This window comes from Lissotriton helveticus (genome assembly GCF_964261635.1).
Source record: "Lissotriton helveticus chromosome 1_1 unlocalized genomic scaffold, aLisHel1.1 SUPER_1_unloc_11, whole genome shotgun sequence".
Classification (NCBI taxonomy): Eukaryota; Metazoa; Chordata; class Amphibia; order Caudata; family Salamandridae; genus Lissotriton; species Lissotriton helveticus.
Window position 1 is genome coordinate 2,827,769 of NW_027611650.1, and position 144,179 is coordinate 2,971,947.

Consider the following 144,179-nt stretch of genomic DNA (forward strand, 5'->3'; position numbering starts at 1 on the left):
GTTCCCCAAGGCTCTATACTTGCACCTACATTGTTCAATCTCTACTTAGAACCACTGGGAAACCTCCTAAGCAAATCCGGGATTCACTACCATCTCTATGCAGACGACACTCAACTCTACCTCAAGGTTGCCTCCACCCATGATCTCTCCTTCCTAAGCTCTACTCTGGACTCCATCCAAAACTGGATGTCAACTCATCAACTGATTCTGAATCCTTCCAAAACTGAATTCCTCCTCTTCTCCTCCTCACTCTCTCCCCCCCCCCCCGGTTCAATCATGGATGGATCAGATGAATCTACTTAACACTAAACCCATCATTGTCGACAGCGCAAAATCCCTTGGAGTTATTCTAGACAAAAAACTCAATCTAACCCCCCACATCAATTCTATTGCAAAATCTGCTCGTTACCAACTGCGCCTTCTTTGGGGAATCAGACGCTTCTTCCCGGAACAGGACCTTATAACCCTGGTGCAATCGCTGGTCCTCTCCAGATTAGACTACTGCAATTATCTTCTTACTGGCCTCCCCAAATCCCACCTGTCCCCACTTAAGTCTGTTTTCCATTCAGCAGCTCGCTTCATTTATGGGGCCAAAAGAAGCGATCATATCACACCGATGTTATCCACCCTTCGCTGGCTCCCCTTCGAGGCTAGAGCTATCTACAAGACCGCTTGTATCACCCACAAAGCCTTGCACTCCTCCTCTCCTCGCTACCTGGCGAATAAACTGAAACTCTCTGGAGGCTCTAGACCCTCACGCAATGCGGAGAATCTTCTACTTGAACCTCCGACTTTCAAGAAGGAGAGAACAATGGCCCAATCCTTCTCAGGCAACGCAGTGAGAATCTGGAACTCACTCCCGCCTCAGCTCCGGACCACTGCCTCCTCCCAGGCTTTCAAAAGGGACCTCAAAGTTCTCCTCCTCCAGAGACACCTCCAAAAGTAATTCACGTCCTCTTGTTATTTGGAGGAAGACTTCCCACTACTGTTATTTTCCATGCCCATGGAAGTGCCTTCCCAGGGTATTCCTGGGGTTGGAGTGTCTGCCTCTTTGGAGTATTTTCCATGTACTTGTGTTTGGTGCCCTTGTGTAACATGCACACACCACTTCGCCCTTGTAACACACGGTTTGCTACCTCTCACATGTTTTTATCTTTGATACTTGCACAAGTGCCACCTTGCCTACATAACGCTTGTTCGTTTCCCTGAGTGTCTAGCACCTTTTGCAGTATTATACCTCAAATGATACTTTGTTCTCTCTTGTAACTGCACACTTGTCACTTTTTCCTCCTGTGCACTTTTTACTACCTCATGTATTTTTGGCTGCTCACAATTTTCACTACCTCATGTATTCTGTTTGCTCACAATTGTCACTATTACCTTTACTACCTCATGTATTTTTGGTTGCTCACAATTTTTACTACCTCATGTATTCTGTTTGCTTACAATTGTCATTATTACCTTTACTACCTCATGTATTTTTGGTTGCTCACAATTTTTAATACCTCATGTATATTGTTTGATCACAAATGTCACTATTACTTTATGTAACGTAACGTATGCTTTTGTAATGTTTCTCATTATGTTCCATTTCTGTTCCTTTTGTGAAGCGCTCTGACACCTTCGGTTAAAGTCCGCGCTATATAAAAATGCATAAATAAAAATAAAAAACAGGAGAGACAGGAAGTGGTGTCACCAACGCTGCTGGTGCTGTCTCTGCCGCCGCTGACCCGGAAGAGGAAACCCTTCTCCCTTTCATACAACATGCAGATCAGTGGGTTTCATCAGCAGGCGAGGGGCACCCTCTGGTGGCCGCTGACGGAACCACCGCCTCCAGGCTCACACAAAAAAGCATTGGTGCCTGTAAAGACCTGGGATTTCAGATGTCACAGATGTGAATGTTTTTAAGGGTCAGACAGTTCAAGTACAGGGCCTCACACTTTGCTGCTGTAAAAAAGTATTTATAGCTTCTCTTCAGATTGCATCTTCCAAACACTGACGTAAAGGACTTAAGAGTATTTACAGAAAGGTGACAACTGGAAGTGGCAGTCTGTATTTCAATGAATATATCTGTATTTCAAAAAATATATCAGAATATCAGTCAGTTTTCCAATTAAACTGGGCAGCCTATTTATTCTTTTAAATAATTTATTTGCAGTTTTTCAAATCCACAACGTCCTAGATAGCAAAGTAAACAGAGGTAAATACCATGGAGTTTTAAACACCAGATCAGTGACAATGCGGCATAGGTCATGTGTCAAAGCGACAATTGATGGAACAGCTTATTTCTAATGTTCCTGTGTCTGTGACTTATTCCTTATATTTAATTCGGTTTTATATCCTCGAACAAGACTGAATTGTAGGTTCTAATTAGGTTTTGAGTTTCTGGTTTAAGAGCACAACTGTCTCCTAAAATATTAAGATAGCGGCCTCTTCCAGGCTTTGTTGTTTTGTTTACAGTAACCACCATCCTCTCTCAACAAAGATTCACTGACAAAAAATAAAGCAATTTATCTTTGAAACAATTTATTCCTAAAATAGGGCAACCAAGTATGAACCAGAAATTTCTCACACAGTTTGCATTGTATCGTAAAAATGAGTGGGTGTTACTGGTCTGAGGAACAGGGGTGGGGCATTTCACTACTCGAAAATATTCTACTCCTTCACATAGGCCCCTATATCATAGTACACTCATCATCAATACACCGCTGATTAGTGAGTGCATCAACTCTTTGCAGCATTGTCATGCAAGCAGCCTTGAATGCCTCACAGCAACATAAATTTGGACATGCATATATCAGAGCCTTCAAGCGTCACTCATCACGAGTGACACTAACACATTTGGAGGTCGTGCTGAGGTCTCACACAAACCTGGCCCATTCTTCCAAACTATGGGGATTAACTAGAACTTCACACATGACTATTCGGCACAGAGCAGACCGTCTGTCCCACATTTTGGTGCAACACTTTTCTCATATTTCACCATGAGTATTGCACACAGTTCAGTGGAATGTTAAATTGAATGTCTATTTTAGTGAGACTTGGTTGTCAATATTATCACTTTACATGTGTGCTGATCATGTCTATAAATTCAGTAATGTCTCTTCCTTTGGAATTGTCAAAGTCAAATGTTAAGTGACACCACTCCCTGTGTCTTTTTTAAATACCTCAATTCTCTATTGATTTTTCATATACAATGAGCATATTACAGGGATGGAAGTTTATCGATTCAGCGGAGTCCAAGATACTGTGTAAACTAGAACTTGTGAGAAGACATTGAAAACAGGAAAAACAATAAATGAAATAACCCCTCTAGATAGAGGTGATGTGGCTCAGAAAATCCCCCAGATGATCAGGGAAGGTGGATGAGGGAGAACACGAGGGGAAGGGACATGGGAACAGGAAAAAAAAATGTCAGGGTGCCAAGCCCCATGGTCGCCCCCAAAAAGCCAACTCCCACTATGAAGGCCATAGCCAGCTAACTCTTACAGTGGTGGCTTAAATCCTGGAAGGCTGACTTTTTGTGAAGCAAGGTCAGACGGGCCATCAATTGCGGTGCCACCCCTTGGTTGGTCATCAAGGTATCCCAAACGGAGCCCCAGTAGCACAAAGCACTGTACAGTCCGCAGGAAATGTAAAATGTCACAGGCGAGTGTGCCACACCTTCAGCACCTCCGGCACTTGGAATCGTCTGCCGTATGTGCTTTATAGATCCACTCCGGCATCCAGTACCAGTGGTGTAGGAACTTGAAATAACTGAATTTCAACCTGACCTCCTGGAGGAAACTGCCATGTTCTTTCCAAAGGTCGTGTCCGTCCTGCTCAGAGAGTGAGAGGGACAGCCTCTGCTCCCACAAACAGCATAAAGTGTGGGCAGTGGTGCTCGAAGAATGGCTGTCCATAGTGGTAACATACAATCCCACCATAGTGTCCTTGAATCCTTTCCACATCACAATATAATGCAACATTGGGTCAGTCTCTAGATCGTAAGGGGGAGCAGCCAGCATGTGTGGCAGGCTCTGCATGAGCTGTCAGTGATGCGACTGTGGCAGCCCATAATCACACATGAGAGTAGCAAAGGGGGCCAACTCACCGTCCCCTACTATATCGTCCACAGAGCATATCCCTCTGGTCCTCCACTGTGTAATCGGAGTTCAGATCATACTTGGCCCCAAGCAGCTCCTTGAGAAGAGCAGGTGTCAGCAATGCGTTATACGTCTGAGCCAGGAGAAGCATGAGGTCAGTCAATCAACGCTGTTATGCCTCACAGTGGCACTTATAGGCAGCCAAATCATTCATCAAATTACCTCTAAAATGCGTTCCTGCCCTCCCACAGCACCTGTGCAGAGGACGTGGACTCAATGTTTTCCTCCAAGTACTGGCTCAGATATTGGCACCATCTGTGCCTATTTTCATGGGCTTTATACCATGCTGTATACATATGCCAACGGGCCTGAGAGATTTGCAACAATCGAAGTTTATGGTCGAGTTGTACAAGATCATGATCAGAGGTACTGTTTGGGAGGATCAAGGCATAAATGTTAACAATGGACGCAGGAGGTGAAAGTATAGTCCACGTCCCTCAGGTGAGTCAACCACCATGGATCCATCAAGGCATGATCATCAATAATGTCAGAGAGGATGAACCGGTCTCGGGGCTGCCTGGTCGTTTGGTTTCTGGACTTGTCAAGGTGCCATATTCTAGCACCCCCCTCATGAATACCCTGGCTGTCCAAAGGACAGCAGGAGTTTGGTCAGCCGCCGGGGTATAGATAGAGCCCACACACAAAGATTCAATAGTTATCTGAACCTTGACAAAGTTATACATCTGTCAAGGGGGTCCCGCAATGTCCGCAGTGTGCAAACGCCCAGGGATTTGTGAAATAAGATGTCCAACCCACTGTGCCCCTGTTCCATAGGAGTAGATGGCTGTGTAAGGGTAGTCTGGATCCTGCTGGCATGTAGTACCGTACTCATCCAATCCCTTCTGAGTTCATCATGTTCAATAGGTGCAGGTGTGTTTCCTGGAGCACTGCTACATCAAGGTGGTGCATCCTCTGAAATAAGAGGACTTTCTGCCTCTTGATAAAAAAGGTCAGGCTGTTGTCATTAAGGGGCATATTTAGAAGCAATTGGAGGTGTACAGCGTTAGCCTCCTTGGCTTCACACCACACTCTCCACTTCTGAAATGCAGGGGTGCACCGTATTTACAAGAATATAGTGCAGCCCTGTGTTTCTTCCTGTACTGGTGCTAAATTTAGCTGCTGAGCACCAATGCAGACAGCCTTGCACCATAGTGCAAGGGTGCAGGCGTTGAGGGGAACAGGCCTGCAAAGTACCACGCATCACAGGTTAGACTAACGCATTTCAATGTGGTGGTCCGCATCACCGTACTGAAACGCAGTCACACATTTTTATAGCTTTCTGAACTGTCAAGTGCTGGAGCGATGCTATATTAATTAGAAGTCAAACTGTGCAAATCTGGCAACGCACGTTTAGGGGTTCTGGTTCAGTTACATTCAGACATGGCACTCCAATCCGTCACGTGAGATTGCAATGATTTGCCCAATGCTGAGCTGTTTGCCAGAGCCGGTTTTGGGTTTCCAGTCGGGCCGTGGCTCGCTCTGTCACAATAGTGCCTGCCACAACCGGTATTTATGTCCTACAACCCCAATCCTGGGGAGGGGGGGGGGGGTGGCACTTGCACAATGTTGTCGATTTTACTCTGGTCTGGGTTCTGGCGCAGGAAAACAAATCCTAAATTATTATTGGAAGCCGAGTCAGACCGTGTCTTATCGCATGCGTAGCTGGTAATCAAATGTTGATAACATAACTGCCATCACCTGCAGACAGCGCCAGGCACACGTGGATCCATGAGGCAGCGCCTTGCCTGTTGATATGTTCTGGCAAAGCTTGCCATGCTTATTCATGATTGCCGTGAGGCAGACATTCCAGCACCTACCCAAAGGGCCACTAGCTTTGCAGCAGGCAGCCGCAGTGAATGTACTCTTTCCTGGAGTGCTTGAGTCTGCCATAGTCAGGTCAAGAGAGCAGTCGGTCTGCTGCATCCTAGCGCCAGATATCAGAGTGACAACTCGGATGACTTCATGTCTGCAGCCAGCAGACTCTCATGCAGGTGGACTTACAGCAGCCCTGAGCCAGGGCCTCAGTACAAGCACCACTGCCACGTCACCAGTGAAGCGCTCCGATGGGCAGACACACTCCCCCACACACTTGTGAACTGGCAGCCTGGGGGAGGCCCGCACTTAGGGCCCGATTCACAAATGTAAACTTTTGTCTCAGTTTAACTAAACTGAGACAAAAGTCTAACTTTACTACTCGTAAATCCCCTTTGTGAATACCGAAAGTTGTAAAGTTAGCCTTTTGTCTCAGTTTCCCTTTGTGAATCAGGCCCGGAGTCTGTATTGAAGTTCTCTCTGACCGCTGCAGGCAGATGTTTTAACAGCCGTAGGCCGTAATTCCAATTAGTTTACACTAAAATGAGACAGTGGCATAATTTTCTTAATTTATATCTCACTCATTTGAAACGGACAAAAATGTTATGCATGTAGGTGAACTTGTTCCATCCACAAAGAGTGAATGAAACATGCATGAAGAAATATGAGATGAATGTTGTGTCTTCAGTGAATTCTTAGAGTTTCTCGTTGGTCAAATGGGTGTAATTTCTGATATTTATGTTTCCCTAAATATTTCATTGCTCTTGCGAAAAAGTGTCACTCATAGTCATTGAAATGTCACTCATAATTACACTGGAATTATGAAAATGTCGCACATAAGCAATCTGAAACCTTGGCAGCTCTGTGGATGTTTTCAGGAGACGCGCATTCAAGTGCAGGCCTCACACTTGGTTGCTGCTGTAGAAAAGTATTTATTGCTTCACTTCATGTAAGCATCTTCCAAAACCTGATATCGAGGACTAAAAGTATTTACAGAAAGTTGACAACTGGAAGTGACAGATTGTATTTCATGGAATAAAAGAGAATATTGGTCAGTGGTGCAAATTGTAAGAACATAGGGCCATATGTATGAAGCAAATTCGCATTCGCAAACTCGGCGTTTGCGAATGCGAATTTGTCGAATGGTATGTATAAAGGAAAATCTGGTGCAAAACAAGGAATCGCAAAATTAGCGATTCCTTATTTTGCATTTAAGAAATCGCAAATTTTGCGATTCCTTAAATGCAATGTATGGAGAAAAAAAAAGCAAATTGTCCTTAAGGAATCGCAAATTACCACCAACTTCAAGTTGGTGGTAATTTGCGAATTACTTGAAAAATGCACAATTTTGCATTTTTCAAAGTGCCATGTGACGCACATACATGCCCTGAGGGCATGTATGTGCGCCACAGGTGCACCCATGCTAATTTCAGGGGTGCAACAGGGTGTCCTTTGGACACCCCTGCACCCTTGAAATTATTCTCAATTTGCGATTCTCAAATTGCGAATCGCAAATTGAGAATAACTTCCCATTCATTCCTACGGGCCTCCTGGCCCATAGAAATGAATGGAAAAGTATTCCTTTATTGCGATTCGCAATTTGCTAATCGCAATTAAGGAATACTAAAAATTCGCAAAAAAATTGCGAATTTGTACATACATCCCAATTTGCGATTCTGAAATAGCGATTTCTAAAAAATTGCTATTTCAGAATCGCAAATCAGGTTGATGATACATATGGCCCCTTATCAGGTTTTTTCAAACGCAGTGTGGTACATAGCAAAGCAAACAGAGAAAAATACCACGCAGTTTTATACACTAAATCAAATAAAGTGTGTGGCATGTTCATGTGTCAAAGCAAACATTTTAAGGAAAGCTAGCTAGTTTTCCTATATCTGTGGACAATTCCTTATATTTAATATGGTTTTACATCTTCGAACAAGATTGAAATTGTGACCCAAATTAGGTGCAGAGTTTCTGGTTTGCGAGCACAATTGCCTCTTAAAATATTACGTTTGTGGCCGCTGTCAGGCATTGATACTTGAGACTGTCTCTTTGTTTGTTGTTTTGTTGAACACCTCCCTCTCTCAATCAATTCAATACTTTATTTTGCATAAAAGTGCATAAAAGCACATAAAACATTTACAATAATTTAATAAAAAGACATTAAATATGAAATAGTGCCAATACAGGGATACAAATATACAACACTACCAAGCTTGTTTTAGATCAGTTAGTTATCCCACAACAAATTGACTTAAAAAAATTAATAAAAGGCAATACGTCATAAGTAAACTGATTAATTAATTGCGTTTCCCTCCAGATGGTCAATAGTCGTATATTTCCACCATAACCAATCCATCTATCACTGGACACTCATCAACACCAATAATAGTCGACCAAAAAAAATACCTCCATCTCTCAAGAAAGATTCACTTACAAAAAATACAAAAAGGTATTGTTGAAACAATGAATTCCCAAGATAGAGCGCAAGTAAGTGACACCTCATGCCTTCCACGCCGTGTTTTTTGGCTCTTTCAAACGCTTTTCATTTTACCTTTCTCATTTAAAAAATACCTTACTCATTTGTACGTTGCTTATTTGTACTTTCATGCCACGGGGCAAAGTTGTCATACAAGTTTGGGGTGGCTTTCTGTTTTTAATTTTACTGGGGGGTATACAATTCGAATTTGCTTGAATACGATTTGGATTTGCTTGAATTTGAATCTGCTTGAATCACTTTTCCTTGCACTCAAATGGCGGCGGTGTAACTCTACTGCGAAGCCTTCACTTCCTCACTCCAGTGTTTAGCAGTGGGCGGGGCAGCTTACTCTTTTCTCTGTTAACGCTTCTTAAGATGTTCAAAGGGCAGATGTGCCACTGGGGCACCGAAGGCAAGCCCATCTGAGCCCGTCTGGATCCTGGAAGCAACCACATTCTAGCACATCAGACGACGTCAATGGGAAGAGCAATTGCTCCTGCTGCAGATAATGTCTTCCCATGCCCAGTGCATCGGGGGCAAAGAACTGCAGGTAACAAGAGAGATCACTTATGAAAGGTCTGCAGGTTAAACCTTTCAGCACAATCTAAAGCACCTGAAAGAGAAAGGAATCTCGACTCTTCATGAAATACACATCAACGGCAAGAGAAATACCGACTGAGAAGGACTCCTCCACCAGGCCCCATGCATGGTAAGGATCGCAAGTTTTCTATTCACTAAAGATTTGTTACTAAAGATGACTGCATCAAAGAGCTGGTACTGGACGTCATTACTGATATAATTGTTTTTCTAGGTTGATACAGTCCCCATGTTTTGTCTGCATCCCACCTTGGTCCAGTTTGATATATCTGACTCACGTACGGTGTTGTGTAGTTCCGTTAAATCTGTATAGGATCTGAACGTTTAGACAACATAAAGTGTGGGATTGGTGTCCAGACTGATTCCAGACACCCCCACCGGGTATGTTCGCCTGTGTACCAGCTAGCTCACAGTGCCACAATGAACTCCTCTTACCAAGGACAGAATAGTTTCTGGCAACTATCGAACATGACAAACCTGCCCCATCAGGTATCATGAAAACAGTACAGTACTTTTCGCTCAGTCACTCGTGCTCACTTTGTCTCAGAGAGATAAACAGAATAAACAGTGGGGACATTTCAATAAGCATTTATTGAACAAGCATGTGTGCTGAAACAACCATAAGACAGAAACAGATATAAACGATTATAAGCACCAACAAGCGATCCTTGACCTGTTCTCAGGCCAAGACGCTCTCCCGCCGCCCCAGTGCTCCCTGCTGGTGCTCTGCCCCTAGGTTGCTGCTGCCCGTGAGTTTGAGGCCCTCCTCCACCCGCAGGCTCCCGCCTGCACCTCATCCCTGGGGGCCCAGTGGTGGCCAGTAAGTATTGGTCTGTTGTTGTGTGCCTTGTAACCTTTTTCTCTTCCCCCTGTGCCTGTATTTTTGCTGCCTTTCTCTCTGTGTTTTTTCCTCTCCTCTGTTCCCTCTGTTTTTCTCCAGTTTTTCACTACTGTATATCGCTGCCTGCTTTTTTCGTGACTTTTCCTCTGTTTCCTCTGTTTTTGCGCCTCTTTCCTTTTCGCCTCTGTTTCCCTGCTTTTTTTCCCCGCCTCGCCCCCTCCCTCTCCCCGCTTGCCGCTTCAGTGCCTGTTTCCCGCCGCTGCGTCCCCGTGGCCCCGCCCCCCTCCCTCCCATTCGCTCACTGCCACCCGCCTCCCTGCTGCTCCTCCCTCCCTCCACCCCTTCTTAATGCAGGTCGCTGTGTGACCGCGCAGCGGGCGCGTCGCCGGCGCCCAGAGGCAAGCCCGTCTGCTCCCGTCCGCACCTAGACCGCGCCCAGAACCCCTGGACCCCGCGCACCCCACCGCATCAAACCCAGTCTCAGCTACGACGCCGACTCCCTCCAAGCAATCAACACCGGCCGAAACCAACACTGCAATCAAGCCGCCCCGAAGCCCACCCATGGACCCTTCTCCTGCCGCAACTGCCACTTCACCTGCGACCGAACCACCAAACCTACAAAGGCCAGACCCAACCACCTCCGCTGCATACTCCTCAACGCCCGCTCCGCACGCAAACACGTCATCGAGCTCTGGGACCTGCTCAACACCATCGCCCCGACGTAGTCTTCCTGACCGAGACATGGTGGAACGACTCCTCCACGCCAGACATCGCCATGGCCATCCCAGACGGCTACAAGATCTCCCGCAGGGACCGCACCAACGGCATCGGAGGAGGAATCGCCATCATCCACAAGTCTACCCTCAAGGTCACCGCCCACGCAGACGACCACCTCAACGCCGCCGAGCACCTGCACTTCCGGATCCACACCGACCCCAACACCACCCTCAGAGGAACGCTCGTCTACAGACCCCCCGGACCACGGGCCCAGTTCAGCGATGCCATCGCTGAGCTCGCCAGCACCCACGCACTCGCATCCATGGACTACATCCTCCTCGGGGACCTGAACTTTCACCTCGAGAACAACAACGACGCTAACTCCACCACGCTGATCGGCAACCTCGCGAACCTCGGCCTCAGACAATTCGTCACCACACCGACCCACCCCGCTGGACGCCATCTTCTCCACAAGCAACCACGTCACCTTCAACTACACCACCGAACCCTACTGGACCGACCACCGCTGCATCCACTTCACCTACAGAAAAAACACCTTACACCACTACACCCTCCAGCTCCCCCGCCACGGATGGAGCAAAGTCACCGAAGACCAGCTACTCATCACCCTTTCCCAGAACCCTCCAACCGAACCCACTGATCCAGACTCCGCAGTGTGCAACCTCAGACAGTGGATTAACAACTGCGCCAACATCCTCGCCCCACTGAAGAAACCCTCCAACAACCACACCAGCAAGAAAACCACTTGGTTCACCGACAAGCTCCTGGCCTCCAAACACGCTTGCCGGAAGCTGGAAAAGAAATGGCACACCGAACAACCACGCAGCCCTCAAGGACGCCACCCGCAGACACCACCACCTCATCAGGTCAGCCAAGAGGTCCTCCTTCAAAGACCGCTTGGACAACAACGCACACGACAGCAAAGAGCTCTTCCGAATCATGAAAGAATTATCCAGCCCCCGTGCCAACATCAACGACATCCCGCCCTCACAGGAACTATGTGACTCACTGGCCACCTTCTTCCACCGCAAGATCGCTGACATTCACGACAGCTTCGACACCACGACCATGCCAGTCCCCACCGCCTCAGCGAACACAAGCAACATCAACCACCTCAACTCCTGGTCCAACGTCAAGGAGACGCGCAAGGTCATGAACTCCATCCACTCAGGATCTCCGACAGACCCCTGCCCCCACCACATTTTCAACAAAGCAGACACACTCATCGCCCCCCAACTACGCAAGATCATCAACGTCTCCTTCAAAACAGCTACATTCCCGGAAAGCTGGAAACACGCAGAAATCAACGCCCTTCTCAAGAAACCCAAGGCCGACCCCAAGGACCTCAAAAACTTCGACCGATCTCCCTCCTCCCGTTCCCGGCAAAGGTCGCAAAGAAAATCGTCAACATGCAACTGGCACGCCACCTTGAAGACAACAACATCCTGGATCCATCCCAATCCGGATTCAGACGAAACCACAGCACCGAGACCGCCCTCATCACCGCCCCAGACGACATCAGGCGCCAACTCGACAACGGCGAAACTTCTGCCCTCCTCCTCCTGGACCTCTCAGCAGCCTTCGACATGGTATGCCACCGCACCCTAATGACACGCCTCCAAGAAGCCGGAATTCAAGATAAAGCCCTAGACTGGACCACATCCTTCCTCTCCGTCAGAACCCAGAGCATCCGCCTCCCTCCATTCTGCTCAGAAGCCACCGACATCATCTGCGGCCTGAGCCTGACGCTATTCAACATCTACATGGCCCGCCGTCACGACCTCAACATCATCTCCTACGCCGACGACACCCAGCTCATCCTCTCCCTCACCAAGGACCCCATCACCGTCAAATCCAATCTCCACGAGGGAATGAAGGCCGTCGCCGACTGGATGAGGAACAGCTGCCTGAAACTGAACTCTGACAAGATGGAAGTCCTCATCCTCAGACCTTCCCCCTCAGCCTGGGACGACTCCTGGTGGCCTACCTCCCTAGGAAAGGCACCAACCCCCACCGACCACGTTCGCAACCTGGGATTCATCCTCGACTCTACCCTCTCCAAGGCTAAACAAGTCAACGGCGTCTCCTCCTCCTGCTACAACACCCTCCGCACTCTCCGCAGGATCTACAAGTGGATCCCGACCGAAACCAGAAAAACTGTGACACAGGCCCTCGTCAGCAGTAGACTAGACTACGGCAACGCACTCTACACAGGAATCCCAGCCAAACACCTACGACGACTACAACGCCTCCGCCCGACTCATCGCAAATGTCCCCCCCCACAGCCACATCACCCCCATCTGAGAGAGCTCCACTGGCTCCCTGTCAACAAGAGGATCACCTTCAAACTCCTCACCCATGCACACAAAGCACTCCACAACGCCGGACCAGCCTATCTGAACAGCAGACTCAACTTGTTGTTTGATTGCTAGTTGATTGAACAGAATAAATGGATGGTAGATTCCTACCATAGTGCTAAAACAATAAACATATGCAAGCTTATAAATACATAACAATAATAATGCGTACTCCTACGATGCAGACACTAACTAGATGTACCTAAATGAACCTAGCATGTATGTATGTGTACAGCCAAGAATCCCCCTAAGATAAAACCAACCCTATAACCTGGTGTGAGAGAATGAAGGATCCCGTCTTGGTCTCGAGATGGACACCGCGCGAGGGATGTTTGACCACTGCGTGCTGGAGTGTCTGCGGGCAGGTACCTCAGTGTCTCGCGTCAGGGTATCAGCATGGAAGTCTTTCTCCTCTGCCCGCCCCAGTAAAGATATGGTGTTCATATACCCAAAAGATACCCTCAGGGGTTCTACCTTGCTGTGTCATGTCGGCCAAGGATGACGAAAGGGATGACCCTTATACATAGTTATAATGCATAAGATGGTAATCCTGCTGTGATTCTGAGAATCATCATGCATAATAAATAAGGCTAGATTTCAAGGAAAACTACACAACATTTATGCAGCACCTAACTAGGTAAAAGTTCAATACCAAAACATTACATTACAAATCATAAAACACACTCCTCATCCGACCTGACGATATACTAAACACTAGGGAATGTCCTTCTAATCAATCATAAAAACATTGTTAAAAGGTTCAGATTAAACATTTCTGAAGTTTTTAAAAAATAAAAATGTGTCAAAAGCTCTATAAGTCCTTTAAAAATCTTGAAAAGTCCTTTAAAATATGTTCACATATAAAGCTTGAACAACTGAGTGAGTCTGAAAGCCGCGGTGCTCAGTAATAGCATCAAAGGAAAGAAAAAAAAGATTTTGCTTAAAATTCCAATTTTGGTTGTTTTGGAAAAAGGCAGAATTCTTCCCAGCACACTGAGAGCCAAATGCTTATGTGTCCTGTGTGGGAGATGAACCATCACTGCTGCCTGCTATATATATAAATCCTCTGCACAAGTTCAAAAGTAAATCCATAAAGTTACATTAAATATCACAATGATAATGCTTGTCTTTATATTTTCAGATGTCTTTAATTTAAGATCTGTAATCCTTCTTAGTCAACATGTGTTCAGACTGCTGATTTGCACGGCGAACACGCCACGGTCTGGAGATCTGAAGGGTTCCACCTAAATATTGGTGGATGGGGCAACTCTTTAAAAAGAAACTCCCTTATATTTGAAAGCATATTTAGCTCTCCGGGCAAGAGACTAAGGGCCATATGTATCAAAAAGCCATATCTGCTGCTCTGTATATTTGCTGCTCTGTTATAATTGTATCTGTCGTCTCGATGTCAGCTACTAGTGTTTTCAGAAATTGACGACCTCCTTATTCTGTACACTGCAATGAAAGCTAGGGACAGGTGTCTTGTTTATCAACCAAACTATCTCTTAAATTAGTTGTAACATCCCCAGTGTTCTCCGCCTAGCTTGAGAAGCCAGTTCTCTATGAACACCCACCATGTCATACAGGACAAGCAGCCAAGTCGATAGAAAGTTGTATTTCTTTACTTGAATGTCATTGGTTCACAAAGCCTTCCATACCAAAAGTGCCATGGTGGACGGACCTCTGGCTCCTTGGGAGAGCTATGATCTTTCTAGCATTTAACACCACCTAAATGTTTCAATTCCAAGTTCTGAAAGTGACCTCGTGAGGCTTCCAGACATTGACCTCGTGTGCTCGGCTGTATACCAAACCAGCTTTATAGGCATATCGGCTGGCATCTGTTTTAAAGAGAATCAGGGGCAGAAAACGGTTTACCCATTAAAAAAACCAAATATAATCATTTTAATTTCACAATTATTGGTGGCAAATGTTTTGGCTCTCTAAAATTACCAAATGACTTAGCCTTACTCTAGTAATTGTATTCAACTGCATTAATTTATAGATATGGTCCCCTGACTTCAGAAGTATTGGTGTGAAAATGCACACGAAATGAGGATATTTTAACACAATTCCATACACATATTTGAGCCGAATAAACAGTGAGATGTCAGTGATCCATGTTCTAATCATCTACACTCAGTGACAACAAGATCATCAGAATGATTCCGTGAACTTTCTCCTTAAAATTTCAGCAGATCTCGTCAATAACAAAAACATACTTCAGTATGGACTACTTACATACCCATATCTTGGCCCAGTGCAGGAGGGCTTTCAGTTCCTTTCTAGTCAATAAACATTTAAAGTTAAGCTCCCATACTACTATGGAATTATTATCCCCTAGAGCAACCCACAGAACTTTATATACAACAGAAGCTCAAGCAGGTCCGACTCAGAAACACCAGTGGAGGGTGCCATAGATTGCTTTTGCTAGACTTTTAGCACTGTATGCTCTCACAAGGGCTTAAAAAAACAGCCTTACCTACTATGAAAAAAGTTTAAAATGCCCGGTTAGTCTGGGACATGGGTAGACCAACATTGTAGATATGAAACCCAATCCTTAAATAACCGTAGCTTTATAACTGTTCTCCCTTTCAAGGTGCTCATAGCTTTCAGAGAAACTCATTGTACTAGGCTCCTTCATTCCACATCCATCACAGATACTGTTGGTATAGCTGTATCACGATCGAACACCCAGTATATAAAGCTGCACTAAATAAGAACCTTTAAACAAAGCTATTTTTTGAATATGACAAATGTATGTTTACATCCCACTTGTAGCAAAATACATTCAAGTACTGAACAATTTGTAGTATTTATATGGATTATTAACAAAGGGAGTGCCAGCCGAAAGGCATATTTTTAGCGTTCCTAAAAAATAATGCATTGGTTGGGTAACAATGACTGAATTAAATGTAGTGTAGTACAGATCTCTGAATTACCAGTATCACTTCTCTTTCCAGCAACACAGGAGAGCTAGTACCATCTCAACTAAAGAAACCTTGTTTGTCCAGGGACACACTGTCAAGTTGAACCCCCTTCTTCAACTACCATCTGTGCCAGACTCGCCGTAATTCTGCCGGCTATGCACAGATATTGGTCTTAGGCTCACTGTGCCACAGTATTCAAGCTAGCCTGGCTGATGAGGAGTGATACCTCGAAACTGATCTTAGGATGCTTGTTTATAGTCCAGGTAGGACCTGCCTTGGCAGCTAGGGCTGGATTGCTTCCAATGAGGAGCAGGGTCAAGACTGATTTGCATATGGCTGGCTCTAAATTGGGGTGGCATAGTGAGCAAAAGAAGAATGGATTAAACCCAGATCTCTTGACTGGGGGTCAATGTTTGATTTGTTCCTCATTCCATCCAGCAATTGTGTGTCTTTTGCTTTCTCGCTCTAGGTGCGCCGGGTATGCCCAGATTTGGGTCCCGGGCTCACTGTGCCACTGTTTCAATCTACGATTCAGAAAAGGGGGGTGGTGGTGATGAACAGAGTGTCTGAATTAAGCAGACCACTCTTACCCAGTCCAAAGATCAGGGCTTGATCCATCACCGTTATTTAGCTCACTGCCCCATCCCAGCTCAGAACCTGGCTATATGCAAATTAGTCTGTCCCTGGCCCAGTGCATCATGGGAACAGGGCAGACCAAACTACCAAGCCAATTCTTCACCAGAAAGGATACAAGCTACCGAGGACTGGTTTCTGGCATTTCAGCCTCATCGGCCCGGCTTGCTTGAATCCTGATGGAGCAGTGAGCAAGGGACTCATGTCTGAGTATACCCTGCCACACCTATAGTGGCCAAAAACGATTCAGAAAAGGGGGTGGTGATGAACAGAGTGTCTGAATTAAGCAGACCACTCTTACCCAGTCCAAAGATCAGGGCTTGATCCATCACCGTTATTTAGCTCACTGCCCCATCCCAGCTCAGAACCTGGCTATATGCAAATTAGTCTGTCCCTGGCCCAGTGCATCATGGGAACAGGGCAGACCAAACTACCAAGCCAATTCTTCACCAGAAAGGATACAAGCTACCGAGGACCGGTTTCTGGCATTTCAGCCTCATCGGCCCGGCTTGCTTGAATCCTGATGGAGCAGTGAGCAAGGGACTCATGTCTGAGTATACCCTGCCACACCTATAGTGGCCAAAAACGATTCAGAAAAGGGGGTGGTGATGAACAGAGTGTCTGAATTAAGCAGACCACTCTTACCCAGTCCAAAGATCAGGGCTTTATCCATCACCGTTATTTAGCTCACTGCCCCATCCCAGCTCAGAACCTGGCTATATGCAAATTAGTCTGTCCCTGGCCCAGTGCATCATGGGAACAGGGCAGACCAAACTACCAAGCCAATTCTTCACCAGAAAGGATACAAGCTACCGAGGACCAATTTCTGGCATTTCAGCCTCATCGGCCCGGCTTGCTTGAATCCTGATGGAGCAGTGAGCAAGGGACTCATGTCTGAGTATACCCTGCCACACCTATAGTGGCCAAAAACGATTCAGAAAAGGGGGTGGTGATGAACAGAGTGTCTGAATTAAGCAGACCACTCTTACCCAGTCCAAAGATCAGGGCTTGATCCATCACCGTTATTTAGCTCACTGCCCCATCCCAGCTCAGAACCTGGCTATATGCAAATTAGTCTGTCCCTGGCCCAGTGCATCATGGGAACAGGGCAGACCAAACTACCAAGCCAATTCTTCACCAGAAAGGATACAAGCTACCGAGGACCGGTTTCTGGCATTTCAGCCTCATCGGCCCGGCTTGCTTGAATCCTGATGGAGCAGTGAGCAAGGGACTCATGTCTGAGTATACCCTGCCACACCTATAGTGGCCAAAAACGATTCAGAAAAGGGGGTGGTGATGAACAGAGTGTCTGAATTAAGCAGACCACTCTTACCCAGTCCAAAGATCAGGGCTTGATCCATCACCGTTATTTAGCTCACTGCCCCATCCCAGCTCAGAACCTGGCTATATGCAAATTAGTCTGTCCCTGGCCCAGTGCATCATGGGAACAGGGAAGACCAAACTACCAAGCCAATTCTTCACCAGAAAGGATACAAGCTACCGAGGACCGGTTTCTGGCATTTCAGCCTCATCGGCCCGGCTTGCTTGAATCCTGATGGAGCAGTGAGCAAGGGACTCATGTCTGAGTATACCCTGCCACACCTATAGTGGCCAAAAACGATTCAGAAAAGGGGGTAGTGATGAACAGAGTGTCTGAATTAAGCAGACCACTCTTACCCAGTCCAAAGATCAGGGCTTGATCCATCACCGTTATTTAGCTCACTGCCCCATCCCAGCTCAGAACCTGGCTATATGCAAATTAGTCTGTCCCTGGCCCAGTGCATCATGGGAACAGGGCAGACCAAACTACCAAGCCAATTCTTCACCAGAAAGGATACAAGCTACCGAGGACCGGTTTCTGGCATTTCAGCCTCATCGGCCCGGCTTGCTTGAATCCTGATGGAGCAGTGAGCAAGGGACTCATGTCTGAGTATACCCTGCCACACCTATATACTGTTTCAATCTAGCCTGGCTGATGGCAGGTGATACCCCAAAACTGGTCCTAGAATGTTTATTTCTAGTCCAGGGAGGACCGACCTTGCTTGGCAGTTCGAGATGGACTGTTCCCATGAGGAGCAGGGTCAATACTACTATGCATATGGCTGGGTCTAATCTTGGATAGCATGGTGAGCTAAAGAAGGATGGATTGAACCCAGATCTCTTGACTGGGGGTGAATGTTTGATTTGTTCCTCATTCCGTCCATCATTTGTGTGTCTGTAGCTTTCTTGCCCTAAGTGCTCCTGGTATGGTCAGACATGAGTCCCGGGCTCACTGTGCCACTGAATTGAACATGACCTGGCTGATGAGTGGGGATACGCTGAAACCGTTCTCAGGATGCTCGTTTCTGGTCCAGGGAGGACCTGGTTTGGCAGTTCGGGCTGGACTGTTCCCAATGAGGAGCAGGGTCAAGACAGATTTGCATATGGCTGGATCTAAACTGGGATGGCATGATGAGCAAAGGAACGATGGATTTGAATCAGATCTCCTGACTGTGGATGAATGTTTGATTTGTTCTGCATTCCCGCCATCATTTGTGTGTCTTCTGTAGACTCCCTGCAGACAGCACAAAGTATCTTGATAGTGTAGGGGAGCAATCTCATTCTTTAAAATCAGCAGTCATATACTATAAATCCAAATTATTTTTTGTTTTATTACATATCCAAAAACATACAATTTTGTTACCATGTAAAATCTAGTAATTATTATGTACATTCTATAGTGTCATGATTAATTACAACTATATATTAGTATGGTGCAATCAATCTCTTTTTAGGTCTCGCTGAGCCAGCGCACATGCGCTGTCAGCGAGACATTTAGAAGCTGGCTTTTAAAAGTGCTACTTTTGCCAGCCACCAGCTTGCTGTCACACACACAAGCGCGTGCGGCGTGCACAGCTGCCATGTGGCTTTCTGTAATGGCTCATTAAGCCTTACAGTGCGTGCGTGATTCCCCTCCCCTACCCGCCCTCCTCGTCAGCTCTTCATTTCCCTTTCACTTTCGCGCGGCCGCTTAACCCCTCCCCATCCCACTCCCTCTTTGTCAGCTGTTCATTTCCCTTTCACTTTTACGCCGCGCTGCTGCCTACCCCCTCCCTCTCCCTCCTCGTCAGCTCTTCATTTCCCTTTCACGCCGCACGGCCGTGTCACTTTCACGACCACACGGCTATTGCTTGTTCCATCTACCATTTATTCTTCCTCTTCCTAGTTCTCCTTGTGTAAATCTCTCCCTGCTCCTTCAATGTTCTCTTCTTTTCATGTCTCTCCCCCCCCCACCCCCCCCCCCCCCCCACCCCCCCACCACCCCCCCACCCCCACCCACCCCACCTCCCCCCCCCCCCCACCCCCCCCCCCCCCCCCCCCCCCCCCCCCCCCCTCCACCCCCCCCCCACCAGCGAACGTCTTGTCTGCTCTATATATAGCGCCCAGAGGCCCAGGCACTGCTGCTTGGTGCATGACCCACCTCCAGAAAACTCGGAATCAGGCTTCCAGCCTGTAGCGCTGCTAGGGCCGAGTCGGTGCGCTCTTTCTAACTATTGCTTTGTGTGAGAATGTATCTACGCTGTCTTTGGAGTTAAAGAACAGCGGGCGACCTGTGAAGAGGGTCAGTGGAGGTCATGTGTGTTCACGTGCACAAAGGCTGCAGCAGAACGCATTATGCTGGCATTGGTTACAGTCGTGCAGTGCATGGAAGGCAGTCTTCGTGGCACCCTCTCACAGACCCCACTGAGGTTTGGACAGCGCCTTGCAGTAATAACAGCTGCTGCTCTCTCGGCGCTGCACAAAGCCTCATTACCACGGTTTGCAATGGAAGCTGCAACACTCACTAGATATAGTGCCTAGAGGCAGCACACTGTATCAGCTGAGCACTCGTGGGAGTGCAGCCATCACCAAGCACTGCGCTGCTGCTGGCTTCGAGGCGCTAGGTGTGTGCCCATATGTCACTCATCCACACTCTCCCTCTCATCCTGTCTTCCACTTCCCTTCTCCTCTATTGCAATCCCTTCCCTCTCTCTCCACCCCCATCTCTTGTGCCTCCTCCGGTTCACACTTGCTCCCTCTGCCTTCACGTCTGGGGCCTGTTCTCAGCTTGAAAATATGGCTCGTTCCAGCCCCATATACCTAGCCTTCATGGACCTGTCCTCAGCATTCGACTGGGTCAATAGGTCCAAGCTGTGGCAGTTGATGTCCTCCATTGGCATTGACAGTAACATCATTTTATTTCTGAGGGATCTTCACCGTGATAATAATCACTAGGGAAATCATTTACAGGATAGCATGGTATCCCTCACAATAACTCCAGGAGTCACAGTCCACACAATGTACATGCGTTGTTCCCCCTACTCCAACTTTACATGTACCCCCAATCACCTGCCCAAACCTCTCCCTGCTGATGCCAATGTGGTCCTCAGTCATCCCGCAGACCATATTTTTGGCCCCTTTGAAACTGCCCATACAATAAAAATGCTGCAGTTGTAAATACATATCAACTACCATTTGTTGTGATTGAAACATTTTATTGAATAAAAAACCTAATAAACATGAGCTGATTATTAAAGCAAAACAAAACATCAGTTGCCATACACATAAGAGACAAAAGTAGTACATAAAAATCAACATACTGTAACACAACAAAGTTATGTAGAGCACAATTCCTAATTTCGGGCAATCTTTAAAGCTCAACAATAGAAACTTTAATAAAGAACAGGAAAGGAAAGAACGACGGTGGGATACAGTGATTTCATTATTGTAATGCTTCCTACATATAGAAAAACAAATACTAATTATTTTCCTTAAGCAATAAAGTCCTCACATTAAAATACTAAGAGAAATATATTGAACAATGAACATTTCATATGTAATTAGAATTCAATTTTAATATTTTAACCTCCTCAGCATTTTTTGACTCATGATTACAACCTGAATGCTTTCTGGAAAGGAACCGCCTCATGGGGTTAAAAATCACATATTTTCCAACAATAGGATTAAAATGATAAACTTGAATTTCAATTCAGTTTATTGATTTAGGCCTTTTTGGAGATCAACAATTTTAAATAAATTTTAAATCAAGCGCACAATTACCAAAAAGGCATCTTGGCACTCGTGTCATTTCAAACCTGACAGTACCGGATATAAAATACCTAAACATTTGGTAAGCAGTTAGATGACTACATTAACCTATGGGCTGAAAAGAAAAGGCTTAAGTTCCTGAACTTCAATAGTTTAGGCTGACCTCAAATGATTGGATAGAGTTCCACCATCTGGAGGTAGAGTAGGGGAAACTTCTTCCTCCCCAATCGACACTTTTCATTTGGAAAGGTAAAAGGCGCATGCCCGTCTCTGACACTCTCTCCTGATCGGCCAGTCTAGCACCAAACATCGGGCTTCTGTGATACGGCCCTCGCAGCGGGAGACAAGGAGCAGTGGACTGAGGAGGCGACAATATGAGCATAAACTCCGCAGGAGGCCACCGCGAGCTCAGGGGAATATCCGGAAATCGGGACAGCGATCCGGAGCTGCCGCCGAACCGTCCCCTCCCCCCTCCCATAGCGGCATCGTCCAGGGGCAGATAAGGCCCCTGCATACCTGCAGTATAAACCACGGACACTTGGTAATTTCAGCATCCTTCATCTGAGGGCACGGAGCACACTCTCACCCCCGGCCCCTGCATCAGTTTAGACGCGATCCAACACCGGGGCTGCCTCGACTCAAAATGGCGCCCGAGAGACTTCGTGGCTGAGATGGCCCGGGAAAGGTGATACAGCCCACTCCGTGAGGACACCGCAGCGGAGCTCGGGAGTTAGGCTGTGAGACCCCACTGAGCCGCCTGCTGTCTCCCGTACAAACCCCCCTTTACTGACCTAGACCGGTAAGCGGCACGGCAGGAGGTCATCGCCTGACCTTAAGATGGCCACCGGACCGCCCAGTCTGCACCCAGTTTGATCAACCTCCCTCCCCACTGAATTCTTTGGAGTGAGGCTTCCCAGCGCCTGCCAGATGGACTGAGTTCCTGAGGCACAATCCATCACCCGCGCATTGAGTACCCACTGGGAAGTGGGGTGTGGACTACGCTTGCCCGGAAGTGACTACTGAGGGGGAGGCCACACACAATTTTCTGAGCTGGGGAGCCACACAGACAACAGACAGTGCACTACACTGGACCATCAGGTGGCACCAGCTCTACGCAGCACAATGGGGAAACCAAAGTTCTCACAGAACGCGACGGGACCAGAAACTACACTGGAAAACCTACCAAATACCCGCGCCTCATCAAGACACCAGTGACCCCCTCGTACCCATAGTGGTCCTTTACCACGTTGTGCTACTACTATTGGACATCGACCAGTCCTCAAGCATATCCCCTATCCGGCTCACCCATTAAGACACTGACTCTGCGAACTTGCTGCCGACCGTTGAGACGTAGCAGTTTGGCCGATGCTCAGTGGAGCTACCTAGATAGCTATAGAGGAGATGGGATTTGGGCTTCCCCCTCGGCCATCACCTACCCAGCCGGACTTTGGACAGACTTTCCTTCGTCTCTCCGCCGTATCTCCCTCCTACCCATCTACCTTACTCCCCTACGCTTCTACACTCCTTTTATCTCGTCTTCTATTCTCTTTAAATGTTTTCTTGCAACAAATGTAACTTGTAACTGATGTAACCTTGTAACATTGTGGAACCTCATATAAAGCGCTCTGATACCTCCGGGTCTAGCCAGCGCTATATAAAACTCTTAAAATAAAATAAATAAAATAAACCTACCTGCCTAGTATTGCTGGACCATAGAGTACGAGAATGGGAATATCATTTGAACGTCTTCAAGGAAGTGAGGGCCAATCTAATGCAGTGCCTTATGGGCACAGCATGAGGCTTTGAATTTAATTCTTGTCTTAATGGGCAGCCGATAGAGGTCTTAAATGGCTTCAAAGGCTGAGCAAAATTAGGGGAGGTTCTTCAGCACTTTTGCTGCCACATTTTGGACTGTTTGCAAGTTATTGAGAAGACAACTGGGAGCCCATATAAAGTTCAATAAAAGATTCCATTTTAGATACGACAAGAGCCAGGATAACACTTTTCCTAAGCTCCATGGGAAGGAAGGGCAAGATTTTCTTTGAATGTTTTAACATAAGGAAACAGGAAGAGGTTACTTGATTGGAGTGGTTAATAAAAGTGAGTTTTGAGTCAAAGACGAATACCCAAATTTCTAGCCTTCCGGACTCGAAGTGGAAAAGGCTTGAGACTGTGTGGCCACCAAAAGGTGTTCCAGAAGGAGGAATCCTTACAAAATAGCACTAACTCTGTTTTTTCTGCATCCAATTTTAAGAAATTTTTCTGCATCAATTAGCGATGCTAGTCATACTAGTTCTAAAATCTTTTGCCACTTTTTCAGGTTCTGCAGTAACCAATACCACTATTTGCTTATCATTAGAATAAAAGAATGCAGAGAACCAACAGGATCAAACTAGTTCAATTAATGGAGTGCTGTAGGCATTAGGCAAAGTCAGACTTATTGAAGATCCTGAGACCCCACAAGGAAGTGAAAATGGGGCAGAGATAAAATCTTTCAAAGGTACCAATTGCTCTATGTTTGACAAAAACAACCTGGTCAGTTTTAGAGCAGTACCGTTGATGCTTATACGTTCTAAATGGCTTACCAAAGAGAAATGGTTAACCGGATCAAATGTGGCCGAAATGTCAAATAAGATCAAGGCCGCATTAATCTCCTCTATCCACAATGGATCTGATCTCTTCAGTTACTGCTGATAAGGCCGACTCTGTTCATTAGTACGGTCTAAACCCATGTTGAGCAGGACCCATACAGTCCGTATTTTCAAAGAAGGCGTGATCTCCTGATTCATGGCCTTTTCTAAAATTGTATCGGGAAGAGGAAATACCAATTTGGATCCGTAGCTCTTTACATCTGAGGGATCGAGGGAAGGAGTCTTTAGAAGTGGCAAAATAGATGCCTTTTTCCAAGCAACTGGAAAAAAGGCGGACTTCAGCACCATTCTTAGTAACAAAATGAGATAAGCAGAGATGGTAGATGAAACCGGATGGAGGGCAAGAATCTGCAGGGGTTCCACATTTCATAGTGTTGAAAAGATTAGATACTTTCTCTTCAGTAAGTGGGGTGAATGTACTCATTACCAGGAAATGGTAAGTTAGTTTATTCACCGTACGTTCCTCCACTGTATCTGTCCCTAAAGATTATCTGGTGTTATTGTAAAATCCAGGAATATTTTATTTACTTTGGAACAAAGAATTTGGTTAGTTCATCACAGCTTTTTGGCTGGGAGTTACTATATTTTTATAACCAAAGGATGAAAGTGATTTAACTGTGTTGAACAATAGGCTGTAACTCTTCCTCCAAAATTGTTATTGGTGCCTTCATTTTCTTTTCCATTTCTCGAGATCATAGGAGTACCATGATCCGGAAGGCGCAGACAGATGGTTAATCTTCAATCTAAAAGGCCCTACTTGACAAACTGTCTGGTAACAATGTGCGAGATGATTAGCCTCAAGACTTTCACTGATCAGAAGTGGCTTTCACTTCAGAAAAGGTTGAAGACCACGGTTGTAAACACTTAATATCCCCAAAATCAAATAATTTGAAAAATGCAAAAAAACCAGAAATGTGCTACAAAACAAAGAGCTTCCATTGGGCCAATCCTGTGAAAGGGGTCTTGTTTTTACACTTGCAACAATTGTCTAGGAAAGATAGGATAGGCATGATGCAAATTGTGAAAGGGAGAGGGCACATGTTACTTCCACCCTTTCCAAGTGGGAGTTCAAAAATATGGATCCATCTCACAAGGTTCTGAGTTTCCCAGAAGTGTACTGAACCCCAGACTGACCGGAGTCTTGAAGCAATAAGAGTATATTGTAGTTACAGCCCAAGAGCTCTATAACCAGCAGAATCTAGCATCCACGACTCTACACAAGAACAAATGGGATTTAGAATAGCCTAGCCCTTTTCCATGTCACCCTACCCCACAGCACTGCCACCAGCCCCACCACACTAACCTTGAAAACCATAGCCCCTTTCCCCAAAACACTGCCAACATCCTTTCCCACAAAACACTGGCCCCTTCTGCTCGCCCTAAAACTAATGTAGATGGGAGGGAGGAGTTGCATCTAGGACCTAAATAGGGCTGGGCCTTCCGCCTACAATGCTGGCTCCACCCCCTGTGGTGCGTCTGATGTCCTTGGCCTGTACTGTGAATAGAGGAGAGGAGCTGAGCAAAACAAAGTGCTCAAGTGCTCCTTAACCAGTTGTAACTGGTTCTCTCCTAGCCCTGTGCAGTGTCACAAAGTGATTTAGCTGTATAAATAAGGGGCTGTGACCCCATGAAAATGTTCTTGTTTGATACTTGCATCTACCAGGGGCGTGCTGCTGCTGGGCACCAGGGGAAGACTTACCTCCCTGGGCCCTGCCCTGCCCCTGGATTCCTGGAGGACTTGTTGGGGACCCTTCTACTTTTGGATCCTGACAGAGGGGGGCTTGCTGCGGGTGTGGCCCAGGAGGGACCGCCAGGGGGGCTGTCTCCTTGCTGGAGTGCCCTGTGTGCTGGCCAGGGGCCCTAACTGCCCTCCCTGATGCCCAGGACTTCTTGGACCTATTGCTCAGTGTTCTGCTTTTACCAAGGCTTGCTACAGCCAACCTGTGCTTTATATGAAGACTGGGTGCGCTTTTGATTTAGTGCCCCCAGCGAGGGAGAGCCTGGGGGCTGAGCAGCCCGGGCTGAGGGAATCCCCCTCGTAGGCGATTCCCCTCTTCTCTTGAGCCTTTCGGGTGCCCACCCCGCTTATCTCGTTATTTATGGTGTGCAGGTGCCCACCCTGCGTCTTGGTGTGCTATTTTTAATTTATGCGCTGGTGCCCACCCCGCGACTTTGCCTAATTAAGCGTGTGCCAACCCCTCTGTATATTTGTACTTACGAGGGAGCCTACCCCTCTTATTGCTGGAAAAGAGATCACCGCAGCAGCCCACAGCAAAACAGGAAGCCAGGCCCCATAGTGCCTGACGGCGGGCAGGACTTTCGGTTTCGAAAGGAAGTCCCGCGCTTGCCGCCGGTGGAAAAGCCGCCCGAAGGAGAATGCTGGGGCCTGCCCGTGCGGGGCTCCCATTGCTGAGGGAGAGCACCGCGTGCAGCAGGACTGCTTTAAAGTTTGAGGATCTTATCTGGCCTGTGGGAAATATTCACAAGGTGAGGAATCTGCAGGTAAAGGAGTATCCACCAGAAAGAGCGTTACCGAAGGCAAGTAACTGGTTTGTTATGTTTTCCTGCTGTTGTATATTATCTAATTCCGGGTGGTGAACTACGCTAGCAGAGTTTTCTATACTCAGCGGAGCTTGCATAGTTCTTAAAAACTCTGCACTGTGGAGCGTAGCGAGGTTTTTTTCCACACTCGCGCTCTTCAACGTCATTAACTGGAGCGAGGAAAATCCACCTCCTGATTAGATTTTTCCTTGATCGCGCTTGCCAAGGTCTAGTTGGTGATCAAAATCAACTTCCTGGCGAAATTCGTCGTCGGATTTCTCAATGCGAGTAGTCGCGGCAGGACACAACCACTCGCGTTGAGAAACCTTCCTTCGCATTGACAAAGCTGCCGCTCGAGTAGAAGCAGCTGCACCCTCTTGCACTGCACATGGTGCCATTCACGATTAATTTTACAGGGCGGGACTAACAATCAGAGATCAAAATCACCACGAAAGGCATGACCCTAACACACTCCGCTGCTCGCAGAACTCCACGTAGAGCGGTTGAGTTTTTTTTACACTTTGCGGAGTTCTTCATTGAGGAACACCGCCTAGGCCTAATCTTATCATGAAAATATAGATTTCAGTCATATGTTAAGAAACAAGTGTGAGTAGAAACCTTTTGGGTGGAGAAAATTTAAGACATTAATATTGTGAATTTTTTGTTAATTAGTTGATGTTTGCAAGTACGAACACTTCACTGTGTCAACTAAAGACCTTGAGAGTTTTGTAACTTTCAGATACTCAAATTGTGGATTTTGTTGCAATTAAAATATTTTCAAGGCCTGAAATTTCTTTGGACGTTGCATGCGGGCAGCCTAAGTTATCCTGCAAGAGTTTTGTGATGAATCCTATTGCAACTACAATATGTGCTCTCTCATATAAAGTCAGGTTGTTAGAAGCTTTTCTGCAACTCAAGATACGCCTTACTTTTCACCTCATGTGGATGCATTTCTCATGTTTAGTGAGATCTCCTTTCTGAGTATAACGTTTCTGGCTTTCCCCTCCTGTATTAGGCTTTAGTCCAGTGGGAATTCTCTCTTGTGAAGTGACATTGTATTTGAGACTAAACCTTATCTGACATTCAGAACACACATAAATGATGTTCACTCTTCTAGTGAGCACCTTGATTGCATTTCGAGCACTCATAAGGTTTTTCCCCAGAGTGGGATCTCTCATGAAGCATAACTCTGTCTTTCAGATACAAGCTTTTAAGGCATAAGGATTTTCTCCAGTGTGGAGCTTCTCATGGTGAGATAGCGTTTTTCTCTGCAGCTTTTCTGGCATTCAGGGCACTCATAATGTTTTTCATTAGTATGGAGTCGCTTATGGTTATTGAGGCTCTGCCTATCAAATAGCTATTTCTGGCATTCACAGCATAGGTAATGTTTTTCCCATGTGGCTGCGTCTGCTCATGTAGAGTGAGATTGCGTTTAAAACTGATGCTTTTCTGGCATTCGGAGCACTGAATTATTTCGACAGTGTGTTTTCGTATGGCGCTTGTAACCATCTCTACCTCTGAATCTTTTCTGACATTTAGAGCACTGATAATTTTTTTTCCCCAGTGTGGATTCTCACATGTTCAGTGTGATGAGATTTTTGGCTGAAACATTTTAGGCATTCGGAGCACTGATAAGGCTTTTCTCCAGTGTGGATTCTTATATGATGAGTGAGATTGCCTTTTTCACTGAAACATTTTTGGCATTCGGAGCACTGATAAGGTTTTTCCCCAGTGTGGGTTCTTATATGCTGAGTGAGACTGATTTTTTCACTGAAACATTTGTGGCATTCAGAGCACTGATAAGGTTTTTCCCCAGTGTGGCTTCTTATATGCTGAGTGAGATGGCCTTTTTGACTGAAACATTTGTGGCATTCAGAGCACTGATAAGGTTTTTCCCCAGTGTGGGTTCTTATATGCTTAGTGAGATCGAATCTGTTTATGAAACATTTCTGACATTCAGAGCACTGATAAGGTGGTTCCCCTGTGTGGTTTTTTATATGCACAGTGAGAAAGTGTTTTTCACTGAAACATTTCTGGCATTCAGAGCACTGATAAGGTTTTTCCCGAGTATGGATTCTTATATGCTGAGTGAGACTGCTTTTTTCACTGAAACATTTGTGGCATTCAGAGCACTGATAAGGTTTTTCCCCAGTGTGGGTTCTTATGTGCCGAGTGAGACTGATTTTGTTTAGGAAACATTTCTGACATTCAGAGCACTGATAAGGATGTTCCCCTGTGTGGGTTTTTATATGCACAGTGAGAAAGCGTTTGTCACTGAAACATTTCTGGCATTCAGGGCACTGATAAGGTTTTTCCCCAGTGTGGGTCCTTGTATGTAGAGTGAGTCCTCCTTTGTCACGGAAACATTTCTGGCATTCAGAGCACTGAAATGGTTGTTCCACAGAATGGGTTATTGCATGTCGAGAAAGGCTTTGTTTGTAACAAAACCTTTTCTGGCAATGAGAGCACTGATAAGGTTTTTCCCCAGTGTGGATTCTCATATGCTCAGTGAGGTAAGATTTACTGCTGAAACTTTTTGGGCATTCAGAGCACTGATAAGGTTTTTCCCCAGTGTGGACTCTCAAATGTTCAGTTAGATGTGATTTACGGTTGAAATGTTTTGGGCATTCAGAGCACTGGTAAGGTTTTTCCCCAGTGTGGAATCTCAAATGTGCAGTTAGAAGTGATTTACGGTTGAAATGTTTTGGGCATTCAGAGCACTGATAAGGGTTTTCCCCAGTATGGATTCTTATATGCCGAGTGAGACGGATTTTTTCACTGAAACATTTCTGGCATTCAGAGCACTGATAAGGCTTTTCCCCAGTGTGGATTCTCACATGTTCAATGAGATGAGATTTACGCCTGAAACATTTCTGGCATTCAGCGCACTGATAAGGTTTTTCCACAGAGTGGGTTAATGCATGTTGAGAAAGGCTTGGTTTGTTACAAAACCTTTTCTGGCATTCAGAGTACTGGTAAGGTTTTTCGCCAGAGTGGAATCTCATATGTTTAGTAAGTTTAGATTTACGGCAGAAACTTTTTTGGCATTCAGCGCACTGGTAAGGTTTTTCCACAGAGTGGGTTAATGCATGTTGAACGAGAGTCGCTTTGAAACTAAAACTTTTCTGGCATTCAGAGCACTGATAAGGTTTTTCTCCAGTGTGGATTTTCATATGCTCAGTGAGATAAGATTTACGCCTGAAGCTTTTTTGGCATACTTTGCACGGAGAGTGGTTTTCCCCAGTGTGGATTCTCATATGCTCAGTGAGATAAGATTTACGCTTGAAACTTTTTTGGCATACATTACACTGAGAGTGGTTTCCCTCAGTGTGCATTCTGTCAAATTCTGTGAGATGAGATTTATGGCTGTATCTTTTTTGGCACATGTAACTTTTTCCCCCAACTTAGGTTATTTTGCCTTGATTGAGGCGGTTTTTAACAATGAATTTGTTCTCACAGTCTGTGTTTTTATAAGGTGTATTCCTAGAGTTAATATCTCTACATTTAGTTTTCATTTGCTTATATGCCACGGTAAGAGTGAACCCGATTTTAGAGTTGGGCTTGTTTAGATAATGTTCAGCATTTATCTCTAAAAGAAATTGTGTGTAATCTTCTTAACACTTGAATTGAGCAAAATATGTCTGGAAGCAGCCCTGTAACACCTGTCGAAATGTTTCTAGCAGATAATAGTCTTTAGGTTATAGCCTATCCGGCAGCAACTTCTTTTGTGACTGAAGATTTTCTCTAATCCATTTGTATAGGTTCTTAACAATGCAGTGATAAGGTGTTAGTCTGATATTTAATCATTAAACTGATAAGTACCTTTTCGCACTGACGTAATGGCAGTAACTGAGGGTGTTTGAACGTGCACAGTACTATTGTGGATCACCAGTTGCAGAACATCAGTTCCTTTTACCCTTTCTTTGTTTGGTGTAAGGTTAAAATTTGTAGTTCTGAAGACGAGGATGTATTTACATTACCTATAGCGCAACTGTGCTCATTTAATCCATTCTTATCTTGAACAGTTTTACATACCCCTCACGCACAGCAGATAATGTTGAGGCAATTTACATAGAATTACAGAACAGTACACAATAAAAAGGAAACAATCTGAGATGGTCATGAACACAATAAGGTGGTGAATTTTTAAGGTTTTCGCAATAGTGAGCAGAGTGGGTCGTGGTTTTCTACCCAGAGGCAGATAGTCTCAAACTTGTGTAACTGGTTATAAACGGTGTTGAACAAAGGTGATTTTCCAATCTTTCGGTTGTTAACGTGTCAGCTTCGGAGTCTTCTCTCAGCGTCTTTTTTCCTTGATGGTCTGCAGAAGAAACCTTTTGTTATAACTTTCTTTTATGCAGTGTGTGCTTCCTCTCTGGAATTACATGATGTTTTAGATGAACGTTATTCTGTGCACAGATAGGGCTTTGCTCTGGGTTAATGAAATACTAAATTAGAGACTTCACTTACAGTATAGTACTTTCCTCAGCTCCCACTTCCTCGCCACACCGAGATTTTGGAAATTGTTTAAACGTAGAAGGCTGGATGTCCTTCAGTTTTTCAAAATAATCCTTCCTATGGCACTGACTTCAGTTGCCTGGTGCTAAATCTTGCTTTCTTCGTCAGTAATTTCAATCACCTATAGTATTAAAATTAAATAGTTAATACAAGAAAATTTCCAAAAATATAATTTACAAGCCAAATCAATGCAGAGTTGCAGAATTTTGACAATGTTGAGCTGTTTTTCAGACAGAGCAGAGTGTAGAATGGTAGCCTGAGAGTACTTGGATGTAGGAGTGAGGATTTATAGAATTTTCAACATTTTATTAAGCTCACAAAGGATATATGCACCCTATGGACTTGTAACATTGAATCCCAAAGGCAGAAATTAAAGTCATATGCACTGGCACAAAACAGATATTTAAACAAGCATTGGAAATGCAATAGGTCTCGCCATAGGATAGTTTTGAGTTTTTGGTGTGGAAAAGGGTTTTTTTTTGTTAAGTTTTTTCCCTTCTAAATAAAAGTATTAATTTTGTTTTTAGATTTGTGATTATTTTAGCAAATAGAGGGGGGGGGCGAGAGTGAAGGACGGAGGGGAGAGAGAGGGGGGGAGAGAGGAGAGAGAGAGAGATGGGGAGAGAGGAGAGGTAAGAGAGGGAAAGGGAGAGAGGGAGAGGGAAGTGAGGTAAAGGGAGAGAGGGAAAGGGAGAGAGGGTAGAGGGAGAGAGGGAGGGTTTAGAAGAGAGGGGGAGGACAAGTGCGAAGGACAGAGGGGGAGGGAGGGAGAGGGGAGAGCAGGCAGAGGGGGAGATGGGGAGAGGGAGAAAAATTAGAGCAGAGGGAAGGTAAAGAGAGGGAGAGAGGAGAGAGAGGGGGAGAGGAGAGAGGAGAGAGGGAGGGAGAGGGTGAGAGAGGAAAGAGGAGTGAGGAGAGAGTGAGAGGGAAGTGAGGGAAAGGGAGTGGGCGGGGAGAAAGAGTGGGGAGAGGGCAGAGCGGGAAGAGCTGCTCTCGGCAGGCTGAGAACAGATGCTGCTGGGGAACGGATGAGGGGAGGTGCTGGCGGCTGGGGAGGCAGGTGGCGGAGAGCAAGGGGCGGAGCGGGAAGAGCTGCTGGCGGAGCAACCTTGTTATTGGCGATGTGTTGCTGTAAAGTGGATTATAGGCTGATCAACTAAGAGTAGACCAAGGTCTATGTGTCAGTGTGAGTGATCTCAACATCACAGAACAAAATAGTGTGTAACTTTCTTTATTTACCGAGCAGTTTATGCAATCTCTACAAGTTGCGCTATAAGAATCTGGGAAATTTTCCGCATGTCCTGCTGATGCCTGAATTCTGTGCTGTATGCTGGAGGGGGAGGTGTGCTGGGAGAGAGAGTTGGGAGGGGGCGGAGCGTGAAGAGCTGCTCTCGGCAGGCTGTGTCAGTGTGGAGTGCTGGCGGCTGGGGAGGCAGGGGCGGGGAGCAAGGGGCGGAGCGGGGGGAGGTGTGCTGGGAGACAGAGTGGGGAGGGGAAGAGCTGCTGGCGGAGCATCCTTGTTATGGGCGATGTGTTGCTGTAAAGTGGATTATAGGCTGATCGACTAAGAGTAGACCAAGGTCTATGTGTCAGTGTGAGTGATCTCAACATCACAGAACAAAATAGTGTCGAGCAGTTTATGCAATCTCTACAAGTTGCGCTATAAGAATCTAGGACATTTTCCACATGTCCAGCTGATGCCTGAATTCCGTGCTGTATGCTAGAGGGGGAGGTGTGCTGGGAGAGAGAGTGGGGAGGGGGCAGAGCGGAGCGGAGCGGGAGGAGCGTCGTGAGGGGAGAGAGAGTGGGGAGAGGGCGGAGCGGGAAGAGCTGCTCTCGGCAGGCTGGGGAACAGATGCTGCTGGGGAATGGATGAGGGGAGGTGCTGGCGGGTGGGGAGGCAGGGGGCGGAGAGCAAGGGGCGGCGCGGGAAGAGCTGCTGGCGGAGCTAAGTAACAGATATTTACACAAAAAGCCGATTTGATGCTGTGCACGTGCTTTAGGCCACGCCTGAAAGCCACGTGCACTGTATCAAATCAGCTTTTTGGTTAAACTCTGGTTAAGGCCCTATATCCTCACAAGCTCGATGTGTGCGCATCGAATAGCGAGACCTAAAAGGATACTATTAATAATTTTTAATCTGGATTTCTGGGACGGGAATTTCCCCTCCATGGACAACAGGCATTTTTCCCCTGCCCTGAGTTACCACCTACTTGTATCTAGTATCCTGACTTTTGAGTTTGGCCTCTGCCGCACACAAATCTATTGTGTATTGCAAGGATTATGCCTAGACATATCCCTCAACTATGGTCCAAAATATGAATCGAGGGCAATGAAATTAAGGCGTACTTTCATGTGGTCATTTTATTCCACCTGATTATCCTTTGTTAGGTTTTGCTGCACCTGGATGTAACGGGTGCAGAAAAACAGGACACCATTTTTGTCCAGACAGGAAAATTAGACTGAAAAGACCCACAAGACTGTGGGTGCAGCAGAAGCAGCCAAGACGTATGCTGTTTTTTTACTAACTGGGGGAAACACACAATTCTTCCCTTTGTTAGACATTTCTTTACCCTTCCCTCCCCTGCTTCACCCATCGCCCCCCAACCAACCACATGCATATATCTACCACCTGCTTAAATCAAGTGGTAAATAAAAGCCCCAAAACATTGTGAAATAATGAATGGCATGCGGTTTAACAGGCAGAAGAATCTGTTCCTTGTGGCAACTCCCCAGTCAATTGCGTCAAACTGGTAATGGAATATGCTACTTACCAGTATGCATCTGTTCTTGGCATGTAGGGCCGCTAACATTCATATCTTGTGCATAGATCGCCGCCTAGTGTTGGGTCCGGATGATTGCACCCTGTTGTCCTGGAAGAGTCTTTTGAGTATCACGAGATAGGTGGCTCCTCATCTGGACTACAGTGCGCATGGGCATCCTCTCCATCCTCAGATTGTTTTTCGCCATTGTGGCAGGGATGGAGTTTTAAATATCATAATTGATGACCATGCTTGCAAATAATTCTGACTGCTACAGCTGCGACAGGCACCGGGGAGGATGGGAGGGCAATATGAATGTTAGCGGCACTATACATGCCAAGAACAGATGCATACTGGTAAGTAGCATATTCCGTTCGAGGCATGTGGGCCGCTAAATTCATATCTTGTGCATAGAATGGATAGCAGTTTCTCCCCTAGCGGTGGTTGCCCGAGCCAGCTGCAGCAGCCTGAAAAAGAGACTTCAGAACAGCCTGTCCTACAGAAGCTTGCTGCTTGGAATGCACATCTACACAGTAGTGTTTTGTAAATGTATGTATGTTATTCCATGTGGCTGCTCTGCATATGTCCTCTAATGGAATGTTCCCCAGGAAAGCCATGGATGCCCCTAGCTTGCGTGTTGAATGCGCTCTCGGGGGGACTGTCAGTGTGCGTTTAGCTTTCTGATAACAAATCTGAATACACTTCACAATCCATCTGGCTATTCCTGCCTTGGAAATGGGTTTGCCTTTGTGCTGTGGTGAGAAAGCTACAAAGAGTTGTTTAGTCTTCCTGAGGAAAATTGAATTTTGCCCTGTTATGTGTCCCTACGTGTTCCCCAACATGTAATATATATGTGCATGATCGCTATGCATTTTCCCTTTATGACCGAAAATAAAGACGCATTTCCAGTTGCGTCCAACGTTAGTATGTCAGTTATCCAGTCCTTCGTGAAAGCAACCTGAATTAGGCTTTCAGGCCTATGTTGCCAACGTATTTACATGGTGCACGTTAAATCATCGAGATGCGCCCGTTTCTAGGCCCCACAGGGCCCGGACACCAGATTCAGGCCTCAAGTCTCCTGAAATGCTCCGAGAGATACAGCCCCGCCCGCATCCCTGACCCTTCACTTACTTCCTGCCCAGCAACGCGGTGCCCGGCTCGGCCTGGCCTGCTTGCCAAGAATATGTTATGCCTACAGTTATCTGTTCAGCTCCCCGGCTTCACATTCCTAGCTAACGAACAGCATAAACATATCCATCTACAGTCTAGTCTTTCTGTCTCCATGCAAGTAATTTACTGAATTAGTATCCATAGAAGATCCATAGCTCACGCAATACATGAAGAAATATATGCATGCACTAGCCTTTAGTGACAAGCAGCCTTTGCCCTGATGACACTTAGAATCAAGCAACATGTACTCTAAACACAAGATATCAGATACGCTATAGGTACAGGTCGTTCTGACATCCCAGACTTTAGTCTCCTCTACTAGTGCTAGGAGTCAGCGCCCCCAGCTCTCCCCAGTTACACGTCATGACTCGTTTTGCGCGCACCAGTAGGTTAAAGGTTCCAGCTGCCCATGTAGCCCCCTCCATGTGTCCACCCACTTATGACACTTCTGTGACGTCTACATCACACACCTCTGTGCACGCCCTGTGCACGCCTTCTTTTCACGCCCATATGTTCTTATCTTTCGTTTGTCACTTGTTACGCCTACTGTATTCAATGCAACTGTATGGTTTTACTATATATATTGTATGATGTTAATGAAATGTTGAATGTCTCTTCCTGAACCTTAGTAGGTGATGGAACCCGATATCCATTGGCTCGAGCCACTTAATTAAAGCCCGTATGACTCAGATACCACGGACTCTGCCTCTTATTTATTGAGCTATCCTTTTCGTTTAATGCATAGAAAAATAGTACCGGTAATTTATTTATTTACCACATAATGGCGCCCGAATAGGGACGAGCCCCTTCCCCACGCGCTGGCGATGTAACGCAGGCCCCCTGACCCCTTCTACAGCCGTGACGGACCCCTATTGTGCACCTGCAGGTTTTCCTGCTTAAACTCCCTCAGGCCCACGGAGGAGACGGAGACTGCGGTCCGGCATCCAGACGAGGCGGTGAGGAATGCGGCGAGTCCCGACCAGAGCCCAAGCCGAGAGAGCGAGGTCCGAGGTATCCTGAGGCCCACCTGTTTCCGAAGCCCGAAGCGCATGCGTAGTGCGTAGCAGTAACCAGACGTCGTAGCAGTCCAGTCCAGTCCAGTCGAGTTTCCGAGGCCTTCAGCTTTGCTTCCCGGTGAGAACCATTGCTGGGGACGCATCTAGACGGGTTCATTAATTTGTGCCCGGTCCAGACGTGTTTGGGTACACAGATCCGGTCCGACGTGTTCACCTAGGTGGATACGGTATGACGTGTCTCTTTATGAGACCGGTATGTTCTGTACTGTTTGAGCAGTGCATCCAGTAATTCTGTTTTCTAGTATAGTCTCTCGAGATTTCCAGTATTATGTTTTCGATGTATTATGTTTTCAATGTATTAGGTAGTACCTGTTCGAACTGTTTTTAATGTGTTTTGATGTCGTGGTATGAGTGATTTGTTTGCTATTTCATTACTGTGTTTACTGTGTTCATTGTGTTCGAGTTCAAGTACGTTCAAATATGCCTCTGTTTTCAAAGTTACGTCAGATAGGAACCAGAAAAGGGATACTCGAAGAATCAGTTCCTGTCCCACCTAGGGACAGTCCCGGACATTTCATGTATCATAAACATGGCTTAGATGCCATACTGTACTTAGACTTATGGGTAGACTATACCAAACATCTGGAAGAGAAATATAGATGGCCTGTTTCAGGAACTTGGGATGCTGAGTGCATCATGAGAGTAGAGGAAGCATTATGGAAAAAGAAAGCCAGACAATCCCAGAAAGATGCCATAGAGTTGTGGCGTAAAGAATCGCATAAAAGAACAGAAAAAGAATTCAGGAAAGCAGAACTAAGTAGGGAATCATCAGAAAAAGCCCAAGAAAGGGAATTACTAGAAGAAGGTGAACGAGTTAGAGCAGAACAGTCAGACAGACAAAGAAATGCCCTTATTAAAGGCATGTATCCCCTTCTCGCCAAGGGCCTGCCTAAGGCGACCTCGGAAGCACCCTGTAATTTACCGCCACCATTGGTCGCGACTAAGCTACGTTATAAACCGACCGCAGCTGAAATTTTCCTTTCTTCCTATTTAGACGACACTGTCCCAGAATATGCTAATCCGAATCCTACCCCGTCTGTTCAACCTCACAACCCTGTTAATAACGCAATTACTGTTCCTCCAGCCACTGGTCCCGGGAATCCTTTTAATCCGCCAGTTACCCAGGACCAACCCACATTACATATGCCTACTTTACCAGTCACATTACCAGCAACGGCACATCCAGTATTAGTTGCCGATTCTAGTTCAGGAGGAGCAGGGGGAGGTATCCCTATCACCCCGCCTCAAGTAAAACGAATGACGCTGAGAGACGCAGCATTACAACGTACGCCAAAAATGGCTACATACGCATCCCTCAAACAATACCTTACCGACTGTAGATATGATCCAGTGCCAGGCGAAGATCACATGATATTATATTCCGTACGTCTACGACGAGTTGCAAGTTATTTGACTATCATGCCAGAAATGAGGGAACATTTAGACAGAATATACCATTTCATCAGAACAGGAGAAGGACCAGAAAGCATTCACGAGGCTATGGCACACAGGAAAGTCGAGACTCAAAATATGATCTTGCAGTTTTTGATAAACTGTTTAATAAGAGAACAAGACCAGCCTGGTAAAGATAAAGACGAGATGAAGGCCCTGATAAAATGGAGTGACAATATAGCAGACGGAAAACACAGTAAACAAGGTAGTATAGAAACCATGTATAGAAAGATTCGTAAAGAAATTCTAGGCATACACGAAAGGGAGAAAGCAGCAAGAGGAACCGAGAAAGAGAATGACACTTCAGACGAAGATGTAGACACAGAGAACCCAGAAAGAATAGCGTACGTAGGTAGGACGAGACCTTTTGACAGACACACACGCCTAGAATGTAAGAAAACTTTTCTTCCTCCCGTACCAGAACAGTGTTCTCTTGAGCATTTATTCCAAGCTACCGATAAAGTCCTGAAATTACGAATAGGTTACAGTGAGCTTAGTACCATGCATGAACAGGAACTAGCCCGATCAGCAGTTCAATGGACTAGTAATTCTAGCACATTTTCAGACGAAGTAGTGGCCCAAACATTTCTGAAACTATCCCCAGACGAACAGCGACTGGTGGGTATGTACATGATCCAGCACCTCATTACACTGTACGAAAGTCAGCATTCTGATCCAGGTCCCTTATATAATGTATTGGACGAGTTACTCCTAAACAGATGGAAAGGCCTAGGTACCGATTTGATTAATGTCATTTTAGAACAACGCCACAAATACAGAACGTTCCTGACTCCACATTTCGTTCCTGTTCCACCCCCAGTAAGGAAGACATTTTACATAGACAGACAGAATCCCTTGCGAGAAGTCCATCCTGTTAAGGGAACGGGAGGTACGCTCGAACGAGTATTTGTTTACACCCCTTTAACGAAAATAGAACTACTGGAAATGAAAAAGTTAGTGCCCTGTCACGATAAAGATCCAGCAGGATTACATCGTGAATTAAAAGACATGCTCCGTATGGGAGAATACACGTATCCCGATATCATTAAAATGTTAAAGGTCCTGTTGCCTGCGGGCATATATGAAAAACTTAAAGAAAAAGAATGGGAGGTGGGAGAGAAAAAGATTGACTGGGCAGAATTAGAGAACGAAGATAACACACGAGTTCCTGGTACTGGTCTCGGGGAAAAAGCCAAAGCATTGCCCGAGTTGTTAATACAAATCTTGCCAAGATTACTAACCACGAAAAAGGAAGACTGGGATGCCATCTCAGCCTGTAAACAGAAACAAGACGAAGACACTAGTGATTTTTATTCCAGATTTGAGAAATGTTTCATTATTAACAGCGGCTTGAAAACAATTAGTGAGTCGTATCCACATCTTTTTGTTACTAAATTAGTAGAGAATTCTTTACCGCAAGTTAAAAATCGAGTACTGAAAGTCGAGAGTACCTGGCAAGCTAATACCCCGTCCCAAATGTTACAAATGTTACAGTAGCATCAGAACCGAATCAGAGAAGAGCAAGAACACGAAAGGAGACGTATGAAAGACACAAAAATGAAAGTACTAGTGGCACAGTCTGTTCCGGTGGATAGTCAAAAGAAGGGTACGACTCAGACTAGTCATTCTGCAGTTCCCGTTAAAGGGACATGCAATTACTGTAAACAGCCAGGTCACTATATAAACGAATGTGCCGTTCTGAAACACAACATAGCTACTGGTAAGACGAAAGAGAGACCGCGTCCTCCTAGACAGGAACATGTTCCACAGAATACGCAACCACCGCAGAACGCACAACAGACAGTAACAGTACCGCAGCCTATAGCTGCCACACAACACGTTACACAGCAGATGTACCAGTACGCACAGTCAGATTATCCAGAATATCAGCAGTATTCATGAAACAGCCTAGAGAGAGAGGTTGGCTTGCCTCTCATCGAGGTTCCTGTAGATCAAGAGGGTCCCTATGTACACAGCCAGGTATTAGGGAAAGACAGAAAATTTCTGATTGATACAGGGGCAAGTAGGACTACCATCAGTCATGACGAGGTTCCAGGGGCACCTCTCTCAGGCTCAAGAAATGTTTCCCTGGGATTTTCAGGAAAGCCTATTGTTAATGAAATATCGAAACCAGTTTCCCTAGAAGTTGGTCCATTGTCCCGAATTACAGACTTGTTACTTACGAAGTCATGTCCAGAAAACGTACTTGGTATTAAAACATTGAAAGAACTAGGTGCAGTGATTTGTTGTTCTCCGGAAGGAGTGAGATTGTTTTTACGTGATTTTAAAGGACATTATGTGTTAAGAGATTTTGATCCAAGATTACTGAATGTACCACAGCATTTATGGGCGCAAGGTCCAACTGATGTAGGTTGTATGCACATTACACCATACCGTGTCACTATGAAACAAGGAGTTGTACTACCACGAATCCGACAATACAAGTTGCCACCTGAGGCTGTAACAGCCTGATCAAAAATCATTGACGAGCTCATCGCTCAAGGAGTGGTTGTAGAAACTGACTCCAATGTATGTAATTCTCCTATCATTCCGATCCTTAAACGCACTGACCCAAATGCACCTCCAGTTTATCGACTAGTGATTGACCTTCGAGAACTTAATAAATGTATCATACCCCAGTACCCAGTGGTTCCAGACATCTCTTCCCTATTGACTGCCATTGATTCCGAAGCAGCGTTCTTTACTGTCATCGATCTCAAGAACGCCTTCTTTAGTGTCCCCATCCATCCGGACAGCCAGTTCCTTTTCGGATTCTGTTTAAATGGAAGAAGCTATAAATTCACACGTGCACCTCAAGGGTTCACAGAAAGTCCTAGTATTTATAGTCAAGCACTTAAACGACAACTAGATAGTATTCACATGCCAACTGACACTGCCCTGCTCCAGTACGTCGATGACCTATTAATTACAGCCCGTACAGAACGTGACTGCGAACGTGCGTCACTGACAGTCTTGTATTTTCTGGCTGAAATGGGGCACAAGGTGTCCCCTTCGAAACTGCAATTCTGTGTCCAGCAAGTGGTATACCTTGGACACTTGCTGTCCAAGAGGGGTAGACAGTTGACACCTGACCGCATCCAGTTAATTGCACATCTTCCACAGCCCAAGACACAGAAGGAGGTACAAGCTTTTATCGGCCTCACTTCTTACTGCAGACAATGGATCCCTCAGTACGCATATCTAGCCAAGCCACTGATACAGTTGACAACACAGGAGGCAGCGACATCGACTGTCCTCCCTTGGACCCAGGAACATACACTTGTTTTCGAAGAATTAAAGAAAGCTTTATGTCAAGCACCTGTCTTAGCGACACCAAACTACAGTAAGCCTTTTACACTTTTTGTCACTGAACGTGATGGTACAGCATTATCTGTTCTCACACAAGATCAAGCAGGACAACACAAGCCTTGTGCTTATTTTTCTAGCACATTAGATCCAGTAGCCCAGGCTTTGCCTGCGTGCCTCAAATCAGTTGCCGCCACAGCTTTAGCTATCAGACAAAGTGATTCCATAGTGTTAGGACACTCCCTGACAGTACAGGTTCCACACTCCGTGGAAGTTCTTTTAAACCGAACACAGACTCAGCACTTGACCATAGCACGATTGACAGGATATGAACTGACACTGTTCCAGCCACACATAGAGATCAGACTCTGTAACATATTAAATCCTGCTACACTGTTACCCTCGATTACCCCAAATCCTGCAGCACATGACTGTGTGGAAGTTATTAACACCATGACGAAGCCAAGACAAGACTTGACAGACATTGCATTACCAGACCCAGACCTGACACTTTATGTGGACGGTTCATGTATGAGAACAAATACAGGAGAGTTAGTGGCCGCATATGCAGTGACTACTGAAACTGAAGTTATAGAAACACATCGTATTGACACTTTGTCTGCTCAAGCAGCAGAGCTCATCGCTCTGACCCAAGCCTGCATACGAGCCAAGAACCTGAAAGTAAACATATATACAGATTCACGTTATGCATTCGGAGTCGTTCACGACTTTGGAGTCCTCTGGCAAGAAAGAGGTTTTATGACCTCTCATGGAGCCAAGATTCAGCATGGCCCCCTCATTTAAGCTCTGTTAGAAGCAATACATTTACCTACAGCTATAGCCATTATGAAGTGCAAAGCACATACGAGAGTCACTGACACCATTTCCCAGGGTAACGACCTGGCAGATCGAACAGCCAAGTTTACAGCTCAGACTCCAGACATTCCAGCTGACACGACAAAGACAGACGTTTCAGTCCTGACGACTTGTATGACAGTCAAGGACCCTACACAAGATGTACTAGACATACAGACACATGCTACTCCAGACGAAATCAAGAAATGGTCTGAACAAGGAGGGGTCCAAACAGATCAGGGATGGTTGACGAAGGGAAAAGCCACATGGTTTCTCCCCGACTCTATGGTTCAAGTCATCATTAATACAGCACATAGTCCAGCACACTTAGGAGAAAAAGCCATGTTAGACAGCATCCAGAACCTCTGGTTTAACAATCATTTACGAGCAGCAGCAAAGCAGAAAGTACGTACCTGCATGATCTGTTGTCAGTTCAATCCAGGTAAAGGTGTTCCCGTGGAACAAGGTGGATTTCATCCTCCTGACCATCCTTTTGAAGTCCTCCAGATGGATTATATCCAGATGGATCGATGTCGAGGATTCAAGTATGTCCTCGTAGTTGTATGCGCTTTGTCCAGATGGACAGAAGCATATCCAGTCCCAGATTATACTGCCGTGACCACTGCCAAGCAGCTGGTACGTGAGTTTTTCCCTCGATACGGTTTACCCCGTGTCGTGTATTCAGATAATGGACAGCCATTCTCGTCCGAACTCATGAAACAGGTATCACTTCTGTTAGGGTACCAGTGGAAATTCCACTGCGTACGACACCCCGAGGCAGCTGGCCTCGTCGAGCGACACAATCAAACTCTGAAAATACGAATAGCGAAGGTCTGTGCAGAAAAAGGTGTAGATTGGATGGTAGCCCTGCCGGTTGCCCTCTTCTATATGCGAATGGTCGCTCACTCCAGATCTGGTTTGTCACCCTATAAAGTAGTTTTCGGTCGTCCCCCGAACATGTGGGGTACACCTATGCCTCGTAAAATCACCGATGTTGACAGTAACATGCTGACAGATTACCTAGCTTCCTTGATGTCTGCACTACTCTCTTGTCGTTCAGAGGTCGCGGCTGCCTTTCCAGACAACACCCAGGTGAAACCGCACGAGGTCGTTCCCGGAGATCTTGTATTGGTTAGAAATTTTGATCGCTCAAGCCCTCTGGAGCCCCGCTGGAAGGAGCCAAAACTCGTTCTGATGACCACAAGGACCGCCGTAAAGCTAGAAGGAAGGAAAGGCTGGCTCCATTCCAGTCACATCAAGCGTTTCCATGGACTGTGTCCAAATACTTTTTTCAAGGACTGCCCCGATACTGACTCTAAACTTCCCCTGTTAGAGAAAACTCCGCAGCAGGAGTATAAAATGAAATTGAGGTCTAGTAAGTCAGACAGCGTTTAATTGTTTAAGTCCCCCAAGGGTGAAGCGGTTAGACAGGTTTCTGACATGTATGAGATAGACCCACATAGTGAGAGAGATAGACGAAACTTCAAAAAGATGAAATATTGTAAAAGTCTACGAAGCAGATGCATTGTTACCTTATTATTTATGTTTATTCTGATTCTTACGATCACATGTAGAAGTTATATGCTACATGTATTTTTTCCTCCTCTTGGTTCGCATTCACACCTTTCCTCTAATGATACTGTAGAGCACGCATTTAGTGAACTACCCCCTCACGAGTTATCCTATCGACTTGCAATGCGCAACAATACTTTTATTCGTATGTTACACTATTCGCACCAGACCAGCAATGCCACTAATTGCTGGGTATGTGGTCGACTCCCCCCTTTTCAGACAGTGAAGGGAGTTCTGCCACTCTTTCCCTATCCGTTTTCACACAATGGTTCGTGTGGAGCATGGTTTGCATTAACGACATCTTTAGACGATAAGTCCCTTCTGAATACAGTTATGAATGAAACCGGTTTCCCAGACAAGGACGGTCTTCCCCATAGGACAGGGATAGATCTAGATCTATGATCTAGGCAATTTTTCCTCTAACCTCATGGTTTTGAATGTTCAGTCCGAGACCAATCCAGACTTGCCTTCTATAACAGTTCTACCAGTGAAAGGCGAATTATGTGTTAGAAAGAATGGTTCAGTACATCTAGGACACAGTGATTGTACTACTGTGGTCGAGTACAGTGACAGTGGGAAGTCTACTTTCAAAGCTTCACGTCATTCCTATTTTATATGTGGTCAGCCGCTTATGTACGTTTGCCCCCAGATTGGGATGGAACCTGTTACATTGCATTCCTACTGCCACCAGTTTTCCTAGCCCCATCCGATTATCACCGAAATACCCATCTAGTACACGTCAGACTTAAAAAGGGAGATCGAGTCCCCAATTGTCGATCCGACTGAAACTGCATTGGAACAGTATACGGATTTCAATAAAGGTTTCTTTTTCTTCATAGGTCCCGTCCAGAATAGTAAATTAATACGCAGGTTAACCAGAACCCTTGAAGCAGTAGTGAATGAGACTACTTCCGCCCTAGGTAACTTAACAGAAGAACAGTCTGCTATGAAATTTGTTGTTCTTCAGAACCGCCTTGTCCTTGACGTCATTCTGGCCGATAGGGGCGGAGCTTGTAGAGTCATCGGATCTAGTTGTTGCATTTTCATTCCTAATAACGCACCGTCTGTGTATTCAGCAATAACTAGACTTCATAAAATAGCTCATCAGCTACACCAGAATCCAGGCACCTGGACTTGGTCCGGCTGGCTATGGAGTGTAATATCTGCATGGGGATGGAAAGTACTGTCATTCCTAGGAGTAATAGTAATGATCATATTCAGTTGTTGTCTCTGTTTACAATGTGGCCCAGCGATTTGCGGCTTGTGTGCTACATCTTGTATTCCACGTCCACAGTCCCATTCCCAAATGAAAAGAGACGAGCAAATGATGCTGTATGAACAGATAGATGGTCTTATGAATATTGATGTTTCCTGAAGGGAACGTAGGGAACAAGGAGGGAATGAGGAAAATTTAATTTTGCCCTGTTATGTGTCCCTACGTGTTCCCCAACATGTAATATATATGTGCATGATCGCTATGCATTTTCCCTTTATGACCGAAAATAAAGACGCATTTCCAGTTGCGTCCAACGATAGTATGTCAGTTATCCAGTCCTTCGTGAAAGCAACCTGAATTAGGCTTTCAGGCCTATGTTGCCAACGTATTTACATGGTGCACGTTAAATCATCGAGATGCACCCGTTTCTAGGCCCCACAGGGCCCGGACACCAGATTCAGGCCTCAAGTCTCCTGAAATGCTCCGAGAGATACAGCCCCGCCCGCATCCCTGACCCTTCACTTACTTCCTGCCCAGCAACGCGGTGCCCGGCTCGGCCTGGCCTGCTTGCCAAGAATATGTTATGCCTACAGTTATCTGTTCAGCTCCCCGGCTTCACATTCCTAGCTAACGAACAGCATAAACATATCCATCTACAGTCTAGTCTTTCTGTCTCCATGCAAGTAATTTACTGAATTAGTATCCATAGAAGATCCATAGCTCACGCAATACATGAAGAAATATATGCATGCACTAGCCTTTAGTGACAAGCAGCCTTTGCCCTGATGACACTTAGAATCAAGCAACATGTACTCTAAACACAAGATATCAGATACGCTATAGGTACAGGTCGTTCTGACATCCCAGACTTTAGTCTCCTCTACTAGTGCTAGGAGTCAGCGCCCCCAGCTCTCCCCAGTTACACGTCATGACTCGTTTTGCGCGCACCAGTAGGTTAAAGGTTCCAGCTGCCCATGTAGCCCCCTCCATGTGTCCACCCACTTATGACACTTCTGTGACGTCTACATCACACACCTCCGTGCACGCCCTGTGCACGCCTTCTTTTCACGCCCATATGTTCTTATCTTTCATTTGTCACTTGTTACGCCTACTGTATTCAATGCAACTGTATGGTTTTACTATATATATTGTATGATGTTAATGAAATGTTGAATGTCCCTTCCTGAACCTTAGTAGGTGATGGAACCCGATATCCATTGGCTCGAGCCACTTAATTAAAGCCCGTATGACTCAGATACCACGGACTCTGCCTCTTATTTATTGAGCTATCCTTTTCGTTTAATGCATAGAAAAATAGTACCGGTAATTTATTTATTTACCACATTCCTAAAATCCTTTGTCCTGTCTATGTAATACAGGAGAGCTCTTTTCACGTCTAGCGTGTGCAGTGATCTTTCTGCAACTGAGTCTGGATTAGGGAAGAAAACCGGTAGCTCTATGGTCTGATTGATATGGAACTGAGAGACTACCTTGGGCATGAATTTAGGGTTGGTGCATAGAACTACCCTATTCGCATGAATTTGAATAAAGGGTTCCTGAACGGTTAGGGCTTGCAGCTCGCTAACCCGTCTTAGTGACGTAATCGCTATTAAGAAAGCCACCTTCCACGTTAAGAACTGAATCTCACAAGAGTGGAGGGGCTCGAAAGGAGGTCCCATTAGTCTGGTCAGAACTAAGTTAAGGTTCCAGACTGGAGAAGGTGGTCTTCTGGGAGGAATGACTCTTTTGAGTCCTTCCATGAAAGCCTTTATGGCAGGAACTCTGAACAGTGACAGGTGTTGTCTGTTCTGCAAGTAAGCCGCTATTGCCACCAAATGTATACGGATGGAACTGTACGCCAGATTGCATCTGTACAAGTGTAACAGGTAACAAATGATGTTCTGCGTGGATGCATCTAGCGGGTTAATGTCATGGTTGGAACAATAAATGACAAAACGTTTCCATTTGGCGGCATAGCATGCTCGAGTCGTAGGCCTCCTCGCCTCCTTAATGATGTCCATACAATCAGGGGGCAGATTTAGATATCCAAATTCTATGACTTCAGGAGCCATATTGCAAGGTTTAACTGTTGCGGATCTGGGTGCTGAACCTCGCCATGGCTCTGGGTGAGAAGACTGGGTGTAAGACGCAGTCTTTGATGAGGCACTACGGAAAGTTCTAGGAACGTGGTGTACCATGCTTGCCTCACCCACGTTGGAGCAACCAGAATGAAGGTCATCGAGTGTTGTCTCAGTTTCTGCGCCACCAGAGGTATGAGAGGGGCTGGCGGAAAAGCGTACGCAAATCTGCCTGACCAGTTCATCCATATCGCATTGCCCTGAGACCGTGGGTGTGGGAACCTGGCGGCGAAGCTTGGGCATTTTGCGTTCTCGTTTGTGGCGAACAGGTCTATCTCTGGTTGCCCCCACTGCTGGAAGAACGGCTGCAGTACCGAGGGATGAATCTCCCACTCGTGCACCTGATGGTTGTGCCTGCTGAGCAGATCCGTCATCTGGCTGTCCTGTCCCGGGAGGTTCTCCGCCATGAGGAAGATGTTCCTCTGAATGGCCCACTTCCACATGCTCTGAGCCAGGTGAGACAACTGTGGAGAGTGAGTGCCTCCCTGCTTCTAAATGTAATACATTGTGTCATGTTGTCCGTCCGGATCAACACGACCTTGTAGCACAGATGCATCTTGAAAGCCTTCATCGCCATGAAGATCGCCATCAGTTCCAACAGGTTGATATGCATCTTCTTCTGTTGGTCCGACCATAGTCCCTGCACTGTGTAATGAAGGAGATGCGCCCCCCATCCCAGGAGGGATGCGTCCGTCGTGAGCACTATTTGTGGTACAGGCTCCTGGAATGGTCGTCCCTTGCAAAGGTTGTGTGGGTTCCACCAATGCAGAGAGTTGTATGCACGACCGGTCACCAACACTAGGTCTTTCAAATGTCCTTGAGCCTGGTTCCACTGCCGTGCTAGACACTCTTGGAGCAGCCGCATGTGCCTATCAACTGCAAAAACACTCGCGCTTGAAGTGAGTGCTGAGGTCTGAATCTGCGAATCAGCATTTGCATGCTGTTGATCCGCACCGGAGTTGGCAGGGCTGACGCTGTCAGTGTCCAGTGTCGCTCCCAAGTACTGTTGCACTTGAGCGGGCTGCAGATGCGACTTGGGATAGTTTAGAGAAAATCCCAAGCTGTGCAGAAGATGAATTGTACGTGACACGTGGTCGACACACTGTTCGGGCGACTTTGCTTGAACAAGCCAGTCGTCCAGATAGGGATAAACATGATTATGTTGTCTCCGAAGGTGTGCCGCCACCGTCGCCAAGCACTTGGTGAACACTCGGGGAGCAGTGGTCACTCCGAAAGGCAGTACCTTGAACTGGTAGTGTTTGTTCTGTATAGTGAACCTGAGGTATTTCCTGTGTGCTTGATGTATAGGTATATGGAAATATGCATCCTTCAGATCCAAGGTTGCCAGAAAATCCCCTTGACTGAGCAGGGGCAGAACCTGCTGCAGAGTCAGCATATGAAAATGCTCTGAGAGGATGTACAGGTTCAGGGGTCTAAGGTCTAAAATGGGTCTGAGAGACCCGTCCTTCTTCGGGACTAAGAAATAGAGAGAGTACACCCCTGTTCCGTGCTCCTCTAAAGGTACCAGCTCTATGGCCCCCTTTTGCACCTCCTGCTGTAATAAGAGTATGTGCTCTGCGGACATAGGATGGTGTCTTGGTGGTATGTCGGGTGGAGTGGATGTCAGTTCTAAACAATACCCGAACTGGATACGTTTTCTCACCCACCTGTCTGTGGTAATGCCTTCCCAGACTGGCAGGAACTGTTGAAGTCACCCCCTGACCGGTGTTATGTGGTCCGGGGGCAGTGACAAGACGTCACTGTTTGTTATTTGCTGAGGACCTGGCGTTATTGTTACCGCGTCCTCTGCCCTTGGTGCTGTTACCACGGTATCCACCCCTGTTGTTCTTATTGAAGGTGTTCGGTGTAGCGCCTTTATTGAACTGTATCTGCTGAGACGTTTGCCCCCTCGAGGTTCCTCTGTTATTTGAGCGACGAAAGGAACCACCCCTGAACTGCTGAGACTGTAAAGCTCCCATAGACTTAGCCGTCTCATTATCTTTCTTTATTTGTTCAAGGATGGTATCAACGTCAGGCCCAAATAGGGAATCTGGGTTTATGGGGTGATTCAGTAGACTTGTTTGTATTTCTGGCTTAAAACCTGAAATCCTCAACCACGCCTGTCTCCTCAACATTACGCTAGTGTTGATAGCCCTGGCTGCAGTGTCTGCTGCATCTAGCGCACACTTGATGGACGCATTTGAAATCAGTTTCCCTTCCTGAATCAACATGTCCGCCCCATCCTTATACTCGTCAGGCAAGTGTTGTAATAGTTGCTCTAGAGTGTCATAGTGTGCCCTGTCATATCTGGCCAGTAGGGCCTGTGTATTAGCTATCCTCCAAATGGTAGCCGCCTGCGCAGCAACCCGCTTCCCAGAAGCCTCTAGCACTTTAGACTCTTTGTCGGGGGGAGGAGCATCACCACTCGTCTGCGAGTTCGCCCTCTTCTGGGCATTGGACACCACCAGCGAGTCCAACGGCAGTTGACCCTTTATGTACGTAGGGTCCACAGGGGCAGGCCTGTATTTCCTCTCAATACGGGGGTTCACCACCCTTGCTCTGGTTGTGTCCTTGAAAATGTCAGTGGCATGCTTGAGGACACCCTTGAGCATCGGTAGTGTCTTCACTGATCTATCCGATGTAGCGAAAGTGTCAAACAAGAAGTCCTCTTCAATCGGGTCTGCATGCATGACCACATCGTGATTCAACGTCGCCCTTTCAATAAGGGCATTGAAGGCCGCAGTACCCTCCGTGGGTGCTGTCTTCACTTGGAACTGCTGTGTGTCCGACGTGCCTTGGTCGTCACCCACATCTTGAGATGCATCAGGGTAATTAAATTGTTCATCATTTTGTCCATCACCCCCACCATCGTCTGTGAGTGCGGGGGAATGCGTAAAGGCCTGCTCGTAAGGCCTTACAGGCTCGAAAAGTACTGGCGAGGCAGCAGAGCCTCGTTTCTTTTTGAGCGGAATTCGATATTATTCCATCCCCTTTTCCGGTAAGATCTTCCGTTTCACGAGGGTGAGTCTTCCGGTTGCAGAGTCAATGTACAAACCCTTTGACCCCTCGGAGGGGGGTTGGGTAAGACTAGCGCTTCAGGAGTGGAGTACCGTTCCTTAAAGCTGGACATCGTTTTCGCAGGGTCGGCGCCCTGCACTGGCTTAGACATCTTGGGTCTTGCGGTCGGAGGCAACTCAAATACTATCGGTGGGTGCCCCGATGTCTGTTTGACCTTCTTTGCGGCCGTCTCCAACTTCGATCTAGTTGGGGCGCCTTGTGTCCCAAAATGGCGGTGGCTTGATGCGTCACGTTCCAACGCGGCCATTTTCTCCTTCTCGTCGAGAAGCTTCACCAGCATATCCCTGTATGCCTCCGGACTGAGGGGCTGCTGCGACTCAAGTCCATCTTCAGTGTTCACGCCCCTCAGGGCTGCCTTAGATGACGACGATCCGTCTGTTTCGGCTTTCGACACCCTCTTGGGCATGCCGATCTTCGGGTTGGCACCCTTATGTGACCTCGAAAGGTCAATGACACTCTGAGCCTTAGTACAATCCGGAGGATCGAGGCTTTGAGAAACGAATCCTGGAGGAACCAGTTTCAGTTTCGATTTGTCCTTAGTCAGTTTCAGTTTCGTTTTCGAAGGCGCAACCACCGATGGCTCTGATATATTCTTAGCCGGGCAAGATAGAGGGGCTGTAGAATGAGTAGAAAGATCTTGGCTAAGGCCTTGCGGCGATGCTTCGACCTGAGCCTTTGACCAGACAGTGTCACTTTCGACCCCCGACACGTCGGTAGGTTCTTGTTCATCACTCGAGTCGCCCTCCGCGACTCCGATATCCATAACGACGTCTCTTACCTCGACGTCTTCATTGTCTTCTACATTTTCTACCTCTCCGTAGTAAGAGTCTTGATAGGAGGCCAGATCGGAGAGTTGTTCTGGTTCCTCCTCTTGGACGCCCTCGTCGTCCCCAGCCTCGAAGATATTCTCCGCTTCTAGCGTCTCTCGCGCCGGTGGTCTCGCCTCACGTCGAAGAGCGAGCGCCCCTTCCGACCTGAATTTCGCACAGGCCCGGCAACTCTCCTCGTCGTGGTCTGGAGATAGACAATTGCTGCACACCGGGTGCACGTCTAATGAAGGGTACTTCGAGTCACAAAGTGGACAACGTTTCAACGGGGTCCCAGTTTCCATCGCCGATGTCAGAACTTCGGTCGGGCCTAAAAAGTTAATCAAAAGCACATGTGCTTAGGTATCCGGGAACCGGACAATATAACTCAGCACCGAACGAAGAACAATACCGACGCTTTAAAGGCCTTTTGGCCTGTAGAAACTAAAGTTTTTCCTTAGGTTCCGAACACGAGTCACGGAACACATCCGAACCCAATGGCGGAAAAAAACAATCTGAGGATGGAGCGGATGCCCATGCGCACTGTAGTCCAGGGGAGGAGCCACCTATCTCGTGATACTCAAAAGACTCTTCCAGGACAACAAGGTGCAATCATCCGGACCCAACACTAGGCGGCGATCTATGCACAAGATATGAATTTAGCGTCCCACATGCCTCGAACTGCATGTTACTGGGATAAATCTACCACAAAACAATTACATGAGATTTTTCTGCCACCCCAGTATTGTGCAACTTCTAAAAAGGGACTATGCGAGGTCTTGGACCGGTCCTGTGACCTCGAGGGTCACACCAAGTGTGCCCTTATTTAAGGCGGAGGACTGTCATGGGTTTAACAGCTAGAGCGGTGGTGGCAATGCACCCTGTTGTAAGGATCAATACCCTGATGAGATCTTTGCATCATGGTCAGTGTAGTGGCTTCCTACTGATACACCCATGTAATGCTCAATTTCTATGCCTGGGTGTTAAGGGTGTTGGTGCGCGTAGAATAAATGCAATGTGAGAGTGCGACAGAGTAAACAGCATCTCCTGCCTGCCAGTTGTGTATACAAGTGGGACCATCTGTCCCTCTTTTATACCCAAGTTCAAAGTCCTCTGTTACCAAGGAATAATGTGCTCTACAAAGTACTCAGGTGCCTGCTGTGACACCAGGGATGGTGTCAGCCTATCTAAGTTGAGGGGACATCACCTGCAGGCTGAATTACTTAATGGAGAAGCTGTGTACCTGTCATGAAGAGCCTAGAAGTCTGCCTAGAAGCCTGCCTGTCTGGTAAGAAAGGGAAGGGAGGACAAGGCTGTCCTGGAAGAAGCAAGGTCCGACACATCCTCGTTATCTGTAGGGCGGGCCGGAAAGCCATCCAGCAGGACCAGCTAGTCTGAGGGACTTCCCCCCCCCACCCCGCCAAGACTCTCCCAACAGTTCAAGGCAAAAAATAAAACTCTACGACAAAGTGATTGTTGAGGCCCAGTTGGAAGATTGTGTGCTGCCAACGGCGTGTTCAAGGTTCCATTTGCCAAATTCCTAACACAACAGGGTCTGAATCTACTGACTTCCTGGAGAGAATGTGTTGGGCTTTTAGCTGCTGAATTTCTGACTACTCTGTGTCAGAGGCCCATGAGGGACTACAACTACTCAAGTGTCGACCACCCTGCCTAAGCTTACGCTTGTGGTCCAGCCGGCCACAATGTGGGCTCAATTGCTGATGGTCAGGCCTCCAGAGGGGGCTGCACTTACAGACAGGCCAGGTGTGACTGCTACCTTGGGACTGCTGATCTTCAGGCAACTGTAAAGAAAAGACAGAGTGGGTGCCCTACGGAATGCAGCCCTACATCCAGGACAAAAGCACTCCACAACAAGCTGCCGGGAAACAGGAAAGAGACCCAGACAAGACTGACTCATCCTGTGAAAGGGTAAGACGCTTACGACAGAGCATATACGCATTGGGGTGACTGGAGTGACAGAACTGCACCTATACTATATCCATGAAACTCCTAAATGCCCCTAGAGGGGAAGAGGGTATCAGAACCGGACGCACCTGTCTACAGCACATGGTAGTCTGGCATGCCTGCACCATCCTTTCACCCAGACTGTCCATAAAGTTGATTTTAGAGCTGCTACGCACATAGCAGGGGGAATCTCAGACCATTCGCTGGTGGAGGTGCAACTCGATGGGCCGGTTGTGGACTTCACCCTACCCCCAATGGTTTATCCGTGATATTTAAAAGACAAGACGTTCAAAGGTCGTATGAGAGATAGAGCAGACTTCTATTTTAAGGAGAACGGGCGGCCTGTTGAATCAGCTTGCATGCTATAGGGTGAATTTAAGGCAGTGATTCGAGGCCAGACACAAGCCTTGATTGGGAGAATGTCGAAGGAACGTAAATTGAAGTGCGAGGATCATGACAAGGAATGTGCTTTCCTGGAGGTTCGGTTTGCAAGTGGGGAATCAGTTTCTCTCCCATTACACCATCAACTGTAGCAGCACACATTAAGAGCACTAATGGAAAATAGCGTGCACTCATGCACTGGCTACCCAGCATTGTCTCTATGATGTCGTTGATAAAGCCAATGAGTTGCTTACATGGTTAGAGAGACAAGACAAAGGACGGAACTGGATCCTTGAGGACACTGACAACAAGGGGACGGAAATACTGGGAGAGACTCCCTGAAAGACCTGACCCTGCCAATGCTAATGAATGCGGACCGAGACACACCAGACCAAGACCTGACAGTAGACTAAATAAATAAGACAACAGGAACCTTGCAAACAGGGTAAGCGACGGGGCCTCATGAGCTCCCGTTAGAATTATATAAAAGCATGATGGATAAAATCAGGGAGTACCTCCAGAGTAGGTTTCAGACTGCCTGAAAATAAGGGTGTCTCCCGGAGGACCAAAGAACGTCTAAGGTGGCGGTCATCCCAAAAAGGACGAACCAGCAACTGAGTGTGGGTCTTATAGATCTATCTCCCCGCTTAATATTGAGACTAAGGTCCTTGCGAACACCCTGGCGATCTGCCTGCGGACAGTAATTGCAACAGTGGTTCATCCTGATCAATCGGGCTTTATACCACACCAGGGAACACGCTTAAATCTCCGACACCTTAAAGGAGTACCATATGCAATAGGGGATTCCTTTGCTGAACCAGTGGCACTGCTGTCAAGCTCTTGTATGTGGCCCCTCTAGAGAGCATGCGCCGATGTTCCTTGTCTCCTATGCTCTTCACACATATTTGGGTTCACCAGGACATCTCATATGGGGTATTCCAGTTGATAACAAGTGGGATGTGAGAATCTCCGTCTACTCAGACATTTTGTTATATGACACGTAGCCAGCCTTCTCAAGTGAACGAATCCTACACAGTTTTCAGATACTTGGAGATATTTCAGGATATAATATCAACTGGAAGAAGCCCTTAACATTCCTGCTGGTGGCAGGGACCCTGCGGCTGCACTCTAGGTGCGCAGTTCGGGAGGCACTACATGGCTTTAAATATTTGGTTGTGTTCATTACAAGAGAGCACAGGCAGGAACATACTCCCGAAATTAGGGACTTTGATGGGATGCCCCACACTTGCGGGCGCTCCCGCTCTCCTTACTGGGCTGGGTGGCCCTATTTAAAGTGATGACCCTCCAGGGCCTTCTGTACATTGTGCAACAAATTTCCTTTAAGATCCCACCAGACATTTTTTTTCAAAAGATAGTCTGAGAACTTCGGCTCCTGTTGTGTGATGGTGGCACGTCACGCTGAGTAAGTTGCAGAGGGGAGTTGATTAAGGTGGACCGGCGGTCCGGAGCATTCACAAGTATTACTGGGTCACGCAGCTGGTGGCAGTCAACAACTGGGTTTTTGCGGACCGTGAGGATCCTGCTTACCGGGTAGATAGTTTGGCCATGGGCAAGAGAGGTTACCCCACCCCGGTGCTGTATCGAAGAAAGTATGAGTGCACCCTACCTACTCATACCCATAAAGTGGTAAGGGTGTGAAGAGAGGCTACCAAGTGTTTAGGCTGAGAAGGTAAGCTGACTGAAATTACTCCAGTGTAAGATGGTGATCTCTTAAGTGCAGTGGGAGGATTGCAGGGCTTCACAAAATGGGGATTGATTAGCTTAGAACGGCCCGGCGATGTGTGGAGGGGACAGGCACTTGTGTCCTTCACGATCCTACAACAAAAGTATAAATTAGGCGACTAAAAACAGTTCTGACATTTGCAGGTGGCCACGCTCTGCAAAGTCACATCCGGGAAGGGGGGCAGTTGCCTGATGCATCCCTACTGGAGGACCAGCTGCTAACTAATCCCCAACTGAAAAAGCAATCTCAACCATGTATAGGAAGTTGATCTACAATTCTCTGGATCCCTTGGGGATGCAGAGAGCTGTGCGGGAGAGGGATCTAGGCAAGCTTCGCGATGGCGATTGGGTGGAGGCCATTCACGATGCCAGGGAGGTGGCATTTAGAACTCATTTTTGTCTAATTTAACTGCAGATACTGATACTGCCAAATCAATTACTCTGTTTACATTAAAGGGCAGCTTGAACTCAGAGCTCAACAACAGACTCGATTGAATAAATGACCTGCACACTGCTTATCTTGCCAAGACACAGGTACTTTGTAAAACTCTTTTTATTGAACTAGTGCTCAATCGATAGTGTTGACACCGAAAATACGGGGCACATTAGTGAGAGTGATTAGACCAAAAACACAAAGTCTGCAAATATAGAGTGAATGACATAGCTTGGCTTGTCCTGACACTCCCTGGCCAAATCCCACTACACAAAACTAGATTGCCCTTTATTGAAGGCAGGTAGTCCTCCCAAGGTTCTGGAGGTCGCTGGGCTGCAAGTCCATAGTTCTCCACAGATCCTCACCAGCAGAGAAGGCTGCAGTGCTCGGCTCTTCTTAGGTCGCCAGGAACTGAAATTCAGGGTCTGGGGATGCCACCTAAAATCTTGATTTAAGGGTGTTACAAGGGAGTGACAGGTAGAGGCTAATGGGCCCCTCTCATGGGGTGTCTATACCCTCTATCATGCCCACCTCCTGTGGGAAGGGGACACAGTCCTAGCCCTGATTGGATAAGTCCCATCATCTTCAAGATAGTGGGCACTACAAAGTGTACTTCACCTTGCCTCCAGCAGATGAGGGGCGGAGTTGACAGAGGGGGCGCGGGGCGCACCTCCTGTTCTATCTAAGGTTTCCCACCTGTCCTTGCACCTAAAAGGGGGTGAGGACAGGAAGATTGCTTGCTCCCTCTAACAGAAGAGGCTGGGGTGGCATTACTAAGGCGGCAAGGCTTTTGAAAATCGTTGCCACATATGACTCTGCCTGACCAGGGGGAGGTGTGAACACCTCCACCCAGGAAAGGCATTGTTATCGACCTCAAAGTGCACAGGCACTCTCCCCAAGAAGACAGGATACTGTCTGGTGGTAGCAGGCTGGCTCAGGCCAGTCGATGACCACACTAAGGATTGGTAGATCTTAGGGGACCCCTCTAAGGGGCACTCTGTGTGAAATATTTAATAAATCGGACACTGCAATCAGCGCAGGTTTATTATGCTGAGATGTTTGGTATCAAATATCCCATATTTCAGTGAAACCTTCATGGAGCTGTGGAACTCGTAATGACAAGCCTCCAGCCAATGTACTTGCTATAGAGCTTCCCTGGTCACTTGCAATATCCCGGAATCGACAAGGATATTGCAGGGGCAAATCTGCTCATGCAGCTGCGCCCTCACAGGAGATATCCCTAAAGAAGCGTGCACTATGAGGCCTGCTAGAGGGGTGTCTTACCTACATCTCAGACAGTCCCTATGGGCATCGCATACAGGGATGTCGACTCTTCAGTTTTGTCTGCACCAAGACACACAGCTCCAGTGGCAGTATGTATGTATGTATGTGCTTGGTGAGGGGTCCCTTAGGGTGGCATAATTTGTGGCCCTACAGGTAAACCTTTCCTAACCCAGTGCTACAAATGCTATGTGCTCAGTGCAGCAGGACTGGGCGCTCTAGGGCAGCAATTAAGTTGCTTGGCTTTTATCTACCCCTCGCTAAGCCACGTGATAAAGGCAGTAGATCAGGCTGATTCTCCTCGATCAGAAGTAGCTCTCACTATCGAAAAGGTGAAGACCCTGGTATAACACAAACGCAGACATGCGGTTCGGCTCTACCACGACATGTAGTAAACTATTCATTTATGTATCTGTAGGATTAGATTGCATTGCAAGTTAATTCTTATGTCACCATTTTCCGCACACAACAAACAACATAGATTCCTCATGTGCGCCCCTGATGAAGGGGGAACTCCCAAAATGAATCGGGGCAGACTGAATTTGAATGTACTTGCGGAACAGTGGATTTTGAAAGTGATTCTATGAGAATAAATATGCTTAAACTGGAATACAAGTGGATTTTCTTCCAAGGGAAGGAGACATTGATGCACTTTTACGGGTACAAGCTGTGGAGCAGGAGACATACACCAGATCTAGTCTGGCGCTATATAAACAACTGTAGCCAAATACATCTACCTTCTGGCACGCGATGAGTGGATTACATAAACACTACAATAATGAATGAAAAATACACGGCATGCATAGACAAGGTCTGCTATGTAACATCTGGACTTCTGTAAACCTAAGCAAACACCAGTAATCAGACACGAGGGACATCACCTTAAGCTCCTAAGATTTCCCTTTTGTTTGGTATCTTGTTTTTGGGAGGTGTGTTTTTAGGATAAGCTATTTTGGGTGTGTGTGGGGTGTGTCAGGTAGCCCCTGTGGTAGACAATGGGATAGAGGATAAGGAGTGCCAGCCATCCCTTCATATATTTCTCCCCTCCTATATTCACAGTCCCCTTTAACCAGTTGTCCGATTTGCTGTTATCAAGAAGTGGAGAGAGGGGAATCGGCAGGCGGCCCCTTTAAGCCGGAGCTGAGGACGGACATCAGAGGATACACACTTGAAGAAGGCGGGGGCGGAGAGCGCGTCAGGTTGCTCAGTAGTTAGTCCAGCTACGCGTGGCATGGGAACGCGAGGCGGAAAAACCAGCGGGGAAGACCGGAAAGACAGAGAAGGACTAACAGCCTTACGAGAGAGAGAACCGGAGCCCAGGGGAGGTCACAGCTTGTCGGCGAGCAGAACACCCGAACCTGGCGGAGGAGGGAAAGCCGAAGCAGAAGACCAGACCTCACTGAAGGACACGGAGTCACCACGCCATGGCCCCGGAGGGACATGGCTCTTCCAGGTGCGTGGGCGTCTTCGGGGCTTTTGGAAAGGGGCTGAGTCAAAGAGGGACGGGAGGGGAGGCTGAGGGGTGAAAGGGACCAAAGGAAAAGGAAATAAGTGAGATGGAAACAAAGACAAGAGCAGAAATCATCGGCTACTCTTTTTGTTTTGGTTGCTCCAACCTCTACACCCTCCCTTGACATTTATGCATAGCTATTATTTATCCCTCACATCCTCCCTTGACTAAACCATAAAGCAAAAACACTTACCTGGGTCTTTTCCTTCTGTCCGAGGGACGACGGCGGCCGAGGATCACCTAAGGGACTGAAGAGGAAGACCCTGTGGGAAAGAAGAATATAACAGAGACAATCAATCATTGTGATTTCCTGTAATACTAATAAAAAGTACATACCAAGAAATTATTCAATGCAGTGTGCTCCTTCTTGACCGACTCTTCTACAATGGGGAGCTACATACTTTCCCTACAGGGAATGGGAGACAGAAACACAGAGACCAACAGACACACACAGACACACACACGGGAAAGCATAGTAGGAAAACGCTATATACAGTTTTTATACGCTGGCATATGTACAATGTTTTAGAAAGATGGTGGAACAATTTATTCTGTTCAATGTGCTTATTTTGCTAATTACTTTTATCTGCTTCTATTATCATTGCAGTTCGGGTTGGACTGTTCCCATGAGGCACAGGGTCAAGGCTGATTCGCATATGGCCATGTCTGAACTGGGGTGGCATGGTGAGCAAAATAATGATGGATTTACCCAGATCTCTTGATTTAGGGTGAATGTTTTGATTTGTTCTGCATTCCGTCCATCAATTGTGTGTCTTTTGCATTATTATAATTGCAGCACATAAATTCTTTACAAGAATTACGATGGTTAAATTAATAATAAAAATGCTAATGTTATGTTATTTTTATTTGATATCGCACACGAATTACCCCTACGCGGAAACTACTTTAAGGAGAAATTTAGGATTGGTACGTAGAACCACTCAATCTTTGTGAAGTTGAAAGAAAGGCTCTTGTATAGGTAATGCCTGAAGTTCATCAACTCTCCTTAGTGAGTTTATCGTTCTGAGGAAAGCAACTTTCCATGATAGGAATTGTAACGGACATTTGTGCATTGGTTCAAAAGGTGGGCCCATTAGCCTTGTAAGGACTATGTTTAAATTCCACTCTGGAGCAGGGGGAATACTGGGGGGTATAACCCTATTTAATCCTTCCATGAAGGCTTTAATCACTGGTACTCTGAAGAGAGATAGGTGTTGTCTATTTTGCAAGTATGCAGCTACGACTCCCAGGTGTAAACAAATGGATGTGTAAGTTAATCTGCATTGATGTAAATGCAACAGATAACAAATGATGTTCTTCACAAACAACGAGAGTAATTTGACTGTGACCTGGTTCGATAGGAAACACCTGATTTCAGAGTGGGAAGGATGACATAAAATCACGTAGTACGTAACAATTAAGACCGATATAATTGCTAACAAGATGCGGGTTGTAGCAGTGCAGAACATTGGACTAAATTGTCAAGAAGTTTACACGGTCAATTCAGCAAGAGTGGGCAGTTTGCCAAGTAGGATGGTGTGACAATCGTTTCAGCATATGTCACGGTAAGCCTAATATGATTGAAGTGGACTTAAGGGCAGGTATAAGTGAGGGTTGTTGCGATGACGAAATTGAGCCTCACAGATACAGGGCAGTGTATTATGAAGCAGGGTTTTGTTAAAGATAGGCAATGGCTATTGAGGGCATAAGAATAACGCCTAGGAACAGGTAACAGCTTGGGGTGGTGAGATGACGCAAGGTAGCGCCACATGTATGGGGCAGCATATTGCAAAGTATGATTGTTGTTTGGCAAGAGGGCTAGCTACGGAGGGGTATAAGTTCAACGCTGAGTGCAACTTGATGACTATCAAAATGTGGAGTGCTATTCTGTTTGCAGTACGTTTCATGGACATTTTTTGTTTGTGTACAAAACATATTAAGAATGTATATATTTTAAAGACATGTGTGTAAAGTACGTTGATGGTAATGCACATGAATTTGCTTGCTTTTTAGATGCCCCTGACGAAGGGAAATCTCCCGAAATGCATTGGGCTTTTTAATAACAATAAAAAAAACGTGACATATGGCAACCACCTCTCCTGTGTTTTTGGGAACGTTTCATCTTGGAAGTAGAATGAATAAAATGGATTGAAGCAAATGAAAAATGGTTAAAAAGAAATTGAGTAAAAAAGGATTAAGCGAAGTAAAAAGAAGAAAGCATTAATTGATTGGATTAATTCATTCACGTGGCTGTGCAGCCTACATGGGATCAGAAACTTGGTTCCTGTTCTGTCTTTTATCTGCATCTCATGGACTCCTCACATTCCTCTCGAGAGAAGATCCTGCCTCCTCCTCATTAGTGTTGTTTCAGTAACTGCTTCTATCACGTGTTCATGTTTCATTGACTTGTATTAGGAGAAAAGTGCATAAAAATACATTGTGTAGCATTAGCATTATATACTCCAACTTGCTTTAGGGTGGATGCTCTCGTCCATTGCAAAGACAATTGTCACTTGTTAGTTTGCTTGGCCTTTTGCTATTTTTGCATTAAATGTATAATAGATGTGTTGGCCTCCCGATGTGTTGTGTTTTATTTTACATAGCACAAGAGATGCTGAGGAAAATGACAGTCCAGTATACACATTCTTCATATAAATCAACTCACAGTATACTGTTCTGGAGGTTCAGTCCTAAATACATTATCTCTAACTGAATGCAGGCACCCTAGGAAGCATGTGCTTTTCAAACCAGTCGCCCTCTGATGCGGCGTCCTTGCTATTGGACAAGTCAATATATACTGAATTTTAGGAGGGTTACCGTATCTAGTGCACTCTGTTAGACAGCGCTCACCTGTGGTAGCAAGATGTTAATAGGCACCTTATCACCTATGCACGGTGCAGGGCTTTGAGTTACAGAGCTCCTCACGCTGTGGAGAAGATTAGGTCACATTTACTCGTTTTTCCATATTTGGTCCTGATGAAATGCCACCTGATTGCTCCATGACTACACAATGCATGAAAAACGTTGACCTGAAGTATAGACCCCATCTTACGAGCAGGTCCATAGGTGATCAACACTTTCACACAGTGATAGAGGCCATTAGTTCCTCAATTTCTCTGCCACTGTTTTGAACCTCAACATGGACCAGGATGATCACATTAACTATATTGCGGCAACTGGTCGATAGTTGATCTTATATTCAGACTTTCACCAATCTCACATCTTATGGCACAACATCCTCTGTCCTTCTATGCTCATCCGGCGTACTTAATAAAAGATCTCCAACAAAGTGCCTTCTTGTGGTGCTCGCCAGGCATTGTAGCGCCGGCCTGGTGAGGAGTATAGCCCAACGATGAAGCATGTCACCTTCAGGTGAGTGAATGCAATTTGTCTTAAAAGCACATGCTTCCTAGGGTGTCTGCGACCTCCGGAACAGTATACTGTGATTCGATTGTGTTTTATTTTAACAAATGTACATAGCAGATATTGGCGCTTGCTTGTTTCACAGAAATGACCGGATACCTGCCTCGGAGCGCAATTCTTACATATGAGAATGAGGTTATCATGTTGCTGCTACAAGCTCCTTACCTGTGCGAGTTATCGGGAACGATGCGGGGGCAGACCCAAACCAGCCATACGTGGAGATCAATGACAAATACTGAACAATGAACAGAGCTTCCAATCAGGTGACCAATACTTAATTGACCCTGAAAATAAAAGACACGTTTTTAGTATTCTGGTGACTCATGATCATAAAAAACAAAGGTTATAAATTCAATATTGTGTCAAATACTTAAAAAATGAAACTGGATGTGCTGAATCGGATGTTGCCCCAGGTCACGCGTGACACCTTCCACCACTATTGCTTATGGAACTGGGGGAATCAATCTCTTACCTGGCAAGCAAACGCTAGGATCGAGGCACAAGAGGAGTCTTGCAGGTCCACGCCACGCCAAATAACTTCATCAACAGCGACCGCCGCCACCAGGCACGCCCCCGCCGCTCCGGGACTTCAAATCCCGGCAGCCTTTGCAGCGGCGCGTTCCCTGACGCGCTAGACGTGCCATGAGGGGCTACAAATTCAGCGAGCCCTCGGTGGAGCGGGGGGAATCAATCTCTTACCTGGCAAGCAAACGCTAGGATCGAGGCACAAGAGGAGTCTTGCAGGTCCACGCCACGCCAAATAACTTCATCAACAGCGACCGCCGCCACCAGGCACGCCGCCGCTGCTCCGGGACTTCAAATCCCGGCAGCCTTTGCGGCGGCGCGTTCCCTGATGCGCTAGACGCGCCAGGAGGGGCTACAAATTCAGCGAGCCCTCAGCGTCGCGGGACGCGAGCGGGACGCCCGGGCAAAGGGCGGGCCCTCTACGGCCCTCATCGGTCAGAGGAGGTCAGGTCAGGCCCCCTCACTTTCACATCGACCACCAAGCCCTAAAGGTCAGGATATTTTGCCATCACAATACTCTACATTTTATGTGCACACTGACTCTATCCCCTCGACAATATACAGTATGAGGAAAGGTTTGAAACCCGGTAGAATGCCTGTTTTAAGATCTAAATCTAAACTAAAAGAACCCACTCCCCAACCGGTTCCTACCCTCACTGCAATCGACATCATGTTACAACAGACTATAGGGGTTGTGTCTTCCGCAATTGCTAATACTGAAAGGAGGTTATCTTTGGCACCAACTATATTTTTGTCAGACTCTCGGGAGGTAGCAGCCGATCCCCTGGCCCTATCTCAGGATGCTAATGATGAGCTGGACTTAAGCCTCGGAGTCAGCGCCTCGTTTGCCAATTTCCCGTGTGGTCAACCTCTCACTGAACAACCAGGGAGCTCACAAGATACTCCACCTAACCTAAGCCCCACAAGGGAGGATGGATCAACAAGCAACTTATTGCCAGGAAAAGAGAGTATGGGTCCTATAAATAGCAAACCAATGTCAAAGAAAAAGCCCAAAAATATTATACAGAACCATAACTTGGTGTCTCCCGCTCCCAACTCCGCATCTGGCATACCGTGTTGGGTAGTAAACATGGTAGCTGATCTAAAATCAGATCTTGAAGCCACGATTATTGCCCACATAAAGCCTTTAATGTCTAAAATTGATAGACTGACATCACTAATCAATACCAAAGGGATTGGCTCCAACAAATCAAGTGGAAATATGGCAATAGTTACCCAAGGAAACTTGAAAGGGGTGCCATTGGGAGAAACGATTAGTAAACCATCAAAAGATGCCCCCATTAAACCTAAACTGCCTCCAGCAACCACAGGAGCAAATACTCAACGCCCGATTCAAACTGGGGAAAAACCTGCTGCCACTCCTTCAAATCCAAACACCAGTGGCCCTATTCTGGAGACGCAACAGGATTTGGGTACTAGAAAATCGCCCAACCAATCAGCGAAGGGTGTGCAAAGCACTGGTAAAAGTGCCACAATAGCCTTTTCCCCAACCAAAAAACAAGAGCCAGCAAAAAGACCAGCTTGCTTTAAGACAATTAATTTGCCACCGGAGGCTTCACCATTTGTGGTTGTGTTAACGGGTGTTCCACCTCTCAAGGAGGGAAGAAGGGAATCCTTTGTTGAGCTGAGAAATAAATGTGCACAGTGGCTCAAGCTACATAGACCTTTACCCCAAAACATGTATGGTGAAATACTCGCAGTTAGAAGAGGAGAGTGGGTTGGAAGAAACACTAAGACCATAGCAGGGGACGTTATAACTGTTAATTTCAGGGATACAGAAGTAGTAAATTACATATGTAACGCACCCAGTAGTGGACCCAATACCCAAGTCCATCCATTTCCTCTTTCTTACTTTTACCCTGTGGCACCAAGACAACAATTTCCGAGATTTGGCTTTTCAACCAATAGGGCCCATACATATGTTCCCCATCATACTATCTAATATCGCCAGCCACCCTGGCAAGGCCCCCCTGAATTCGACCCTTCTTTATCCCAGTTTGCACATTGGAACAGATTCTGCGCCCTTGATGAGGTAGATTGACTCATTTCTGAGGAAACTACCACCCCATAATTGGACTTGGACTGGTGCGAGGAGGAGCGCGCGCCGATTGTATTACAACCCACGTGCTCTAATCCTCTAACCACGTTAATCACTAGTTTAACCCAGCAAACACCCTCTATGCTGGCAAGTGATTGCCTGGAAGCCCAAATCCTTACTGAAACTAACAACTATAAAAGTAAACCCGCCAAGGAACCAATAAAAATTCTTAGTTGGAACCTTGCAGGTATTCATAGGAAATTGGGCCTGCCTGAATGGAACGACTTGGTTGAGGCACACAAAATCTGCCTCTTCCAGGAGACCTGGAGTATGGAACCGCTCCATCGGGTTGGATTTGTAACCCATTTTGTGCCTGCTGAGAAAGCAACGCACGGGAAGGGACGTCCCTCGGGGGGTCTTCTTATTTGGATAAGCATTTCCCTTAACTGCTGTATAACATCTAGGCAGGTTAATAGCCCAGATATATTAGGGATCCTACTAACTAATCCTAGTATGGGCTTATCCCTTGCCATATATAATATCTATGCCAGAGGCACAAAAAATGGGTGTACTTCTATGGTGATTTCTGATCTTGAAACACAACTTAGAGATCATGTGGAAGCTGACCATACCTTGGTAGCAGGTGACTTCAATTGCACCTATGAGCCACTCCCTATGGGGGACATTTCAGACCTAGTTGAGGAGGACAGCAGATGGGGTATTCCTGCACTTACTATCCCCCCGATAAAAAGATGGTCCAGTAGCGCAATACAGCTAAATGCGCTGACACTAGAGTTTGGTTTAAGAGCTACGAATGATCGTACAACTTCAGACCGCCTGGGTGCCCATACGTTCAACAGAGTTGATCATTCCTCAAGGATTGATTATATTCTGTTGGACCGAAAACTCTGGAGACTGGTCCAAGACATGGTAGTTACACCTACTGTGGAGAGCGACCACAACTCACTTTCCCTATCTTTAACGAATCCCTGGCTTAGCAATGCATCTGTAGTCTCATTTAACTGCCCACACACAACTATTGTTTCTTCCTGTGGAAGACGTCTAAAGTGGAATAAAATTGCCACTGATGCTGCCAAGCTTTCCACCATAGACGAATTACTTATGGCCTCACAAATAGAATTAGACAACACTAATCCAGCCTTGCTAATCGAAAAGGTAACACCTATTTTCGAAGCAGTTGTCAAGTCCATAGGGGAAGTTTTTTGGGTAAGGGGCTCTGCAGGGAGGAACTCGTCTCATCACAAACCCAGGGGAAAGCATGATTGGTATACTCCAGCATGCAGACGGGCAAAGTCTCTCTTACTAGAGGCCGTCAAAAGTAAATCTCAATCCCTGATCCAGACAGCCAGGAAAGAGCATAAGAGCACACTGGCACACGCAAAAAAAGAGTGGGAAGAGGAGTACTGGTTCACTCTTAAAGAAGCTAGCCTCAAAAAAGATCCAAAATGTTTCTGGGATACAATTAGAGCCAGAAATAGGCCAGATAGTGATCTTATCACATGCAACATCTCAAGCCAGGCGTGGGTTAACCACTTCTCAAAGCTATACTCTCGACAAGATGATCAGACTTCTATTGAGGCTCCCAATGATGGTGAAGGGAGGGTTGTGGCCCTAACAATGAATCAAACAGACTGGGGTATTTACCCCGAAGAGTTTGACTTCACAATAAAAGAAGTGGAGTATGCCGTAAGCACCATCATGCCCCAAAAAGCCGCTGGCCCGGACGGTATTCCTGGTGACCTCTTGAGATTAGACATCCCAAAGTGGGGGAAACTTATTCACTGCTTACTTGTTGTCATCTGCAGGGGTAATCCGATCCCTTCACCATGGAAAGGGGCAGAGGTTGTCCTCATCTTTAAAAAAGGCGCCAGAGAAGACCCGACCAACTATAGGCCCATTAGCCTGCTGGACATTAGTCAAAAAGTAGTCGGCAAGGTTCTACTGGTCAGAATACTGGACTGGATAGAAGAAAATAAAATCCTTTCTGACTACCAGGCAGGATTTAGAGTGGGTACTGGGACAATCGAACAAGCTTTTAGGCTGATGATGGTGTATTGGAAGGTCGTGGTTATAGGCAAAGGCAGTCTTTATCTCGCGTTTATCGATTTAAAGACTGCCTTTGACCTTGTACCGAGGGAGACCCTGTGGAGAGTCTTGGCCGATATGGGGTTGCCACATCATATACTTTCATTACTGGTTAGGCTCCATGATAATAGTTTTGCCCAGATTAGGTGGGGTTCGGGAGGAGAAAAAACTAGCAGTATCCAGGTTGAGAGGGGAGTCCGCCAGGGATGTGTCCTAGCTCCCACCCTTTTTTCCCTTTATATCAACGGGGTGGTTGAGCACCTTCGGGAACATCCTTCAGATGAACCATCCCTGGCTGGAGAACGTATACCTACCCTTCTCTTTGCGGATGATACGCTCTTAATATCGAAAACCCCAATAGGTCTTCAAAGGCTTTTGAACAACTTCCAATCTTTCTGCACTGAACGGGCCTGGTAAATAATACGGGTAAAACGAAATACCTTGTGTTGAACCCCCCAAAAAAATTAGCACGCCCTCCAACTCTGAATGCTGAACCTTTGGAGAGGGTAGAAGTGTTTGACTACCTCGGCATTCGCTTATCCCATAAAATGCAATGGACCCCACATTTGGATAAAATGTTATTGTCCCATAAGAGGATAACAGGAGCTATTTGCGAAATCAGACCAATAGCTGTTGTCCTCGATATTTATGTAGCTAAAGGGGTCAGTTCTGCTCTGTATGGGGCGGAGCTATGGGGGTTCATCTATTATCAATGATTTGCCAAGATCTGAAAAGAAATTCTGTAGGGCGATTATGTCACTCCCTCAGGGTACCCCTACGGTCCCACTAATGCTGGATCTGGGTTGTCGCCCTATTGACGATTTAACAAAATTTCGCCCACTCCTATTATGGGCACGATTGTGGCGAGTGCCCGAACTTAGTAAATATGCGCAAGGCCTCGCAGAAATTATGTCTTTATCAGGGTGGCACAAAATTAAATGGCTGAGCGACACGAAAACCTTGCTACTTAACTTGGGTCTAAATGATGCGTGGGCAAATAGATCTTCTCCCCCAAAGGCAACCCTTAAGAAACTTTATTGGAACTGGATTGCGTTACAATGGAATACTAATGCTTCCTTGGGCAGACTTACTGAAGATTTTCTAAACTTTAAGGACCTACCAAAACGAGAACTTTATTTAGACGTTATTGGAAAACCTTTTGATAGGGCACTTTACTTAAAATTTAGAGCAGGAACATTGCCGTTGTACGCTTTTTCCTCACGATGGAAATTGCCTGCACAAACTGCAGAGCTTTGCCCAGCATGTCTAGTTAGACCAGAGACAGTGGCACATTTCATGTTCGAATGTGGAGAGTATACTTTACCCAGGAAGATATGGCTTAAACATCTATGCCGCCAACTGGGCACTAGGTGTCACTCAGATGCAATACGCATACTAATGTCTGATAGCCGTACCACCTATGTTTGTGTTCTTGCCAAATTCTTATCATGGGCTTGGTCTATCCGAGCCAAAAGGCTTAAATCAATTGTTTAATTCTTTCTTAAATAATTTATGATGTGATTTTTAAAAAACACTGAATTCCTTTTTAATTGTTCATGCATAGATTCTTTTTGTACTTTGTTTATTTTTGGCTCTTCTTAATGTATTCATGAATTTTATGTGAAGCTTTTATGATAATTTTTTTATCGAAATAAAGCCTTTTTGACTTGACTTGGCTTATGGGACTTGTAGTTTTGTTTTTCTCATTAAAAGGATGGTCTCTAAAGTCCCAGTGTTCTAAGTGATGTTGGTTAAAATCAGAGGCCTGACGGAGGATGAAGCATGACACTGCTCTGCTTAGCAGTGAGATGACTGACAGTTCCCCAGCCCTTCCATTCTTTGACAGACAGAGGCTCGTCAGTTGTTCATATTTCTTTGCAACGAGAAGAAAACTTTTATTACAGCTTGTGTCAACTGAAGAGATAAAACCCCTGGGCGTGTTTAATTTACTGACAAACATGAACAATTAAGAACATGAGTTTCTGGAAAACTATCAAGGACCAAATCAGAATTAGCCGCCCTTCACACCCAGGAATTCTTGAGGCTTTGGAGAGGATGAATTGCACGTGGCATAAGAGGAACACTACATCGACTCAAAGCTCACTTTTCAGGGATGTACTGAAATGCCAGCCTCATGGCACACTTAGCCAGCTCTTCACCTCCTCCTCCTCAAACTGTTGACCAGCTATCAGGGCAAATGAGCCTGCAGCAAAGCATCGCTGGCTTGGTTCCACAGCGGACCAGGCAAGGTGGTCAACTTCATACTCCTCCAAGTCAGCAAGCACTCTGGTCGTGCCAGTCCTAACCCCACATGAATGTTCTCCATCACAACTATTTTAATGGTCCTAAGTTATGTTTCTGCCAAATGATTGAGTCAAAAATTGAAAGGTTTTACTATGAAGTGCTGAAAGAGAAATCATGAAGTTTTTCAATATTTCTGAGTCTGCCACAGTACACAGGAGCATTATTTCCCTACAGCAGCAAATCATGTATGTGCCCCGTAGAAAGCATGTTTGAATGAAACATGGAATGCATTGCAGCCAAAGATCTGTGGTGCAACATCATAGCAGAGTGCAAGATAACATGTGTTATTATTCCAGCAGAATGAAATGCCATTCCTAATGTGTACGTCATTTTAAAGACTGTGGCAGGAAATGTATGGCCAGTGTTGTTCTTCTGCCAGTTAATAGACTAGCACCATTATTGTGTCAGGAAATAAAATACTATGAGAAATCCTACTCTATGGCAGGGTGCTGCCTGCCACTATGTTGCAGGTTACTTCCAACATAATCTGATTTATACATACATACTGCAGGGTGCTGCCAGCTATCGGGTCTGCACCCAGCAGTCTGGAGCCACTCAGGAAGGAGGTAAGCTCTTTATTTCATCTTAAGCCCTTAGGTTACATTCACAGCCTGATGGGTCCAGAGAACTTTATCTGCGCTCTAACTGCGCCGAGCAGATAGACGTAGCCCATCATAGACTGTGTTGTGTGCTGGGTGATGCCTAGCATCTTATTATCGTTGGCGGGAGGATGAAGCTCTGATAGGAGCTACTACAAGAAGAGCAGAGAAACAGGTCCACAGATCGCCACAGAGCGACAATTGCCCAGAAGCTAAAGAAAGAACTCTGGAACAGCAAACCTCCTGCACCCTGGAGATTCTCCAGGGTAAGCAAATGATTGTAATGAAATGCAAACTGCAGCATTAAGGTCACACACTACAACATCCTTCCCTTTAAACCAAAGGTAACAACCTACAAGAAAAAACAAAACAAAGAACAACAAAACTAGAAAATGCATTTTCAAATGCTGCAAAAGAGAAACAGTTAATACAAATGAACAATATTAAACTTTGTTGATACCTTAGTAATGTGCTTACTTCTCGGCTTCACTCCATCTGCAGCAATAACGCTCTGAAAGGAGAAATTACTGTAGTGAGTCTCAGAGTCTTCAGTATTACTGGTCTTAGTCACGAAGACTGTGGTGTTGGAAGATAGCGCGTCCTCCTTCACCCGGTCTACGACTTTGCAATATTGTCTGTAAATCTGCATTAATCTCTTGTAATATATAATAAAATATTTTGAGGCGCTTCACTCTGTGGCTCTTCAATTGGCCATTTTATAAACAACTTACACTCCTTCCACAAATCTCTTGGGACAACAATTAACAAATTTAAACTCAGCTCTCGACCACCCCGCCTGGACCGACAGGCCTCATCTCACTGCATCCCTCCTGGAGAGGCCCCACATTCTATGAACCACCCAAACACAGGACAGGCCTCACCTCATCTGCACCCCTGGACAGGCCTCACCTCCTCTGACCCCTGGACAGGCCTCACCTCCTCTGCACCCCTGGACATGCCTCACCTCCTCTGCACCCCTTGACAGGCTTCATCTCCTCTGCACCCCAGGCCTCACCTCCTCTGCTCCCCTGGACAGGCCTCTCTTCCTCTGCACCCCTGGACAGGTCTCTACTCCTCTGCACCGCTAGAAAGGCCTCACTTCCTCTGCACCCCTAGACAGGCCTCTCCTCCTCTGCACAACTAGAAAGGCCTCACCTCCTTCGCACCCCTGGACAGGCCTCACCTCCTCTGTACCCCTGGACAGGCCTCACCATCTCTGCACCCCTGGACATGCCTCACTTCCTCTGCACCCCTGGACAGGCCTCACCTCATCTGCACCCCTGGACAGGCCTCACCTCCTCTGCACCCCTGGACAGGCCTAATCTCCTCTACACCCTCTGGACAGGCCTCACCTCCTCTGCTCCCCCTGGACAGGCCTCTCCTCCTCTGCACCCCTGGACAGGCCTCACCTCCTCTGCACCCCTGGACAGGCCTCATCTCCTCTGCACCCCTGGACAGGCCTCAGCTCCTCTGCACCCCTGGACAGGCCTCACCTCCTCTGTCCCTGGACAGGCCTCATCCCCTTGCACCCCTGGACAGGCCTCACCTCCTCTGCACCCCTGGACAGACGTCACCTCCTCTGCACCCCTGGACAGGCCTCACCTACTGCACCCTGGACAGGCCTCAGCTCGACTGCACCCCTGGGCAGGCCTCACCTCCTGTGCACTCCTGGACAGACCTCACCTCTTCTGCCCCCCTGGGCAGGCCTCACCTCTTCGGCACCCCTGGACAGGCCTCACCTACTCTACACCCTCTGGACAGGCCTCATCTCCTCTGCTCCGACCTGGACAGGCCTCGCCTCCTCTGCACCCCTAGACAGGCCTCTCCTCCTCTGCACCCCTGGACAGGCCTCACCTCCTGTGCACTCCTGGACAGACCTCACCTCCTCTGCACCCCTGGACAGGCCTCACCTCCTCTGCACCCCTGGACAGGTCTTACCTCCTCTGCACCCCTGGACAGGCTTCCACTCTGCTGCACCCCTGGACAGACCTCTCCTCCTCTGCACCCCTGGACAGGCCTCACCTCTTCTGCCCCCCTGGACAGGCCTCACCTCTTCTTCCCCCCTGGGCAGGCCTCACCTCTTCGGCACCCCTGGACAGGCCTCACCTACTCTACACCCTCTGGGAAGCCTCATCTCCTCTGCTCCTCCTGGACAGGCCCCACCTCCTCTGCACCCCTAGACAGGCCTCTCCTCCTCTGCACCCCTGGACAGGCCTCACCTCCTCTGCACCCCTGGACAGGCCTCACCTCGTCTGTCCCTGGACAGGCCTCAGCTCCTCTGCACCCCTGGACAGGCCTCACCTACTGCACCCTGGACAGGCCTCAGCTCGTCTGCACCCCTGGGCAGGTCTCACCTCCTCTGCACCCCTGGACAGGCCTCACCTCCTCTGCACTCCTGGACAGACCTCACCTCCTCTGCACCCCTGGACAGGCCTCACCTCCTCTGCACCCCTGGACAGGTCTTACCTCCTCTGCACCCCTGGACAGGCTTCCACTCTGCTGCACCCCTGGACAGACCTCTCCTCCTCTGCACCCCTGGACAGGCCTCACCTCTTCTGCCCCCCTGGACAGGCCTCCCCTCTTCTGCCCCCCTGGGCACGCCTCACCTCTTCGGCACCCCTGGACAGGCCTCACCTACTCTACACCCTCTGGACAGGCCTTATCTCCTCTGCTCCCCCTGGACAGGCCTCGCCTCCTCTGCACCCCTAGACAGGCCTCTCCTCCTCTGCACCCCTGTACACGCCTCACCTCCTCTGCACCCCTGGACAGGCCTCACCTCCTCTGTCCCTGGACAGGCCTCAGCTCCTCTGCACCCCTGGACAGGCCTCACCTCCTCTGCACCCCTATACAAGCGTCACTTCCTCTGCACCCCTGGACAGGCCTCACCTACTGCACCCTGGACAGGCCTCAGCTCGTCTTCACCCCTGGGCAGGCCTCACCTGCTCTGCACCCCTGGACAGGCCTCACCTCCTCTGCACCCGTGGGCAGGCCTCACCTCCTCTGTCCCCCTGGACAGGTCTCACCTTCTCTGCACCCCTGGACAGGCCTCACCTCCTCTGCACCCGTGGGCAGGCCTCACCTCCTCGGCACCCCTGGACAGGCTTCCACTCTGCTGCCCCCCTGGACTGGCCTCTCCTCCTCTGCACCCCTGGACAGGCCTCACCTCTTCTGCCCCCCTGGACAGGCCTCTCCTCCTCTGCACCCCTGGACAGGCCTCACCTCCTCTGCCCTCCTGGACAGGTCTCACCTCCTCTGCACCCCTGGGCAGGCCTCACCTCCGCAGCCCCTGGACAGGTCTCAGCTATTCTGCACCCCTGGACAGGCCTCACCTCCTCTGTCCCTGGACAGGCCTCACCCCATTGCACCCTTGGACAGGCCTCACCTCCTCTGCACCCCTGGAAGGGCCTCACCTCCTCTGCACCCCTGGACAGGCCTCACCTCTTATGCACCCCTGGACAGACCTCACCTCCTCTGTACCCCTGGACAGGCCTCACCTCCTCTGCACCCGTGGGCAGGTCTCACCTCCTCTGCACCCCTGGACAGGCCTCACCTCCTCTGCAACCATGGACAGGCCTCACCTGCTCTACACCCCGGGACAGGCCTCTCCTCCTCTGCCCCCCTGGACAGGCCTCTCCTCCTCTGCACCCCTGGACAGGCCTCTCTTCCTCTGCACCCCCTGGCCAGGCCTCTCTTCCTCTGCACCCCGGGACAGACCTCTCCTCCTCTGGACCCCTGGACAGGCATCTCCTCCTCTGCACCCCTGGACAGGCCTCACCTCCTCTGCACCCCCCGGACAGGCCTCACCTCCTCTGTCCCTGGACAGGCCTCACCTCCTTTGCACCCCTGGACAGACCTCACCTCCTCTGCACCCTGGCCAGGGCTCACCTCCTTTGCACCCCTGGACAGGCCTCACCTCCTCTGCACCCTGGCCAGGGCTCACCTCCTTTGCACCCCTGGACAGGCCTCACCTCCTCTGCACCCCTGGACAGGCCTCACCTCCTCTGCACCCCTGGACAGGCCTCTCCTCTGCACCACTGGACAGGCCTCACCATGTCTGCACCCCTGGACAGGGCTCTCCTCCTCTGCCCCCCCTTGGACAGGCCTCATCTCCTCTGCACCCCTGGACAGGCCTCTCCTACCTGATCAGAAACCTTTCCAGGCTCTCTCCTCCCCCTGGGGGGCTGGGAGGGGTCTGTGAGAGTCTGAAGATGAACCACCACTGGGGGGGTCTGTAGATGTAGGTATCTGCCCACCAGACAGGGCTCCTTCCTCCTCTGCCGCAGGCTGGACACACCAGGAGAGACAGGAAGTGATGTCACCATCGCTGCCGATGCTGTCTCTGCCACCGCTGACCCGGAGGAGGAAACTCTTCTCCCTTTATGTGCTCAGTGGAGTTCATCAGCAGGCGAGGAGCGCCCTCTGGTGGCCGCTGTCGGAACCACCATCTCCAGGCTACAGCAGTGAATACATTTCACACAAACAAGCATTTACACCTGTAAAGACCTGGGATTTCAGATGTCACAGACGGGAATGGTTTTAAGGGTCAGACAGGTCAAGTACAGGGCCTCACACTTGGCTGCTGCTGTAGAAAAGTATTTATAGCTTCACTTCAGGTGAGCATCTTCCAAACACTGACGTAAAGGACTTGAGAGTGTTTACAGAAAGGTGACAACTGGCAGTGGCTCTGTATTTCAATGAATACATCTGTACTTCAATGAATATATCTGTATTTCAATGAATATATCGGTATTTTAATGAATATATGAGTATTTAGGTCAGTTTTGCAATTAAACTGGACAGCTTATTTATTCTTTTAAATAATTTATTTGCAGTTTTTCAAATCCACAACGTGCTGGATAGCAAAGTAAACAGAGATAAATACCATGGAGTTAACATGCTAATGACAAGGTCAGCTCGTCATGGAGTGCCCATTCATTTCAATGGAAATTTACAGGTAATCGTTGGATGCCATAGCATCCAAGTGGTTAAGACACCAGATCAGTGACAATGAGGCATAGGTCATGTGTCAAAGTGACAATTGAAGGAGCTTATATCTAATTTTCCTATGCCTGTGACTTTTTCCTTATATTTAATACGGTTTTATATCCTCGAACAAGATTGAATTGTAGGTTCTAATTAGGTTTTGAGTTTCTGGTGTAAGAGCACAACCTAAAATATTAAGACACCGGCCTCTTCCAGGCTTTGTTGTTTTGTTTACAGTAACCACCATCCTCTCTCAACAAAGATTCACTGACAAAAAATAAAGCAATTTATCTTTGAAACAACTCATTCGTGGAGAAGCGTGGCTCAGTGGTTAGAGGCGGCAGACCCGGAAGCTGAGATCAGCCATGGACCAGGGTTCGATTCCCCGCCTCGGCGGGTCTTGTGCTCAAAATTCCACGGACTCGACAATTCTCGCTCCGGTGCCTACTCGACTGACGGGGTCACACTCTGCGACTCTGGGCAATAGCTTGCTTAATCTCCACTACGGCCCCTCGCGGCGGGATGCCTGGTTTTCACCTTGTGGATACTCTGCCGGGGTATCTCACAGGGGAATACCAGGACGGGTTCCCTAAGCAAGCGCCTTGAGACCTTCGGGTGATTTGTGCGCTATATAAATCGAAATACATTTACATACATTTACATTCCTAAGATAGAGATATCAAGTATGAACCAGAAATTTCTCACACAGTTTGCATTGTATCATAAAAATGAGTGGGTGTTACAGGTCTGAAGAACTGGGAAGGGGCATTTGAGTACTGGAAAATATTCTACTCCTTCACATAGGCCCCTATATCATCGTACGCTCGTCATCAATACACCACTGATTAGTGAGTGCGCCAACTCTTTGTAGCATTGTCATGCAAGCAGTCTTGAATGTCTCAACAGCAACATTAGTTCGGACGTGCATACATCAGAGCTCTCAAACCTCACCCATCATGAGTGACACTCACACATTTGGAGGTCGGTCTGAAGTGTCACTCAAACCTGGTTCATTCTTCCAAAACATGGGGATTAACTAGAACTTCACACGTGACTATTCGGCAGAGCAGACCCTCTGTCCCACATTTTAGTGGCAAAACTTATATTTCACCATGAGTATTGCACACAGTTCAGTGGAATGTTAAATTGAATGTCAATTTTAGTGAGACTTGGTTGTTAATTTGATCACTTTACATTTCTTCTGATCATGTCTATAAATTCAGTAATGTCTCTTCCTTTGGAATTGTCAAAGTCAAATGTTAAGTGACACCACTCCCTGTGTCTTTTTTAAATATCTAATTTTTTTATTGACTTTTCATACACAATGAGCATTTAACAGGGATTGAAGTTTATCAATTCAGCAGAGTCCAAGATACTGTGTAAACTAGAACTGGTGAGACGACATGGAAAAGAGGAAAAACGATAAATAAAAAATTATCTCCAGATAGAGGTGATGTGTCCTAGAAGATCCCGCAGAAGATCAGGGAAGGAGGACGAGGGGGAACAGGAGGGGAAGGGACATGGAAACAGGAGAGAAAAGTCAGGGTGCCAGGACCCATGGTCGCCCCCCAAAAACCAACTCCCACTACGAAGGCCGTAGCCAGCTTACTCTTACCATGGGGTGTTAAATCCTGGAATATTGACATTTTGTGAAGTAAGGTCTGACGGGCCATGAATTGCGGTGCCACCCCTTGATTGGTCAAGGTATCCCAAACGGAGCCCAGTAGCAAAAAGTACTGTACAGTCCACAGGAAATGCAAAATGTCACAGGCGAGTGCGCTACACCATCAGCACCTCCAGCACTTGGAATCGTCTGCCATATGTGCTTTATAGATCTACTCCGGCGTCCAGTGCCAGTGGTGAAGGAACTTGAAATAACTGATTTCAACCTGACCTCCTGAGGTATACTGCCATGATCTTTCCAAAGGTCATGGGAGTCCTGCCAGAGAGTGAGAGGCCCACCCTCTGCTCCAGCAAACAGCATAGATTGTAGGCAGCAGTGCTTTAAAAAAGGCTGTCCACAGCTGTAACATACAATCCCACCTTAGGGCCTGATTCTGATGTGGTTAGGAAGGCCTCCTAACGGCATTTGCTATGTCCAAATCAGATCAGGAACGTGTCTTACCAATTGAGGGCCCTATTATGATGCGATGAGGAAAGCATTCCCACCTCGGGCCGATTAAGATGAGGTTAGGAACATAGGCTCCCGTTGACGTCAATGGGAGTCCAACCAAATCATATCTGGAAGCATCCCGAATCATCATACTCGGTTGGTTGGACTCTCCCGATCCGATTTGATTGGAAACCATTCCCAAACCCATTTGGTCGGGAAGCATTCCACACCGCATCAGAATCGGGCCCATAGTGTCCTTGAATCCTTTCCACATCAGAGTATAACTCAACATGGGGCAGTCTTAGGATCATAAGGGGGGGCACCCAGCATGTGTCGCAGGCTCTGCATGAGCTGTCGATACCGTCAGTGATGCGATTGTGGCAGCCCATAATCACGCATGAGAGTAGCAAAGGGGGCCAACTCAACGTCCCCTACTATATCGTCAACAGAGCGTATCCCTCTGGTCCTCCACTGTGTAATGGGAGTTCAGATCATACTTGGCTCCAAGCAGCTCCTTGAGAAGAGCAGGGATCAGCAATGCGTAAACCTCTGAGCCAGGTCAAACGGGGGGTCAGTCAACCAACACTGTTATGTCTCACAGTGGCACTTATAGGCAGCCAAAGCATTTATCGGCCTTCCTGCCCTCTCACTGCACCTGTGCAGAGGACGTGGACCCAATGTTTTCCTCCAAGTACTGGCTCAGATATTGGAACCGTCTGTGCTTGTTTTCAGGGGCTTTATACCATGCTGTATACATATGCCAACGGGCCTGAGGGGTCTGCAACAATCGAAGTTTATGGCCGAGTTGCAGAACATCATGATCAGAGGTAGTGTTTGAGAGGATCAACGTTTACAATGGACGCCGGAGGTGAAAGTACAGTCCGCGTCCCTCAGGTGCGTCAATCACCATGGATCCATCAAGGCATGATCATCAATAATGTCAGAGAGGATGAACCGGTCTCAGGGCTGCCTGGTCGTTTGGTTTCTGGACTTGTCAAGGTGCCATATTCCAGCACCCCCCTCATGAATACCCTGGCTGTCCCAAAGGAGAGCAGGAGTTTGGTCAGCCCCCGGTGCATAGATAGAGCCAACACACAAAGACTCATTGAACATCTGAACCTTGGCAAAATATATCTGCCTAGGGGGTCCCGCCATGTCTGCAGTGTGCAAACCCCCAGCAATTTGTGAAATAAGATGTCCAACCCCCTCTCCCTATGTTCCAAAGGAGTAGGTGGGTGTGTAAGGGTAGTCTGGATCCTGCTGGCATGTAGTACCGTACTCATCCAATCCCTTCTGAATTCATCATGTTAAGTAGGTGCAGATTTGTTTCCAGGAGCACTGCTACATCAAGGCGGTGCATCTTCTGAAATGAGAGGATATTCTGCCTCTTGATAAAATGGGTCAGGTTGTTGACATTAAAGGGCATATTTACAAGGAAGTGGTGGGGCACGGTATTGGCCTCCTTGGCTTAACGCAGCGCTCTCCACTTCTGAAATACAGGTCTGTACTGTATTTACAAGAATACGGTGCAGCCCTGCATTTCTCCCTGTGCTGGTGCTACATTTAGCTGATGAGATTTTTTTAATATATGAATATTGCATTGTATGTATTTAACTTTTTCTATTATAATTGATATCATTTACGAGAAACAAAAAAAAGATAAAGAAATAAAAAAGATATATTTTTGTAAATTAGGAGTATGTAGTATGTCATTGTACAGAAATCTATGATATGACTGCTGCACAAGCTAATATCTAGCACTATGCCCAGTGCAAGCGTTTTTCCAAGTAAGTTGTTGTCCTTGTTAGGGTAATATCCTATTTACAGGGAGCCCTTGTGTTTTTCCAGATAAAATACTAATCCTACTCGACCTGTCATCAGCTTTTGACACCGTCAAATACGACAACCTGCTTGATCTCCTGAAACACAGAATGGGAATGTCTGGAAATTTATTTAACTGGTTCACCTCCTTCCTCCAAAATAGATCCCAAAGATTCATGGTCAACCAATCCCTGTCCATCCCCATGCCCGTCACACTGGGAGTTCCACAAGGCTCCTCCCTCTCTCCCACCCTGTTCAACCTGTTCATGGAACCTCTTACTGATCTTCTCAGCCTCACCAAGATATACTTCCACATGTATGCAGATGACACCCAAATATACATCAAGATACACTCACTGGAGGACATCAAACCGCTCAACTACACACTATAAAAAACCCAACTTGGCTGGCCGAAAACCATCTGCAACTTAACTCCCTCAAAACGGAATTCCTTTTAATCACTCCCCCTAACAAAACTCAAACTATCATGGATTGGATTAAGCACCTAACAGCTCTAAATGGACAACCGCTCATAGTCGACTCAGCGAAATATCTAGGGGTAACGCTGGACAATAACTTAAAGATGCCGAAACACATTAGTGCCCCAACAAAAGGCAACTTCCATCTAAAGACCCTTCGAAAACTGAAACCCTTTCTGCCCGCATACGACTTCAAACAAGCAGTTCAAGCCCTAGTAATCCCCCGCGTGGAATATGGAGCAGTAACCTTATGCGGCCTCCCAAGGTCATCAACAGCCCCGCTAAGAGCCACGATGAACTCAGCTGCACGACTCATCACTGGTACTAAGAGAAACACTCACATTTCCCCAGACCTGAGAGCCCTCAACTGGCTACCGTTTGAAGCCAGAATTCATCTAAAAATCGCTTACACAACGCACAAGGCCCTCTACCACAAGGCCCCACAATAGCTAGCTCGGAAACTGGTGCTCTCTGCGGGCAGCAGAGCCTCCAGGAGTGGCAATACTCTTCTCCTACAACCTCAATGATTTGCCAAGAAAAAAACTTATTACCGGTCCTTTTCTGGTATGGCTCCGAGGATATGGAACGCTTTGCCCAGTAAAACAAGAATGAACCCTTCCACTGCCTCCTTCCAAAGAGAAGTCAAAGCAATCCTCATGGTTAAATTCATGTGAACTCTATGACTATTTACTGTATTTTTGCCTGTATATGTGACTGTATATTTTATTGGTCGTGCCTTTGTATACCATATCTTGCCTTCTATTGATGACCTGTAAAGCGCTCTGATACTCGCAAGAGTCTGGTTCGTGCTATATAAAACCTTCAAAATAAAAACAAATAAATAAATACTTACACAAAGCGGGACTGTAATCCAAGTCAGAGTTTCAAACCCACTACTTCCTGAAGTAAGCCTAAAGGAGGTTCTGGCGGTGCCCGACCAAAAGTACCAGTGGAAAACAAGTTGCGTGAAGTTTGAGTGGTTTTCTAGGGTCAGCTCAAACTGCAGCGGTTTAGGGAAAATGACTCTTCCCCCTTCAAGAGTTTGACACCAGCCGCTGTACTAGTGGCATATGTACTGTCAGTAAATTATTTTGAGAGGGCCATCGGTCATAAGCATTCAACGCCCATGATCTTCCAGAAGAAGGTCTGTCTGTCCCTTGCGAGCACTCAGCATTTCTGGACAGGAACCGGTGAAGTTTCTGGCCCCCCGCGCGATCAAACTAGTCCTCGTGGATCTCTGGGACCAGCTGCTCTGAGCCTCCAATCGGGGTCGATCAGCAGCCCTAGTTTTGTTGAGTTATCCTGAAGTGTTCACCCCCTGTCTGCTACAGGTGTTGCTGAAGAGGGTTGTAATAAGTTGGAACTGACAGAGGGACTGTCTGTTGTTCACTCACCAGTCTCCTACAGGACCTGCTGGAGAGAGTCTAGAATAGGGTGGGTTTATGAGAGAGAGTTTAGTGTTCACTCACCAGCTGCCTACAGGTGCTGCTGGAGAGGGTCTAGAATAGGTTGGGTTTGCAGGTATGAAGAGGGACGGCTGACCTTTCCCATGGAGCGGCGCTGTTAGCAGATAAATGTACACACTCTTACTAGCAGTACTAACAGTGGCACACAGGGCTTGGCAACACTATCACCATTCCTTTGTAAAGTGTACATGTTTCTATTACTTTCATGTTTAACATCTCAAATCTTGATTTCCAAACCTGTGCTGAATATACCCAGCTGGCAGCACATCTGGATGTGGGAGGAGGGGGCCTGATCCAGTCACTTATTGCGATCAGTGAGGATGATTAAGTGGTGATAAACAGGTTTGACATTGAAATCCATTGGCTTTGAGTCTCTGTGCCCTCTCCTTTAAGAATTGACTAACCAACAGTGTTACATCAGGCCCCTCACACCTCTCCGATGAGGAACACCCTAGACCAGTGGTCTTAAAACCTTTTAATTCCACGCCCCCATCCCCACAGCGATCGTCGGGCGCCCCTCAGAATTTTTCAAAATTATTCTATTCATTTGGCAGTGTTTAAATATGTCTAGACTTATTTAAACATTGCAGTTAAGTACTGTTTTAAGAATGCAATCAAACACATGATTGACAAACATACTATTCTGGTCAGGCAGGCTTTAATATAGCCTTATGGCGCACTGACGAGGGCATGCGTCTCAGGCCTGTAACAGGGTCAGGGCCTTTAACGACCGGTGTATCCAGAGGCAGAAGGGCTATAAGGCAATTAGAAGATTACTCCCACTGAGGTTAGAATGTTCTAAATTAAAAAGAGAAAAACATGAAGACAAACATTGGGATGTTGGTGCTCCGGACTTATACCAGCCATTACAAGCCCGGCGCTGCTTTAATGGAGCTCCCAACATTCCAATGTTCTAATAATGGGTACAAATACCCACAGTGTGTTTATTCGAAGTGGGGGTGGGGGTTTTGAAAAAAATTTGGAGTCCCGTCCCTTTTGACACATACTCCTAGCTAGGATATAAACAACAAAACAGCTTAAAACATAGCACAGTTATCAATATAATGCTTCTTTTGACCAGAGCCTAGAGCCCCACCTGGGATCATCTCAGGAACCCCTAGGAGGGCCCACCCCCCAGTTTGAGGCCCCCTGCCCTGGACATACATTTCAAGCATTCTCAGATCCTAAAAAAAAATCACATAAGAGCTGACAGAATGTGAGTGAATGAATGAATCAAGATTTATTCAGGAATTAATTAATATTTCACGAAATTGATATAGCAATAGTACAGAAGAACAAGTAAACAACTGAAATGCAGTTTAACAACAACTAATCAATTCATAAGCACTGGTAGGAAACAAGGAACTGGTGGATCAAAGGATAAGATACGTCCAACGTCTAAAACTCATTAAAAGTTTGATTAAACATTCAAAGATACATAAACTGACTAAATAGATTCCATGGTTAATCACGCCGATAGTTAAATCAAACTTGCGGGAATAGGCTACCAGCAACATCCTCCAACTTATGGGTGATAGGAAATTTTAGGCTAATGAAGTCACTTTTTGACCTAAAACTCTATAGTTTGTTTGTGTCATACTGTTGGCCATTTACTACAGAACGTCCAGATCATCTGAGGTTAGGAGGAAAGTTAGAGTCTCACAGTAGCTTTCTTAAAAAATTTTTTTTTCATTTTAAGGGCTTTAATACAGTGAAAATGTATCTCAATACATAACTGTTGGCAAATTGCTGCTTTGTTATCATTGTATCCGTCCCTTCAGAGTCAGCAACTAGGTGTTTCAGAAATGTATGACCTTTTTATTCTGTACACTGCAGTAAAAGCTAGGGACAGTTGTCGTGTTCATCAACCAAACTACCTTTTAAATTAGTTTGAGCATACCGAGTGCCCTCCGCCTAGATTGAGAAACCAGTTCTCGGTGAACACCCACCATGCCATACAGGATAGGTAGGGAGTCATCTTTCTTTACTTGAATATCATTGGTTCGCAAAGCCTTCCATACCATATGTGCCATGGTGGATGGAACTCTGGCTCTGTGACTGTGCTAAGCTCTTTCTAGCATTTTACGGTAACTGTTAGACGGGGACCTGGAGGGTCGGCCGAGCACAAGGGGAGAGGCCTCCGGTGAGGGCCGTCTCCAGCGATCGTACAGACAAGTAACTTCCCCCCCACAGATGGACACCACACGAAGATCAGATTAACACCTTTTATAGGCAGTTCTTGAAGTAAGGTAGTACGATACAAGGAGATCAGGACACGATGATCCTCTCAATTCTAGTCTCTAGTAGGGAAAGGGGGTAGCGGGACAGTCTTGGTACCTACGGGTACTGGGGTGAAAACGGCGGTGGCTCACAATCCTCGAGCTCGGCGTTCGGACGGATCGGACCGCGGCAGCGCCAGCAGGTCCCGAAGAGATCGTAGGTGGTAACGGGCCGCGGCAGCGCCAGCAGGTCCCAACGAGGATGACGGTTACAACGGGCCGCGGCAGCGCCAGCAGGTCCCACGAGGATGAAGGTTGCAACGGGCCGCGGCAGCGCCAGCAGGTCCCACGAGGATGAAGGTTTCAGAAGGCCGCGGCAGCGCCAGCAGGCAGGACAATAGTTCACAAGGCAGGGCTGCGGCAGCGCCAGCAGTCCGTCAAGGATGAGTTCTTCTCGGTGTCTCTCGACTCCAGGATACAACTGCCTTCCTGTTCTGGGGCTGCCTCAGTTATAGGTCTGGCGCTCTTTGATGTCCGGACCCTCGCTCTTGGAGGTCGGGAGGTCCGGGATGAGGGAGTCCAGACACCCAGCAGGGGGGTGGAGCCAGCGCCCGGGGAGGCTGGGGGTGATCGGCACCTGGCGGGAGAGAGCCATCGACACTTCTTACTCCCATTGACCTGCCAAGTGGTCCGTTCACCTCCTGGGTGGATGGTGGTGCCGGGATGTCGGGACCTGGCCAGGCCCGGGGTTGGGGTCGAGCTGAGGCCACGCGGCCTCGTGGCGCAGTGTCCAAGATGGCGGCTGGCCCGGGCAAGGGTGCTGACGGTGGCCCAGGCCAGGGACACCGGGATTCCCGGGAGCAGACGTCCCATGGGGGACGGGTTGCGGGTTGCTTCTGCGGGTAGTACCTGGAGGGCCGGTACCAGGGCCCTGTCATGCGGGGAGGGAGCGAGCCCTTCATGGGGCCTGTCCAACATGCGTCCCCCCCAGCTGAAGGCGGGGAGAGTCACCCATCCTCTTGGGGACTTTCCTCGTCGAGGCGGAAAAAGCGGGACAGGCCGTCCGCGTTGGCGTGGTCTTGACCAGGGCGATGCTCTACAGTGAAGTCCATCCCCTGCAGGGAGATGGACCACCGCAATAGTTTGGGATTCTCCCCCCGCATTTGCATTAGCCATTGCAGGGGCCGATGATCTGTTTGTACCCGGAAGTGGGTTCCGAAGAGGTAAGGCCGGAGCTTCTTGAGGGCCCACACTACGGCGAAGGCCTCCCGCTCAATAGTGCTCCAGCGCTGCTCTCGGGGCAGTAGGCGTCTGCTGATGAAGGCCACTGGTTGGTCGACTCCCTCGGGGTTCAGTTGGGAGAGGACGGCCCCAATACCATGGTCGGAGGCATCGGTCTGAACGATGAACTCGCGGCTGTAGTCGGGGGCCTGGAGCACAGGAGCGGTGCACATGGCAGCCTTCAGCTTCTCGAAGGCTGCTTGACAGTCGGGAGTCCAGTTGACTCTTTTTGGGTGGTTCTTAGACGTGAGTTCCGTGAGGGGCCCCACAATGCTGCCATAGTCCTTCACGAACCGCCGGTAGTATCCGGTGAGCCCCAGGAAGGCTCGGACCTCGGTTTGTGTTTCGGGGGGTTGCCAGGACTGAATGGCAGCTACCTTGAGTTGGAGGGGGGCCACCAGACCGCTCCCCACTTGGTGTCCGAGGTAGGTCATGGACCCCTGGCCGATTTGGCACTTGCTGGCCTTTATTGTGAGGCCGTCCTGTTGGAGGGCCTGCAGGACCTCTCGGAGGTGGTGGAGGTGGTCTGTCCAGTGGCGGCTGTATACCGCGATGTCGTCCAGGTAGGCGGCGCTGAATTCTTCGAGGCCCGCCAATACCTGGTTCACCAGTCTTTGAAAAGTGGCTGGAGCGTTTTTCATGCCGAATGGCATCACTCTGAAATGGTAGTGCCCATCCAGGGTGGAGAAAGCGGAACGTTCTTGGGCCCTGGGGGTGAGGCCGATCTGCCAGTAGCCCGCTGTCAGGTCGAAGATGCTTAGGTAGCGGGCTGCCCCCATGCGGTCGACTAGTTCATCTGCTCGGGGATAGGGTAAGCGTCGGTTCGGGTGACCGCGTTCAGACCCCGATAGTCGATGCAGAATCGGAGCTCAGGTGTGGTGCCCGGGGCCGCGGCCTTGGGGACCAGGACGACCGGGCTGGCCCAGGGACTGTCCGAAGGTTCGATGACTCCGAGGGCGAGCATCTTGGAGACTTCTTCTTGGATGCAGGTACGTACCCGATCCGGTACTCGGTACGCCCGGTGTCGGACAGGAGGACTGTCCCCAGTGTCCACGTCGTGCAGGCACCAGGAGGTGACTCCGGGTGCGAGAGAAAACAGGTTTGCGAACGGCAGCAGGAGGGCCCGACAATCTTGACGCTGCTCCGGGGTCAGGGCCTCGGAGAGTCGGACCCCGTCCACCGAACCATCTCTTTCACGGGTCCTCAGTAGGTCAGGGAGGGGCTCGGAGTCTCCTTCTGCGCCACTGTCGGTAGCCATCAGCAGGCTGAGCTCTGAGCGCGCGAAGTGTGGTTTAAGTCTGTTGGCGTGGAGAACCCGGAAGGGGTTCCGGGGGGACTCCAGGTCGATGAGATAGGTGACGGGGCTCTTGCGCTGGATCACCTTGAAGGGCCCCGTCCATTTGTCCTGCAAGGCACACGGTTCGATGGGGGACATCACCCATACCTGCTGACCCGGTTCAAACTCGATGGAGGAGGCATGTTGATCGTACCACTTCTTCATGTCCTCTTGACTGGCCTCAAGATTGGCTTTGGCGATCTCCCTGAATCGCCGGGTCTGATTGCGGAGGGTCAGGAGGTACTTGTAGACGTCTGGAGGAGTTTTTAGGGGGGCCATTTCCCATTCCTCCTTCACTAGGCTGAGAGGCCCGCGAACGGGGTGTCCGTACAGGAGTTCGAAGGGGCTGAAGCCGAGGGACTTCTGGGGGACTTCTCGGTAGGCAAAGAGGAGGCACGGTAGTAGCACGTCCCACTGGCGGCGTAGGGGTTCTTCTAGCCCCATGATCATCCCCTTGAGAGTGCGGTTGAACCGCTCAACCAGTCCGTTTCCCTGGGGGTGATAGGGGGTTGTGAATCGGTAAGTGACCCCGCACTGCTGCCAGAGGGATTTCATATACTTTGAAATAAAGTTCGTACCCCTGTCGCTGACGACTTCCCGGGGGAAGCCCACTCGAGAAAAGATCCCCATTAAGGCTCGACCCACTACTGGGGCTGTTACAGTACGAAGGGGGACCGCCTCAGGATAGCGGGTGGTGTGGTCCACCAGGACCAGGATGAAGGAATGCCCTTGTGCTGTTCGGGGGTCCAGGGGCCCCACAATGTCTATTCCCACCCTTTCGAACGGGGTGGTCACCACGGGGAATGGTTGTAGGGGTGCCTTGAGTTTGCGGCCGCTCTTCCCGCTGGCCTGGCAGGTCGGGCAGGACCGGCAGTGGTTGGAGACGTCATTTCTCATTTTGGGCCAGAAAAAGTGAGTCACCAGGCGGTGGTAGGTTTTGTCTTGCCCCAGGTGCCCAGCCAGGGGGACATCATGGGCCAAGTTCAACAGGAAGTCTCTGAATTGGAGGGGCACCACCAGCACTCGACCGGCCCCCAGCTCTGCGATTCTTTGCTCGCTGTACAAGAGATCATTGTCCCAATAAACCCAGTGGGCCCCGGTGGTGTCTCCTTGGCCCTGGGCGAGCGCTTGCTGTCGCAGTCCCTCGAGGGAGGGACAGGTCTTTTGCTCCTGCCGGAATTGTTCTTGGGTGGGCCCCCCTTCTTGACGCCACTGAGCCAGGTCTGGAAGTTCGGGGGGCTGTGCGGACCCCTCTGGGGTTGGTTCCGGGTGATCAGTATGGATGGAGTCTTCTTCTGGAGCGATCGGGGGAGGAGGTGCTGACCATTCGGGTTCTTCCGGTCTAGGGATGGTGCGGGTGGCCATGGACCGGGTGGTCACGCACGCCCAGTCCGGGAGACCCAACATCCCCAGATGCTCTCTTCTTTCAACAGCTGCCCACGGGGAGCTCTCGAGATCGTTCCCCAGGAGGCAGTCCACGGGGGCATCGTCGCGGACAGTTACTTTTAGCATGCCGGACACTCCTCCCCATTCGAAGGGGACGCAGGCCATCCGACACAGGCTCTCCGAATTGTCTGCCGATCGGACGGGGCAAAGAACGTTTGGCAGGATTTGTTCTGGGGTCACCAGGTGACAACGGACGGCCGTCACACTGGCCCCGGTGTCACGCAGGGCTTCGGCCTTGCGCCCATTTATGCTCACCCATTGGCTGTACTTCCGAGTGTTGGCTGGCAGGGGAGTCCGCGGGACCATGTCTCTTCCCCCTAGGCAGGCCAGGGTCATGGCGGCAGGTTCCCACTCGAACTGCTCCGACTCATATGCTTCAGGGTCTTCGGAGACTTGTTCTTCTCCTAGGGCGGCGGCCGCCACCTGGCGGGGCCCGGGAGCCTGGTTCTTCGGGCAGGTCGGGTCACTGGCATAGTGGCCGACTCGCTGGCATCGGTGACACGTAACGTTGGCTCGGAACCCCGGGCGCATCGGGGGGTTTCCCCGGCCGGCTGGGGGCGGGGTGGTGTTAGCGGGAGTGACCGGGACAGCGTCTCTGCCCCGGCCCTGTCCTCCTCCTCCTCCTCGGGGACGATGATGACCTTGGTTGGTTCTGTTCTGCTCATTCGGCCCACTCCGGGCCACTCGGGTGCTCTCCCACCGGTCCGCCTCGGTGGCGATCTGCCGTGGTTCAGTCAATTTACTGTCGAGGAGGTGCTGCCTGAGCTCGACGAAACAGTTGTTGGAGAGGTGCTCCCACACAATGAGATTGAAGAGTTGTTCGTAGGTGGTTACGTTGCTACCCTTGATCCACCCCTCGAAGGCTCGGCTGAAATAGTTTACGTATTCCAACCAAGTTGTACCTGGGATCCGGGTGCAGTTGCGGAACCTCTGGCGGTACATTTCGGGCGTAAGCCCATATCAACTGAGGAGGGCGGCCTTCATGTGGTCATAGGACGTTATTTGATGGTCCGGAAGCTGCAGCAGGGCATCACGGCCCTCATTGACGAATCTTCCCCATAGCCCGGCTCCCCAGTCACTTCGAGCGATCCGGTGGGCCGTCATGGCGATCTCGTAGGCCTTGAACCACTGCTGTATGTCGTCGTTCCGGTAGTATTCTCGGACCACATCCTTGGGGATGTGGACCTTCTGTTCGGTAGTACCCGGGGAGCGCGGTGGCTCGGGCACCCCTAGGTTTTTGTTCAGTTTGCGTATTTCTATCTCTGCTAGTTTGCACTCGTGTTCGTATGCCAGTCTTTTTTCTTCGAGATCCCTCTGTCTCTGTTTTTCCTCTCGCTCTTCTCTGAGCCGTAAGTGTTCTAAGTTTATTTTTTGTTCCGCCAGCTTCAATTCTCCGTCTAATTTGAGCCGTGCCAAGTCTAACTCGTGTAGTCTATTTTTTTCCCGCTCCTGGATCTCTTCTCGGGAGGGACCTGTTCTCCGTTCTTCCGTCAGGGTGGTGTTGACTTCCGGGGCTTCGAGGTCCCGGGGTGTGGCGGTATTCGTCTCTGTCCAGGCCTCTAGGGCATTTTTGAAGTCTTCTTTTGTGCTTAGCCCGGTGGTAGCAATGCCTAAGTCCATGCAAAATTGTTTTAGCTCTCGGTGGCTGTATTCCTCCAGCTTTTCCGTCTGGAACTTCTCTGCAGATCCGCTCTCTTTGGTCGTCATTGTGGTTTAGTCGTAGGGTGAGTTACTATCTGTACGGTACGCGTTGGTTCGGATCGCGCCGCTGGCCACCAATCTTAGACGGGGACCTGGAGGGTCGGCCGAGCACAAGGGGAGAGGCCTCCGGTGAGGGCCGTCTCCAGCGATCGTACAGACAAGTAACTTCCCCCCCACAGATGGACACCACACGAAGATCAGATTAACACCTTTTATAGGCAGTTCTTGAAGTAAGGTAGTACGATACAAGGAGATCAGGACACGATGATCCTCTCAATTCTAGTCTCTAGTAGGGAAAGGGGGTAGCGGGACAGTCTTGGTACCTACGGGTACTGGGGTGAAAACGGCGGTGGCTCACAATCCTCGAGCTCGGCGTTCGGACGGATTGGACCGCGGCAGCGCCAGCAGGTCCCGAAGAGATCGTAGGTGGTAACGGGCGGCGGCAGCGCCAGCAGGTCCCAACGAGGATGACGGTTACAACGGGCCGCGGCAGCGCCAGCAGGTCCCACGAGGATGAAGGTTGCAACGGGCCGCGGCAGCGCCAGCAGGTCCCACGAGGATGAAGGTTGCAGAAGGCCGCGGCAGCGCCAGCAGGCAGGACAATAGTTCACAAGGCAGGGCTGCGGCAGCGCCAGCAGTCCGTCAAGGATGAGTTCTTCTCGGTGTCTCTCGACTCCAGGATACAACTGCCTTCCTGTTCTGGGGCTGCCTCAGTTATAGGTCTGGCGCTCTTTGATGTCCGGACCCTCGCTCTTGGAGGTCGGGAGGTCCGGGATGAGGGAGTCCAGACACCCAGCAGGGGGGTGGAGCCAGCGCCCGGGGAGGCTGGGGGTGATCGGCACCTGGCGGGAGAGAGCCATCGACACTTCTTACTCCCATTGACCTGCCAAGTGGTCCGTTCACCTCCTGGGTGGATGGTGGTGCCGGGATGTCGGGACCTGGCCAGGCCCGGGGTTGCGGTCGAGCTGAGGCCACGCGGCCTCGTGGCGCAGTGTCCAAGATGGCGGCTGGCCCGGGCAAGGGTGCTGACGGTGGCCCAGGCCAGGGACACCGGGATTCCCGGGAGCAGACGTCCCATGGGGGACGGGTTGCGGGTTGCTTCTGCGGGTAGTACCTGGAGGGCCGGTACCAGGGCCCTGTCATGCGGGGAGGGAGCGAGCCCTTCATGGGGCCTGTCCAACAGTAACTAAAGGTTTAATTTCCAAGTTCTGAAAGTGACCTCGTCCTAGTCTACCGGACATTGACCTAGTGTGCTGGGCTGTATCTCAAACCAGCTTTATAGGTATATCAGCTACCACCTGTTTTAAAGTGAACCAGGGTCAGAAAAAGGTTTACGCAATCAAAAGAACCAAATACAATAATTTTCATATCACAATTTTTTGTGTCAAATGTTTTGGTTCTCTAAAATTTCTAAATGACTCGGCCTCACTAGTAATTATATTCAATTGTATGACTATTTAGATATGGTGTCCTGGCTTTAGAAGTACTGGAGTGAATATGTGCACAAAATGAGGACATTTTAACACAATTCCTTACACAGATTTGAGCTGGATAAACTGTGTGATGACAGCGATCCTTGTGCCAATCATCCACACTCGAGCTCATCTGGTAACAAAGTCAATCATCAGTACAGACTACTTACTTATCCCTATCGTGGCTCAGTCCAGGAGGGCTTTCAGTTCCATTTTAGTCAATTATACATTTAAAGTTAAGCTTCCGTAGGACTATGGAATGATTATTCCCCAGAGGAACCCACAGAATTCTCTTTTACAAGTTACATACGACAACAGTTCAAGCAGGTGCTGCTCAGTAACACCAGCGGAGGGCGCCATAGATTGCTTTTGCTCGAACTTTAGCACCGTATGTTCTTATAGGGGCTTTGAGGAACAGCCTTCCTTCCATACTATGGAAAAAGCTTGAAACAATCGGTTAGTCCTGGACACAGGAAGACCGACATTCTGGATATGATTGTGGCATAAAGATTTCGACAAAAAGCCAACCCTTAAATAACCATAGCTTTATAACTGTTCACCCTTACAAGGTGCTCACAGCTTTCTGAGAAACTCTTTGTACTTTGGCTCCTTTATTCCACGTCCATCACAGATACGGTGGTCTAGATATAACACAATCTAACACCCAGTATATAAAGTTGCACTAAATAAAACCCTCAAAAAAAAGTCTCTTTGGAATATGACAAATCTATGTCTACATCCCTCTTGTAGCAGAATACTTACAAGTACTGAACATTTTATGACATTTTTATGAATTGTTAACAAGGGGAGTGCCAAGCCACAGACATATTTTTAACTTTCCTAAGAAATGATACATTGGTTGGACAAAAATGACTGAATTAAAAGAAGTGAAGCCCAGGTCTTTGTATCACAAGTAGCACTTATCTCTCTATTAACACACAAGAGCTAGTCCCATCTCAAAGAAACCTTGTCAGTCATGTGAACACCAAAATCAGAGCCATTCTGAGAGCAGTCACACTGTTGAGAAAGGACACCTTTCTAATGGCACCTCTGCCAGACTCCCTGCTGACAGCAGTCACGCTGTCAAGACAGGACCCCCTTCTAATGCCACCTCTGCCAGACTCCCTGCTGACAGCAGTCACACTGTCGAGACGTGAACCCCTTCTAATGCCACCTCTGCCAGACTACCTGCTGACAACAGTCACACTGTCGAGACAGGACCCCCTCTAATGCCACCTCTGCCAGACTCTCTGCTGACAGCAGTCACACTGTCGAGACAGGACCCCCTTCTAATGTCACCTCTGCCAAACTCCATGCTGACAGCAGTCACACTGTCAAGACAGGGCCCCCTTCTAATGCCACCTCTGCCAGACTCTCTGCTGACAGCAGTCACACTGTCGAGACAGGACCCCCTTCTAATGCCACCTATGCCAAACTCCATGCTGACAGCAGTCACACTGTCGAGACAGGGCCCCCTTCTAATGCCACCTCTGCTAGACTCCATGCTGACAACACAAATTATCTTGAGTTTAGGGGCACAATATCATTTTTTTACAATCAGCAGTAAAATGCCAAAATCCAAATCATTTTTTTATTCTATTACATATCTTAAACACATGCCTTTCTTTTTAATATGTAAAACGTACTCATTATTGTGTACATTTTATAGCATCGTGATTGGTTCTACCTTCATATTATTTTTATACAATCAATCTTTTTTTTCATTTCTTTCGTGGAACAATCATGTCAAAATCGAGCTCCATTAGCCATCAAAAAATCGTCGTCCAAGAATGTAAAATGGTGATTTTGCTTAACTATCACACAGTCAGTGTCAACTATCAGTGACTTTTATAAATGATTCCTCACACTCCTGAAGAGAAGCCGCGTGCTCACCCTGTCTATCACACAGCATGCAGGTTGGATACTTTCATTAATATTCTGTATCTGGTGAACAGACACCGTGTGCTCAGCCTGGCTATCTCACAGCTGCAGCTCTGAGACCTTCATTATTGATCCTGCACTCTTCTGAAGTGAAGTACTCAGCCTGGCTATCACACAGCTGCAGCTCTGAGACCTTCATTATTGATCTTGAACTCTTCTGAAGTGTGCTCGGCCTGGCTATCACACAGCTGCAGCTCTGTCACCGTTATTAATGATCCTGCACTCTTCTGGGGTGAAGTACTAGGCCTGCCTATCAAACAGCGGCAGATCTGTGACCTTCAATATTGATCCTGCTCTCTTCTGAAGTGAAGTGCTCGGCCTGGCTATCACACAGCTTAAGCTCTGCAACCGTCATTATTGATGCTGCACTCTTCTGAAGAGAGGCTGACGTCTTTGTACCTTTGAAAGTTGACAAAAGATCTTCACACATTTACTGCAATGGCATGGCTTTTCACGTGTGTGTTTGCTGGTCAGTACTTATATATACATAACATCTACTTCTACATTCACTGCATTTGAATGATTCCTGTGTGTGTATTCTGATGCCTTTTTTGACCTGAAATATTTATGAATAGTAATAATAACCCCCCTTTTTTTTCTTATCTTTATCTTTTTTAGAAACTTGGCTGTGAATGGAGCACAAATGTATATCACGGATAGAAGATATTGTTACGAGCACAACGCAATCCACAAAACTATATACACTAGAGATATGAGCACGGATCTATATCGAATCTTAATATAGATACCACATTTCAATATTGATTTCCCATCGGTAAAATGAGTAGAAGGGGTGATACTCTGTAAGTAAAGAGTACATTATTTTCGAAGGCCGTAGAGTTTACAACCACTAGTCTCTTTAGTCTCTGCTTTCAAATGTGACACTCTCAGACTACTGACCGTAGAAAGGAATTAGGATATATAAGGATATGGGAGTAGTGGCTAGCTAAATAGCATGCAAGACGGGTTCGTCATGGGTACTATACCTGACCGGATTAGAGCTCTCTCTCCCTCCTTTCTTATCTCTTACTATTCTTTTTCACTTAATAATTCTTTTTGTTCTACTACTCAGCATCTACTGTCTGTCACTTATGAATCGTTTCCTTCACCAGTCGGACATTGTCTCCTCCATGTTCTTTAAGTTCCGTTGAACGCAGTATGGAATTGGGGTACTATACCCTTCATTGTCTTCAAATGTAAAAATTAATGTAATTTGCTGCTTTATACCACACACCTTGGAAATGTGCCCTACACTGTTAAACACAATGTTCCTTTTACATTAATTTATTTTTGTAATGGCGCATTTGGGAACTCTGTGTGGCGTTAAACACAGAGTCTCTCTTCCCTTGTTATTATTTTGCTTGCAAAATGTCCGTGGTGGTCATGTGACCAAAAGCCCGTGTGCTCGAAACGCGTCTGTTTTTGTGCCCAATAAAGAAATTCTAAATCGTACCTGGCTGGTGTGGCTTGTCGTCCCTTCGTTCAGCGGGAGGATCGAGTGGATATATATATATATATATATATATATACACACACACGAAAACTCCTCCACGCCACTTCCAATCCACACGGACCAGCGAGGCGTTCACACAGGAGACGGACCACAGGATCAGTTACAGGTTTTCTTTATTTTGGCAGATACAGCTGGAAAAAGTGCATTATGCGTTTCGGGCTACGCAAGCCCTTGCTCACATGTGTATATATCCATTGTCACATTCCTTGCACTTGAATGGTTTTTACAGTGTGTATTCGTTGATATTTTCTTCATGCTAATGATTCACTAAAGCTACTTTTACATTTATGGCAATGATATGGTTTTTCCCTAGTGTGTGTCCTCTGATGCTGTTTTAGTTGTGATAATCGACTAAACCTCTTCAAACATTCTCTGCAATTATATGGTTTTTCTCCTGTGTGTGTTCTTTGATGGTGATTTCGGTCTGATAATCGACTAAAGCTCTTCATACATTCACTGCACTTGAATGTTTTTTCCTGTGTGTGTCCGCGGATGAATCCTCAATGTTGAAGATTCACTAAAACTTCTTTCAGATTCACTGCACTGGCATGGTTTTTCTCCAGTGTGAGTTCTCTGGTGCCGTTTTAGGCTTGATAAATATATAAAGCTCTTCCTACATCCATTGCACTTGAATGGGTTTTCCCCAGTGTGTGTATTCTGATGCTGTTTTAGGTCTGACAATCGAATAAACCTCTTCTCACAATCACTGCACTTGAATGGTTTTTCTCCTGTGTGTGTTCTCTGATGCTGTTTTAGGTGTGATGATTGACTAAAGCTCTTCAAACATTCACTGCACTTAAATGGTTTTTCCCCTGTGTGTGTTCGCTGATGATTCCTTAATGTTGACAAATCACTAAAACTACTTTCACATTCACTGCACTTGAATGGTTTTTCCCCTGTGTGTGTTCGCTGATGAATCCTTAATGTTGAAGATTGACTAAAACTACTTTCACATTCACTGCACTTGAATGGTTTTCCCCCTGTGTGTGTTCTCGGATGAATCCTTAATGTTGATGAATTACTAAAACTTCTTTCACATTCACTGCACTGGAATGGTTTTTCCCCTGTGTGTGTTCGCTGATGCTGTTTTAGGTGTGATAATTGATTAAACCTCTTCACACATTCAGTGCAATTATATGGTTTTTCTCCTGTGTGTGTTCTCAGATGGTATTTTAGGTCTGATAATCGACTAAAGCTCTTCAAACATTCACTGCACTTGAATGGTTTTTCCCCTGTGTGTGTTTGCTGATGAATCCTTAATGTTGAAGATTCACTAAAACATCTTCCACATTCACTGCACTGGAATGGTTTTTCCCCTGTGTGTGTTCGCAGATGTTGCCTTAATGCTGATGAATCACTAAAACTTCTTCCACACTCACTGCACTGGAATGGTTTTTCCCCTGTGTGTGTTCGCAGATGTTTCCTTAATGCTGATGAAACACTAAAACTTCTTCCACATTCGCTGCACTGGAATGGTTTTTCCCCAGTGTGTGTTCTCTGATGCTGTTTTAGGTCTGATAATTGAATAAACCTCTTCTCACATTCACTGCACTGGTATGGTTTTTCCCCAGTGTGTGTTCTCTGATGCTGTTTTAGGTCTGATAATTGAATAAACCTCTTCTCACATTCACTGCACTGGAATGGTTTTTCCCCTGTGTGTGTTCGCAGATGTCTCCTTAATGCTGATGAATCACTAAAACTTCTTCCACATTCACTGCACTGGAATGGTTTTTCCCCAGTGTGTATTCGCTGATGCTGTTTTAGGTGTGATAATTGATTAAACCTCTTCTCACATTCACTGCACTGGAATGGTTTTCCCCCTGTGTGTGTTCGCAGGTGTCTCCTTAATGCTGATGAATCACCAAAACTTCTTCCACATTCACTGCACTGGAATGGTTTTTCCCCGGTGTGTATTCGCTGATGCTGTTTTATGTGTGATAATTGATTAAACCTCTTCATACATTCAGTGCAATGATATGTTTTTTCCCCTGGGTGTGTTCGTTGATGTCTTTTTAGGCCTGATAACTGAATAAAGCTCTTTACACATTCAGTGCATTTGAATAGTTTTTTCCCTGTGTGTGCTTGCTGATGGGGTTTTAATATTGATGACAAACTAAAGCTCTCACTGCATGTGTCTGAGACTTCTCTCTTGGTTAGCGTCTCTGGGTCTGGTATATACTTGTTTACATCCATTGACTGTACATCCTGAAGGGCCAACATGACTGATAAAGCACTTGTGTTATTCTTGCATTCCCTGTATGAGTCGTATTTTGCACGTTTGTTTATAGATTAAAGAATAAAGTGCAATGGTCACCAACTACTTTCCAATCTCATAACGTGTGTAAGGCTTCTTCATGGGCGATTGTGTCTTTAGACTGGACAATGGTTCTGCATGCTTGCGGGTAAAGATTCATTGTCCTTCTGGCCGGTGCACAGTGGCACAGTGCTCTGTATTTTAGACAGCTGAACCCCTATTTCTTTTAACCTTCACTTGTCTGACTCCACTCCGTTGCGCTTTTCAATGGTTGCTGTGGATTGGTCGGAAACAGTTTGAAATACACCTCTAGCACTGAATGGTGGCCTGGTATTATTTAAGGAAGCAGAGCACTGCTGTAACCACCTCATACCGACCTCATGATCAAAGCTGTTATTGGACATGTTTACACAAGAGGAGGTTTATCAGTGTTGTCTTAATTTTCTAGAGGTTATTTCTTTGTTTTGAGGCATGGAAGTACACAGCTGAGACTCGTGGAATCACTGAATTTCTCGTGTCCCTTGTCTCTTCTTTCAGGATGTCTCAGTTTATGTTCGGGTTCGGCTGTCTCTGATGGCACTTATGTTTTCCTGAATACTGGAACTCAATATTTCGGACTTCGTCTTTGCAGATTTACAGTGTTATCTTCCTCATTTTGAAACATTTCGTACAATCAAAGATTGTTTTCTGTTGGATGTAAAGAGATTTAAAATTACTTAAAGGGAAACATAACGGAATGTGCACACACAATTTGTAATTGATTGTATAAACATCTCTTCATTACCATTTTTTAAACTTATGATGGCATATGTAACCATACACAGAAATTTACATAAACGTTGCTTTGAATATGCCACATCTTAATTATTTCAGCAAAGGTTTTCATGAGTATCTTAGTAAATAAAAAAAAGGGCGCTCGCATAGCACTCATACACTAGTTACAGCTTTAGGTAGGTGCATATAGTCAAGGTTTTGTTCAAACAAGAACAGCTCTTTGAGTAAGAGATGGATCAGGAAGACTCGAGACAGAAAGGCGGACATCAGTATGTTGTGCCATCAATCAAATATTACTGTTCACAGAGGTGCCTGTCTTCATCCACTACACCCACAACATGCAGTAGAGCAGCAGTTTAATGATTGTATTTACTTTGTTGTTTTACTTCTCTTAAATATTTTTTTTGTTTGTTTAACTTAGTTTTATTGATTTTAGCATAAGGCAAGTACAATACAGTTCTCATATATGCACCAAGAAATACAGTGAAGAGGAGTCTTGGTACCCGCTTGTCCCCTACATGATAACGCAGTTCCGCATAAGTTCGTTCATATAGCGAGTATCTTTGGGTGCTGTCTGGATCGAGGCTCCTGTCACATCCCCACCCCAAGAACACCCAACAAGAACAAAACCCTCTCCCCCTTGAAACTACCCCCACCCCAACCAGTGTGCCATGCCTTTGCCTCCGTGTGTCGTTGCGTGTGAGAGCAGCTAGGTGTCTATCTTCCAGAATTGGCCTTAGGAGGTTGTGCATCTGTAAGTTGCAAGAGGTGGAGATACATTGGGCAGGTTATTTCGTTAAATTCCGTTGATAGGAGTGACAAAATAGGTTGCCAAACCATATGAAAGGATGCTGTGGATTGCATAAGAGTGGCTTGAATGCGTTCCATACCCAGTGTGTACCATAGTTTATGTAGCCAGCCTGTGTGAGTGGGCCGAGTGCGTGTTCCCGAGAGAGATAAAATATGCTGAACAGCCGCGCTCATGACCAGACCCATTTGTCGTCCTCTGGTTGATTTCAGTGGGAATGTGAGTGCGTTAGGAAGCCCCAGTACTGTGTAGGTGGGGAATTTCGGTATTGAAGTGACGGACAATATCATTAAGGACTGCTGTCCTGTAGGCTGTGACCTCATTGCAATTCCAAAGAAGATGTGTTAATGTGCTTTCTTCGTCACACCCTCTCCAGCAAGTCGGGCTGAAATTAGGGTTACCTCTGTGTAATCTTACCGGAGTCAGGTACCAGTATGTCACAAGTTTCACCGCTGATTCCCTACTGGTTGTATTCCTGCCTGTATGGTGGGCCCTATAATATATAATCTGCCATTCCTTGTTTGTGAGGGTTCCCCCAACTCTTCCTCCCAACGCCGCTGGCCGGCTGATCGATGCACATCTGGGGGCGGGCAGGTCATATTGTATAATTCTGTGATAAGTTTGCGGTCTCACTCTTTGGTAACTATCCATTTTTCAAATGTCTTCATTGTCCTACCGACTAGGGGGCATATTTCGGGTTGTGTTAGCCAATGTTTGATTTGAAAGTATTGAAATCGTTGTGGGGCGGTGATGTTGTAAAGCTGTGGTAGCTCGGTGAACTGTATGAACCCCTCGAGGTCAAAAAGATGACCCGCAGATCTGCAGTCTGACCTTCGCCACTGCTGGAACCTGTTCGCGTCCATCCCCGGGGTGAAGTCGGGATTATCGAACAGTGGTGTTAGTGGTGATGGGAAAGTAGTGAGCCCTCTTTTAGCTGCCACTAAGTCCCACACAGGTAGCACCGTGCGCGTTATGGGGGATTTCTGAAGGTATGTAGGTCTATTAGCGCGTTTTAAGAAAGGTATCTTCCAAAGCAAGGTTTGCGCCATCGCCCTGTCTTGGAAGAGCCACCGCTTCTCTGACTCGGGCCTGTACCACTCCACTAAATTTCTCAATTGTGCTGCTTGGAAATATTGCTGTAGGTTGGGGATCCCCAGGCCCCCCTCATCCGGTGCCCGATAGGACAAGCTTCTCCACCTCCTTGGCTTTTTTCCCGGCCTATATAAAGTGCTGCACCGCATCTTGCAGTCTCTTAATGGTGCCCACGGGGGGAATCACCGGAATGGTCTGAAAAATATACTAAAGTTTGGGGAGTTCGGACATTTTTACCGCAGCGATGCGCCCCAGTAGTGATAGAGGCAGTTTCTGCCATCTCCTGAGGTCCCCTTGGATTTGGGAGGTGATGTTTGTGTAGTTCATAATGACTGTTTGCTCTGTAGAGGGGGGGTGAGGACGATCCTCAGGAATGGGACCTCCGTCTGGACCTGCAGGCCCCCGAAGATCGGATGCTCTTCATGGTAGGCTCATTGATTTCCCCCTGTTCATTTTGAGGCCCGCCACCCTCCCAAAGGTCTCTACCTCTTCCAGGAAGGCAGGCACTGACTGCGTGGGATTGTTTAGCGCAGCCAAGATATCGTCGGCATATAAGCTGATTGGGTGGGGTTCCCCAGCAAAGGTAGTGCCAAGGATGTCCGGGTTGTCCCGAATTCTCTGCGCTAGTGGTTCTACATAGAGTGCAAAGAGGAGGGGCGAAAGCGGGCACCCCTGTCTTGTGTCTCGCTGGAATATTATAGTATCCAATATCAAAATAATTCTACAAAGAGCTGTAGTTCAACTGGTGGTTACTAGATGTCCCTCACGAGTCAAATGCAAAATCATTGAAACCCTTTCATCAAGCATTTGCATTTGGCTCGTGAGGGACATCTAGTAACCACCAGTTGAACTGCAGCTCTTTGTAGAAATATTTTGATATTGGATACTATAATATTCACTGCCCACTGCTAATCTCATCCCATAATGCTTTGCAGGGCCTTTGTTTGGGATTGTTTTTTTGCCCATAATAACTGTGCTTGGGGTGGTCGTAAGAGGATGGGACCACCACCAAATTGTTCAACAAGATGTGCTTTTTGTTTTCAAGGCATCTGCTTGGTTCTCTCCCTAGGTTAGGGAGGATCCCAAAATCATCACCTCTCTCACTGCTTGCTAATTTTTCAGTTTCACTTTTGTGAAAGTACTGTATGCACTGTAGTATATAAAGATATAGATACTTATTTTATAATAACTGATACCCACTGTGCAAGATATAATTTGCAATTATTTCACAGTGCAGACAAGTACACAGTGCCATCAGCTATGCTATGCAGTACTACGTGACTACGTGTAGTTCAAACTATACTACGAGCTAGTGCTGCTACGCAAACTACGCCCAGGGTTAGTTTTGAGCCCAGGCCATTGACACGGATCCTTGCTTGCGGTTTATCGTAGCAGCTGGCAATCCATGCTTTAAAGCGTTCTCTTGTGCCGCAGTGCACCAAGGTCTTCTCTAAAAAAACAGTCCACTCTGTCAAACGCCTTCTCGGCATCTATAGACAGGAGCATGGAGTCTGACTGCACGTAATGGGCTTTGTCTATTAAGTGAAGGATGCGTTTAGTATTATCACTGCATTGTCTGCCGGGGATGAATCCGGATTGGTCCGGCTCTATGATGCCAGGGAGTCGTGGTCCAAGCCTGGAAGCTAGCACCCCTGGGAAGATTTTGAGGTCGATGTTGAATAGGGAGATTGGTCTATAGGCAGCGCATTGAGTAGCATACATACCCGGTTTAGGCAGTACAAAGATATCGGCCTCTAATATCTCAGTGGGGATCGAGCCAGGCCCTTGGAATGAGTTGAAAAGTCAGGTAAGAAGCGGTGCTATTAATGGGCAGAAAGCTTTGTAAAAACCAAAGGGGAAGCCGTCTGGCCCGGGTGATATCAGGGGTTTGAGACTAGGTATTGGGCTGGTCATCTCTTCTATTCTGATAGGTGCGTCAAGCGAGGCTGCGCCTTCTGCATTAATAGCAGTTATCGCCGCTCCACACAGGTAGGCCTCTCCATTTTTGTCAAGAAAAGGAGCTGCGCTGTATAAGGATGCGTAATATTCTCTCAGCTATCTGCTCAACATCGCTTAGCTTCTCACCCCGTCTTTTAATGGGAATATTGAGGCCTTTCACATTTAGGGCGGTAACGTTTAGGGTGGCCTCTGTCATCTTGCATTTTGATCAGGAGATAGCTTGATTCTAGGGGGGACGACCCCTGTGTAATGTCCCAATCTAGCCCATTTCCCCCACGGCACACTGGTTCCCTCCCCCTCCCGTTGCCCCAAGCCCATCCCGGCCCCCCGGCCTCCCCGCCCTAACCCCAACATTTATTGAACCCCTGACCCAGACCTCTCCTCCCTCGTCCTAACCCCAACAAGAAAACCCCAATAAGTTACCATAGTCCCAAGCCTGTATACTCGTGTCACAGGCCTGCGGTGAAGTTACCTGGTTGACCGTGTAGCCTCGGCGATCTCCCCGGCCTTTGTAGTAATGCAATTGAGTCCCCATCTCGCAAACAGATCATTCAGTAGACAACGTGTCTCTTGACACTGCATTCAGGGCCGAAGCCCATTCCTGTGAAATGGTGGCTTGGCCTGGTTTCAGTTCTTCGATGGATGAGCGTCTGCGGCCAACTCATTGCCACCCTCCGCTCGAGGGTTTCTGGGAGTGTTCTGGGGAGGTATTCATCTCATTGTGTTCGAGACCCAGTAGACCACAGGTTTCCTGAAGGGATCTCAGCTGTTGCAAGGTTCCATTCCATTTGAAAATCAGGCGGAAAGGGTGACCCCAGGAGTACAGTATCCCCTTGTTCCTCAGGAGCGTCGTGACAACTCTGAACGCTTTTCTTTTTTGGAGCGTGATGGTCGACAAATCTTGGAACAGCGCCACCAAGTGCCCCTGATATTGAAGAGGTTGCTTCAGACGCGCCTCTCAAAGGATCCTCTCTTTCAGTGGAAAGTCCGGCAGGAAGGCCAGGATATCCGGGGGTGGGGGGGGAGCAGGCCTGCGCCTCGCCAGGCCTACTCTGTGTGCCCGATTAATACGAATTGCAAAGTCTGTGGGTTCCTCTAGTATCTCCCGGAAAAGGCCCTGAAAATACTTGGTGATGTCGGCTCCTTCTTCTTTGGATGGAACTCCCCAGACTCGGATATTATTGCGTCTGGACCTATTTTCTAAGTCCTCGGCGTGTGCCTGTAAGTCCACTTTTTGATTTCTAAGGCGGAGAAGTTCTTGTTGGAGGTGTTCGGCTTCCTCGCTTCTGATCTGAGTCTTCGAGGGACGCCACTTGCTCGTCTAGGCCGTCCACATCGCAGCGTATCTCCCTCACCTCCCCGCCACCTCTTGTTTGAGCGTGTGGAAATCCTCACGCATGGAGTTGAATAGGGTTTCAAGAAAGACCTGGTGATAGGCACCTCCCCGTCTCCCGGTTCCATTTGATGCTTTGATGTTGTAGGGGAGGGCGGTCCTCTGTCCCCCTTAGGGGGCCCCTTAACGAGCATGTCCGTAAGCGTGCGTTCTCCCTTCTTTCTCGTGTTGGCCATGATATGGCGTTGTCCGCTGAAGCTCTTCTCCCCCAATTTGCTTAGGCCGTAAAGGGCCCTCACCATGTGACCTTGTTGCTAGGGGCAGACATGCTGGCCGGGGAGCATTGTGTCGGGGCGCCGGTTTGTCCTTCTTGCTGATTTTGAATGTTGCTTGAGTGGGTATGGGTCTATATGTGCCCCCAGCCGCCAAACCAGGCTGCTCCCGACTGGTGTAGTGCAGGGCACCGTGTGTGTTTCAGGCTCAGGCCGCAGGTGTGCTGGTGTCAAGGTCTACCCACAAGGGCTACTGTCTTCTGTCGCCAGGCCCCGCTTGCTCTCTGATAAACAGGACCGGCCAACCGCACCCCCAGCCACTATTGAGTGGGCCGCTGATCCACCTCTTTCTTTACTCCTGAAGTAAGTGAGGGCACCCGCTCTCCTCCGTGTGGGCACCTATTAGGTGAATTGGTCCTGTGCGCGCTCAGCCGGCATCCACGTGTTGGGCCCACCGTGTGTGCTGCCCTGCTGGGAGTGTCAGGTCCGGTGCTTCGCTTCTACTCTTAGCAACGCCAAGCGGGGCCCAGGTGTGTCCCGTGCAAAGGATGGTGAAGGCCCTGCTGCCAGGCTGTACTCAGACACCGCGCCACCAGGGGCCTCACAGCTGTGCCTCGAACTGATGGGCAATGGGCCTCCCTCTCTCCGCTTCCCGGGCGCCCTTGAAGGAATAGCACCCGGCTGCCTGCTTTATAATGCCCCGGGTCACCGAGTCCACTTCCCGCTCTGCTGCCTCAGTGCGTCCTGCAGGGGGTCGCACTACGCTGTCTTACTGCCGCTTGTTCCAGCACCCCCCTCTGCTGCAGATGTGTAGCGGTACCTGTATACTGCTCTCGGATTTGGGTCCACCTCCGCGCTGCGTCAGCTCTGAGGTGTTCCCTGGGGGACCGGCGCCGGACCCCTCAAAGCGGCACCAGGGAGGACGGAATCCGGTCACAGCCCCGTAGGCCCAGGAGCCCCGGCCTCCATTTTCGCGTTCCCGCCAAGGAGCGACGCGCCCCGCAGTGCTGCCGGTGCTCTACTTGGGCCCCGGGCCTCGCTGCCACACAGCCTCCGCCGCTCCCCTGCAGCGTGGTGAGGCCAGAGGGCGGTGATGAACGGGGCACAGTAAATGCTGAAACCTCCTGCTGCTTAGCCTTGCGGAGTCCTTCTCAGTGACCGAGCGGCCCGGGCGCCATTTCACAGCCTCGAACTGCAAGTTCCTACAGGGTCATTCGGGAGTGCCAAGCTTCTCAAAAGTGCATTCCGGGTAGACTCCTCAGCTCTATATTGCTCTCCACCAAAATCTGAGGCACAACCGGGGATATTATGCTCAAAATTGGCCCGGAGAGGTGTTTGGTGCGAGAAGCCTCGAGGTCCTACGTCCTCTCAGGTCGCCATCATGGCCACGCTCATCCTCTCAAATATTTTTTACGTTTGTCAGTATTATCCACTGAGATGGGAGCTCTGTTCATATCTCCTCCACCTCTGCTGCCCTCCATACAAGGTAGGGCCTGTTCTCAAATTTATTCACCTGCACCTCACATGCATAGACCTGCTTTTAACATTCCTTTTCCAGCACAAAACCTGCAAACAACATTTTTCAACCACGTAATTCCTATGACTTTTCATGGGTCTCTTCTCCTACTCATGCGTTTCAACATCACCTGTACAAACCACTGTGGCCACATTTAATGGAACAATACTGAGGTGCGCTCATTCTTTCCACAAGATGGAGAATGCACCAGAACAGCGCACGCTGCACATAACACAAAGATAAAGTGCCTTCTGCGACTCTCACACATGCCTGTCAATGACACAGTCCCTACAAGCTTAGCACTGCTTTTCAAATACCCACAAAATGCCATAGGACCAGCTCAAAAATGTAAAATAAAATTAATTCACAGTGTAAAATCCATCAGCAAATGATCCAAAGCTTACTGCATGCCACAAGGGTCTTTACTATCTCAGCTGCGTTGACAGTTTGCTGTCACCAAAGTGTTCTTCTTTTGAAAAAGGTGCTTTTCCTCTATGACATGTAGAGCAGGTGCAAGCCCATATCAGACAGAAATAAAACATTTATAGCTTAGTAGTATTCTGAGATAAAGAACTGGGTAGTAGGACAATGGCTTCCAATAACCCAGCACTAAATGACTGTTTGAAGAACAGGGCAACAGGAAGGTGTGTTAAATGCCAACCATTAACCTTTCACCAGTTGCACAGGGGGACTGCAATGGCTAGATGAACGCTATGCTCCCGCAACCGCTCAAGTCATGCATACGGATGCTAAAACATGTTAGCAAAGTGTCCTGGAACTTTCGATTCCAATTCACACAATTTAACTACACACATTACAGTTAACTCTCCCCCCACCGTACCAAGTGCGTGTTTCCTGATTCGACACCAGAGTGCCTGTGCTGTAAACTGGCTGACGCCGGTTTCTAACATATGGTATGGGAGTGCCCACCACTACAGGTGTCATGGCTTGAGGTTACAGCCACCACAGCTGAACTCGCAGACCATATACTGTCATCTACCCCTGAGTCCTGCCTGCTAGGCCTTCGCCCTAAAGCAAAGGGGGCAAACACTTACACAGGTTCATAGACCTTGCATACATAGTTTTCAAGTGACAATAGCAATGTCTTGGAAAGTGGCCTCTGTGCCGGACACTAAGAGGCAGCTGCATACTCCACTGCACAGTGCACGAGCAGAAGATAACACACTACACATGCTACTCTCTAGAGGAGTGGGGAGAATGGGTGAGGGTGTGGGAAAGTAGGATCTGCTTTCATGGTTACCCCCACTTTTTGCTGGTGTCATACAGTTTTTCTGACTAGTCTGATTGTGATCCTGCTAATCAGGGCCCCATTCACTGGGCTTCCTCCCTAAATTGGCTATGGTGAGTACCTTGGTACATTCCTAATTGGCTGCTGGTGTACCCTAGTAAGTCCCTAGTATCGTACTAGGTACCTAGGGCCTAGGAACTCCAGGGGACCCCCATGGGCTGCACCATGTGTTATGCCATTCATAAGGGACCCTCCAAACTCTGACCACAGGTCTGCCATTGCAGCCTGTGTGAGTTGGTGCATGCACCTCTCACGAAAGATATGTCTCCTTATAACTAACATCCCTGCACTTGAAACATATTAGTCACCCCTTTAGCAGGCCTTTCAGTCCCAAAGGCTGGGTGCTCGGTTCCGAGTGTGAGGGTGGTCCTGCATGAGCAGACAACCCCTACAAACCCCGGAGTCCATTCTCGAGGTATTGTACGTAAATCAGCCATTATGATATAGCGAGACCATCCCTCACCTGGCTGGAAAGAACATGTGTGTGTTTGGTATCAGACATGCTGGCATCATACCCCAACACCGTACCTGGTGTTGGAGGTATGATTCCATCCCTGGCAGGGCTCCTTCGGGATGTATTCCATGCTCTCGGGACCGATCTAACAGAGCCTGACCGCAACCTAGGCCTGCTGCCTACCACAGACATTATTCTGTCCTCTCGCTGCTGGGCCAGGCCCGAGCAAGGGAAGGTAGGACAATCGGTTTTCTGTCACAGGGACCATATTCCAGACAAGAGTTAATGTATTAGGCAGGGGTGGGGGCTCCTGCCAGCGCCACATAGTCTGCTGGAAGGGCACATTTGGTGCCCTCCTTGCATACTCCAGTTCAAATCAGTTCAGGGAGCCGTTAGCTCCAGCGCTGGCGCAAACCTGGACAAAGAGCATGGGAGTATTCTCCCCACTGTCCAGCCCCTCCTCCGAGAAGGACCCCTAAATCATCCCAACGATCACCTTCAGGTACTTAAGGACTTACTTGTGGGTGGGTCCCTAGATTCGCCATGGAATTTAAGTCAGATCTAGCTCCGCGTCCTGTTCAAACCATCTGGACATTGTGACCAAGTCAGACTGACCGCCTCAAACTTCGTTTCAGGAACAGAGAAGACTTTGTCTGCTCAGGACCTCTTCGTTCTGAGAGTCGCTGCACCATCAGTGTCCGTGCTCCATACAGGAATCTCCCTTGGAGTGAAGGAATCACTCCCCTGTGTCTGCAGGCACTGCAACACAGCTGACATCATCGCTGATCCTACGCTCCTACAGACTCCAACAGGTTCAATAACATACAAGACAGTTCTACAACGTCTTCGAGGCCTGCACTGTTTTCAGACCTAGTCTGAGGATCTCTCATCGACACTGCCCGAAACGAGTCTTTGTGCATTTCGTCAGCTGTATTGCATTGAGTTAGTGAGTGTCTGTAATAAATGACTATTTTTGTTATAACCACACTGTGTGGTTCTTTTTCACTTAATCTACAGTACCAGATTAGATACTGGTGAAACAAGCTGCTTTACACTCCTCCTAGACTAAGCCTGAAGGCTGCTTTCCACAGCTACCACTTAGAGAGATTTCTAAGGTTGTCCATATAGGAAGGTGGAATCTGACTGCATGGTTACCCCACTTTTTGCCTGGTGTTTTGCTGGTTTTCGATTTAGTTTGACTGGGATCCTGCTAATCAGGACCCCAGTCTATCTGCTTTCTCACCGCTGGCCGCTAAGAAAACAGTGGCTGTGGCTCTCATACTATCGCGGCTGGACTACTGTAATAGCCTCCTCGCAGGAATCAATAAAACCATCCTGAGGAGACTACAGGTAGTCCAGCACGCAGCAGCTAGACTGGTCCAAGGGCTTCAGCGTAGAGCATCGGCCTAGGCTGCCTTGAACAAAGAATTTTGTTCAAACTACTACTGACGACTTTAGAGCACACCGTCATTTGGGCCCGATATATTTTCAGCAAGATTCAAGCATATACTACTGCAAGAACGCTATGACCTAGGGCTGCAAGCTTGCTCAAAGTGCCAGGCTTCAAATTAGTAACTAGAGGTGGGAAATCAGCCACTGTACTGGGAGCAAAGGCTTGGAACTGTATGCCAAAGGAACTTAAAGTAATTGAACAGGAGGGGCAGTTTAGAAAGGCATTAACGACATGGATCTTTGGAATATATGATGCCTGCTGCCTAGACCTAATCTAGCTCTTATTCTACACAATTGATCCTTGTCATTTACAGCGCCAGGAGACTCTGTTAGGAGTGACAGTTGCGCTATATAAGCCTCACTTTTCAATTCATTTCATTTCAAATTGGTTGTTCATGTACTTTAGGTACACTCCAGATTGGATTCTGGGGTACCCTTTAACCCCTTCGGCGCTGATGACAAAGATAGTTCGTCATCAGCGTTACCTGCGCTGCGCGGATGATGAGCTGGCTTTGTTATAAAAAGCCATTTTTTTTTTCAGCGCACAGCGGGAAAACGCGGTAGCGCGGTAGGGGTTAAAGTCCCTAGTATATGGTATGCTATATACCCGGGGCATAGGTACCCCAGCGGCCTCTCAGGGGCTGCAGTATGTATAATGCCACCCCTGGGAGACCATTCAAAATGACATGATGTGAAGGTGGTGTACGCACCCCTTACTTACATATAGGTTCCCTATATCTATCCATATCACTGCACATTTAAACCTATCAGTCACCCCTATGGCAGGCCTTATCAATCCTAAAGGTAGGGTGCTGGGTTTTATGTGAGAGGGTGCCTATTCCGGGGTTGTTTGTGATGCAGCCAACCATATACTCTTAAGTGCATTATAGCCTCACAGTAAATGCTAACTTTAAAACGCCTGCATGGAAACATACCTCCACACCAGTAACTGGTGTGGGAGGTATGATTCGACCCTCCTAGAGGGAGAAAGATGACAGCACCGATACCAGCTTTCTCGACCCTGGCATCACAAGATGGATGCTGCCAGCCACAGACATGCGTCTGCCCTCCTGCTGCTGGAGGAAACTCCGGCAGCGGAGGATGGACAATAGGTATCCTGTCACAGGCAGGTGTGACCACCTCCAAGACAAGCTTTAGTGTGTTAGGGCTGGGTGGGTGCACTCTGAGAGAGCCTTGATGTCTGCACTGGGGGCACATATGGTGTCCCTGTGCATAGTCCAGCTCAAACCGGTTGCAGAAGCTATCAGCCACGAAAAGCTATCTGGCACAAAACTGGACAAAGGACATGAGTGTAGCCACCCCTCTGTCCTGACCCTCCCATAGGTGAGTCTCCAGAGTTTGTCCCATCCCTTCCTTGGGTATCAAGTAGGAACCCCTGGCTACAGGACTTTAGATATTAACTAGACTAAATTCTGCTACAGAAACCAAGTATCCTTTAACTATCTACACTTTGCTGGATAACTGAAGAATCTCCCTTGGTGTAAAGGAGTTACACCCCTGCAAGACAGTCACCTTCACGCATATGACCGGTTTGCATCTACGCAGCTCCTGAAGGACTCAGAAGATTTTGCAACACAGGAGGTGGGTTCCTAAGCTTCCCCGAGGCCGACCAGTGCTCTCAGCAAACCTGAGACCCGCAGCCCTCGTGGGGACCGTGCAACCCGAATCCCTACACACCATGCACATTTGCAGCAGCATATGCTTTTTGGCAATCCCTGAGGCTGTGCTTTTGGGCTACTTGTAGTCCACGCCCGAGCAGTGTTTCCACCGAAGATTACTGGCCTATACTCCACAGGTGTTCCATGGGCTGGTATTTTGTGATTCCTCTCGTGGTCCCTTCACGATCCCTGGTCTGTTCTACCTGAGGGTTCCTGTGAAGGTAACTTTGACTTCCCGTGGGCTTTCCTGGTTGCTCCAAAAGTTCCCTGACTCTCCATAGCTTAGGGAGTCGCCAGGACCTTGCCGGTCCTCGCCGAAGAATCTTTTCTCTAATGTTGTGGGTTGCAGTTACCAAGGCTTGTTGGTCTCCAATCTAGACACTGACCCCCCAGCACTCAGCATCCTTCATGGAACAGCTCGCCCGCGCACTTTGGTCATTGTCGACGACTCCTAGTCTCCGTGGCAGAGGGGTCAAGCTTCATCTCTTCACCTCTTCGCACCTGAAACACCCGACATCGGTGGGCATTCGTCTACGGAGCCCCTGGTAACTGGTAAGTAACCCAGACTCTGTCTCCTCTGCTTTCAGGTTCTTCACAGCTCAGATCCAGGCTTGGATCACACGGGACACTTTTCCTCTTCACGGCAGCAGAACTTTGCAGCATCACGCCATTGAAAACAACGAAGATTCCCAACACCATTTGACACCTATGCACCGGCTTCCCTGGATTAGGTAACACAAGTACTCCGGTGCTCACATGGGTGCTGGCCTTAGAACCTTCTAAGTTTGAAAGGGTTTGCTCAAAGTCCTCTCCTTAGTGTCCTTATTCGTTAAAATTCCAACCATGACTTTCCCATAGGATTGTACAGAGCTCGTGGCTGTGTTCTCACACTGCAAGCGTACCCAGTGGGTCCCCTGTGTCAATACCTTGGGTGGTTGCTTGGGGTCCCAGCGATTCTACGTGCTCCAGGCACTGTGTCTAGTCAAATCGTGGTTGTTATACCACTTTCTTAATATATGGTTTGGTCTCCCCCTGGGGCACACTGTGTATTGTGCTTTTTACTGTAGTTCTATTGCTTTAATATTGTGTGCCTTGTTCTCTAATCTCATAAAGAGGGTAGTAGAGAGTGTTTAGAAATAAATACCTATATGTTATATACTTTGTGTGGTTCTCCTTTCATTTGGTCATTCAGGAGATTATAATCTGGTAAACCATGCTGCTTTACATTCCTTTGAGACAGCCTGAAGGCTGCTCTCCACAGCTACCACTAGGATAGCTTTCAATAAAGGTTGTCTTTAACCTAATCATCAATAAGGGTTGTTTGGACTGGTGCATGGTGCCCACTATAACTAGTGGACAGCATATACCAGGCCAAATTTTCACAGTTCAAACCACAGGGTGGTCTGGATTGGTGCTACACTTAAATAAGTGTGCACCATACACCAAGCCATCCTCTCACAGGGGGGAACTGGGATATGTATATCTTTAACATAGAAGCCAAGAATGATATTCGACCCACGTGAAGAAACTACGTCTGCAACCTCATGAATGCAGCATTTATGTATAATTGTACCCAAGTATGATGTATATCCTCCTGCTCATGTGATTTCTGTTCCCCGGTGGATGGCGGGCCGGTACCCGCGCGTATACATGGCATGGATTAGACATCATGTTGATCTACCCTTATGAGCTCCCTGCAACCTCCCCCTTACGCCTACTTCCTTATAATTTACTGCTTATTGACGCACTGTCTGCTATTTAGGATTGGCATGTTTTATTGTCCTCACTATCCTCCAAACCTTGTGATCATCCTTTACCTTAGCCCCTTCACTTGCTGCCCTGTGCCACTCCCTTTTTTGGTTATTTGGGATAGTTTGCACTTAGGCACCCGTACCTTTTTGTTCACATAAGGTATCCACGCCGAATTAGCACCCTTTTCTTCCAACATCCTGAGGATTCTAAAGGTACCCAAGGTTTGTGGATTCTCCTGGAGGGGACGAAGAAATTAGGCAAAATACAGCAATTTTTTTAATGGGAAAAAGTGCGGCATTAGACAACATCTGTTTCTTTCCCTGCAAATGGTGTCAACGAAGGGTCTGTGGTGATAAAATCACCATCTTCCCAGCTTTCAGGAACAGGCAGACTTTTGTCAGGAAACCATCATTTACTACACTGTTTTGGCATTTTACTGGAAAATAGCCTATTTTTTCTATTTTTTGTGCTTTCAACCTCCTTCCAGTTAGTGGTAGAAATGGGTGTAAAACCAATAATGGATCCCGGAAAGCTATAGATTCATGAAAAAAAGACATAATTCTGAATTTAGCAAGAGGTCAATTGTGTAGACCCTTCAAGCTTTTCCTATAGAAAGTAACAGTTGAAATAAAAAATATTGAATTTGAGTTCAAAACAACAGCCAGGTGTGCCTACATTTTCACCTGTAACTTCTTCAAACTATGCTATATTTTTAAAGCAGTATACCATTATATTCACAGGACTCTACTGGTAGCCGGGATATTTTGGGCTTGAAGGTTCACCAAGAACCCGAGATACCCAGAGCCAATAACTGAGCTGCACCTTGCAATGGTCATTCATTGTGTACCAGGGAGACAGCAATTCATTTGGTAAAATATAAAGAGTGAAAAATAGTTATCAAGGAAATCTACCAATTTCTCAAATTAGGAACAAAATAAGGAGTTTAGAAGCAGTGGTTATTTGCACATCTCTGAATTTGTGGGTAGTAATACCAGCATGTGAATTAGGGGGCATTTTTCAAAATGTCTTCATTTTTACACACTGTCTTACATTTGGAAGGCAGAAATGCATAGAAAAACACTTGTTCTACTATTCTGGGTTCCCCTAAGTCTACCAATAAAAACGGTACCTCACTTGTGTGAGTAGGCCTAGTGCCCGTGACAGGAAATGGGTCAAAACGCTACATGGAAATTTTTTGAAAACTAGACACCCGGGGAAATCCAGGATAGAGGCACTTGTGTGGCTCTCGCCAAGTTCTGTTACCCAGAATCCCTTGCAAACCTCAAACTTTGTAAAACAAAAAACATTTCCCTCACATTTCTGCCATGGAAAGTTCTGGAATCTGTGGGGAGCCACAAAATTCCAACCTCCCAGCATTCCACTAAGTGTCTTGATAAAATTTGTACCCAACTTATGTGGGTAGATTTTGTGACCGCGACCGTAACCGCGACCGTAAACGGCTCAAAAAGTAACGTGGTCACATCATTTTTTGCAAGGAAACCTGACCCTTTTTTCGCAATGTGCCTACCTGTGGATTTTGGACCCTAGTTCAGCCAACACGTAGGGAAACATAGGAACAGGAAATTGCCCAAAACGTACTGTGGAGACTTCAAAATTATCGATCACAAAAAGACATGGTTTTGCGTGGGAGTCACCTTTGCTTTTGGTCAAATCCCCAGAATACCCGGAAGGGACGAGAGGAGGTGCTGCGGGGCCCCGTGCAGAGGAGGGAGCCCCGTTCGTGTAGAGCAGCCAGAAGGGAGCTGCTGGCGGGGCTCCCACGATGAGGAGGAGAACCCCGCAATGCCCACAACTGCAGAGTGACTGAGGGGGAGAGGGAGCATCGAGGCAAGGTGTCGGTGCCTGCACCCCCCAGCATCACGTGAGACTCCCAGAGGAACCCACAGAAGAGGGTCAGAGTCGACGAGAGGAGCCAACGCTGCAAGGAGCCCGGTGAGTGGAGGGCTCAGCAGAGTCGGGGCCCAGGGTCGGTGCCCGCCCACCTAGGGCTTGCAATTTTGGGGACCTCATGTTAGGGTGCAATGTTTTAGGTGCCACCATTTGGACCTGCTTAGGTGGCCGTTATACCCTTAACTGGGCCCGAGCCCTGCCAATCCGGGCACGGCCTTTAGGGGGTGCAGCAGCGAGGGCCAATGGCGGCGCGGCAAGGGCGGGGGCGCGGCCAATGAAGCGTCCGGGCACCCACGTCACCTGGGTGCTCTTGGTCCCCCTGGCTGTGCTTGGTCCCCCTGGTTGCTCTTGTTCCCCCTGGTTGCTCTTTTCCCCCCTGGTTTCTCTTGGTCCACCTGGGTGCTCTTGGTTCCCCTGGCTGTGCTTGGTCCAATTGGCTGCTCTTGGTCCCCCTGGCTGCGCTTGGTCCCCCTGGTTGCTCTGCATAATCTCCACACAGTTTGCCTTCATGTACACCATAGGGCCTCAATTGGAAGCAGACCATTGCTCCTACACAACACAAAAGCCTTTGATTCTCTAGAATGGCCATACCACTTTCATCTCCTCCCTTGTCTTGGCATCAGCCCATGGATTCTAAGAGTAATTAGCCAGCTGTATGACTCTCCTATGGCTCGTCTCTGCCTAAGAGGCTCCAGCTTGGCCACGTTCCCTGTAACTAAGCACAGCAGACATGGCTGCCCTCTAGCTCCAATTCTGTTAGCCTCTGGTCACCCAAATGCTCCAACAACATGTCAGCTGGTGGCTCAATTTCACTGCACTGCAGATACTGGTTTGTATGTATGCTGATGATGTCACACTGTATGTACACAAACCCCAGACAAATCTGTTCCCTATTGTGAGAAGTTGGCCTGATAGGTGATGTTTCCAATTCTGGAACCACCGGTTATCAGACCAAACAATCCCTTATGGTGTCTGGTTGTAAGTCGACCTTGTTAGACAAGCTATCCTAGGGGTAGCATGGACTAAGCAGCCTAAAGGCTTAACTTAAGAGGTCGTGTTAAGCGAGCTGTTTTACCACATACAATCCTGTAATATCAAATGAAAGGACACCACACAAGTATATATTATAAAAATATATGTATTTATTACTAAAAACAATCCCCAGTATTCTTTATGAATAAAGGGGCACAAGCGTTAAATCAAAAGCACAGTTTAAACATACAAAGTTGCACAATTATGGATGAGGGCGGGGGGCCACTCAAACCATATACTAAACAAGTGGTATAAGAGATACCAATCGAACAGTGGTTAGGCCTAGGGCCTAGGGAATCGCTGGGAGCAGTCTGGACAAGCAATGCTGAAGTCGGGAGAGGCCCACGGGATTCGGGAGCAGTGCGGAAAGCGCACGCATGCACCAATGTTAACCAATGGTGCGTAAAAGTTGTAAAGTTAAAGTTTAAGGACACTTCCGCTGAACCTTGAGGAACAAAACTTAAGACACAGACCCTAGAGATGTGTACCAGTGTGGGAACACCGGCGGAGGAAAGTTACCTCACCCACAGGAAGCGGGTGCACAGGGTCGAAGTTGAGTCGGGTTTCGTCACGCAGGCTCTTGGTGCTTGAAGCTGAAAGGGCTGCAGGCGGGGTGAAAGAGAAGTGTCCGGTGGAGTCCAAGGGTGGACTCGAGTCGAAAAGTACCTGAAAGCAGAGGGGACAGAGTCTGGGTCACTCAGCAGTGACCAGGGTGGAACCAGGACGGAACCAGGCAATGTCGGGCGCAATCAGGTGGTCGTCGAGGAGCTTCTCTCCGCTGTCACGTGGGCTCTGGGGCATCTGCGACGTCCAGGAGCGGGTCACGATCTGTCCCACGAGGGTTCTCACCGTCGGCGCAGTCGGCTTCAAGTTTGGAGCAAACAACACTTGGCAAGAGCAATCCACACGGAACCGGGAGATTGCTTCTCACTCAAACCAGGAGGGTCAGAGTGGGGGCTCCTTTTCAGGGGAGCTGGTGCAGATCTGGAGCAACCAGATTCGCAGGTCGAATTTCAAAGTTTGTCGGCACAGGGGCCACTAGCCGGCTGGCAAGTGACCGGGCCAACACGTTTAGCCAAAAGAAGCAGAAGGGCCCCACGCAGCACTCGTCGAGTGTGGAGGGGTGAACTTCGGTGCAAGTGTGGCTCAGGGTTGGGGCTTCTCAAACCCTGGTGTGCAGCTTCGAGGGTCACTCGTGGGCTGCATGGTCAGCGTCTCGTGGTCAATTCAAGATGGCATGCCCCACACTTCCGGTCGCCTCCACGGGTCTCAGCTCTGCAGGGACTGTGGATCGGGCTGTTGGAAGGCAGGCAAGCTTGATCTCGTCGATCTCTGTCGCTCGAGTTCCGGCAGGAACTGCGACAAAGCAGACATCGATGGCTGGATGGTGCCTGTTTGCACAGGGTGGTCACTCCTTGACCACAAGGGAGATTCTTCAGTCTTCTACGTTGAGTAGGATGTCGAAGGGTCCAGAGTTTCGTTTCTTATGTTTCATCAGGATAATCTGAAGTGCATTGGCACTGCTCCCAGTCTTATACTAATTTTGGGGGCTGGATTACCTGCTAGGTCCCCTCCTATGGGTGGGACCCAGGAAGTGGGTGGATACACCCCCTTCCTTTGATCCAGGCCGCCCTGGCACGAGGGCTGGAGTGCCCCAGAACCGGTTTGGCCGGATTATGCAAGGGGCAGCCTTGTGCGCCCCAAGCAGTGTCTGGTTTCTTTCAAAGCTCCCTGCTACAATCCACTATCTCCTGTCTGGAGGGTGGTAACACCCCCCGGCGACAGGAAACCCTTTGTCCAGGCCCCATTTGGCTGAGTTTCGGTCAGCTTCAGGGGGTCAGACTCTTGTCTGTGGCAGAGGCATCCATTTTGTGGATCTAAGGTCCTTTTAGAAATTAACCGCATTTAAGTAAAGTAACATGTCTTACCTCTCTAGAGGGGTGGAATGCTATCCCCGTCGCCAGAACTGGCGAGGGGATAGTATTCCAAATCGTATGACACCTTACACGACATGTTTTGATAAAGCCAAACCAGAGTTGCTATATAACCGCGAGGATTATAAGGCACTTAAGAGTATATGGTATGGCATTATCCTGAAACAGCTTAGGGAGTTGTTCCCGACAGCTGCAGACAGGCTCAGCTCATGCTAGAGCTCCATCTCACATTAAACCACGCACTCTGCCTCCAGGATTGATGAGGCCTTCCATAGGAGTGGCTCACAGGTTTATATGTGTCCAGATATAGGTTTAGATATAGGTATACTATATCTAAGTAAGGGGTGATTACACCACCTTACCCCAGCTGAGTGATCAGCCAGTTGTGTCAATTTAAGAACCAGCCAGGGGTGGCAAAAGATATGCTGCAGCCCCTGGTAGGCCTTGGTGGCCCCTATGCCCTGGGCACCTATAGTGCATTATACAGGGGCTGACAAGGAGTCCATTTCCAATTGTGGTATGTGCCTATAGCACATGTATCAGTCATTTAGTGAGAGAACAGCAGGCTGGGGGTCTGATCAGCAGGCCCACAGCCTCAGTAGTCGAAAACCAGTGAAGCAAAAAGCAAAAATTTGGGGTGACCATAGGATAGCAGACCCTACTCTCCTACACAACCCCCCCCCCCCAAACGCAGGGACATTAAACTAACCTTGACCAGATAAGTCTTCATGTTCTAAGTGAAAGTACCTGGAGAGACCATCTGCATTACCATGGTCAGTCCCTGGGCGGTGCTCCACTGTAAAGTCCATCCCCTGTAGGGAAATGGACCACCTGAGCAGTTTGGGATTTTCACCCTTCATCTGATTGAGCCACAAGAGGGGCTTATGGTCTGTCTGAACTAGGAAGTGAGTTCCAAACAAGTAGGACCTCAACTTCTTCAGGGCCCAAACCACAGCAAAGGCCTCCATCTCAATGGCTGACCAACGTTTCTCTCTGGGGGTCAGCCGTCTTCTAATAAAAGCAATGGGCTGGTCTTGACCATCTTGATTATGTTGTGAGAGCACAGCTCCCACCCCCAACTCAGAAGCATCTGTCTGTACAATGAACTGTTTGGAGTAGTCAGGACTCTTCAGGATAGGTGCAGAGCACATGGCCTTCTTCAGGTCATCAAATGCCTTCTGACAGCTAACTGTCCACTGAACCTTTTTTGGCATCTTCTTGGATGTCAAGTCAGTTAATGGTGTCACTATAGACCCATAGTTTTTCACAAACTTTCTGTAATACCCAGTCAGGCCCAAGAAGGCCCTGACTTGTGTCTGGGTAACTGGAGGAGCCCAGCCCTGTATGGTCTGGATTTTGCTCTCCAGTGGTTGAACCTGACCCCCACCTACTAGGTGGCCCAGGTACACAACCTTACTCTGCCCTATCTGGCACTTAGTAGCCTTGATAGTTAGGCCTGCCTTTTGCAGAGCCTCCAAAACCTTCTTCATGTGGATCAGGTGATCCTTCCAGGTGGAGCTAAAGACAGCAATATCATCTAGATATGCTGCACAAAAGTCATCCAACCCAGCAAGGACTTGGTTCACCAACCTTTGGAAAGTGGCAGGTGCATTCGTCAAACCAAAGGGCATTACCACAAACTGATAATGTCCACTAGGGGTAGAGAATGCTGTTTTGGCTTTTGACTCCTCAGCTAGTCTGATTTGCCAGTAGCCAGCTGTCAGATCAAATGTGCTCAGAAACTTGGCAGAAGCCAATCTGTCAATGAGCTCATCTGCTCTTGGAATGGGGTGAGCATCTGTCCTAGTGACAGCATTGAGACCCCTGTAGTCCACGCAAAATCTCATTTCTCTCTTTCCATCTTGGGTATGAGGTTTTGGCACAAGGACTACTGGGCTGGCCCATGGGCTCTCTGATGGCTCAATCACTCCAAGCTCCAACATCTTTTGCACCTCAGCCTTGATGCAATCCCTGACATGGTCAGGTTGCCTGTAGATCTTATTCTTCACAGGCAGACTGTCACCAGTGTCCACCACATGGGTGCACCAGTCAGTCTGGCTGGGTGTGAGTGAAAACAAATGCCTGTGGGCCTGCAAAACTTGTCTGCAGTCCATCTGTTGCTGGTCAGTGAGGCTGCCTGCCAAGGCTACTCCATCAACTGAACCATCATCAGGGTTCTGAGAAAGCAGGTCTGGGAGAGGGTCACTCTCTTCCTCCTGATCCCCATCTGTGGCCATGAGCAAGCTCATGTCCCCCCTGTCCACAAATGCTTTCAAACGATTCACATGGATTACCCTGTGAGGGCTCCTAGGGGTTCCAAAGTCAACCAAGTAGGTGACTTCTCCCTTTTTCTCAATGATAGGATAGGGTCCACTCCATTTGTCCTGGAGTGCTGCTGGGGCCACTGGCCACACCTTCTGTCCTGGTTGGAACTCTACCAGTACAGCCTTTTGGTCATGCCAAGCTTTTTGTAATTCTTGGCTGGCCTCCAGGTTTTTAGATGCTCTCTCCATGTATTCAGCCATCCTGGAGCGGAGACCAAGTACATAGTCCACTATGTCTAGTTTAGGCTTTTTGAGAGGTAACTCCCATCCTTCCTTCACCAAACACAATGGACCCCTTACAGGGTGGCCAAACAAAAGTTCAAAATGGCTGTAGCCAATCCCCTTCTGTGGGACCTCTCTGTAAGCAAAGAGCAGGCAAGGTAAAAGAATGTCCCATTTCCGCCTGAGCTTCTCTGGTAATCCCTTTATCATGCCTTTTAGGGTCTTGTTAAATCTCTCCACAAGCCCATTGCACTGTGGATGATAGGGGGTGGTAAACTTGTAGTTTACTCCACACTCCTTCCACATTGCTTTCAGATAGCTAGACATAAAATGTGTGCCCCTATCTGATAGTACCTCCTTTGGAAAGCCCACTCTTGAGAAAACTGCAATGAGGGCTTTTGCCACCACAGGTGCTGTGGTGGTCCTCAGGGGAATAGCCTCTGGATACCTGGTGGCATGATCCACTACCACCAGTATAAATCTGTTCCCAGATGCTGTTTGGGGGTCCATTGGACCCACAATATCAATTCCAACTCTTTCAAAGGGAACCCCCACCACAGGTAGTGGTATTAGGGGGGCCTTTGTTATGTCACCTGACTTACCACTGGCTTGGCAAGTGACACAGGAGCGACAAAACTCCTTGACATTTTCTGACATATGAGGCCAGTGAAAGTGTGAAACAAGCCTGTCCCACGTCTTGTTCTGGCCTAAGTGTCCTGCAAGGGGAATATCATGGGCCAAGGTAAGGAGGAAGCCCCTAAACTGCAGAGGTATAACCAACCTCCTGGTCATGCCAGGCTTGGGGTCTCTAGCCTCTGAGTAAAGGAGTCCATCATCCCAATACACAGTATGGGTACCTTGGGCATCCCCAGCAGCCTCAGCAGCAGCCTGCTGTCTGAGGGGTTCAAGGGAAGGGCAATCTAATTGAGCCTGCCTCAGGTCTGCCCTTGAGGGTCCCCCTGTCCCCAGAAACTCAACCTGGTCAGGTTCAAGTTCCTCAGAGACAGTCTCCTCTTGGACTGCAGAATCAGTTTCCTCTGAAACTTGATCCTCAACCTGGGGCAAGGTGGAAGGCTCAGCCTTTCCTCTCTTGCTCCTTCTCTTGGGTTGTGGTTGGTCTATTGTTCCAAGATCCACCACTGGTTCAGGAAGGCACTTCTTAGCCTGAGACCTTGTCACTGCAAGGACATGAGCTGAAATCCCTAGCATTTCTGCATGAGTCCTGTACTCCACTTCTGACCAAACTGAGCTTTCAAGATCATTGCCTAACAGACAGTCTACTGGGAGGTCTGCACTCACAACAACTTTCTTTAGGCCATCTACCCCTCCCCAGGAGAAGTTTACAACTGCCACACTATGGGAAGTAGTGGAGTTGCTTGCATTGGTCACTAGGTAACTCTCACCTAGTACAATCTGTCCAGGGTCCACAAAGTCAGGCGTCACCATTGTGACACTGGCACATGTGTCCCTGTAGGCCTGAGCCAGTTTCTCATTAATTAAAGGCGTCTGCCTATATTTGCCCAGGTTACTGGGACTCACTGTAGTGGACAAAGCTAGGTCCACATCATATAGGAGAACTGCCTGAGTAGGGATTCTGACTAGGCCAGATCCTACTTCAGTACCCAGGGTCAACCCTACTACACCCTTTGGCTGTGTTCCACCACTGCTGACTGTACTAGGGGGTGCAGGTGCTTTAGGAGCTGCAGTGGTGGGGACTGGATTTGTCTTGGTGCATTCACTGCCCCAGTGTGAAACTGATTTGCAGTTATTACACCAAGGCTTCTTTGGGCCATTATTCTTCTTCTTTTTGTTTCCATTTTGGGAACCACCCTCCTTACTATTAGTTTGGGGGCCTGAAGACTTCTGGTCTTTTTCTTTATCTTTCTGATTTCCACCCTTCTGGTCTGTTTTCTTCTGGTCACCACCTTGGTTCTGGGGTTTCTGCTTAATCCTTGTTCTGACCCATTTGTCTGCCTTCTTTCCCAATTCTTGGGGAGAGGTCAGATCAGAGTCAATAAGGTATTGATGCAACAGCTGGTTTGTACAGTTATTAAGGATCTGTTCTCTCATGATAAGATTGTACAATCCTGTATAGTCTGAAACGTTACTTCCCTGCAACCAACCCTCCAGAGCCTTAGTGGCACAATCCACGAAATCAGTCCAGTCTTGAGTCTGTGCTTTTTGGGTGTCTCTGAACAACAACCTGTATTGCTCAGTGGTTAGGCCAAACCCTTCAATAAGAGCACTCTTCAAGACAGAGTAGTTTTTGGCATCCTCAGGTCTAACTGTGAGGAGCCTGTCCCTCCCTTTCTCAGAAAAGGAGTACCATAAAATTGCAGCCCACTGATCCTGAGGAACCTGCTGTACCATGCAGGCTCTCTCAAGAGCAGTCATCCATTTGTGGATGTCATCCCCTTCCTTGTAGGGGGCCACAATTTTTGTCAGGTTTCTATTATCATAGCTCCTGTCTTTTTCTCTAGGAATATTGCTGCCACCAGTGGCATCTAAGCCACACAATTTCTGCTCTCTTGCCAAGGCAAGTCTAGCTTGAGCCAAGGCTACCTCCTCCCTCTCTATTTGGAGTTTGACAGCCCTCATTCTGGCCCTATGCTCTATCTTCTGAGAGGCAGTCATACCTCTCTGAGATTCTCTTGAGGCACTAGAAATATGAGAGTCCCCTGAGGGAGATCTCACTCTTCTGTTGCCTGGGAGAATGATATGGTGGGATCTGGGGAGGTGCTGGCCCTCTCCATTTCCCAGTAGGTCTAAGTTAGCCTGGTTAAGCCTGGCAACATGGACCTGGCTACCCCTCTGATCCTGATTCTCTGGGTCCTCTACATCTGAGTCCTCCTCCTCCTCCTCTTCCTCCTCTTCTTCTTCATCCTGTGGAGGGGCATCAGTTACAGGGGGGTTCACTCCTTCTCCTGACTTTAAGGGAACTGCATTTGCCTTCTCTAAGTCATCCTGTTCTAGAATGGCTATCAGGATAGGACTGGTGGGACTTCTGCCCCTTTTTAACCCTCTTGATATGCACAAGGCAATCAAGTCCTTTCGGGTTAATTTGTCATAGCTGGAAGTTGCCTCTGTAAGGTCAACTGTCACAGGAGCAGACCCTGAGGCTTTTCCTGTGTCAGACATGACTCTAGTGTGGTGTAAGTGATGCACCTACCTACACTAAGTGTTTCCCTACTGTACCTTGCTAGTGAGTTGTAGTCAGGGTGTGCTAATCCCTTTAATCTACAACTACTAAGTTCAGTAGAACTTAAGTATGCTAAGCTTTTGATTTTATATGTACGTAGAGGTACTTGATGTGATCTTTCAATTTGATAAAAGATTGCAATGGTAAAACAACAGCAAGCTCAAATCCGCACTGCTGCTCCCCAATGTGAGAAGTTGGCCTGATAGGTGATGTTTCCAATTCTGGAACCACCGGTTATCAGACCAAACAATCCCTTATGGTGTCTGGTTGTAAGTCAACCTTGTTAGACAAGCTATCCTAGGGGTAGCATGGACTAAGCAGCCTAAAGGCTTAACTTAAGAGGTCGTGTTAAGCGAGCTGTTTTACCACATACAATCCTGTAATATCAAATGAAAGGACACCACACAAGTATATATTATAAAAATATGTGTATTTATTACTAAAAACAATCCCCAGTATTCTTTATGAATAAAGGGGCACAAGCGTTAAATCAAAAGCACAGTTTAAACATACAAAGTTGCACAATTATGGATGAGGGCGGGGGGCCACCCAAACCATATACTAAACAAGTGGTATAAGAGATACCAATCGAACAGTGGTTAGGCCTAGGGCCTAGGGAATCGCTGGGAGCAGTCGGGACAAGCAATGCTGAAGTCGGGAGAGGCCCACGGGATTCGGGAGCAGTGCGGAAAGCGCACGCATGCACCAATGTTAACCAATGGTGCGTAAAAGTTGTAAAGTTAAAGTTTAAGGACACTTCCGCTGAACCTTGAGGAACAAAACTTAAGACACAGATCCTAGAGATGTGTACCAGTGTGGGAACACCGGCGGAGCAAAGTTACCTCACCCACAGGAAGCGGGTGCACAGGGTCGAAGTTGAGTCGGGTTTCGTCACGCAGGCTCTTGGTGCTTGAAGCTGAAAGGGCTGCAGGCGGGGTGAAAGAGAAGTGTCCGGTGGAGTCCAAGGGTGGACTCGAGTCGAAAAGTACCTGAAAGCAGAGGGGACAGAGTCTGGGTCACTCAGCAGTGACCAGGGTGGAACCAGGACGGAACCAGGCAATGTCGGGCACAATCAGGTGGTCGTCGAGGAGCTTCTCTCCGCTGTCACGTGGGCTTTGGGGCATCTGCGACGTCCAGGAGCGGGTCACGATCTGTCCCACGAGGGCTCTCACCGTCGGCACAGTCGGCTTCAAGTTTGGAGCAAACAACACTTGGCAAGAGCAATCCACGCGGAACCGGGAGATTGCTTCTCACTCAAACCAGGAGGGTCAGAGTGGGGGCTCCTTTTCAGGGGAGCTGGTGCAAATCTGGAGCAACCAGATTCGCAGGTCGAATTTCAAAGTTCGTCGGCACAGGGGCCACTAGCCGGCTGGCAAGTGACCGGGCCAATGCGTTGAGCCAAAAGAAGCAGAAGGGCCCCACGCAGCGAGTGTGGAGGGCTGAACTTCGATGCAAGTGTGGCTCAGGGTTGGGGCTTCTCAAACCCCGGTGTGCAGCTTCGAGGGTCACTCGTGGGCTGCACGGTCAGCGTCTCGTGGTCAATTCAAGATGGCGTTCCCCACGCTTCCGGTCGCCTCCACGGGTCTCAGCTCTGCAGGGACTGTGGATCGGGCTGTTGGAAGGCAGGCAAGCTTGATCTCGTCGATCTCTGTCGCTCGAGTCCCGGCGGGAACTGCGACAAAGCAGATGTCGATGGCTGGATGGTGCCTGTTTGCACAGGGTGGTCACTCCTTGACCACAAGGGAGATTCTTCAGTCTTCTACGTTGAGTAGGATGTCGAAGGGTCCAGAGTTTCGTTTCTTATGTTTCATCAGGATAATCTGAAGTGCATTGGCACTGCTCCCAGTCTTATACTAATTTTGGGGGCTGGATTACCTGCTAGGTCCCCTCCTATGGGTGGGACCCAGGAAGTGGGTGGATACACCCCCTTCCTTTGATCCAGGCCACCCTGGCACGAGGGCTGGAGTGCCCCAGAACCGGTTTGGCCGGATTATGCAAGGGGCAGTCTTGTGCGCCCCAAGCAGTGTCTGGTTTCTTTCAAACCTCCCTGCTACAATCCACTATCTCCTGTCTGGAGGGTGGTAACACCCCCCTGCGACAGGAAACCCTTTGTCCAGGCCCCATTTGGCTGAGTTTCGGTCAGCTTCAGGGGGTCAGACTCTTGTCTGTGGCAGAGGCATCCATTTTGTGGATCTAAGGTCCTTTTAGAAATTAACCGCATTTAAGTAAAGTAACATGTCTTACCCCTCTAGAGGGTTGGAATGCTATCCCCGTCGCCAGAACTGGCGAGGGGATAGTATTCCAAATCGTATGACACCGTACACGACATGTTTTGATAAAGCCAAACCAGAGTTGCTATATAACCGCGAGGATTATAAGGCACTTAAGAGTATATGGTATGGCATTATCCTGAAACAGCTTAGGGAGTTGTTCCCGACAGCTGCAGACAGGCTCAGCTCATGCTAGAGCTCCATCTCACATTAAACCACGCACTCTGCCTCCAGGATTGATGAGGCCTTCCATAGGAGTGGCTCACAGGTTTATATGTGTCCAGATATAGGTTTAGATATAGGTATACTATATCTAAGTAAGGGGTGATTACACCACCTTACCCCAGCTGAGTGACCAGCCAGTTGTGTCAATTTAAGAACCAGCCAGGGGTGGCAAAAGATATGCTGCAGCCCCTGGTAGGCCTTGGTGGCCCCTATGCCCTGGGCACCTATAGTGCATTATACAGGGGCTGACAAGGAGTCCATTTCCAATTGTGGTATGTGCCTATAGCACATGTATCAGTAATTTAGTGAGAGAACAGCAGGCTGGGGGTCTGATCAGCAGGCCCACAGCCTCAGTAGTCGAAAACCAGTGAAGCAAAAAGCAAAAATTTGGGGTGACCATAGGATAGCAGACCCTACTCTCCTACACCTATCATTTGAGAATTGATCTGCTTCAGTCGATACTCTGGCATCCTCATCAAATCATCAAGGTTTAAGCTGTTCCCCCTCACTAAAGCTATGCAACAGTTCGATTCTGAGCACCCACTACAATGGCATCAGAGCAAATCAGATATTCAGAAATATGACTCAACACAGAGAGTTTGATGAGTTTTGAATGGCTAACTGTGATTGGGCCATTACTACTCAAGAGGAGGATTTACCAACTGGTCCAGGATACCCTTGTTGCTGCAAGGCAGATTTGCAATAGTCAAAATGATTATCCTCCCCAAGTTTCTAGGTATGTTCATGAATATCCCAATCCCACTTACAGAACACTTCTTGGAGTGCCTTTGCTCCAACCTGGAGTCGTTGGTTTGTGGGGCAAGCAGCTGAGGGTCCCATGGGAAACCTTAACTTTGCTATTCCTGCAAGGTAGCCTCAGTGCTCTTGATCTGTGCCACTTTGCTTACTGTGCTGAGGTCCAGTTTGTGCACTTCTGGGTCTTCCCTACAGTCTTCCAGACACACAGCAGTGGGACTTTATTCCGTGGCTCCATGCCCCCTGGCCACTGTGCTATTCTGTCTGTATAAACCCTTGCTCACTGTAATAGACAATGAGACTTGCGTTCACTGGGCCTGGGATAGCCTGTGGAGATGGACCCAGCTCCACTGCCTATATGCAAACACAATGCCACTTGCTCAGAACCCTCATCTTCCGCTATTGGAGGAAGGGGGGTCCTGTCAGCATGCACACACATGGGGATTCTCTTGTTTGGCGATCTCTACCTCAATGAGCATTTCATTATGACTCAAGGTGCGGAGAGTTGCCCCCTGCCCACTGAGCTTGATGCCTTTCTGTATCACAAACTCCACGCCTCCTGCTGCATGCTGCTTGCTCTAGTCCCAGTGCCCCCACACTTCACACCCTAGACCTTATATTCACAACCTTCACTCCTCAGTGGCTTATCAGCCACCTACCTAATGTGAGCTAGGTAAAAGCATCTATGGTCATCCGTGGTAATCTGACTGCCTGGGTATTTGGACACAACTCCCACCATTTCCAAAGCACAATGGACATACTGCTGCACCCAAACTATGGCCCTGTCTGCAAACTATTCACATAGACATATTCATTTTAAATTCTTCCATAGACTGTACCTCACATCAGCTCAATTGTACAGAAGCAGACTTGGAGAAGATGCCCATTGTCTGTGATGTGCCGTTCAGGTGGCAAGATTTTGGGCTGGCATCTTCAGTGAGGTGGCCCAGATCACTAGTCAACTCCCGGAGTGCACATCATTGGTGACCCTGCTGGGGGACATAAAGAGGATGTCCCCAGAGATTCGGCGACTCATTGACATGATCATTATTCTGGCCAAGAGGAGAGTCGCCATCCACTGGGTAGGCGACAAATGTCAAAAATCAATTGTTGACAACAAGATGCTGTGTACTGTCAGGAACAGCTTACACACTACTGACAACTCATGCTGTTACCATATCTGGGGGCGTTTGGTCCTACACATGGGACAGCAAAAAGCAGATGAGGCTCTGGATGATGTGGAGGACATGCCATTCCTGGACACTACCTCCTTAGTGAGGAGACCCGTGCTGGTGCTCAGTGCTGAGACCCGACCTCCCCCCCATCTTACCCCTTATATGGGCACTGGCCCAATGTCTGAGATAGGAAATGTTAATTATGATGCACACTGTCACCTTGAACTTGACTTTTTGCTCATTCTTTCTACTGTAGCATGTGATTACATGACTTGCGAGGCATACTCACCCCTGAATGTCCCCCTACCCTTTCCCTATCTTTTCATCCTCTTTTTGTGGATGTTGTTGTAAAAATGCTAATTAAAATATTTAAACAAAAAGCAATGGACTGACCAAAAGACAACTCTAGGCATTTTTATTTTACACAATATATCTTCAACAACCGACCTCTAAAATATGTCTGGTGGTGATTGGATTTGATTTAATATTTATAGAGTACATATGGTTGACAAGGGGATGTCTTGGCAATGGTCATGAGTGGTAACTCGAACCAGATATTGAAGCAATGATTAGTACTGCCTGAAAAGACAGGTTTTTAACCCTTTCCTGAACCTGAGTAGGGAGGTGGCTATTTTTAACTCCAGGGGCATGCGACAACAGGTTTGAGTCATACAGAGGATAAAGCTCCTACCACCCCAAGGGGCTAATCTGTGAGTGGGGATTGCCGAGTCCTAACTGGTACTAGAGCGAAAGGCCCTTTCTGGATGGTCCGATCTGACCCTGTCTTTGAGGTTTCCAAGGCCAAGGCAGTGGAGTGCCTCGTAGATGAGATCAAAACATGCTGCATATCATTTATTTGAATGTCAAATACTGATCAAGATTTATGGAGACAGTTTTCATAAAGATCATTAGGTGGTGTGGCAAAAGGATAGGAATATACTTGCATAGGGCTTCAAATGTAATAGGTAGGGCTTTACATTGTTCTCACAAACAATTCTAGTTTTGGAAGTGCAAGAGAAACCTAGTTTTTAGAGCATAACATTTTAATTTTATGTTTACAATTTAGTTGTTTGTGAATGAAAGTACAATTCCTTTTGAAAAGTGAAAGCACAGGTTGGGCTTCAATGTATTACGTTTTATTATGCAGTTGCAGAGTTTCTAACCCAAACACCCTACATGAATAACCCTTGATCTGCTTGACATTGCTAGCCCTGAAACTCAAGCCCCAATGGGAACACTTTATACTCAGTTTAGGTTCAATGGTAAGATGCTCACCAACAGACACCACAGCTCTGTTACTCTCCATCTCCTCAAACACACCATGCACATGAAAAAACAAAGGTAGAGCAGTATTCCATGTGTGGCTGGAGCCACAGTGCTGGAACATTATTGCACACGGTGTTGCTTTGCTATCTTATGTTATGTGAATCTGTAAAAAGCCGCTGTTCTGAGCAGGTGTGTGTGCTTATTCCTGCATATCATTAGTTGGTCAATTAAACAGACAGGTTTTCAGTTTCTTGCTGAATGTTCAGGTAGGTGGGACTTGAGTTGAGTTGAGGAGTGAAGTGAGTGCTGCCATGGAAATTAAAGATAAGTCTGATTACTGATTTCTGGATGGTTTTTAGTCTTCTAGTGAGTTGGATGGTAATCCTGCCATAGACGGTGTTCCCATAGACAAATCTGCTGGTGACTAGTGCATGAGTGACATTTTTTCCATTATTCCCTATAAGTCACCTGAAGATCTTCCTCAGCATTTTCAGGTTATGAAAGCAGGACACAGTGATGACGTTGACTTTTGCTGTCATATCCATTTGTTGCAGATTATTATATTGAGATTCCTGGAGTGGGTTCTGGGTGTTTAACTGAGTTTATATGGCTACCAGCTTGAGTTCTATAGTTAGGTGCTCTTACCGAAAGTCTCTACTTCTGTCTTATCGGTGTTGAGCTTCAGGCAGTTGGCTTTCATCCAGTTAGCAACTTCCTACATGAAGGCTGCGAATTTGTGTTTTGTGTTGGGTTTCTTGTCCAAGAGGGATAGGATCCATGTTACTATGCAGGGCACAGAGCACATCACTGTCCCAACAGCATATAGTGTGTGGACTTCCCTTCTATACTACTCAGCAAGTTTGATAGATCATGATACATTGTACACAAGGTAGTATCAACGCATGAGTTTTTCATTCACAGATTACACAGACTGTCTTTATAACTAGACTCACTACTCTAACTCTCATGAAGGTCTCTTGGAAGGTTAAATAATGGGCACTATGGTGGGGTGCATCAAGAGTATGCACTTTAAAAGCATATATATATAAATAATTGGCTGAGGATAAGAGATCTTAAGAAGGAAGAGTGTTTACAAAGTGGTAATATTCTGTTCTCTTGCAAGGACATCTATCACAACTGTCCTTCTAGGTGCAATTAAAAGGCACTCTTGTTATTCTTTAGAGAGTGTCATGCTCCTAAGGGCAGGTGATTAAATATGTGTCCTTTATATTAGTGAGTGATTGCCTCATAGTGCATCTGGACTTCTGTCCGGGTACACATCATCATTGTGAATTGAATAGTGGGCACTCAGTGTACCATCACAATGTTAAACAAATGTTAAACAACAGACTGAGAGGTAAAAACGTTGAGGTGAACAAAGTAATGTGGATAGAAGAGTTAGACAGTTGATTCTTGCCCATATTGCTCAGTAGTCTGATGGCCTATTTTGTTCAGCAGTGTGGGAATGATTGTGTTTCTCCAACACCTACAAAACAGCCATATAAATAAATGCTAATTCCTTCCTCATGAGACTTTTATGCACATTATTTTATAGTGTTTTGATGTGACAGTAGAAAGTAATGTTATGTCTTTGCCAGGGCTGTCAATTTCAATCTTGTGGTCAGTGAACTATGAGAAAGCCAAAGTGCTTTACAGGAAGTGATTAAAATGTAGAACAATCTCACAGCCTCAGAGGCAAACAAGATTAATCATGTGGATTATGAAGAACATAAAGGTGAGCCACCTACATCACTCCATTTCTCCTATGCCCTCCATAGCGGGAAGCAATCCTGAGGACTTTGCCCAGAGTGAACCTTGTTGCCTTGGTGGTGTCTTTGGCATCTGATGGGTGATGATCCACCTGCCGGGGATTTTCTAGAAGCAGATCTGGTAGTTGGCCGCTAGAGGTCGGACTGGTTACGTGGATCCAACTGGGAGTGGCTCCTCATGAGCATGAGGCAGGAGTGGTGCCTGAGCCCAGCACTCAACTGGAGCTCAGACCAGGAAAAGGGGGAGGCAAACAGCCCATAGCCCCTCTGCTGGCACAGTTGGGAGGCCCCTCCCCAATCATTTTAAGTTTGGCAGCAGGAGCTAATGTGAGCTTTTGAGCTGTAGCCACTACCCCCTTTTGTAGAGAGCCTATTAAAAGAAGACCTGTCCAAATTTTGTTAAGGCTGCATGGATTCCTGTTGAGAACTCCAAAGGAATGTGGTGTGACCTCTCCCAGACGGAGTGCCACAGGGATCTCTCTTGAGCCCTCTGTTTTTTAATCTTTACCTCAAACCCCTGGCCGACCTAGCGGAAAGATCCAGACTTACCCTCATGACCTATGCCGATGATTCCCAAATTATTTTCTCCCTATCAGAATCTTGCCCATCATCTCCGTCTCTCCTCAAAATAGGGCTTCAAAACATCCTGAATTGGATGACAAGAAATCAACTAAAGCTTAACGGAGACAAAACAGAGATTCTTCTCTTAGGGAAACAACAAGATCTCTGGAACACCTCACACTGGCCCAACCAAATGGGCAATCTTCCCACCCCAGTTACTCAAGTACGTAATTTGGGAGTCATCATGGATAGCTCCCTCTCCATGAACCAACAGGCCAGCAAAGTTGTCGGCCTATGCCTTACCATCATCAAATGGCTGATGAAAATCCTCTGGATGCTGCCTTCCTCCACTCAAAAAACCGTAGTCAATGCCCTCATAACATCACGGCTTGACTACGGCAATATTCTGTACCTTGGTTCCAACAAAGCTGTAGTCAGTAGACTACAGCTTGTCCAAAATGCAGCTGTTCGACTATTGTGCAGAATCCCCAAAAATTCGGGAGTCTCGAGCTACCGCCGTGAACTCCACTGGCTCAGGGTAGAAAGCAGAATCCGTTTCAAAGCCCTGAACTACATGTTCAGAATCAAAGCTGGTACTGCACCCAAATACCTTCTAGCGTTGGCTCATCCTTACACTCCCAAGCGAAACCTTCGATCACAATCAGCTGCCAACTTCTGCGTACCAAGATTCAAACTGGCAAAAATGGGAGGCAGATCTTTTTCCCACCTTGGACCATCCCTCTGGAACGCACTCCCTCCCTTCATTCGAAAGGAGGAAAACCATGCTAGGTTTAGAAGGCACGTAAAGACTTGGTTTTTCGAACAATAACTGAATAGCCAGAAATTCCTTGCCCTCATTTTGCTGTGTCTCGGCGCCGGGAAACCCTTTTTGGGTAGCTGTTGCGCCTTACAAATTAAAAAAAAGAAAAATAAATAAAAATACTGAGGGGAAGGACCCAGTGTGGGACTTATTAAGACCCTTGGCCTCAGCCCTCCCTCCTTTCTATCTTCAAGCTGCCTCCTGAGGTGGCAGCATATGGTTTCCCCCTGAGGCCTAGGTTGCACTAAATTGACTTTGGAGGACTTCAGTGATTGCCAAGGGCTTAGTGATGCTGCTCACCCTCCAAACACTTGGTTCATCCTGCTGGGCTACCCCTGACAATGGGGCAAGTGGGTCAGACCTTCACCCATCACCTGCCACGCTGATCGGTGGGCCAGAATAAGGAGAAGTGAGTCATGTGAGACCACTAAGGTGAGAGCTCGCTGGCAATAACCAGGGCTTCCTGCTTGACACAACCACAGGCTCTATGGGAACCCAAGCAGAAACCAAAAAGTACAAAAACACTGTCCCCAAGGGAGGAGTCTCTCATGAATCAATACCACACAGTGGATACAACACTTTTTCAATACTGCAGGCATTTTAGGACTCCAACTCAGTTCTGGGCACTAAGATTAGAAAGGTTAAGGTCAACATTGCCCTATGGTGACAAGACCTCTGACTAGCTGTAGACCGAATAACAGAAGCGAAGTTTCCATGATGGAAGACACAGTGCTGACGGAGAAGAGGATGCTGAAAAGTGACTTGTTGATACAATCTCTGGTTTTATTGGGTTCCTGGAGGGAGCTGAAGACACATCACCAGAAACATTTCTGGAGCAGTGGATCCAGTCCTGTTTGGACAATGTTCACCTGTCCCATTGCTTTGGCACTGAGAAGCCCCCACAGGTCACTGGCTCAGAAATCTCCACTAGGAGCCCACCACATGTGACAATAATCAGATTTTAGAACTACAGAGACACAGAAGCCATCCTGAATGGGGCAAGGGCAAAGGGTAACCTAAGGCATTAATCTGGATGCATTCTGATCGTCCTAAGTAAGACCCGTCATGTCTAATCCCACCAGACGTTGTACTTATTTGATACTCCACAGGATACAGTGTTTACAGAGCAACTAATAGAGTCAGTGGGGTAACCCTATGTCCCTCAGAATCTGAGCATTCATAAAGTAATCTACAATTGGTTCAGTCGGGTAGAGAATTTACTTTCAGCCTATGAAGTATTAAACAATGCAAGATAAGTCTAATTCCTTTTTTTATAGACTTCTGATGGAACATGGATAAATGAAATTAATTCATGGTATAAAAATAGTATTTACTCTTTAAATCATATATGGCTGTCAAATTGACATCAGTGACATGAAAATGAGGTGAATAAAGTGAAACAAGGTGACATACGTGACTGTGTTATACACATGTAGCAAAAGACATACAAATATGCTCACAATATACAAAACAGCTAAGAGGGAGCATGTCCTTTCCAATTTAAACACATGATCTTCAATAACCTCTATGTATGCTTTCTTATTCTTGGGGCCAGGAGACCTGATGGACATAGACTGAAATTAACATTGACGTTTCAACCCTGGAGTATGTGCAAATTGGTCGGCATCACAGCGGGTCTTCCTCAGGACGAGCAGGTCACAATGGTGGACAGCCTAAGGGAGAATGTGATTCATATATGAGTCACGTATGTTCCATAACTAGGACTCATAATTACTCTGCACTCTGGCCATATATTTGATTATGGCCATAAAAATGACAACAAGCTAAACACTCCCACAACAAGGAGTGTTAGGGGGTAGGTTTGAGGTTAAGGCTGTGGGACAAATAAAATCAGATGTGTGGGGTAATGTAACCAGATTAGTGTAATCTAAAACAGCCTGATAAGAAGACCAACCTCACCATGCTAAGAGGTCCAAATATCTCAACCTGTGAGATTTAACCTAATAAGCAGTGGTGGTGGATCATAGCAGAGATACAACCTTCAGGTTAGAATCTAAAGGTAAATAATGAGGGTGAAAAATGTGATGTATTGTGAGGGGATTGTGCATAAATTGCCATTAAACCATGCTGCTTAATAAAGCGCATGACCTACCTAATCAGGATAAATCAGAAAAGGGAAGAATCCAACAACTCATTTGGAATCTGGGGAATATAGATCAAGTGACACCGATGAACTCGTTCATTGGTGCAAAGAAGTAAGAAAATGCAGATTTCAGGCAGCTTTCAGCGTGTGACATTACTTGGTGAATTGATCAGGGTACAAATCGGGGTGTAGATTGTAGAATCTTCTCAATAGGTATCTAGAAGAAGAATGCAGAGAAGTGTAAAAGTTTGTAATTTAAAAAGTAAGGGAAAAATTGAGCAGGGGCCAGCGGCCGATGCCTACCTTCAATTATTTTGTCCACCCTAAGCGTGGAAGGGTATACTCTGATGTGAGTCCCTTGCTCATTGCACCATCAGGATTCAAGCAAGCCGGGCCGAAGACGCCTGAAATGGCAGAAACCGGTCCCCGGAAGCTTGTTTCCTTCCCAGTGCAAGAATTGGCTTTTGTAGTCTGGTCTGCCCTGTTCCCATGATGCACTGGGCCAGGGACAGACTAATTTGCATACAGCCAGGTTCTGAAACTGGGATGGTGCAATGAGCTAAAAAACGGTGTTGGATCTAGCCCTGATCTCTTGACTGGGTGAGAGTACTCTGCTTAATTCAGAGACTCTGTCCATCACCACCCCTTGTTGTAAATTATTTTGTCCACCCTAAGCGTGGAAGGGTATACTCAGATGTGAGTCCCTTGCTCATTGCACCATCAGGATTCAAGCAAGCCGGGCCGAAGACGCCTGAAATGGCAGAAACCGGTCCCCGGAAGCTTGTTTCCTTCCCAGTGTAAGAATTGGCTTTTGTAGTCTGGTCTGCCCTGTTCCCATGATGCACTGGGCGAGGGACAGACTAATTTGCATACAGCCAGGTTCTGAAACTGGGATGGTGCAATGAGCTAAAAAACGGTGTTGGATCTAGCCCTGATCTCTTGACTGGGTGAGAGTACTCTGCTTAATTCAGAGACTCTGTCCATCACCGCCCCTTGTTGTAAATTATTTTGTCCACCCTAAGCGTGGAAGGGTATACTCAGATGTGAGTCCCTTGCTCATTGCACCATCAGGATTCAAGCAAGCCGGGCCGAAGACGCCTGAAATGGCAGAAACCGGTCCCCGGAAGCTTGTTTCCTTCCCAGTGTAAGAATTGGCTTTTGTAGTCTGGTCTGCCCTGTTCCCATGATGCACTGGGCCAGGGACAGACTAATTTGCATACAGCCAGGTTCTGAAACTGGGATGGTGCAATGAGCTAAAAAACGGTGTTGGATCTAGCCCTGATCTCTTGACTGGGTGAGAGTACTCTGCTTAATTCAGAGACTCTGTCCATCACCACCCCTTGTTGTAAATTATTTTGTCCACCCTAAGCGTGGAAGGGTATACTCCGATGTGAGTCCCTTGCTCATTGCACCATCAGGATTCAAGCAAGCCGGGCCGAAGACGCCTGAAATGGCAGAAACCGGTCCCCGGAAGCTTGTTTCCTTCCCAGTGTAAGAATTGGCTTTTGTAGTCTGGTCTGCCCTGTTCCCATGATGCACTGGGCCAGGGACAGACTAATTTGCATACAGCCAGGTTCTGAAACTTTGATGGTGCAATGAGCTAAAAAACGGTGTTGGATCTAGCCCTGATCTCTTGACTGGGTGAGAGTACTCTGCTTAATTCAGAGACTCTGTCCATCACCACCCCTTGTTGTAAATTACCTTCAATTCAATAGCACAAAAAATGTGAAACCTGTGGGACACGCAAAGGTAGTGTCCGTGCAGGTACCGCTGTATATGTGAGGAACGCACGTAGCCTAAGTGTCAGCTGCTGCCCCGTGCACGCACGGAGTCGGCAGGTGTCAGCTAATTGATCTCTCATCCAGCTATAATCTGTGACCGCAGAGAGGTTTCATACTGCGCTTCTGCATGAACCCTTAGTTTCCAACCAGACGCTTGCATCGAGAGGCTTGCTAACCACGCTTCTGTCTAGAAACAGACGACTTGCTGGAAAATTACATGGGCTAGTGCTTAGTTGTAAATTAAACGAAGCCTGTTGAAGCTGGAATTATCCACTGCACAATTTTAAAATGTGTAAGTTCCTTTGCACAGCCCAGAGAATATCCAAGCAATGAAAATATTATGTAATAAACTGTACATTTTGAGGACATCGCTGATTGTTCCTTTATAAAAATGCTGTTCAACACAGTACTGGACAGAGGAGGAAACCGCTTTATGGCTGCAGTATTCCATAATCATATTTGTGTAGACATCAATCAGGAGTTTATAAAGCGCACTACTCACCTATGAGGGTCTCAATATATTATAGTCAAGATGCTGGGAGGGTGGAGATGCAGCTCTGGGGCAGTCGAAGAGCCAGATCTTGAGGTTCTTCCTGAAGGTGTGCGGAGTGTGCAGAGTGGTGGACGTCTGATGTTGACTGGGAGCTCATTCCAGGTCTTTGCTGCAATAAGGAGAAGGCTCTTCGACCTGCTCTGGTTCTGCATATGCGTGGATTTTTTGCCAAGGCGAGGTAGGCGGAGCAGAGGTTCCTTTTTGGTAGGTGGAAGGAAACTCATTCGTTGATGTAATTGGGTCTGGTGTTGTGGAGGGATTTGCATGCTTGGGTGAGTGGTTTGAAGGTTACTCTTTTCTCGATGGGGAGCCAGTGGAGGTCTTGTAGGTGCTGAGTCATGTATTTGTGTCGTGGTGACCTGAGGACAAGTCTGGCTGCTGTGTTCTTGATGGTTTGGAGCTTGTGTAGCAGGACTTTGTTGATTCAAGCGTAGAGGGCATTGCCGTAGTCCAGTCTGCTAGTTATGAGTGCCTGGGTGACCATTTTTCTGTCATCGGGGGGATCCACTTGAAGGTCTTGCGGAGAATGTGGAGGGTGTTGAAGCAGGGGGAGGGGACAATGTCGATCTGGTGGGTCAAGGTGACGGAGGAGTCTAGAATGATGCCACGGTTTGGGGCATGGTATGCTGGGGTGGGTAGGTTTCCGAGGGTAGGGTTCTACCCACCAGGAGTCATCTCACGCAGTCAGGGAGTGTACAAGGATCAGGACCTCTGTTTTCTCCGCGTTCAGCATTGAGCAGCTGTCGCTCATCCAGACTGTGACGTCTTTCATTCCTCCTTGGTGTTGAAAGCTGCGGAGAGGTCTAGTAGGATGAGGGCCTCAGTGTAGCCCTGGTCGAGTAGCATGCAGATGTTATTGGTGGGGGTGAGGAGGGAGGTCTTGTGCTGTGGTTGCTGCGGAGTCCCAACTGGGAGTAGTTGAAGATGGAGTTCTCTTTGATGAAGATGGTCAGCTGGGAGTTTATGAATCTTTTGGTGACTTTGGCTGCGAAGGGGAAGAGGGAGATGGGTCGGTAGTTTTTCAGGTCCATCGAGTCAGTTGAGGGTTTTTAGAGGAGGGGCCAGACCTCTGCCCGATTCCAGTCGTTGGGGAAGGTGCGGGATTCAAGAGAGGAGTCAATGATCCAGCTTAGTTTGGGTGCATTTGCGGCGGCAGCTCTGTGGTAGATGTGTTGTGGGCAGGGGCATGTGGGGGTTCCTGAGTGGGTGTTTGTCATGGTTGTGGTGGTGTCTTCAGTGGTGGCATGTTTCCAGCTGGTGATGGTCAGCTGATTGTCGGTTGTGTAGAGGGTGGCGGTGTCTGGAGTCTGTTCGCCGAAGTTGTCATAGAGGGCCTTGATTTTTAGGTGGAAGTAGGAGCTGAGCTTGTTGCAGAGGTCTTGAGATGGAGCGATATCTGTGGTTTTGCTGGGGGTTTGGTGAATTGTTGTATGATGTTGAAGAGTTATTTTGCGGTACTTGCGTTGGTGTGGATTTTGTTTTTGATGAAGGTCCCCTTGGTGGCTCTTATGCGCTGGTGATATTCGTTCATGGCGTTCCTGTAGTTGGTCTGGTCTTTGGTGTTTTTACTGTTCTGCCGGAGTTTCTCAAGGCATCTGCAGGAGTGCCTGGCTTCTTGGAGGTCCGTGGATAACCAGGTGGCCTTCAGGGAGCGTTGTTTGACGGGGTGGCGGAGGGGTGCGACGTTGTCAGCACAGCCGGCGATCCAGCGGTGTAGTTCTTTGGCTGTGGAGTTTGCGTCGGTCAAGGTGACTGGGGGGGTTGTGGAGGAGGGTGGTGTTGAGGTGTTCTCCTGTGATCTTGCTCCAGTGCCTTTGTGGCAGGTCTGGGGCGGGTTTGTGTGCGATGGTGATGTTGAAAGTAAAGTGTATGCAGTGGTGGTCTGTCCAGAGTCCATTGGATGCCAATTTGAGAGGCCACGCCACTGGATTCATTGACGAGTTACGCAGGGCCTATTATAGCCAGTTCTGACTTTGAATATGGTTGCTGTACATTAAAGACACTCCTAAGGTCATCTGCAACTTTGAATACCTGATCAAGGAACTACAAGACTTTCACAGGGATCGGCACATTTTGAAACTTGTCTTTGGGCTTCTCAAAACATATTTTAGGCGCAGAACCAGATATATGATCTTATCTAAAGTCCAAGGTATACATTTTTTGGGACTACTTAATAGGTAGATCTCTGGATTTCTAATTTGTGAGACAGGCATGTACCGCCTTTATAACTAGGAAAGTACTGGTTGTGTTGTGGCCGTGTCTGGTCAATCAGTCTAATAGGAACAGTATCTGTCAGCCATATAAAACAAATTTGTTTGGAAAGCCTTGATGAAGTCACTGGAGGCGACAAAACATCTATCGGCTATTGCGCATCTGGACCAAGACTGTATAGCTTTGGACACTCTTTATAATTAGTTTCCCCATTGTTATGCCTTTTTAGGGGAAAAGGGGTCTTTACGGTCTTATTTGAAAATTGTGCTGTTTTTATAATATTTGTTTAAATGCATGAATCCCTCTTTGTTTGTTGCCAGTGATACATTGATACAATTGGACGAAGTTTGCTTATAAAGGCTATACTTTTAAAAGAAGGATGTTACTTTTGAGTGCCGGGGTACTTGTATGTTATATTGTCTGTCCAGAGGGGCTGCGTGGTGTGCCTGTTCGATTGGCTGCTCAGAAGCTGTCTTCTTGTGTGTTGCAGAGAGTTGTCCCTGTGGTCTCACTTGCTCTGCACTCAAGTTTTTAATGGGGGTTGCTTTGTTTATCAGGGGACTTGTTTTTAATTCACTCTTATTTGGGCTGCTCATGGGGTTGATACTGTCATCTCCCCCGCCAGGACTTTCTTGCTCTCCGTGATTCGCGGGGTCCGTCGTGCGAGTGGACCCGCCATCTTGGGAGTTAGCGGTCTAGCTCTCCAAGGCTGTGCTGAATAAAAATCAATGCTGGCACGAGCGCACAGCGTTCGGTTGGCTGCTCAGAAGCTGTGTTCTTGTGTGTTGCAGGGAGTTGTCACTGTGGTCTCACTCGCACTGCACTCACGTTTTTAATGGGGGGTTGCTTTGTTTATCAGGGGTCTTGTTTTTAATTCACTCTTATGTGGGCTGCTCAGGGGGTGATACTGTCATCTCTCCCCCGGCAGGACCTTCTCGCTCTCCCTGATTCGCGGGGTCCGTCGTGCGAGCGGACCCGCCATCTTGGGAGATAGCGGTCTGGCTCTCTGCCCCTGTGCTGAATAAAAATCGACGCTGGTTCGAGCGCGCAGCCCGTCTGCGCCCATCTGCTCTAAGGACGCGCTCAGCGCCAGCCACGTTGCCTCTTTTGCTGACAGTTTGGGATTTGATAGGGGGTTTTGTCTTATAAACTACACCAGTGAAGAGCTTTACTATATTGGTGAGTCGGGTAGAGATAAGGTTTTTTTTAGTTTTGATGAGACTGCCTTTCCGACGTCAGACCTTTTAAAAAATGGCCTTTTGTCTTGTGGGCTATTTAATGTAAGATCTCTGCCTAAGCACAGCGTTGAAAATACTGCTGATGCTGGAATTTTATGAACTAGATGTTTTATTCATGACAGAGACCTGGACTCACTTAGAATGTGAAGTTGTTCCCGGCTGGGCTGTCCGCCCAGTTACAAAATTTGCCAGAAACCGAGATTGAGTGGGAGGCGTAGTGTGATTTACAAAGACACCCTTAATTTTGTCACCAATGATATTGATGTGGTTGACGGATTTGAACTACTTGGCTTTGCCATTAAGAATGACCATGGTCATGTTCTAGCTGGGATTATTTGTTATAGACCCCCTGGGGTGTTTAGTGTGCTTCAGCAGCAATCATTACTGGAGATTTTCACCATCATGGCCACCACTCACTGCAGATTAGTGATTCTGGGTGATTTTAATCTATGGCTGAATGGATCCCTTGGTTCAGGTTATTTTAATGTTCTCCATTCATGCGAAGGTCTTGGCCACTCATAATGGTGGGCACATTATTGATTTAATTTTCTCAGGGCTCAACATCTTAATATTGGGGAAATTTTGCCTATGGACTGATCTGATCATTTTCTGATCAAATTCTTTGTGAACATTGCTACTCACTATAATCAGGCAGCCTGAACTACGAGCAAATATGTCAGTAGAGACTGGAAGGCTCTCCTGCGCAAAAGGGACCTAGCCCCCTTGTGTAGTGTAGTTCCTATATTCCCAATAGGCTCTGCGCATTGGAATGACATAAACAGCAGTTTAGACGTAGGACTGAGGTCTACTAGGTCTCTACTGACTATGTTAAACTTAATTAGGTGTGCCAGCTAGCTCAGAGGTCACTAGAAACTTTCTCGAATGTTCAGGAAAGAGTTAACTCTCTTGATTTAGACAAGAAGGGATTAGTTTCTGACAACCGCATAAACATGACAACTTTGCTCCCACTGAATAAAGAGTGTATCTCTAGAGTCGTGTGAAAACAATAGACAGCTATTTCACTCATTCAATCGTGCATACTTAGTTTCACCAGAGTGCAGAGAAATAGAGAGACGGGCGTTTTCAATAAAAGGTGTTATTCATTGAGCAGTCTTCTTTCTCCTGCAAGAGAAGTGAGTTGCCACAATGTGCTCGTTGTTTTTTTAACAGTTATTCTCGTTGTTCAGGGGAGAACATCATATCAGACTACAACATCAGGTGAAAGTTCGACCAAGTTCGAAAATGCTGAAATTGTGCATATGTGAGAATGATTGCTATCATCGATGTCAGGATCAGCAATGCTCACAGAAGGTTGTACCTGGTTGGTGCTGCTTTCCTCACGTACTTCACCGCTACCTACTTGTAGTGGTGAAGTCTCAACGAATGCCGTCATCAGAATAGGTAGCCGCTGGGGACAACACGATGCATGAGTCGTTACCGGACCTAGCAAAGTATCGATATCCATTGGTACTGCTGATGGTAGTGTAAGACAGACGTCTAACACGCATTCTTCTCCGCATAGCAGACATCAAAGCACAGGTAAGATGCAATCTTGCCAGATTGGTCTGAATGAAAGAAACCAAGTTGCACTCAGATCTCTTAGCCGGGCTAATCCGAGGACTTTAGTGATTTGGTCACGGTAGCGTATTTCTAGTATCGTTTCTTCCATTGTTGCTGGAGTTTTGTCTGTGGCTTGGCTTGCCATATCGGAGCAGAAGGATCAAAAATAAAATTCCTGCAACGAGTCCCAAAAGTCGAGGCAGGCCGCCGAATAAAGAATGGACAAAATTCGGGAAAATGCCCAGAACTGTTTCAAAGGGTGCTAACAGTCCCGAAAAAACTGTCTTAAATACATGTGCGATGCCACTGGTATCAGCCATGTTTAAGATTTGACTTAACATTTCTACAAAATGGACGGGGCAATTTGTTGATAATAAGGAATGTATCTCTGCCGCTGTCCTTGCAACTTGCAGATCATACGTCTGGACGAGGTTAAAGGCACAGTTGTCTGTAAAAGAATAGACTTCATTCTGCTTAAAGTATCAATTCGAATAGAAGAGATATTCAAAGAAGGCCATAACGCAGCCTCCATGTCTGGATTGCTGTGTGGATACAATACTTGCATACAGCAAATGACCCAGGAAGTAACGGTTACGAGATAGGCTTTTCCAGGCACCATGCCACAACAGCTGTGGTCACTTATTAGAACAAAACTGCCATTGGAAAGCTGTCTGAAAAATGGCTCTGTCTGTTTTGCAGGAGTGCCATGCAGGTGACATGAAAGGTTATTTGAAGACCCTTCACAGGCTCCATGCAAGTTAATACCTTGACACAGAAGTGTACCGCTTAGTGATTTTTTACAATTGTTACCACTAAGGAATACCTCCTTTTTCCCTTCACTATAACATTTGTGTGTATATAAGGTAAATCCCAGGTTGATTTGATGTATGCTTTACCCAACCTTTCATACAGGCCTGCTGGTATATACTCTTGGCAATATTTAAACTGGAAAGTTCTTATCGGAATTGTAATTGTTCCGTGTATTATCCATTCAATGACAGGTCTCTCTGACATTGTCAATGGTAATCTCTCAAGTTTTTCAATGCTCAGAATCGTATAGGCTGCTCCTTTTTGTGCCAAACTGATTTGTTTATCAGTAAGGTTAAAGATAGAGAGTAATGACGTTATGTTGATTAAACGCCATGGCACGTAGCCTGAACACAGGTTTTGCAATGTCCAGCCAAGCTGTACAATAGAACGCAATTGGAAATGACCATGTTGTAACATTAGCAAGTCCTGCTCTATTATATCAATAGCAGACGATACAATGCTGTCCAGTGAATATATTCTGGAGGACAGAGTCTTTAACCCATAGTTCACTACAGAAAGTGATTTTTCCAAATTAATACGATCAATTTCTCGTATTTTTTCTGCTGTTTCAATTTGCATTACTTTCCAAGCTTCATTGTATGCAGTGTATATACCGGCCGCTATGAAACGTTTTTGACGCTGTTTGCGAGGTCCCAGTATGAAATCTCACAAGTCAGCACCTTCTTTAAGTAAAGTCAAGTGTTGCTTAATTTCAGCCAGTGTAGATTTCTGTAGCCACTCAAGACATAGTTTCCCTACACTGTATGTTGTAACTATCCCTGGATGTTATCTCTGGGAGTATCTTGGGTCTGGCCTGGTCAGTTTGAACCCCTGTGTTTTGTTCAGGAATCTATCTTGACAGTTATTTGTGTCTCTGGGCCAGATCAACCATTTTTTCCAATCAGGATTTGTTCTGTTTTGGTGTAAAATATGGGATACGTCTATCTCCACATCTGTAGTACTATTACTATTAGGTATGGGCTTTGGAATAGACGGTTTGTTTAAGTCTTTTATCTTAGCTAGGCCAAGACAAGTAGTTTGTTGAATGGTGTCATTCAGGAATATTATCTGTTCTGGGATCATGAAGGCTCTAAATAATGTTTCTAGACCTTGTACCTGCCAGTCCTTTGCACCCCAGATGATTTTTGATTCAATGTTGTTTTTCCAAAAATCAAAACCATATGTAGACATTTTGTCATAAATATTTTCAGAATAATTCAATTTAGTTTTTGTCAACATTGTTTTCATTCCTGTCTTATTTAACATTTTAAAATAAAACGTTTCTGGATCACTGTTGTTAAACCCTGAGAAGTATGGAAATTTCTCATAAAATGTTTTCGAGCTGCCTTTTGGCGGAGTTGGACAATGTTCCCATTGGTTATAATTAAAAAGAATTCTAGGATGAGCAGTTTTATGCAAATAGTGATCACCAAAATGATTATAACAATATAATTTATTTATTTATTTATTTATAGCAATTTTTAAAGCGCAAACAAATACCCATAAGGGTGTCTCGGCGCTAAATTCACAGAACTCACTAGGAGGTGTTAGGGGAGTTAGGAGGAGGATAGCGGTGTCTGAGACAGGGGGGTTAGGAGGAGGAGAATAGCCATGTCTTGAGGTTTTTACGAAATTTTAGAAGCGTGGGGGCAGTTTTGATGTGGAGAGGTAGAGTGTTCCACAGTTTGGCCGTGGCAATAGTGAATCGTCTGTCTCCCCAGTTAACCCTCCTTGTTCGATGGACTTTCAACAGAGAGGCTGAAGATGACCGTAGAATCCTATGTTGTTCAGGTGGACGGAGAGATTCTTTTAAAAACTGTGGTCCTGTGTTGTTCAGGGTCTTATAAGCTATACACATAGCTTTAAATTTGATTCGGCTCCTGATGGGGAGCCAGTGGAGTTTTCTGATATATGGGGAAACGGATGAGAATTTAGGGATAGACAGTAGCGTTCTGGCTGCAGCATTTTGTACTGTTTGTAATTTATTGAGAACTCCTTCCTGCGCATTCAAGAGAAGTGAATTGCAGTAATCGGTTCTCGAGAACACTAATGTGCTGATGAGAGTTTTTCCTGCTGATTTTGGAAGGTAAGGAAGCAATTTTTTTATTTTTTTGAGGGTATAGAAAGCAGATGAGACAGCGGCGTTGGCATGGTGGTAAAACGTCAGCTTGTTGTCAAAGATGACTCCCAAGTTGCGGACCTTTGCCACCGGCTGGGGTGGGGGCCCCAACTGAGGTGGCCACCACTGAGGAGACCATGCTGGGCGCAAGCTCCCGAATGTCATCACCTCCGTTTTATCAGAGTTAAGCTTGAGGCAATTTGATGACATCCAGGAGCTTATCGCCTTCATTCCCTCCTGGAAGTTGGCTGCTATGGATGTTCCATTATTATGCACCGATAATACAAGTTGGGTATCATCGGCGTAGGTAGTGAGGGCAATTCCATAAGATTTTATCACCCTCGCCAAGTCCGACGCATAGATATTAAACAGCGTCGGGCTTAGCGAGGAGCCCTGGGGAACACCGCAAGGGAGGGAGAAAGTGTGGGAGGTGAAATTGCCCATCTTGATGGTCTGAGGGCGGTTAGCTAGGAATGAGGCGATCAGATCTTTAGCTTTGCCTCTTATTCCAAAAGCTGAGACACGGTCGATCAGAGTGACATGATCGACCGTGTCAAAAGCAGCCGAGAGGTCCAAAAGTATTAGGACTGCTGCTCCTCCCATGTCCATGGTAGCTCTAATTTCGTCTGCGGCCTTTAATAGTGCAGTCTCCGTCCCATGACCCTTTCTAAAACCAAACTGGGTATCATCAAGAAGATTGTTATCATTGATGAATTTGGAAAGCTGGATGTTGATAGACTTTTCGAAAATTTTGGCTGGAAAGGGGAGACAAGCGATGGGTCTGTAGCTAGCTGGAAGCTGAGGGTCCAGAGTAGGCTTCTTTAGAAGGGGCTTGATAATAGCTTCCTTCCAAACTGAAGGATATACGCCACTTACAAACATGGCGTTGCAGATAGTGGTCAAAGCTGGGGAGATTGCACCCGGGATGCGATTTAAAATAGCTGGAGGGCAAGGGTCAAGAGGGGAACCGGATTTGATGCTGGATACCAAGCGATGAATATGACCCTGATCAACAGCATCAAAGGATAATAGGGAGGGCAGGGTATTAGTAGGGGGTTCTTCGGAGAGGGGAGGGGGAACGGAATTCGTAAAGGTGATGAAGATGGATCTGACTTTTTCCTCAAAGTAGTTGGCCAGGGCATCCACTAATGATTGAGAGCCTTCTAGGCGAGGTGCCGGGGGGTTAGACAAAGTGTTGACCACCCTATAGAGTTCTCCTGGTGAGTTTTGTGCTTGCTCGATTTGAGAGGTATAATAGCGACTTTTTTCAGCAACTATACGTCCTTTATAGATGGCCAGGGCATTTTTGTAGGTCATTTTGTCTGCAGGACTATAGTTGCGTCGCCAGTGCCTTTCAAGATTCCTGCAGTGTTGTTTCTGCGTCCAAAGGGTTTCATTAAACCATGGTGCTGATGGTGTTTTCCTATTTCGAGAGGAGGTTTTGATAGGGGCTAGTTTATTACAGGCCAGATTTAGGTTCCTCAAGTAGGTGGAAGACGCTATGATGGGGGTCATTCTCTTCAGGAATGAAATTTTCTTGAATCATCTCCGCTAAGTGCGATAGATTGATGTTTTTCCAATCTCTGTAAGAAGATTGGGAGGAGGCTGAGACTGTAGGTTTTGATGGATTAGTTTCTACAGTGAAGGAAGTCGCTGCATGGTCTGTCCAAACGAGAGGAATGATACGGGTGATCTTTACTAAGGGGCTGTTAGTAAACAAACCGTCTAGAGTGTGGCCTGCTTGGTGCGTGGGAGAAGTTATCAGTTGAGTCATGCCAGCTCTTCATAATTTGATGAACCCTGCAAATAATCATGTTCTGTGAATTTAGCTGACATTACTAAATCTGACATCATATTATTAATGTTTTCAAAGTCCCAATCATCAGGGAAAGTACTAGGTGTCACAAAGTCACCTAATGAAACCTTAAACTGGTGTAGATATTTCAAGAGCTCAACTGGGCCATAGATTTCATAATCCGTTTTGGCCCATGCTACCCCACCGGGTATTGGATTGGCTGTGATGTTCACTGATGACAGTCCTCCTTTCTCGATGTGAGAGCATCTGTGTGGCTTTAGGACCAAGTTGATGTTCTGACTTGCTGTGTCCATTGTACTATATTTTCCATCAATAAATCTACCCAAACATAAAACCATGATGAGCCAAAGCAGGAGGAAAAGTACACCTAACAAAATCCAAAATTCAATCCATTGTGAAATCAGATATATTTCTTTTAGTTGGTGAAAAAGTTCAGACATTTTGTCTTTGAAAGTTTTTGTTGCTGGCGTTTCTTCATGTTCACTTGGATCATCAGAAAAGTCATCGAAATTGATGAAGTAGCCAGATGCAGTTCTGTTAATTGTTGGAATTGCTTCCGGATTTTCATTTGTCTTTGGATCTTTCTTTGTTTCATTAGCATATTCAGAGGCTACATCATTGTAGACAGGTGCTTCTTGACGAACTGTTGCAATTTGGGTTTCAAGAGGCACAAGTTCCATGGCTTTGTTGCATAGTACTTTTTTATTCACTGCAGGTTTATCAAAAGTGATTAGTCTCTCAGTTTGAACCTCCTGGATTGTAGCAAGATTTGGTCTTCTGCTATTTCTTGGGAGTCCACTGGGCCTACTAATTATTATTGGCCACATGATTGTGGTTTTACCAGGTCGATGGATACAACTCTGTTCTCCTTTTTACCAGCAAGGGGCGGTAGTACTACTGATCTTGTTCCGCTGACAGCTAAGACAGGTATTGCTTTTCTGTAAGAAGGCCCAAATTCCTTCTTCACCGCAATCTTCTCTCTGACCAGATCCCCAATCTTTGGAATCCAGACAGCTCTTGCTGGGACAG

At 47.4% G+C, this 144,179-nt stretch overlaps 1 protein-coding gene across 1 annotated transcript; it reads right to left on the reverse strand.

Moving 5' to 3' along the window:
• Positions 1 to 24,974: 24,974 nt before the first annotated feature.
• LOC144805472 (uncharacterized) lies at positions 24,975 to 95,777 on the reverse strand. The gene is made up of 4 exons (XM_078672019.1): positions 93,298 to 95,777; positions 78,032 to 78,084; positions 49,912 to 51,071; positions 24,975 to 30,039 (listed from the first exon to the last, which is right to left on the reverse strand). Exons 1-4 carry the CDS (start codon positions 95,058 to 95,060, stop codon positions 28,327 to 28,329), a joined length of 4,689 nt encoding a protein of 1,562 aa, XP_078528145.1. The 5' UTR covers positions 95,061 to 95,777; the 3' UTR covers positions 24,975 to 28,326.
• Between the last annotated feature and the right edge of the window lie 48,402 nt (positions 95,778 to 144,179).

Bases quoted from the DNA above. Each gene is read 5' to 3' on its own strand.
- LOC144805472 (XM_078672019.1), bottom strand. From the start codon at position 95,060: ATGTTGGCCCTTCAGGATGTACAGTCAATGGATGTAAACAAGTATATA. The intron at 78,085-93,297 runs GTGAATGTATGA...TCTGTGTTTCAG, and splicing joins GGAAAAAACATTCAAGTGCA to GAGATCAAGCAGGTTGTCGT. The intron at 51,072-78,031 runs GTAGGATTAGTA...TTAACTTTTTAG, and splicing joins AAAAGCTGATGACAGGTCGA to GCCCGACCGAAGTTCTGACA.